At 34.0% G+C, this 129,347-nt stretch overlaps 6 protein-coding genes across 6 annotated transcripts; 5 read left to right on the forward strand and 1 right to left on the reverse strand.

Moving 5' to 3' along the window:
- The first annotated feature begins 2,798 nt into the window (after positions 1–2,798).
- On the forward strand, positions 2,799–26,679 carry LOC138331113 (PR domain zinc finger protein 14-like). The gene is made up of 10 exons (XM_069278573.1): positions 2,799–2,863; positions 12,603–12,862; positions 14,909–15,013; positions 15,225–15,385; positions 15,993–16,266; positions 22,210–22,339; positions 24,359–24,485; positions 24,996–25,106; positions 26,141–26,295; positions 26,676–26,679. Exons 1-10 carry the CDS (start codon positions 2,799–2,801, stop codon positions 26,677–26,679), a joined length of 1,392 nt encoding a protein of 463 aa, XP_069134674.1.
- Positions 26,680–48,901: 22,222 nt separating this feature from the next.
- On the forward strand, positions 48,902–58,345 carry LOC138331114 (uncharacterized). Its single transcript, XM_069278574.1, has 8 exons — positions 48,902–49,123; positions 49,720–49,800; positions 50,405–50,631; positions 52,162–52,270; positions 55,066–55,185; positions 56,525–56,592; positions 57,055–57,132; positions 57,744–58,345. The coding sequence occupies exons 1-6, from the start codon at positions 49,060–49,062 to the stop codon at positions 56,554–56,556; spliced, it is 633 nt and encodes a 210-aa protein (XP_069134675.1). The 5' UTR covers positions 48,902–49,059; the 3' UTR covers positions 56,557–56,592; positions 57,055–57,132; positions 57,744–58,345.
- LOC138331213 (uncharacterized) lies at positions 57,062–68,463 on the reverse strand. Its single transcript, XM_069278697.1, has 16 exons — positions 68,449–68,463; positions 68,176–68,249; positions 67,748–67,882; positions 66,874–67,053; positions 66,247–66,443; positions 65,451–65,813; positions 65,112–65,244; positions 64,332–64,534; positions 63,246–63,264; positions 62,744–62,906; positions 60,793–61,591; positions 60,285–60,375; positions 59,816–59,997; positions 59,236–59,433; positions 58,395–58,585; positions 57,062–58,016 (listed from the first exon to the last, which is right to left on the reverse strand). Exons 1-16 carry the CDS (start codon positions 68,461–68,463, stop codon positions 57,738–57,740), a joined length of 3,222 nt encoding a protein of 1,073 aa, XP_069134798.1. The 3' UTR covers positions 57,062–57,737.
- Positions 68,464–72,527: 4,064 nt separating this feature from the next.
- Positions 72,528–77,252, forward strand: LOC138331214 (uncharacterized). The gene is made up of 8 exons (XM_069278698.1): positions 72,528–72,533; positions 72,853–72,940; positions 73,178–73,214; positions 74,007–74,127; positions 75,137–75,289; positions 76,005–76,093; positions 76,418–76,464; positions 76,816–77,252. Exons 1-8 carry the CDS (start codon positions 72,528–72,530, stop codon positions 76,872–76,874), a joined length of 600 nt encoding a protein of 199 aa, XP_069134799.1. The 3' UTR covers positions 76,875–77,252.
- A 558-nt stretch (positions 77,253–77,810) lies between these two features.
- On the forward strand, positions 77,811–90,646 carry LOC138331216 (uncharacterized). Its single transcript, XM_069278701.1, has 21 exons — positions 77,811–77,924; positions 78,560–78,849; positions 79,306–79,360; positions 79,482–79,622; positions 79,816–80,042; positions 80,604–80,734; positions 80,945–81,126; positions 81,493–81,638; positions 82,107–82,439; positions 82,745–82,887; positions 83,224–83,294; positions 83,567–83,727; positions 84,038–84,204; positions 84,894–85,068; positions 85,667–86,250; positions 86,476–86,735; positions 87,244–87,447; positions 87,862–88,053; positions 89,406–89,557; positions 89,844–90,003; positions 90,462–90,646. The coding sequence occupies exons 1-21, from the start codon at positions 77,834–77,836 to the stop codon at positions 90,644–90,646; spliced, it is 4,050 nt and encodes a 1,349-aa protein (XP_069134802.1). The 5' UTR covers positions 77,811–77,833.
- A 1,362-nt stretch (positions 90,647–92,008) lies between these two features.
- LOC138331115 (uncharacterized) lies at positions 92,009–109,552 on the forward strand. Its single transcript, XM_069278575.1, has 15 exons — positions 92,009–93,243; positions 93,593–93,687; positions 93,891–94,424; positions 94,829–95,006; positions 95,848–96,035; positions 96,824–97,512; positions 98,095–99,548; positions 99,885–103,291; positions 104,531–104,809; positions 105,112–105,240; positions 105,798–105,942; positions 106,532–106,686; positions 107,105–107,190; positions 107,537–108,669; positions 108,925–109,552. Exons 1-15 carry the CDS (start codon positions 92,045–92,047, stop codon positions 109,295–109,297), a joined length of 10,044 nt encoding a protein of 3,347 aa, XP_069134676.1. The 5' UTR covers positions 92,009–92,044; the 3' UTR covers positions 109,298–109,552.
- The last annotated feature ends 19,795 nt before the right edge of the window (positions 109,553–129,347 follow it).

Below are 129,347 nucleotides of genomic sequence, written 5' to 3' on the forward strand. Positions count from 1 at the left end.
CGGTAGACAATACCAATGTAGTTTGTAACTACTGCTCACATATGGTCGCTTTGACCTTTCACAGGAGTAACCTGCTCGATTCATTGTAGCTAGCATATGCTCGATATTTTATTATTTTAAGTAATTTTATCTTTATAGGGAATGACAGATTCACGTCCGCAAGGCGATTTTATTCTTTAAGAAAATCTGATTAACATTTCTAATTTTCTTATACGTGTACCGTTAGACTATATTGATTTGATATTAATTTAAAGTAGGTTCTTATCATAAACCAAACAAAGAAATTTGAACTAAAAAAGACAATTCGCTTAATACCATAATTTTTGAATCACTCTGTTTGTCGCAGAAACATCTCTACAGTTATAATGCTATCTTTTTATAAGAAATACGACGTTGAGTAAATATTCTTGTATTTTGTTGGCATATGTCAATTATCATTTGTTTAAATTTCTTTCGAACTGCGTTCAACTAAACAAGTAAATAGTAAAATGAAATCGCTCATTTAGAATGGACCATGCCAAACAAAACATTCAAGGCAATCAGAATTATGAAGTTATCATTGTGTGTGAATATGCAGTATCAACACATCGGTCTAATTATATGTTAGACTCAATGAAAACAAGGTTTTTATTATCCTTGCTGTAATCGATCTCCCTTCCACGATAGTTATCTGCGACAGGTCATCGCGTTCGTCGAGGTTGACATTTCAATAAATTCTCCACATTATCACTGCGATGCTCATTTCATACGAAACATCTGTTTTCCACCACAATCTCATTTCACTCTTTCTCTGTCTTCTAATGAGCACAATGGATTTATCGTTACGGGACAAATAGTAATCAAACACTAATCATGTTCACCTTAACCAACATCGCCTATGAAGTGATGAAGGATACTATAAATATAGCCTCATTTACGATCCATTGCTGTCATTGAGGCAAGTTAGCAGTGACTGATGTCTTACGAAATGAGTATTTTGGAGCATTTAATATCATTAACTAATAAATTTTATAATTATTCGTTTTGTAAAAAAATATTGGACTAGTTTTTCTCTTTGACTTTGAATATATAATTATATTTAAAAGACACTATGCAAATAACATGATTTATTTACATTTTTCTGTCTAAATACTGTAAACTGTTTTTGCGGGTTAACATTTCGCGATCTTTTCTGTAATACTAATTCGCGAGGGAGTTATTTTCTATACAAATTTTCTTATCCCTGTTTTCATTGTATTCGCAGGTATTCAATTTAGCGGAAAGGAATATGGCCACCAATATACTGAAATTGAATCCATCGCGAACTGTACAGTAACTGTTTAGAAGACAAAAATAAGGCAAGAAATCCCATGATTCCAGATAAGAATCGCCCTATATTTTTAAACAGAATGAAAGGATCCAAACCTTAGCATAATCGTTGAAGCCAAATAGTCCTAATATGGAATAATATGAGTATTCAATGATATATAAGATACATGGTCATATATGTGAGTCGCACTGGTGTATAGGTCGCAATATACCATATGATTTAAAACGAACATGTAATGATATACCAGATATATTGTCATACCCAGTACAATTGGTACGCTGCCGATATTTACAAACTGGTATCACTATATATATTTTCACGGTATCATAACCGTTACAACTAATTTTGTACAATATATATCGTGCTATCTATAGCATATACTTCAAAAATTAAAATTTACGCGAAGAGGGGAGATGGGCAATGTGGTTTAACCATGATTGTGCGAAGATTAATCTATCGTGACTTTTAACTTTTGTCTTTTGATGTGCATCTAGAATCAACGACCACACTATACTGCCCTCATTGATATAACCCAACGCTACAAAGAAAATTAAATGAATTAATACTCATCATATGGCGAAAAATAATACTAATAACAGTAACTATGGCTTAAATGATTATATGTGATTATATGTACTGACAGTTTGATTTGCGTGTTTACAATGCTATATTTAAAAAAAAAATACTTACTACAACCAATCTATACTTTTATATGTACTATGTGAACAACTAGGTAGATTTGTCCCAATAGGTTTCAAGAAAACAAATAACAGTATGTTGTCACAAAAATATAACATCTTCATACTTATAAGTAGGATAAAAAGCATAAAGATATACTCGACTGAATATATTGATATTTTCTTAATTAGTAAATCTTTTATTGTTCATTTAATGACCACCATGGACTAACAAGATTGTACTATCACCTCTACTAAATGCGACACCATTCGAAAGAAGAAGGCATTCATGCTCTTGCCAAACTACGGTCCTCGTTAAAGTTAAATATCATATAATCAAGAAATAATTGAATTACGCTAACACGCTAACCATGGAAAGGATTTACTTTGTACACTTTGTTTTATTAACCATTGTCATTAAACTTTCATCCTTAACCGCACGCGCGTCGAGGCCCATCAGAGATCTAGCTGGCTGGCGCTCTGGTTCCACCTCGTGCGACATTAGTTTCCTCTCAGCCTCGGCATGGCATATTTAATCAGCTTTAAATCCCGCCTCTGACAAGAAATGATACCGATAACACCTTTTCATCACAAGGACCCGTAGTGAGCAACTGGAAAGATTTAATGAGCAGAAAATTGATTGATAATTTCCCACGCATGCGCGCCTACGTCTGTCTTCTCGCCGTGTTAGCATAACAGGTCTGTGATTGGTTAAAGTATGGATGTATCGAATGTGAATTTATAAAAATACAGTATGGCTATGCTAACAAATTTAAACAAGCTCGAATCGCTAGAGAAGAAGACATAAAGAAATGGATGTGTCGACTTTACAGCCCAACTATTATCCCTCTATTGAACAGATCACAGACTTTCAAAAGTAAGTGTCATACTTTGTAATAAATTCTTTTTTTAATAGATATAATAATATGTACCCGCTTGACATTGAATAACATTCAAGTTGGATACCCGACAAGTCATTTAAAATACTTCAAACGAAAGTGTCATGTCATAAGATATTCGTTTTTACGATCATTGCATTGTATGCCAACTTAGCATTAAATAACATTTAAGTTTGATACATCACTAGTCATTTGAAATATATTTGAAGTAAATGTCATATTTTTGTTTATTGACAATACCATATTTATTGCACAACATGTACTCTGTACCTTATATTCCAGTATTACACTTCTTAATTAAGATTTCGAAATCGTACCATCATGTATCCCCTAGATATATATTAACAATAAGATCTGTGTTATTAAAACCTATATCTATGCTTTGAACCTAGCGTAAACTGATCAGTTTCCCGTAGCTTTTGCTTTGAAGACATCCGTTAGAATTCGACGATAATATGTGGGAAATATTTTTAAATGAATATATCGGATGATGTGTTTTTCATACCAGGAATCAACATGATATTTAAGTGTTTTTGTGTTTTTTTTTTAAACAAAACCTCCATTTTGCACAAACTGATATCACTGTGTGTTACATTTCATTGAACAAATACTTTCATATCAAGGTATTTTATTTGATTCGAAGACATAATCTCGATGCCTTTGACGTATTGGTACTATTGGTAATACATGTATATCTCAATAATTTACAAGTGATGCTCAGATAATGCCCTAATCGTTTTACATATTCCTTTTGATAAGCCATACAATAATCTTAAAGGTATCTTTTTATTTCCCTGAAAACATATTTATCATCTGTTACTGATTTTACTGCTGTTAAAGCACCTTCAGAAAATCGCAGCGAACACCTTCTGTGCGTAATTACAAAGTGCATTATGTTAACCAATGCAGAAAGTTGAATTCACTGAAGCGAAACTTATATTAAGGAGCTTGATCAGACAATCATACATTCTTTGGTGCGTAAAGATTGATTATTAAAGTTAAAAAACTGATTTTAATCATCCTAGCATTGCAAAATTTAAGAAATTCTTATACATAGTGAGCGTAAGAGAAATTAAGGCTTGCCGTATGTTATTACAGGCTTGAGACATCCACCTTAAAAATGTTAGATACTGCAGTTATTGTTTGACAAAAACTATAAAATTATGGGTCGTTAATAAATGCACAGCTTTGCTTTTGTTCACCATTACGTAAGGAGGAACATGTGTAATGCAGCACCGGGTCAGATGTACGGAAATAAGTGTTGCACGAGTGCATGTGAATATAAATTATTAAATAGGGGATGAGATAGAGAGAGAGAGGGAAAGAGATAGAGAGAGATATTTTAGATTTTTTTAATGTGAATTCCTTCGGTGGATTAATGATTGTGAAGCATACACGAACGATTCTAATTCATATCAAGTGAACGGGATAGAGATTATTTTATAATAGTATGTTACTTTCTTATTTATTTACTTAATGTAATTATCTTATTAATTTGAAAACATACACAAAGATATATGCCAACAATGTATATTAATGATATGTATCACGCGGAATGCACATAAATCCAGCTAACAATGACATTGTTATAATGTTAACATACAAATTAAATAAAGTATTATAATCTCTATAATTTTCAACTCTCTTTGAGAGTAAATATTCTAAATAATAATGCATCTCCGAATACAATTACTACAGCATTAGTTCTAATGATTATCAATTTACAAATGAAAAGAAAAATAATTAAATATCAAATAGTGATTTTTTTAATCAAACACATGTTAAACTTATTGGATATAAATGGTAAAAGCACACACCTGATATTATATGTTTCCTTTGGAACAGGTATATACAAAAATACCATCTCATAATCTATAAATTGTGGACTATCTTATTTAAATCAAATATGGCTTAAGAGGCATTTCAATGCTTGCATCCATCATATTACATGTAAATTACATAGTACATGAATCATAACGGGGCATTTTTAGGATATATTCACTTCAAAACCCGAAAACGAATACCTTACAATTACATTAAAATATACTCTCAAAGTACTGTGAAAAGATAAGTTAATCTATGATAGATATGATGTAGAGATATATTGAGCGAAATATCACATGTTTATCACACATTTAATAATTCTCCACAGGCAGTTTCATAAGCGTTCACTACTGTTCGATACCTTTTGAACTCTATTGATAAAAACTATTGAAATTGAAAAATGCTCAGGGTTTCAGTTTTTTTTGTATTTTATTATGTTAAATTCAGCCATATTGCTTTAATAAAATTATGAATAATTTGAAAAGATAACAAAATGTAATTTAATAATATAAATAATGTTTTATGCAATTGAAATGCCATTTATTTAATGGCAATATGTATATATACTAGCAATATAGATTTAAAAAACCTTATTCATTAAAAAAAGTGTATTATACACTTTCACTTAGATTTATGTAAGTGCACAATACAATTTATAAATATTGTAAAAAGGAAGTCTAAATTAATATTTCGTTGACGCCAAAGTGTAATTATTATAGAAAATGATCCGATTATAACTTTACAGTATTACTTTACAAATGTATTGATATAAGATAGGATATATATTTGTTGACAACCATTATCAATAAGCGTATCCATAGAGCGTCTGTTGTCGATAATTTAGCATAAGATTGACAAGTTATATCAACATGAAATAATTTCCTTACGAATATACTAATAAATAGACTACAGTAAATACTATATATCAAAGAAAACAATTTCAATACCAATATCTTGGTAATCAAATTACTTGAATCATGCCAATTGACCAACATTTTGGATAGTTTATATATCATTTAATGTATATTGATTGTTTGGACCTTAGACGATTATTTTAATTTTTGGCCCGGAGCTATGCTACCGTTGAAACAGCTGGATAAAGTGGTTAAAATGCCGTATTTATCATCGTATTCATATCAAATTGTCTCATTTTACACGTGTATGTTTTAAAATGTCTTATTTATCCTACTTAAACGTAGCTCTATTAATATCATTATCTCCAATATACATAAATAACCATCCATATTCATAAATTTTTAAAAAGATAATTAAAATTATTAATGCTATCGATACCTATACGGACCGACACTAATCTATATAAAGTAGCGTGGAAATGATAAAAATCTTTGACAGGGATGACAATAACACATTCGGTTCGATGCCTACACAACAATAAGCATACGTACTTTATTCTTATTCTCATTAATAAAGACGTGGCAGGCTATGTGTGATATAAAGTTACTATATTATTGCCATTATACACAGTACGGCCATTAAAAAAAAACTCCGTTTTTTTCTATATTTCTTTTTCTGATCTCTAACATGAGGCGAAAACCAGTATGAAATAGCACCTTCATAATATACGTCTACGGACGAAGATGTTAATTCTGTAGTTCGATGTTAAAAAAAAAACCACCCAGATTTTATTACAATTATTAGGGACATCAATTTCAAGCTAGTGCAAAACACATCTAAAATTTGATTTGATATTTTTTAATACGATCTATGAGTAAGACTGTGACATGGTAAACATATAAAATTACATTCATATTAGGATGGCTACCGACGGCTGTAAAAAATGAACGAACAAAGTTTATCATACAAATGTATTATAAAGTAAGGATATATTTCTTCAATTTCAAATTTGAGTTTAAGCGATGTCTTTTGTAAACTCTAAAACGGCAAAAAGACAATATGTTTAAATCAAGAGATTTCTAAATAATTATGAATTGATAATTATGGTGTAAAATAATAATTGTTAGACAATTTATGTTTTATATAAAGGGAACGGTTAAGATTTTAAGATTTAAAACGTTTTCACCAAATCCCTTCGTAACATTGTTTTTATTTGTTTGATATGCTTGAATGTAATTTAGTTTCAGTAGTTCCGACGTCGTTAGTAACGCATAATAACGTAATTACTTTAAACAAATGCTTATATATAGTTAAACAAATATTTTCATTTGTCTAATGAAAAATGTCTTATACAATTTAGTTTTCAAAATGTTGATTTTAAATGTAAATTACATGATCGCACTGCTATTTGTATACATTTTTATCTAGCTATTGAACTTGTGATAAATGTAATTGACTCTGAAAATTAAAAAAAAATCAGCTCAATGAAGTATCTTGTAAGATATACTACAGACTAGATATTCTGTTGGCATCAGGGTTTTTTTTCAAATGTTTTTTAGTTTCATATACATATACATGTATAATGATGATATTTATTTTTGTTAAAGATGCTCCACCGCCGACAGAGCATAAATGATATTCACCATTTGAACACTAATTGGTGTTTAATCGTGTATAGATATGCCTAATTAACACAAAAATAACATAAAATATTTTATTTCACCTTTGGTGCATGCGTAATCATTACTTCATTCCATATAGGATATAGTACAACTGATTTTTTTCGGGATGCAATTAATTATTTTTTCATATTTTTAACTTGAAGTAAAATGAGTAGCTCAAACTTTTCAATGGTAGTAATGGTGTAAAGTAAGTAACTTTTGTAACTGAAGAAAAATACTTATTCGTCTGCTCCTGTTTTTGATGGTGAAAAAATACCATTTGTCAGCGGTGGAGCATCAACCAATTTATTGAATTAATTTAAAGATGGCCTTGTTATTTGGATAACAATAAACCAACGATAAATCCATGTGCTGTGAAGCGTTTTTGTCTGATGTCATTCAATTGTTTGAGCTAATGTTTGGTAGTATATTTACTAATTACAAAATGTTAATAACTATGGCTATTTACCAGATAAAACTAATTAGGATTAAAGTCTGTATTATCCGTAAAAGATTACAGGATGATATATAAATGTATTTACTATATCCGTTAGGAACTGAACTCGAGACCTCTGTCTAACTAGTCTAGCTATTAACTTGTTGTGTCTAAGAAAAGTTCTCATTTGCCAAGATTTACATAACGGCTTGTAGTCTATATTGTTCTACATTATAACAGAGGAATAGGACCATACCATGTCCCATGTATTTGAAATAATTTTGTTAAATATATGTTATTGATTTCAAATTCGTAAAACGAAATTCCAATTTTTTTAAATGTGTAATAATGTCACTTTCATCACTACATTAATTTGAGGGTTAATGGTATGCAGGTAGGAATGTGCAATTGAATTCGATTAACAAAGGTAAAAAAACCTTGTGAGTGAAAGCAATTTACGTAGGGCGCACTTTGCGTTCATAATGTTGATAAACGAGTAACAGTAACATCTCGAAACATAGAGGAAATACAACCAATGAATTAAACAACAGTTTGATTCTCCATAAAAGAAATGTTCGCGTTTGTTGACATCAATCGAGCGTTAACAAAAAGGAGAGGAAGGGTAGGATATATATTATTTACAAAATATAAAAAATGAAGTTAGAAGTTCTGGCGGAGAGCACATTGAGATAGTACCAGCTACATTATCAGTGAAGACCTCTCCTGGGGTTTTAACAGAGATGAATGATAATTAGCAAAACGTTGTTAATTATTCATGAGTACGCTGTGCAAGGCGATAGATAACCTGTCGCGTGCGTGGCGCGTGTACCCCAGGAGACCGGTAATAATAATCATAACAGATACAGAAAACGGTTACCTTTTATAGGAGGGACAGATATTTATCCTGAGCTAAGGATTTATCGGCTACGGTATCAAAGTACGCGTCATAAAATGAGCGATACCAACATCAAAAATCTGTACATCATGGAGAAAATAAAACCAGCATAAAGCTAATAGGGGTGTTTACGTATCTAGAGCTGCCGGAAATAACTTTCAAATCTCTCACAAAAATGACGCATATTTTGTTAAACATTACAAACATTATTTTGAATAAGGTATGAATTATTTGAATGTGTAAAAAGATTAAAAAAAATAACAACATAATAAATTGTATTTTACCATCTGATACCGTAAAGCCATGTATTTTCGCGGGGATGATATTTTAGCGATATCTCGGGTCATTGACGTAATCGTCAAATTTTGATCTATGAAATACTGAGAAATGGCTGATATAATGCTTAGTGCCAGATTGCAATAATTCAAAACCGCTTAAATAACCCGTAATACGGTATCAATGTATATTAGCGTGTTGGTTTAATAATTTTTTACTGAAAATTAAAGTGAACAGTCGGGCAAGGATTGCTAAAGTCGGTAAAAAATGTGGGAATGTATCCAGTATAATTTTTAGACTGGTTTTCTTTGCCCGAATACTCACTTTAAACATTTTTGTTGAGGCTAGATTTCACTTTTTTTCTTGCAATACCATATCTAAAGTAAATATAAACTCATATGGTTTTAATGTTTCAATATTTCGCGACGTCCAATACAGAATATATTCAAGGTTAACTTTTGCGCTTAGGAACGTCATTGAAATTATAAATATTTTACACATTCTACTTCGTTCATTTAATTTAACACGCAAATAAAGCGATTATACGCCATCCGCAAAATTTATACTGCATTACAGTATACCATAAAGAGTACCGAGGTTACATGACATATAGAAAACCAGACAGCTAAGTACATCATGAGCGATCACCTAAAATAAAAAACCTAAGCACTAAGGGAAAAGACAATATGACTAGCGTACGCTCTGAATGTCTCGATTACTTTTGATAGGATATCATAAAACAAGTCAATCTGACCGACACTAAAAAGGCAGAGAAAGACAGGCCTTTTCATAATTAAAGTGTCGCACTATATTATCTATCACGTATACAGCCTTTTTACCGCTATATCTCCGTCATCTTCCGCGACTCCATTAAGTAACTTATTGTCTGATTGGTTAATGAGGTGTGGCTGGGTACAGATATAGTCACATGGGTACTGTAGCTGATAAACATTATGAAAAGTTGAGTGATTTGTGCGATTACTGGTTTATTTTTACTAGTACCTTGTGTGATACTAAACGAATGCTGTTTTTGAATTATCACAGTATCACTTGTTACATGTATTAGATTTGTTGTGATTAATGTATTCAACTTTTAAAACATGTCTATTTACTGTGTTCCGTCTTGCATATCACAGAGTTAACTCCCTTACGGGTAGGTATCGATTGTTACGTCATTGTTTTCTGAACGCAATTCATGTTGTTTTCTCCGAAAAAAAATGACATTACACTCGCAAACAGATGACGTCACAATCAATACTTACCCGCAAGGGCAGATAACTATGCAATATGCAAATACAGAATAGCGGTTCATCGACTCCTAGAAATCTTAAATATGTTAATGAATTTCTTAACATTTCTCGAAAATTCGCTGATTTTATTGAAAACTCGAATATCGAAAAAAAACAAAGCACTCGCGACATTTAGATGTAATACAGATAATGGGCAAAATTTCTTTGAAAGGATAAAAATATATCGCAATCCTTACGTTTGGTAATAACTTGTGATATATATTATGTGTTATTAAATTCTCGTTTTAAACGTATCGCAATCTTCTTATTTTTTTCGTTTAAATATCAACACTTGAATTTTCGGATTTTGTTTATAAAAACGTCCATGATATTTCATAATTTTATTTTAAAATAAAATAATGCATGCGTTCTTCAGCACATGTAATTATAATATATTACGAAGAAAAAGGGAATCAACGCATTTATTACGTCAAAAATGTCAACTCCTGCCTACACTATATATATGCCGTACAGTGATATTACCCTAGTCAGGATAAATATTCGATTACTATGGATTTCTATGCAAGAGATCTAAATACGAAGACACCACGTTAATTATTAACAATGGAAGGGTGTTTCTGATTCGGCTACACAACCATGGCCTTTACAAGGCAATAAAATGATGTGTCGCATCTTTCATGTTACTGTCCCGGGCTAAATGTCCCGATATGGTCGGTGATAAACTGGGTCCGGATGTGTAAGCATTGGAATTATGATGATACACCTGAATGCTATATGACCCTACGTGTAGAAATATACAGCGCATTACAACTGAAACACTGACAATAAATTCAGCTACGATAACGATCACATACAGCACTAATTCTACAGTGAATTATTCATAAATATTCTAGTTTTATTGTTTAAAGATGTGAAGTACAAGTTCGAATCAATTATGTTATCGCGGGGCTCTTGTAACAATTCTTGAATGATTTAGATATTAAAATAAAGCATCTATCTCACTAGTGTTAGTATTGTGCGTGCTTGTCTGCCAATTCAACCGTAACCGCAGTCGTCACACACCATCTGCTTCGCTAAATATAACAAAGCTTAATAACTAAATAAATGCCCTAATTGAGTACGACATTGCTATTTTATATCAACAATTGTCAGGATTTCTCAATTAATCGGACATTATAGACACAGGGTTAATTATTCGTGAGTGTATCAGTTTGAAGCTATAAAATTACATCTGGCCAATGAGTTGTTTTATTTACCAATTGTTCAATTATGCCATATATGGAAATATTATAAGGTGAGGCAATGCCGGAAAAAGAACAGAAAACTCGTAGACCAAAAGTAACTGCTTACAATATATCTGAAACTCGTAACTTAGGAGGGGAGGGTTGTAGTTGAGCTGATGGCAGAATATTAGCTCTTTTCAAGAAAACTTTTTTTTATCAGTTAAATTTTGTTGAAATTAAACTGCAGACATCAGTCATCTTTACCGTTGACCTTCATGAAACCAGTAGCAATGGCATTTATTAACCGTTTACATGTAACGTATAAACACTTGTTTGTTTAAGATACATATTTTCGATGATGCATTTATACTTTATTTCGATATATGTATTGATATTTTGAGATGTCCTTGATGTTTTGGTCATATTTTGCATTTCGGGAGCATTTCAATGTTAAAACTCACATTGCGGAATTTCTTGTAAGCCTTGTTTGATGGAAAGAAATAGGCCCATGGTTAATTAAACATTGCTTATTTTCATCTATCAAATAAGTCAGAATATCTAAAAATGTTTTTCGTAAAAGAATTGTATTTATTTCTACCTCCGTTGCATAATTCATTTATAATGTCGTAGCTGTTATAAACATATACAACTGGACAACGTAGCACAAAGAAAAAACATTCTAAGAATAAATCATAAATCATAAATGCATAAAATCGTTACGATTGGTGACATTGTATGCACATACCCTATGCATTAAAATGCTTCGAAACGAAAAAACGAAAAAAAAAAAAAAAAAAAAAAAAAACCAAACGAACGTGTTTGTGTTCATGTACTGTAAATGTACATATGTTAGCATTTATCATATTTAAGCATAATGATCCGTTTGTCCAAAGGCTGGTTAGCTTGAGTGAATTTTAGTGAAATTTTCTTTTCTCATTTGCTGCAAAATCTGTAATCATATTTTCATTAAAATCAGTACATGGGTAAAGAATAGAGTTCATACGAATCTTGTCAAATTTTGTAAAGATTGAATCACAAGAAATGATTTTACCTTGATTTCAAAATTGCCGTTGAAGTGCGTTAAGCTAATCACCTGTTGAACAATGGGACTAATGCTCACCAATGCATCATTGCATGAACGCGCCCGAAAAGATATTTGCGGTAAAATTAAATTTCGCCAAAATAAGTAAGTTAACAATATCCTGTAAATGAATATAATAAATGAATATCTATTTAGGTATTGGAAAATCTCTACGTCCAGGTAACAGGTTTAACAAATGACATTGTTTTATTGCAGTGCATTTTTCCAGTCCCCCATGGGACACATCGGTATGGAGTGTATGCCCCAGTACCGTCCACCCGTAATGAACTGTAAGGCCCTGTCGGACATCTCCAACAGAATCTACCCATCAGCTTCATCACAACAACGTCCCGCAGGCTTTTACTTCACACAAGAAGATCTAGACTTCGTCTTGTTTGGTTATTATCCGATAAACACCTGTAATGGCACACCTGCACATGCGCTAAGCGGACTTAAAGTGGGAGAGATTAGTCATGGTAAGTAAAAAAAAGTTACCTGATTAGTGTCACGGTTATGAAATTTTCGTGTGGCGATCACATGACCACAAACATGATTACTTTCCATTAAATAACGACTAAAAAGTTGGAAAAGATGGTTTATTGTAATAGCTAAAACTTAGTTTCCTCGATTAGGTAGAAATTCGCCAAATATTTGACCAAAAAATAACAAGCGATACGGAAAACGTAAAATGAAATGAGTGCCGAAGGAATAAAGCTGGATAAGCAGTGTCCAATACTTTGGACAAAGTTGGTGTCATTACATGTATATTACATGTATATAATTATTATGTTACATTTCAAATAATATATCTGCTACTATATGTTAACGTTGAACATTCAGACATTTATTTGTACACGACATGATCGAGTGAAGTGACCAATATATAAAAAGAAACAAAAATTGAAGGCTAATGTTTTTATATTTAGTTTACACTTTTTCTATTAGATGAAATATGTTCAATGGCGATGCTAACATTATCAAAATGTAATTGTTGTGTTTAAAATAACGTCCTATATTTGACATTCGACATTTTGTTTGTAAAATGCTTTGAAGCAATGGAAATTTTTGCAAAAAAAAAAAAAAAAAAAAAACAGATATCTTTATCAAATATTAAATATGTTGCATAGAAATGGATTTAATGTTAATTTCCCTGATGCATCATTCAGTCATTTTTAATGAGAATTGGTATCTCACATCGATATCTTCAATGTTCAAGAAAACAAACCCTAATACATATGGTCTTATGTTTAATTCACGTCACTTGATAAAACAATGGAAACATCTCTACATCATTATTTATTTTATAACCTTCTTACAATACAAAATCTGTTTATCAACAATATTCCAATACCTTGTTTCTGGATAATTAATGTACTCTCATATCTAAAGCAAAACATTATAGATAACAGAACTGTTCTCGAAAGCCTTGAGGCTAGTCCGTTACGTCATAAAATATCCTCGCGTGCTTTTATGAATCTCCAAGCAGTGTATTCATAATGTATGACGTCCTTAAAGCTTTTGTTTAGTCTTATGAGGTATAAATTTGTATAATCTGATTATTTTTCGTGGATGATAAAGATGTACTATACCTGCCCTTATGTTAAACCCCGAGAACAATTAGACGCTGTCGATCAGATAGCACGTGGCGCTTGAAATAGTTACTCATATCTTTAAAGTTTGTAAAGGTACTTTTATGAAACAGACTGTAAATTAATAGTTAACAATGTAGATGCCACAAACACGGTGTTGTCAATGGCCTAGATCTGACCAATCACAAACGAGTCTATTGTGATTCTTTTACCTGATGGGGATGTTAAATCACATAATCATGTAAGGCTTATCACATAGAATATTATATTAGGTCAGTGTATGTTAAAAGGTGCATTTTGTCGTTGATGCGATGAACCTATTGCAACGCTCGTTTAAATACAATTACAAATCAATACACAAAATGAGCGATATAATTAAGATATTCGCCATGAAAGTAGTTCCGTGGTAAGTAAATGGTATAACAAATAATATTTATAAGACAATCATAAAAAGAAATTAATTACAATTGAAGTTTACGGGCAATTTTCAAAATGGTTATTATAAACGATAGTCATAAAACTGCTAATTGTACGGAATACGAAGGTAATATGTAGCAACAAAGATAGGATAATTATCTCTTATTCGATTTTATAAAGTTATAATATATTGATAATCCAATTGTATTTGAGATGTTATTCTCTATAAATGATATATCTTATTTATATCTTGTATCGATATACAGGTATTTAATTCACAATTTTCTTAAATCATATATAATATATGCTTATTTTTACATGGAGCCAACACAATGATGCCATATAGACCAAAATGTAATAATGACGTAACTATGACGTCACAATGACCAGAAAGCGGGAATAATCGATGGTTAATTGTATTATATCCACCTCATTTTGGTATCTCGAAATCGACGTTTTCATTTTCATTATTAAAATGAGAAAAATCTACTTGAAACATACACTTTCTATTTCTAGGCATCGAAAGAATCTTATCACAGAATAACGGCATGGCTTCGCCTTTTCCAGTCAGTACGTGGAAATTATCGCGCACGGATCCACCACCTCACGATCTTCCTGAAGGTAAAGTTATCTCTATCCCAGTTTATAAGCCTGATCTCGACTGGGGCTTACGCATGTCGATTTTTTGGAAAAAGATGAGGACCGAGATGTTTAAAATGTTCGATATGCAGGATGATAACGATGTAGTTCTATAGAATATACACGTTCAACTCTTGTGAGAATTCGGTCTGTAGGTTATTATTTAACCTAATTTTAATATATTTTATTTCAGAATTGTGCATTTGTCCAACAACCTTCGCTGGTATCATACACTACGGTGTATTTTCACGCCGTGAAATTCTCACAAAAGGCACGCGATTTGGGCCTTTCAAGGGCAAGGTCGTAAACACTAGTGAGATAAAATCCTTTGATGATAACAGCTATATGTGGGAGGTATGTCTGAATTTATAATTATTGATTCTGATATAGGCCAAATTGTCATAATCACTAATATTTTGAATACACCATATCCTAATAATCACAATAAAAAATGATAATAGATGTTATATCATTCATGTATGCCAGATTTTCTTGTCGTGTATTTCTATAATGGATTTTACCTTAAATTTTCGATTGATAGTAACCTAAAGTCATTCACCCTACATATACTAGCAAATTTTATTTTGTAATAGAAATGTCTACAGCTATACATTTCTATACTGTAAACCAACTTTGTGTGTGTGCTATTTACTTCCGCACGGATTTGGCGATCCAAGTGCAAATGCGAAAACTTATTTTCGCACATTAATATCTACATTATTTATATAATAGAAATCTCCATTCATTTTTTTCGAATTCGTGAATGTTATCTTTGCGAACTTGTTTTGAAATTGAAGAAAATGTTAGTTTATAGTAGTAATGAATTATCTGCAAATAATAAGTTATTGTCAATTGTTCTTCTAAAAAAGGATATAAATAACAAATAACATGTATATAATAATATAATATATACCATAAATATATACTGGTATATAATGCTTCTGTGTGCTTTTATTTATAGATTTTTAAAGGCGGGAAGCTAAGTCACTTTATCGACGGTCGCGGGGCAACAGGAAACTGGATGTCCTACGTCAACTGCGCTCGACATACGGGGGAACAGAATGTCATAGTTGTACAGGAAAACGACAGCATATATTACGAGGTGTACAAAGACATACCGATAGGATCGGAACTGTTGGTTTGGTACAGCGATGTGTACGTTCAGTTTATGGGCATACCAGTGACGATGAAAGAGTCCATCGAAGTCCAAAACGCAACAAAAGGGGAGAAAGAGGGTAAGTTGATGCCTTTTGGAAAATGTTTAGTTCGGTCAAATGGTTAAAGATGCTCCACTGCGGACAAATTGGTTTTTTTTTCCTATCAAAAAACAGGAGCAGACGACTTAGTATTTTTCTCCAGTTGCAAAGGTTACTTACTTTGCACAATCACCACCATTGACAAATTTGAGTTTCTAATTTTACTCCAAGATAAAAATGATAAAAATGATTAATTTCATCACGTGAAAATTTAATTGTCGTTTAGTATTGTTTGTGTTAATTAAACATATATATACACATATCAACACCGATTATTGTTCAAATGATGAGTGTATGCTCTGTCAGCGGTGGAGGATCTTAAAAAATAATTGTAAAATGTTAATATTTCATACATATACATATATCATACTTTTATGGGCTGATATTAGACGAATAGCATATATCTTCAAATTATTTTGATGTTATCATCGAACGAATGTGTTTCAGTGCGCATAATAGCACAAGCGAAAAACAATTATAATTATAGAATGGCAAAATGTTCTTAAAGTTCATGCATTTCTATCAAACACGGTCGATACTGGTTATTTGCTTCCTAAATCACGCTACTGATAATCATCTGAAGCCTTGTAGTCTTTTTAAATGAGATTAAAGAATCATTCATAAAAAACCTCTTTTCCGATATATAAACACATCGCCATAATAATATCTATATTCCAGAACAAGTTGATAAAATATTATCCTAAAACTTTAAAGGACTTCTTTCACGAATAATGGAAATTTGCCCACGAACCAATTTTATTAAAACTAAATGTTACATGTAGCAACATTAAAGCAAACCCTTGAAATACGCTTAAAAAATTCAAAAGGTCCCAGGGGCCTGTGCTGTGGCCAAATTAATGTTGTCCAGTATAGGTGTATGACAGGGTTCCCTTTTTGATCCAAAAAATTATCAAAATAATGTTTTATGTCATAAAACTGTATTATTTTCTGAAGAGTATAAATAATTACATATAATGATCACAAATATGTAGACAAAATGGGACAAATAAAATTTTGGCTAAATTTTAAAGATCGAAAATATCGAAATTTGGGAAATTATTTTCGGCCATGTCAATTATTAACAATGGTGATTCACCAACTTCCAGTTTGAGTGTACCAAAAATATTTTCTAAAAAGTTATCTCATTACCTGAAGTAAATATTGTGAAAATTTCAGAAAAATTGTGGACCGGTAAATTTGTCGTTTAAAGGTCTTAATGAGGCAAGGTCTATTTTTAGCAGTATTACACCGTGGTTGCACCACGGCCCTTTTCAATCATAAAATTGAGAAAACAAAGAAACTAATTTCTTAATCTTATTTAATACTCATTAGTTACATTAAATTTAAATCAATATATGATTTTATAACCTATATATTGTAGAATAATCAAAATATTGAATCACAATAACAAAGTATTTCGGAATATTTAGGGCATTATCATTCACTTTTCAAGCTAGATGATGATTGCAACTGCATTCTCAGAAATATTATTTTTATTTACAGCTGAAATGCATATAAAGTAAAATAATAATAAAATCTAGAAAAAAATGGGTGGGAGTAGATTATTATGTAAGAGAATTAAGTTTTTACCAATTTTCACACATCCCGTATATTAGTGCATATATGTATAATGTTGTTGTTTTTTCAAAATATTGTGCTTTCAAAGTGTTGGCAATGGCATCAAATCACACCATTACAAGTTTTTGTTTAAGAAAACAAAGACAAATTGATATATGATTTTTTTTTCGTTCAAAAATGTATTAATTTTACTATATAAGTATTTCTTAGCAGTTTAATATTTAGATTGTTCAGAACATTTGTGTTCAATCAACTGAAGTTTGAAGATTTCGAGGTTTTTTTTTTAAATTTTCTTTAGAATTTTCATGAATTCCATAAAAGTTAACTAAGAATTTTTTTTTCAGTTAAAAAAATAACAGCATCTTTTATGGTTACTGAAACAGTCAAAAGTTTTTGAGGTCCACAGTTTTATTTTTCATAATTAGCTTTGTGTATCGTAAACACATCATACTATCACTCAAAATGGCATAAGGTTTATCATTTCAGGTAAAAAAATGATTTTATAAGAAATTTGGTTATCACAACATGAATTATACATGTCAGGGGGATCCAAATAAATAAATTTATACGTGACACAAAGCTAAGTAACATAAAGTATATGCAATACACTGCATTTAAATGATTTCCAGTTTGATCAGACACTCTCAATTCCTGTTTGACTGTTTCTCCATTATCTCTGTATGATTAATACCATATCCGCCAATTAAGATGTTTAAAGATGTTTTTGTCCATACGGATTACTTTACAATTACTTATAAAACGCATATAATTCTAAACTCAAAGTCAGTTTATATAGTATTGAATAAAACGGTTTCATCGCCACACACTCTTTACCACGGGGATATACACCATGTTCATGTACTGTGATCGAAGCCTTTCTTTTGTGTCTATTACTCAGTAAAGCTGTTTAATTTTCTAATTATATAATAATACTAACATGGAATTCAAAATATGATTATTGACAATAAAGATAAATCAAGTTTTGATGATCTACTTACAGGTAATGTCTATTTTCATTATTAAAACTGCTACATTCAGTTAGTTATTTTGCAAGATTAAAGAAGTATTTGCCATTAATGTATCTAAATCTGAAATGATACATCAATGAGTTTCCCGAAAAAAAATAAACTTAAAATCTAAAACGATATGTTAAAGTGATGAGATTTACATTTTTTAGCATGAATCAACATAAATGTTAATCAGAAGTGTTAGACCTGCAAATAATTGAACTACTGTAGATTTGTAACATGACCCGTGTAACCTGGTAACTCTTCCCTCTCAAACCACACAGTTACAGAATCCCATTTTAATCACTCTCTTCACTGTAAATATGCTCTATAATTACAAAATAAATCATTAGAACAGGACATATTAATGAAGCTACTTTAAATGCAAAACAGCTTATTGTGGTCATAAAACACCCAAATGTTTTGTAATTTTGATTATGTAAAACTTAATTTTTCTACAAAGTATCACTAAATAAATCAATTTGAAATCATATCAAGCGTTACAGATGAGTATTGGATTATACATTAATGTTGACACCGTTAGATTCGTGATAAATGATCCAAAATAAGCATATTCTGAACATTATGTAACGTTACCAAAAATAGACCATGCTATATTATAACCTTTAAACGACAAATTTACCGGTCCACAATTTTTCTGAAATTTTCATAATATTTACTTCAGGTAATGAGCCAACTTTTTAGTAAATATTTTTTTGTGCACTCAAACTGGAAGTGGGTGAATCACCATTGTTAATAATTGACATGGCCGAAAATAAGACCCAAAATTTCGATATTTTCTGTTTTTAAAATGTAGCCAAAATTTTATTTGTCCCATTTTGCCTACATATTTGTGATCATTATATGTAATTATTTATACTCTTCAGAAAATAATACAGTTTTATGACATAAAACATTATTTTTATACCATTTTGGATCAAAAAGGGAACCCTGTCATACACCTCTACTGGGCAACATTAATTTGGTCATAGCACAGGCCCCTGGGACCTTTTGAATTTTTAAACGTATTTCAAGGGTTTGCATTTATATTGCTACATATTACATGTAATTTCAATAAAATCGGTTCGTGGGCAAAATTCCATTGTTCGTGAAAGAGGTCCTTTGCAGTATATCTTTATAACGTGGAAAACCATTCTGGCCAAAATATAATATTGCACACTCGTCCAAGCTAGAATTGCAAAGTTAAAAGACTTTGAAACATAACATTATCCCCATCTTTATCATGCAAAGGCGTATCTGAGGGGGCATCTTTTGTAATACACATGCCTCTAAATTTCAAGTACATCTGCATTTAAGCACAGTGTCTTTCCCCGCAGCATCTATAAATATTTTACGTTTACGACGCTTGCAGTAAGTTTAATACCACATAGAAAACAAAACCAGGTTAGGATAAAAATCGGATTTTCTGACAATAATCCCTACTCTAGCACTCCCAAACATGTCAACTAGCTACAGTCTTTACGGCATTCAAGTTTCCAAGAATTGCCATGCATCACGGTAACAGTACTAAGCCTGCTGACATGCTTGCTATGAGGATATTGACATATTAGGGTAAATTGTCTCAGATAGTATGGGGACTTGTCCCTGTTGAGACAACCATCGCAAGAATACTCAAGAAAAAACAACTTTTATCCGCAGTATTTTAAAATTTTTGGAGCACGGAAGCGTTAGTTTTAATGACATTTTATAGCTATTTGACAAGCACGTGGTACTAAATTTACTCTATAAAGACATTTAAATGGTATATAGCAACAAGGATGGCGACATGCAGTAATGATCATGTTAGAGGCATGTCACGTGCCTAGTGGAGGTTAATAAAGTCTTTTGGCTGGCTGTATTATATGCACAGTGCTGTAAATCAGAGGATCCTGTTGCCGTATTGTTACACCAATTACTCCACATAGCGCCATGTCGGCCTACTGCACGCCGGTACCGTCTTAATATCTCACCACTAATCCTCATTTTACCGCACCCATTATACGCACATTCCAAACGCTTGGGAGATTCAGATCTCCGTCATGATAGTGTTTGTTTTACGATCATCCCCTTCCCATAAATCCCTTTTCTGATTTAGTACCCCCAACACTCAATCTCCCTCCAATTAGAGACGTTGGAAGTTCCTTAATGAATAGATTTGTTTGCTGGTCGCGTTTATGATGAAGAACGTAAGCGTGCTTAGCAAAGGCTTATCTCCACATAAACAGGAATTACCGTCCGCGTTTCCGTGATGTTTGAAGGAAAAGAACACACACCGGTGATAAAACAAAAAATATCAGATTTAACTCTCCCTATTACAGGCGGGCCTTAAAACTAACTACAAACCCCAATTCCCAACGGAACGTCCAGTTTTTATCCCTGGTAAGAAGTTGACTTTTGTGCCTGTGTTTTCTTGGCTAGATCTAAAATGGCTTTGTCACGACTTCGGAATCCATTAAAGATTCGGGCAATAAAATGCTGCCGTCTTTGACAATGACAGTCATATATTCTCCTTTATGCATCGTTGCCATGTTGGCCTGAACGTTTTGTTTCCCCTCTTTTGTCACAAGTAGTTATTATATTGATGAAATGATGTTGAAAATCATTGGCATTGAGATTAGAACGCTAGAAACGGAATGTTATAAATACAAATGATGCTTGCGCTATTTATTCCGACAAAAACCCCAACTGATTACATTTTCATTTGTTAAACATGTATTTTTTTATTATTGATGAAATGATAATGAAAACCATTGACTGTAAATGTTATGCTTTTTGAAAAGAAGAAAAACTGATCTAATTTAATTTCTTATGAAAGAGGCTTAAAAGTATCTGTAAATATTTCAACAACAATAACACTATACATGTGTATATTTCTAATCACGTAATCTACTGAATATCTAGCTTTCCAACTCACTTCATCATCGTACGAACAATGAGTTTGAGAACTCCATAATTTAATGAAACAATACCAAGTTCAATAATTTTATACCCACATTTTATACTGTAAGCAATTGTTTTTTCGTGTGCGATGAATTTTCGCGTATTTCCAAGGGAAAATTAAACCGCGAAAATAGATCACCACCAAACTGATTGAAACACAATTAAATAATTAGTGTCAAAATAATGAAATAAGTTTGATTATAGTGTCCATTTAAAAATATAATATAAAAAATGACGTTATGGTAAAAGAAATGTTTTCAAAATATTATTGAAGGTAACATTTATTTATGTGATATCATTCTTATGAACATTATATTTCACATCAAAGTGTTCCGTCAGAAACTTGATCAGAATTGAAATCGAACTCAAGTTTTCACTTTTGGTTTGTCTATTTCAGCTGCAGAAGGGTATCAATGTGAACGCTGTGGAAAAGTATTTGCATATAAGTACTACAGAGACAAGCATTTGAAGTATACAAAATGTGTGGACCAGGGCAACCGGAAATATCCCTGTCATCTGTGTACAAGGTAGGTGACCGGAACTCATAATATCCTTGCCATCATTAACAAAAAAAAAAAAAAAAAAATAACAGGAAATGAGCATGGGTCCTCCACATAATAGTTTAATAGTGTTCTATGCTGTGTCAATTGTATGTAAGTTGCAATATTAATGTTATATATATCAATTATAGACCATTGTATCGGTTCATATGGTGTTATATCGCCCTTGGTCATTATTTTAAATTATACATAGGCGATAGAACACTTTATGAACCGAAACAAAAGTTCTTAGTCTTTATATTAGATATGTCGTTTCTTTAACAAATGTCAAAAACAATCTCTTATAAGGATATTAATTATTGAAAAAACATTGGTCGAAGCCACCTTGAAGATGACAGCGTTTGGGCAGTAAAGTTCGCAAAGGATTTTCTAAATATGGAAACATCGAGTCAATATGCTATATTGTATAAGGTAATGAACATAGTTATTTTACCGTGTATCCTGTATTTGCATATTACAGAGTTAGGTGCCCTTGCGGATAGGTATTCATTGTGACGTCATGTGTTTGCGAGCGCAAAAAATCGACGACGTGAATTGCACCTGCGAGCGCAACGTCATACTTTTTGGTGAAATCGACGTGAATTGCACCTGCGAGCGCAACGTCATATTTTTCGGTGAAATCGACGTGAATTGCACCTGCGAGCGCAACGTCATACTTTTCGGTGAAATCGACGTGAATATTGCGCCCACAAAATAATAATGTCACAATGGATACATACCCACAAGGGAAATAACTCTGTATGTTAAGACGGAATAAGTTAATAAGTTCTCATACATTTTGAGAGCAAGTTCAGATAAGAACAAATGTCCTATGTTTTGCACAAATGATACACAACTAGGTATGCAATAGTTTACATTATTTACCTGTCATGTAGATTTTGAAGTAAATACTAACAAAAATGATTAAAATAACATTAAGGATGTACACCTCTGAGAAGTCAAAATTTTCTTGTATTAAACTTTTTTTCTCATATAGATTTTTGGAGTTCATACCATGAAAGAAAATGGAAGAAAAACATATGTCCGTGTGCTCGTTTTTGAGCTATTGTCACTCAAAGATACCATAATGACAAAATAGTGGATTTTATTGGAATTTAGTCGTTTTGACCACATGCACTAGAATTTAAAGCCATAATTCTCTAATGAGGTGTTTGATATGTATGGATGTTTGTAAAATTTATTTTCAAGAAGTCTTCATTAAAAATATACCAGTTATGATTAATAACAGTATTTTTTTTCTCAAAATAAAAACATATGCTACCCCTACCCCTTAATTTTGAGCTCCAAAATGAACCATTTTCAGCCATTTTTGTCAAATTTAACCCTTTATAGAAAAAGTTCTGGTATTAAACTTTTGTCAATAGTTTGCATATCAATAGGGAAAGGGTTGTTCTTTCTAAATCAGGCAGAAAAATGGGGGTTCCGTGTGCTTACTTTTTTGCCCCATTTAAATATTTGTTATTTTTCAATATTTTTGACTAAAAAATAAAAGTGCTCAAATTACCATTAAATGTAGAAATAAAGTGACAAAAGTGTATCATTTCACACATTAATGTTCAATGTTTTAATTAACATGAACCCAGTGAAGATTTACAGCAAAAAATTAACTCGATACAGCTGAAAATGCTGACGAGGTGATGATTTAAGTAAAAACAATTTAAGTAAGGAATGGGAAAACGGTAGCCAAAAAAGACACAATTTCAAAATGGCCGACAAATGGGCCATTTCTTAAAATCGCTGTGTAATAAAATCTACTAAAAAGAGAACTGTAATTTTTTGACAAAATTTGCTACAGATCACATGTTACAGATATTGATAAATCGTATTTGAAAATCTCATAACGTTTTTTATCTATGTCGAAACGAGACTTCAACGGGACTGAAACCACAGAAGAATACATTCTTAAGATAATGTTCTTTCTTACAAATACTTACAACCAACATTCATCACGTAGGCTTACGTGAAGTATATATTTGTATTCTGCAGGTCGTTTGAGAAGAGAGACCGGCTCCGGATCCACATATTACACGTTCATGAAAAACATCGACCTCACAAATGTAGTGTTTGTGGCAAAAGTTTCAGTCAAAGTTCTAGTCTTAATAAACACATGAGGGTAAGTTCTGAAATATATAATTATTTGGTGATATTTTTAATATTAAAATGTAAAATACTGACAATATTTAGTTATAGAAAGAGTTTCAAATTACCCGCATTATTTGAATAAATTACTTACTGTCGTTTAAGCTTAACTTGAATTTTAAAGCACAGAGGATATGAACTGGTGCACTATAACATAACTTAAAGTTTTCTTATGTGTTTTAGTTTTAACGAATTTTTAAAAATTTCAATAACCAAAAGTTTTTCTTCAAAATGCAATATTGAAATTATTAGTAGACATAAACGGGAAAAAATACCCTAAATGTTTTTTTTTTTTTTTTTTTTTTTTTTTTTACATTTTCCCTGATTTTGTGAAACATTGTTTAAACATTTGAGTAAGTTGCTATCAATCCATATCCATTCTGATGTTTCGTAGAAAGAATAAACATTCGTGTAGCTAAATCTCATCTTTCTTTAATTCTCTCATTGATTTCATCATATTATATTCACTTATTTGGGTTGACAGGTCCATAGTGGAGAGCGTCCATACAAATGTGTGTATTGTAGCAAATCTTTTACCGCCAGTAGCATTCTGAGGACACACATACGGCAACACTCCGGAGAAAGACCGTTCAAGGTAAATCTGCAATATATGATATATGATATCTCAGAATCAACACAGGGGTCTGAGAATTAGTTACATATTATATAATCATGGACCCACCAGAGTGCCCTAAGACCATTTTTAGACGTTTTATAGGTCTAGATAAAAAACGATAAAAATCATATTCTACATTGAACTATATACAAGAAGGGTGGAAAGCCTTAGACTCCAAATTCTCAGATCCCTGTGAGAATCACAAGTGACGAAGAAAGATATTTTATAATACGTGCCCGTTTCGGGCCTTGCACTTAAGATCTATAGCAGCCAAATGCCTAGCCAAATATATCTCACAGCTTACACCATTGCACTACATTCATGTCCTCAAAACAGACGTTTATGAGAATTACTTCCCTTCGTTTTAACCCGTCAGTAATTCGTCAATAATAATAATAATAATAATACTGGACGCAGGCATGATGCCTATATATCCAGATCGCTAATCATACTATACATCCCAACTATTAATAAGTTCAGTATTATCTATCTAATGATTAAAGTAGCATTCGGGCTACCCCCAATGCTTATCCAAGCGAGATTCAAATGTTTTTATTGATGGTGACGTAACCACGGCTTCGGAAAGAGAGTTCCAGTGATTGATGATCCTCTCCTTGAATGAATACTTTCTCAAATTTAGACGACTTCGTCGTTTTAACAATGTCAAAAAGTGGCCCCTAGTTCTTTTGTTGTTATTTTGAATTAAAAATCCCTCTACGAAGTGAAACGAATAGATGCCTTAAGAATGAAGGAAGGGGAGTAACTCTGATTGCTCGGAATAGCAAAAGGGCCGTTTGGATGGAAAGTCTGCCTTTAAACGCCGTACTACATTTATAGTTTACCGAATCAGTGATAATCACCACAAAATTAACATTTAGTGAACAGTTTATATTATATTTCAATTTTTTTTTTAGTTTTCCATTTGATAAAATTTCCGTCATAACGCCTCCTTTTGACAAATTTACAGTTATTTTTATCACTTTTTATAGTATGTCTTTTGTCGTATTTTTCAGTGTAAGTTTTGCGGGAAAGCTTTTGCGTCACATGCAGCACATGACAGTCACGTGAGACGGACGCACGTGAAGGAGAAGGCAAACTCATGCAAGCTTTGTAACTTAGAATTCAACAGTCCATACGAACTTAAAAATACACACCAAATCGAAACACGGTAAGTAAATATATATCAAAACTTGATTTTTAAACAATTAAGAACTTCATTCAAATCAATAAATAAAATGCAAAAGCTATAGCAATATGAATTCCAATTAAAATATTTAATTAAGTTATATAAATCATGTTTTAAAAAAACCCAACTATTATTGATGGCATTCTTACTTTGATTACTACCTATCTACTAGAACGAATATACGTACCCGGCCTACTATACCTTTCGGCCGACACCATTTTCTGTCAAAAAAGTCTTTTGAGCTTACCAATCTACGAATATATGTGACAAGTAATGTTCATATTTTTAATTCTATACAGTAAACGGTTTTGATAACACTTAAATATAGATTACATTACGATATTATTTTTTCTCGTTTACAGATAATATATTACCTAGCCTTTGGGTTGCACAGGATGCACATCTTCCAGTCGCGGGGTCCACTCTTCATCAGCTACAAGCTTAAGATACAAACGCTATATACTATAGACTGTACCAATATGTTGAATCAAGTTCCTGGGTACCTAACGCACAGTCAAAGGTTACAGTTCAAATGTCAGATTACTTTGACTGTTTTGATTCTTATCGGCTACAAGCCTAAGATACAAAAACTGTATAATATCGAATGTTTCTATGAGTTGCAACTCTGTTCTATGGGTACCTAAAACACAGACAATTCAAATTCAATTTATTTTATTTCGTCAAGGGTCAGACGTCAGAATACTTCGACTGTCAGTTAAATGTTCCGTAAATGCATATTACAGATTTATCTTCCCTTGCGGGTAGGCATTGATTATGACGTCATGTGTTTACGAGCGTAACGTTATACGTTTCGGAGCAAACGACGTAAATTGCGCTCACAAAATAATGACGTAACAATCGATACCTACCCGCAAGGGAAATAACTCTGTAATATGCAAATACAGAATATAACAACTGAGGTGTCCAAGTCTGCCTAAAACATTTTCTTTGACTTCAGGAATCAGGTTTTCGTCAGCTGCAAGTAACAACACATTGTCTACTTACGCATTCTCTTAGTTTTATAATTGCACAACCTTTTCTTGGTGTTTCTCAAAACACCCCCTTCAATGAACGTATTCAATAATTATATACCTGCCATAGAGAACAATTTGAGAATCATTGTAATATCTTATTGAATGTTAGAATATAAAAGCATTATACTTGTATCTATAACATTCTAAAAAAGTAACAAGAATGAAATATAATGCACCAATAAATGAGTAGTTCATCGTAAACTGTGATACATATGTAGATATATTAATTAGTTCATGTAGATATATATCAATTAATAATATGAGCCTCATAATTGTGTACTTGTAGAAATGATTTCAATAAATTCCATTTCGTTTTGTTCTCTTACTTTTAAGTAAAAAATATCCGTATCTGTTGTATTAGTCGTTTTCCGCACCAGCAAAGAAAGACAACTCTTGATAGATATTGATAAAATTGATAAATACATGTATATATTTTTTTCAAAATAATAAGATTATTATTTTAGAAACCATATTAACGGAGATGATATTTGTAAGCAATAAAACCTGCCTTAGCGTTCACCTTAGTATAACGACCACCTGTTTCTAGGGCCCCACATGAACATTAACAACACAATTCAACCTGTGTATAACGACTGTCTGGCTAGACAGACAATTTTTCTGAACTTTGGGAGTTCACTATAAACAGGTTCGATTATAGTCATAATAAATGTTTTAAATGATGCATATCTGTTTCTATCAAGATAAGTTTTTATTCGGGCATGCTCATGCAGAATCTTTATTCTTAGGTGTGTTCTAGTATAGTGGATGCTGTACAGTCAATAAGTTTATTGTGTATTACATACATGTCTAATTTGCTGGCAGATTTTGTTTGCTACGTTATGTTTGTGTGAGTGTAACGTCATATTTTGCAGAGACAATGACGGGAATTTTACACGCAATGTAATGACGTATAAATCAATTATCTTCCAGTCCATATAATTTTGCAATATTACAATATGCTAAAGGAAATAAATAAATGAACATTGGCAAATATTGTGGAATCAAGAAATCAATTATCTGCTCTTAACCCAAGCAGTGATTGCTACGTACTTACTTTGTGTGATAAAATTACATCATTTTCCACAAATTCGTATCCCAACAGACTAATGACGTCACGGTCAATGTCTGTTCTTATGAGCAAATTACATAAAGATTGACCACTGAAATGGATCAGATTTGAAAAAAAGAAAAAAAAATCATTTTTGTGCAAGTATTCAATTTATCGTCTGAATATTTGTTTATGGTATTTCATTGAAAAAACTGGCATAGGGCTTTGTTCATAAGATGCCTGTATGGTTTCAAGAATAATTTAATTTATATTCGGGACGGTAAATAACGAAGTTAACATTGACTGTCTGCATAGATGAGGTCACTATTAAATGAAAATAGATGTTCTTGATTATATATGATTATGAAATTAATTATATCTTTGCTGTAATATATTAACTATCTTAATTCAAGGCTGTGTTATTTGTTAATTGTGTTGATGTATATAATAATTGTGTATATTGAATAAAATGTTTTTTGTTCTGTCACAATGATAAACTGTTTGTTTGTTTGTTGATTCTTCGTCATGTCCAATGAACAGCTACGGTCATTTCACGGCAGCCTTCCATGTATGTGATGTGTTGTGTGTGAAAACCTTGTGTTATTTGAAGCACGGTATATTCATATGGTGTCTTATTTTTATAGTAGAAACCCTTGCCAACATTACATAGCTATTAGGCAATGGGCTAGAAGGGTCCCACATGCACCCCCCCCCCAAACCTCCGAACCAATATTTTTCTGAACCCTTATGACCCACTGATCACAAATCCAAATGATAACATTGCATAAGTTGGGATGAACTTCCGGTTATGACGTCATCAAGATGGCCGCCATCTCGAATTTCACTAAAAATTGAAAAATAGTCATAACATTAACATTTTTCAACCGAAGTAGACAAATGAGGTATCAAAATGACCACAATAGAACAACAAATACATATCAGGACCAAACAATCCTATATATGTAGTGATTTCTACACAGGAAATGAAAAAATCGGATTTAAAGCTCAAAAATGGTGATTTTTCAGCAAATTTTTCATATTTTGTTTGACGCAGCAAAAATGTTTCCCAACAACAATCTATTATTTCTAATAAGTTTTTTGACCACTTGTCAATCAGTTTAAGCAACAAAAACAACCAAAACCAATGTTAACATCGTATAAGTTCCGGTTATGACGTCATCAAGATGGCCACCATCTCGAATTTCACTGAAAAATGAAAAATAGTCATAACATAGACATTTTTCAACTGAAGTAGACAAATGTGGTATCAAAAATATTGGTTCGGAGGTTTGGGGGGGGGGGGGGGGTCCATTTGGGACCCTCCTAGCCCATGGCCTATATAGATCTATATGAATTATACCTGTGTAACAACCTGTGACAATAACGCTAATATATAATTTCTACGACAAAGTATTGCAACATGACCATGCCTGAGAGAGGAATGATAAAGGAAATATTAACAAACCACACGTTTTAAATCTTAAGTACACCTTACATCAGCGGCGTTATGGAGCAAAGAGCGCATGACTTAACATGCATACATAACCAATTATGGTTGAACAAGTTCATGATATAAAAAAGTTGATTTGTGTTTGTCAAATCAGAAATCATAATCATTTTGATATAAATGTAACATTTTTGTATAAATAAACCACTTTGCAATACTAAACGATATTTACAATAAGTGTAATGAAATAATTTCAAACAATTTATCACAATGCCAAAAACGGTTTTGTGTAATTAATATTTATATTTTGTATCGAACTGTAGCTTAGAAAGGAGTGCACTTCCGGATATTACATCCCAGATTGTTTCGTATATTAATCAAAGCAACTAAGCTTCCATTGTTTAGGTAGACCTCAGACGTAGATGGGTGGAATATACCAGTGCAATTTCTTGTTTTCTATAGCAGCTATGCTATATCACACGAACAAATATCATACATAGTGGTATCACCACATTCCAGTTAACTTAATTCTTATATTCATATTATGAAAGCTGTATGTATAACTTCAGTTTCTGTTTTCTCTCGTATTATAAAAAGACTGTACATGTATGAGGAAAAGTTGTGTTATTGTTTATGTGATAAATGATTATAGTGTGTGAGGATGAGATAAGCCTTGTGTAAGTAGTATGGTGAGTGTGTATACATTCGCAACATCTCGGAGTAATTTCCGTCAATCTTCGGAAAATACCGGAAATTTCTCCGAAGGGATCCGATTGATTGTTTATATTTTTGAAGGCTGATACCAAGGGTCCAACGTTGGTAGCCTTCTAACATGCTTCTAGGGCATTAAAGAAAATAAAAAGATTAAAAAAGAATCTTATTATCTGACATGCAATTCTTAACGATTCGATCGTTTCTAATTGGTGAAAGGGAATAACTCCTAACTTTTTATGAATAATGATTTTTTTACTATCAGTGGCCTCCGTTTAATGGTAATATATAATAATTTTGCCGGAATATGAAAAAGTTGGAATGAGCCAGCTTTTTTTATTAGCTTTTCCAGCAAATGGGAAATTGTCATATAATACTTCCAATGCACTAATGAAACCTAGTACATCGGTACTTTGCATTGCAGTTCCTAATATTTAATACATGTAAAACGCTATTGATAAACATGATTGATGAACAATAACTTTCACTATCAATATTAATAGTTAATATAAGACATACTGATCTCCTCTAAATTGGTATTTACCTTCATTACAATATGTAATGATATGGTAAGATATACATCATAAATACCAAATTTATCATTTAAATATCTCGAGGCAGGGAATAGTAAAACAATGGTAGATGGTTTATATAAAATGCTAAGTATTAAATGCCATATTTACCATATAAATGTATAAATATCTTGATAAATAAAATATTAATAACTGATATTACGACAACAAAAAACAAACAATATAAGAAACACGAATAAAAGATAACGTCACCATATAATTTAGCAGCGCTTGATAATCCTAAAAAACATACACATGTAGTTTAAGAGAATATTTGCATATTTACATTAACTAGCTAACAAAATAAAAGAAAAATAAATAAATAAATAAAAAAAAAAAGAAAAGAAAAAGAAAGAAAGAAAGAAAGAAAGAAAGAAAAGAAAGAAAGAAAGAAAGAAAGAAAGCAAGAAAAGAAAATAAGATGAAGGATTTTATTCATGTTTGTTTCCGACAATCTGAAAGTAATGTAATTATCTTGATATGTTTACAATGAGGTAAAAACGGTATAAAGCTAGTATATCAATAATCCGAAATTAAAGGCCAAAATAATTTAAAAGTAAAATCAAAATAATTGCTATGGAATATATATTCAGCCATTATAGGGCCTTCTTCAGTCTAATGATATGTTCCTTAACTGGTTGTTATGTATTGGTAAACACAAAAGTCGTATTCTCCATTCTGAAATGTACTGACTCTCTAAAAATTGATCATGGTTCAATATACAGCGAATACTGAACAATCAAATTGTGAACATTATATGTTAGTGTTATTTCGGACTGAAGAAGGCCCTATAGTGGTTGAATATATATTCCATAGAAATGATTTTGATTTTACTTTGAATTTATTTATTTTGGCCTTTTATTTCGGATTATTAATATACTAGCTTTATACAGTTTTTCCTCATTATGAACATTATAATGAATTTTATATTAGGGTGATGTTTATATATACCTGATTCATTGACGGCACTGTATAAATCAATAAATAAAACATCTATATAAACATCATGTATTGAGTTAAATTATATATAAAAACAACTTGAATGCAATTGCAACGTTGCGAAGCCTTTACGCGATGTTAATTATGAAAAAAGACATCTTCGTTAACATCAATGTTAGCGTTCCGGCTGATCTCACTGACTCTCCCACATTAGACTGTAGTCTCACACCTACAAACAGATAAAACAGCATCCATATAAACTCAAAACAACACTATCTTTAATGCTAATATTCGGAACCCGCCCTTTTCAAATATTAAGTTCCTTTCTGTGTATTTATTTATAACGACTATATTATTAAGAAGCTTTTGAGATTCGTTTACGAAACTAGAAATTGTCAAACTTCCCATTCATGTGGACAAATACTGACCAAAATGGAACAGAATACTCTTAATTAATGTCATTTAAGGACATTCCATTTAACCCAGACTCAACAAAATCGAATTACCAGGAGAAAAAAACCACTGAAATTGACAGCTGCTTCACGTGTCTTCGAAATCGTGTCCACAGGATGGAGTTATTAATTATTTATATTTTGTTTCGTAATGAGTGTATAAAATGATCCAGATGATATATATTTCCGGAATGTATTACAAGTAGTAAATACATTATAAGAGTTATGTTATTGAACTGCCGCATGAAATAACGCACCAAGGCAGGAATTGAAGTTGGCAATGATAATTTGATGGCTAATTGGTGTGAAGTGTATGTCACTGTGCCGTGGACATCTCCGCTTATTCCATGCTTACAAAGTACAGAGTTTTCTGCCTTGTGGGTAGCTAATGATTGTGACGTCAGGTGTTTGCGAACAAAACGTCGAGAGTTTCGCTCATAAAATAATGACGTCAGAATGGATACCTAAGTGCAAGGGAGGTGATTATGTAATAAGCAAATACGGAATAGTTCGACAACGATGTGTTCATTGTTCAAGTAACTTTACAAATGTAAATAAAATACGTTCAGTTAATTAAATGAGGTTGTAATGTACAGTTATTTATAAATTGGAGGGAGAAAACCGTACGTTACGGAATTCATATACAGAAATAAGTGCCTTTTAACAAAGTTATCGCTAAGCTGCGATGAATATTTTAGTCGGCAAAAGATTTTCTCCCTTACTTCACAGAGTTATCCCGCGGTTGCTAGGAAAAGAAAACTCGTCTGTTACCGGGGTAGAGGAAATATAGCTCACATGCGCTATGGACGAAGACGTGACGTCGTCATTATGGGAGAAAAAGAATCAAACATGGGTCTGTCAGGTGAACAGGGATATTTCAACCATCGTGAAAGATTGTGGCCACCAACTCTCCTCGGCAAGCCTCGGGTTGACTAGCCAAAATCTTTCACTCGGGTTGAGTTATCCCTGTCAACCTGACGGACCCATGTTTGATTCTATTAATCTTAACCTGGGCAAGCTGGCAAGTTACAAACGATATCGTCTTACAACTCCAGTTATTGGCATTCTTGACATTTCATGGATAACTATCACTCGTAATACCCACCACCATGGCAACAGAAAACTGAATTCAGACGACAAAAAAAAAAAAAAAAAACCAGAAAACACTGACCAATCACAGACCTGGAGAGATATCCTTTAAGCCAGCGCTAACCAATCACAGACCTGGAGAGAATACATATACATCGCACCGTTTTTAATTAACCGATTTCTTTTGATGCACACCAAATACCAAGCTTAATCTACCTATCTCATCATATAAGTTGTCGCACATAGAAACCTCATTTTATTGTATGTTATTGTATGATAAAATATAGTCGCAAAATGTCTTTTACAACTACAAAATACTCAGTATCTTGAACGCATTTCCCTATTCAACAACCCCTCCTTGTGCAACTTGTGCAACTCTAACATTAGTTTGCTATAAAGCAGCATGTTATATTTGTCGTCACATTTATACAATACAAAATTCATGATCGGTACAACTATCAAAATGTAGATAACAATACCGGTTCCACTTTTTATGATAGGCAAATTAAGCATGTGAGCATTAAGCATGTGAGATTTATGGAGCGATAATGCATATGCATCAACTCATTTGGACAATGTATTTCTACTAGAGATCGATATTGATATACAACTGTTTAATGTTTATTCCAACTGTTCCGATATAACCTTCAATGACGGAGAAGAAAATTCATTTATTATTGAAAGGATTTGTCGTGTTCAGTCTTATGCAATAAAACCGTTTTTTACTTCAATTTGCTACACGCCGACAAATGATATGCTTTATCTATTGAAAACAGGAGCAGACGGATTAGTCTTTTGTGACAAAAATATAATTTGAATATATTTTGATATAATTAGATGTATTCCGTCTTTGCATGCTACAGTTAGGTTAGCTCCCTTGCGGATAGGTATCGATTGTTACGTCATTATTTTGTGATCGCAATTCACGTCGTGTTCTCCGAAAAGAATGACGTTACGCTCGAAAACACATGAGGTCAAAATCTATACCTACTCGCAAGGGAAGATACAGAATATGTGTAATATGCACGATTATTGTCCAAAAGATAAATATTGTTTATGTCCTCTCGGCGACAGAGCCTACAACTTTAAAAAAAACCCGGAGATATATAAGTAGTTATATATTATGTTATTTCGTATTACTGAAATCAAATTATTTAAACATTAATAAAATCATGGAGCAGGAAGGAACCCTTTGTTTCATCACCCGTAACTTAACTATTCATGGAGAGTAATACATTTACTGCCATAAAAATCTCTCTAAGGATACAACATATTATATGTCATCAATACATCAATACATATATAAATCAAGTCATCTTGAAAAGAAACTGCGCATGCGTACTGCGTTTGGAGTGAACCAGTTCATATAACAATCGATTTTTCCCTGTCGATAAAGCAGTTTAGTTATTCAGTCTAGTGCTTCTAGAGATGTTCTTGGACGTTTCTGTTTTTCTTCTCTGCTTGTCCTATGGCCAAGGTAAGTTGATCGTATATTGTTTAAAATTATGAAATTATATATTATAGTATGTAATACTGTCGTAGATGGGCAAAAATTTGACCTGTTATGTTTTCTTCATTACTCTATTGAAAACCATAAGGTTTCATGAATTAAATGATTAAATCATTTAAATGACTTTAAAAGACTCTAAAAAATGTTGCCTTTTGTATATTAAAGGGGGAAATTTACCTCGTTTGACCGGATAGACTCATTATTCTTCACTATTGATGCAAATATGATGATTTTTGACCGTACTGCCAAAATTGATTTTCAGCTCTTATTTGTATATGTAAAATTAAAACATATGCATTAAATGTACTGTAATTCTCAAACTGTTGGTAACATTTGGTAAAGAATATCATATTAAAAGCTCATATTGATTCGTGAGTATGAAAAATACGGCACATATAACTTTATTAATAATTGTGTTGTCAGTTGGTTTGATTTGGTTGATATGATGAAAGTCCTATCTACAAACGGGGTCGATAAGGTCTGTCTCCCGTGTGTGCTATAGGTTTGGGTGTATTCAACAACTACCACTTTTATAGACTATGGTGTGTCCCGATCAGGGGACAGAACCCAGACCCTTCCCTACAGGGACGAGCGTTCAACTCATGTTTTCAGAATTGTTTAACAAGAAGTATCCAATAACATATCGTCCAAGATATCGAAAACAATTTGTCCAGAAACTGCACCAAAGCAACTATCTTAAATTTGTTTCCCAAAATATGAAAGGCCATTGATCATCATTATTTTTTACAATACTGATACAGACTGCAATTCACTGTCAGACAATCAAAATTTAAAAAAGCGAAAACCAGTTGAAACTGTTTTTACCAGTTCATATAGTGAAGCCATTTTCATCATTCTATTATTGCCGTAGTATCCACGTCTGGAATATGTCTTAGAAAAACGTAAGGTTCTGTCGACATATCATGAGACAGGTTGTGTGGTCCTTTGAGCAAATATAATATATACATCAGACATACAATTGTATATTATCCAATCGAATTGATTAATTACAGTGAGTACTCGATAATGTGCGGGTCATGCAATCAATTCTTTAAATTGTATTTTCGTACATTTTGTGTATCATTCTACTGCAAAGGAAGGATATAATAATTTTACACAATTATATATATCTTGGGCTATAAACTTCAATTCTTCAGGCAAAATGAGTGGGCTTAGAAATTTATTTTATCAACCCGTAAATGAAAAAATGGCGTCTCCATTTGTCACAACGCGTCTAATTGACTGAGACTACGGCGTATTGATTTCATAAAAAATAAATTTGGAATTCTGAAGAGGTTATTCTTAGTGAATTGAATTATAAGGATTAATTTTATTATAATTCTATGTTATGGTGACATAATATAAAACTGTCGAACACACAGATAGTTTATTATCATATCTCCATAACTTATTAGATATATTCCAGTTAATCCCTAACACTATGAAGAACATTGAAAGCAGAAAGCATTTTGATAATACTGTAATCTTTCAAAAATACTTGGATCTAACAAGATTAATATTTCTTGGTGTTGCAAATTTGTCATCCCTTTAGTGCTATAGGATTCTTAAATGCAGCGCATTATATACGTCTGATAAACACGTAATTATATAATAATATAAATGATTTCTTTATTTTTTATCAATATAGAAATTATTTCTTTCAGTGATAGTGAAAACCAAACAAGTGACATGTAAACTATAACATAACAAATACTAGAGTACACAACGCAAACAAATGGGCGATATGATTTAACCCTAGGATATTTCCTTCTGCTGATTTGATAATGTAACGGTACTTACTGTAGTACCATAGGCCTTACTTACGTATTCTGTATGATTAACGACAGAGGTTTAAGATGGCGATATGGGTTCAACGTTCTCTATATTCAGTCTGAAATCAATAGGATAATAATCTGTCATGTGTCTTGCGTAATAAATCTGCTAGCATCAAAGAAAACAAACATCTTACTTATTTAAAGTAGTATCTCATAGAAGAAAAAAACGACTATCTTAGACCGTCTATCATATCATTATTTTCGGAATTGAAATGAATTATAGTTTTAAGAAACATAGCGTAACCGTGAATTACGCATTGGTTCATTAAACTGGACCTATAATAACACAACAAACGATTTAAAATTCATAGCCAATTAGTTTCCCTATTGATAATCATCACTATCACCTTAAACCTTCACCAGAGTATTATCCCTCGATTATCCGGACGTCAATAGTCTGGAATACTCACAATCCGTACGGAAATGGAAGGAAACGGTTTTTATTATTGACTAAGGAAACCAAATTCGGTTGTCCGGATAATTAACAATATTTATAATAAAGATTTAGATTTTAATCAGGTTGATTAAATAAGTATGTTCAACAAAAGACACAATTAGCTGTTTTCTCCGAGATGTTGCGATTTGTTATGACATATTATCTCTAATAGTTTTTTGCCGCTTCCTGAGTGTGAAATGGCTTATTACCAAATACAACAACTGTTTATGTTTTGACAGGACACACCACGATATGCTCAACTGAACCAAAAGCGGAACTAATTATGAACGCTGCCTTCTTTAAAAAACCTGCCAGGGACAAAGTAGTACCTTTAACTCCGCGGGTGCTTCTCTGGCAGTGGACGGCAATGCTAACCCAAGGTACGGGGCTGGATCATGTTGTCACACCAACCGGCAGAAAGGAAAGCCCCCGTATCATTGGTGGATGGTGGATCTGGAACAGGAATACAGCATAGTCAGTGTCACCCTCACCAACAGGGATTCTTTTGGTATGTATTAGTTTTATAATTGATTATTGCTCTATTTTTTTTTCTTTTAACAACTTTATCGTAGAGTTGCTTTTTTATGAGTTTTCTAATTTTTGTCTATTTTGCTTGCTTAAAAAAAGATAGCTGTTTAAACAATGCCCTTGTAGGATTTCTTTTGCTATATATTAGTTTTTGAATTTTTTTTTTCTGCTTGTTTTCTTTAAAAATGATAGCTATCTTTACAACGTCATTGTAGAGTTTCTTTTGGTATATATGAGTTTGCTATTTTTGTATGTTTTCTTTTTTAAAAACGATAACTACCTGAATAACGTAACCGTAGAGTATTTTTTCGGATATATATGGGTTTTCTATTTTTTTAAAACAAAAAAACGATAGCTATTTAAACAACGTCATCGTAGAGTGTCTTTTCTGATATATGGGTTTTCTATTTTTTTTAAACAAAAACGATAGCTATTTAAACAACGTCATCGTAGAGTGTCTTTTGTATAAATGAGTTCTCCAAATGTTTGTTTTTCAGTGTTGTTTTCTTCAGAAGCGATAGATATCTTAACAACGCCACCATAAAAAATGTATCCATTAAAACATATATGTCTCAAAATGTAGAAAAAAAATAACAATACACCACAGATATATTGTATGTATACACACGGAAGGGAATGATGATGCATTTATACCAAACAAACTGCTATGTTATTGCAATGCTCTTAGCATGTATAATGATTTATTTTACAAGTTTTCCTCATGGTTCTTCAGATAATTCCACAACATTTATGGAATTTTCCTGAATAAAAAAAATACGTACATAAATTGTCTATGTAAGATGATGATATCGTGGGGTATATTCAATGTATTACTTCTTGTACAGTGGAACTGTTGCCCTTTTTATAGTGCAATATCACTGAAGCATCCTGTCTGAACACACAAAGCAACACACTCCACCCGGTTGCATTATACTGACAACAGGCGAACCACTCGTCCTACTCCCTTTATGCTGAGCGTTAAGCAGGAGCAGAAACTACAATTTTTTATAGACTATGGTGTGTCTTGGCCAGGGGACAGAACCTAGAGCCTACCTCACATGGGCGAGCACTCAATAGAAGGGCAAACGTGAGGTTGTGTCAAGGTAGACGTTATTAAAAAAGACCGTCAGTCAACAAGAAAGAACAGTATTCTAAATTCAGTTGCCTATTACGATCATACAATTACGGCAGCAGGCACAACTCTTACGCTCTACCTGCAGGGCAAAAAAAGATTTAACTTTGTATTTAAGCTTTGTAGTATATTATCAAAACAGATGAATACCATTTAGTTATTGTGTGATATACTGAAAGTCTAGGTTCCTCCTACAATGTATATAACAATAGATAGAAGCCAGATTAGTTGTAATGTGTATTTTGCAACTGAGGAATTCTGAAATTATACTATTTTCACCTATCCATTACCAAAATTTGATGCTGGACGTCTGCATTCATATATAATTGTTACATAGAAATGATTACCTGTCAGACAGTGTTTTTTTGTCTTTTGAAATTTATAACTAACCAGCAAACCAGTGGCCGAGTCGGAATTCTATCCTTGGCTCATATAAACAGGGTGTATTTCGAAATTTATATTTTTCATTTAGTTGGTTTGTCTACCTAAAGTTGGTGTACCTGAAGTGATTTAGTTGGCATCCCATCGGGTATTGGATGTGTTCTCCTTTCAGGCACTTCTTCGATATAAAATAAGGTAGTTGTGATAGCAGTTTAGCTATGCATCCATTTGCGGATTCGTACCAGTTTTATGAAAGTGAAACGGCACCACGTAATGGAACACGTTTGATTTTTTCGCTTGAATTTAATATTTTATACGATTCAGTTTAATTGCCTAGTGCAACGTAGGTAAGCGACATACACAAGTACGATAAAATGCTTACAAACGTTTTTTTACAATGTTTTGCATTATCATTACTTTGCTCCATTAGCAGTAATAGACACCAATATGTAGCTTTGAAGACGCTTTAAATATATATGAAACACATTTGAATGTAAAGGTAATTGTATGTGAATAATGAAAAGTGCAGTACATTTCCCCAAAAAAGCAAATCCTCGCTTAAAGCCTTCAAAACACTCAATACGAAAATTTTTTTAAGCACATTTCTATAGTTATAGGATATACTGAACAAGACAATCATATCCAAAAAAAAAAAAAAAAAAAAAAAAAAACGATTATAAGGTGTTCTGAGTATGTTACAGACAAAGTGTTAATGTAGTCACCTGCGTCAGTTACGTGACCATGTGAGGACAGGAGCACGGGAGAAAGCATCCTGATTGGAATCGTAAGGCATCGCATACTGGTATCAGTTTTTCAAATCGGGCAAAATTGTCTGTGAGATCATAGAATAGTGTATTCATCTAGTAGCATTATGATTTTTGTTGATTTCAACTTAAAAAGTAACATTAAGTCACATGTTTAAAATTGCCCCCAATAAATCGGCGAAAGAAGAACAAACCCAGCTATTCAAGCACGACCACAAGTAAATTGCATTGATAATATATGTGTTAAGTATGCCTTATGGTTGCGCGCTCTGAACTACATGCATGTACGTTTTTATTGGTGTGCAAACTTTAAAATATTTATAAGACATCCGTAGCGAATGTTCTCAGTGGCAAAGTGCAATGGCGCGATTTGCACATGGGACTCAGGATAAGTATGTACTGACGGTACATACATTATACATATATAAGATTTTTTTTTCCCCAAAACTGTTTACATTTCAATGTAACCAAAGAAAAATATAAGGTGTTGATATATTATAATTCATTTCAAATAGCAATGTATTCCTTGATGAATGATATATGAAAATATATAATAGGGGTGTCAAACACGGTTCTATCTCTATGATTTTTTTTTTGCAATTGCAGCTGAGAGACTTCGTAACTTCGGCATATTTGTGTCATTGAACAATACCTTTGACGTCACTGATCACATGACCGATGACGCACTGTGTGACTACTTGAGTGGTCAGATGGCCGCAGGAGAAACTCGGACCTTCAACTGTCAGCCGACACCACTTTTTGGACGATTCGTTCAGATCTACAGAACTATCCAATTGTCTGACCCGGGTAATTTGCATCTTTGTGAGGTTACCGTTCAAGGTAAAGCAAACGGAAAGAAGCATTGTATTATATCCCTCAAACAAAGTGGGGCCTCCGTTTTCCTATTATTATTATCATTTATATTCTTACTTTCATTCTTGACTTATGTCTTCCACTTCCATCTGCCGCAAAATATATACACGGTGGATGATAACTTTACCGACGTACCCCATAAGGATAGTTGATGTACAGAAAGAGTTTTTCTGGTTTAAAATTCCAGATGGTCGCTAGGTCCTACTTTCTGTTTTAAGATTTCGGTCTAAGATTTTGGTGAACATTGGTTTCTAGGTCTTGAAAGGGAAGCCAAACAACAGGTCAATTACCAATATTTTTAGCTTCAGTTCCACCAGATAGTTTTGTTATCAGAGAGGGCGATAAATACTTTAATATTTTACTACTAATACACACGAAATTTTATAAAATAAGACAGATGCATCGTTAAATCATGGCGATGTCACCATCGGATATCCATAGTTCAGCTAAAGCTTTTTTGCACGTCCTTGTGTGTAGTTTAGTCCAACATAAGTTGTTCATATAGTAAACATTTGCATTTAATATAATGTGGACACGTTGGTTTACATTTTATATGATATGGACACGTTGGTTTACATTTAATATAATATGGACACATTGGTTTACATTTTATATAATGTGGACACGTTGGTTTACATTTAATATAATGTGGACACGTTGGTTTACATTTTATATAATATGGACACGTTGGTTTACATTTAATATAATATGGACACGTTGGTTTACATTTTATATAATATGGACACGTTGGTTTACATTTAATATAATATGGACACGTTGGTTTACATTTTATATAATATGGACACGTTGGTTTACATTTAATATAATATGGACACGTTGGTTTACATTTTAATATGACACGTTGGTTTATATATAATGGACACGTTGGTTTACATTTACATTATATAATATGGACACGTTGGTTTACATTTAATATAATATGGACACGTTGGTTTATTTTTAATATGGACACGTTGGTTTAATTTAATATAATTGGACACGTTGGTTTACATTTTATATAATATGGACACGTTGGTTTTACATTTTATATGATATGGACACGTTGGTTTACATTTAATATAATGTGGACACGTTGGTTTACATTTAATATAATATGGACACGTTGGTTTACATTTAATATAATATGGACACGTTGGTTTACATTTAATATAATATGGACACGTTGGTTTACATTTTATATAATGTGGACACGTTGGTTTACATTTAATATAAATATGGACACGTTGGTTTACATTTAATATAATATGGACACATTGGTTTACATTTAAGGATACCCAGCTATATGCACTCAGCTGACAACACAGCCCGTGCCGCCAGCTACAGCGGCAACACCTATGACAACATCAAACGCCATGTCAACGTCAATTACAGTAATAAAATCGACTGCCGTCACAACACCACTAGCACCGACAACATCACCAACTTCGGCATCAACAACATCCACTGAGGTCGCTCCACCATCAACTAAGGTCTCCGTACCATCAACTGAAGTCTCCGTACCATCAAATGAGGTCTCCGTACCATCAACTGAGGTCTCCGTACCATCAACTGAGGTCTCCGTGCCATCAACTGAGGTCCCCGTACCTCCAACTGTGGTCTCCGTACCTTCAACTGAGGTCGGAGTTACAGAGCTACAGTCACAAGAAACATCAACTGCATTAACAAGCACATCACCTTCGACCACACAAACAACAGACACGACATCTTCAACACATTCAGACTCAAATGACCTAGATACATCAACTTCGATCGCAACCAAAATGCCATTGGCAACTGTAGTATCATCACAGAGAAATACAACGACCACAAAGACTTCTACATGCCCGTGTACCTGCGGTAGAGTAGCTAAAAACATAACCAACATCACAAAGAATCAACTCGAGGAAATTATCAAAGGGTTAGAAATGGAACTGACGGTGTCCAAGAAGGATACAAGTGTTCACAAGAGGAAACTGATCAGTGTCGGCGACAAAAGAAAATCTGCACAAGCGATCGGAGTAATAGGCGCATTGGCCTTGTGTTTCCCCTTTATTTTCATTGTCAGTTTTGATCTTATCAATTTGTGGTCAAGTGCCAAACCGAAAAAGAAGAAGGTCATTCCAGTTGACAAAGCATAAACCAATACTATTTTCATTATTATATCAAAATGCACGAATTCCGCAGTAGAAAATTGACCAGTTCACTGACTTTGACAATTCTTTGACAAAGAGATAATGAATTTATGAGAACGAGAAGGTTGGATTAGAGGAGCCTGTGAACTAGAAGTTTTACAATAAGTGGATTTTCTAAGAGTTTGCAAAATACTTAAATAAATATAGCACTACACCATTCAATTCATCAATACGATCATTTATCGAAACATTGGCATTACTCTTATCAATTAAGGGATTTAGAATCCATGTTTCCAGTATTATACAGGTGTGGTAATAAACCTAATACCCTTTTAAGTTTAAAACTAAAATGTTTACTGGCTTTTAAACAGTTCGTGTTCGCAAAGTTATCAAATAATTCAGTATTCATATTACTTTTCCTCGTGTACACGTTGAAAATATATCGGAAGGCTCCGGGTTGTTCCTATCTGTACGCATATCGGCGATGTTAATCATGTGATACGACTCGAGAGGCTCCGAGCTGTATTGATATCGTCGATGTCGGTCACGTGATGCGCCTCGGGTTCCGATATTACCCGAACGTTTTAACATGATGTTGATTCGTGACGGTTTTTAAAATGCATGATATTTCATCAACCATAACCCCCTCTTTATGAATGGTATGTTGGTGATATATTGATCCTAACTATTACTTTATGCATCCATATTCACACATGTTATGTTTAACATCAACGTGTTAAAGTGCAAATTACATGAAATATAGCTTTAATTTGTAATTTCATTGTTTGTGTCTTGATTAAGGGGCATGTCGCCTGGAAAATAAAATCGACAATATTTTGCCCACTCCGAGTCAACTGATATTACGTCTGTTGCCCCAATTAGACATACTATGTATACCTGGCTGTCATACACTAACACATAGGTCTTCTTGTCATATTTATTGTGTCTGAGTTAATACAAATCTTGAATTAATAAAACTTACGCATGTCTGCTCCATGATACGGAACAATATAACACTACTTTCACATGATTGCAATCTCACCTCCTCTTTCCGAGAGACAAACAAATGGCCTCAGACCACACTTATACTGCCGTGTCGTAGTTAGTGCAGAATAATTATCTAGGGATGTTACAAAACATTTTTTCTCGCTTTACAATTGCAGCTGAACGTGTTTATACTTTAGTCTAATATGTGTACTTCAGTTTTATTTTAATTTAGTTTTAAACAATTTTCGAGGTTTACACATTATACCTTTACAAAATGTCCGTGTCATTTTACTCCAAGTGATACAAGTAGTTGTGTATGTTATAACTTGACAAAGAGTAAATGTCAGTTATACGGTGAGCAGGACAATGCATCGGCATCGGGTTTATCGGGACAGTCATGAAATTTGATTCATCTTTGATGGCCAATGCACGTGGTAAACAAGAATCAGTCCACGTTTCCTTTCTGTATAGAGACAATCATTGGATGAAATCTAAGTTGTATACATGTATTTCGAAATAAAAATGGAAAACATTTTGTTATAATTGGAAATATAGCGATATATCTCTCACCCACTGAGACCCCATGCACTCTCACCATCACTCCCACCTCAACTATCAACCTCGCCAACTCTTTCACCCACTCACCCTGACCAACTCCATCACTCACCCTGACCAACTCCATCACTCACCAAGACCAACTCCGTCATTCATCCTGACCAACTCCATCACTCACCCTCACCAACTTCATCACTCACCCTGACCAACTCCATCACTCACTCTCACCAAATCCATCACTCACTCTGACCAACGCAATCACTCGCCCTGACCAACTCAATCACGCAACCTCACCAACTCAATCACTTACTCTCACCAAATCCTCTTCACCCATTCGCTCACCCTTTAATTAGGGGCTTTCCCACCAGATATTTCCACCAACTAAGCGGTTGTGAGAATGAGCTGTGAATGTTAACTCTAGTGAGGGTCATCTCAAAATGAAACGGTTTTCACTGCCTTTAAAATTACTGTTCCTCATTTGTTGTCTACCCAAAACGTGCATTTCACCTATTAAAATTATTATTCTTTGCGTGCGCGCACGTATTGCCTATTAGATTAGGCATAAGTCCCGTAATTATAAGATCCTTGACTAGAGATTTCTTTTATCAAATTATTTAAATTGAGAACATAAAAAACGATTTTATTTATAAGTAAAGACATATTGCACGATTTGTACATTGTAATGCTATTCTGTATCTTTCAAGACACTAATCATGACTACGATGGTTAATACTAATGCCATATATAAAAGCGATAAACATGTTATTTCTTACTACCATCGGATATAATCTACAATAAATAATTGAACAAATCATATCTACGAAGTATTCTTATAATATCAGATATGAACCCATGCTGACAAGAATCATGTAAACAATGACTGTTTCTTTTCGCATAACTTTCACAAAAGAGATTTTATTCATAGATATGGTATACCCTGTGTTATATCAAAGTATCCCACATCGAAAAAGTATTCGGATACTTTTTTGCCCATCAAAAATGTATCCGGGAATACTTTTTTGCCCATCAAAAAAGTATCCCCCATGACATCAATAGTGATTGTTATAATTTTAGTTGGCAGTAAATCAAATGGTCATATACATATACCGGGGTCCCTTTACAGGTGCCAGGTAACTAATTACATGTATGTAATCGCACCTGGTCAGGTATTACCTAACTACCTAATTAGTGGTGGGAGGAACAGGTACAGGTGTGTCTTTATATAGGCACTGTCAGAGAAAGCCACATGTACAGTGGTATTACCAAAGGTTTACCTGTACAGGTACATCCCATGATTTTATTGTGCTTGCAAATTGATACAATTTATTTATGTTTTCTAACATATGTGTATAACTATAGATCATTATATATTGTCAATGCTTATAAATTATGATTATTCAGTTATCAAGACCTTTGCTATAGATAGAAACAAACACATTTATAAGCTTATATATACATGTACCACCTTATTGATTACATTAATTTTGGATCTAGAAATAAATAAGTAATAATAAAACTTGTCATATATATTTAAGATAACATATTTACAAATTTAATGAATACAATGTAAATATTTGAGTGAATAAGTGTAAAATGGTATGTCAGTTGTAATTCAACTTAAAAGGATATACAGTATATATACATACATGCATGTATATTTATAAAATTGCATGGATCTGAAAATAAAATGTACAGTTTTATTGCAAACACTCAGGGGAATACTTATATTATCATCAAAAAGCTGCAGTACAATTGTACAATATTTCAGGATGGGGAGATACATTACATAGTTATAATTATAATTTCCATCAGAGGGAAAATTTATAAAATATCTATAGGTTGAAATAAATATTCATATTAGTATAGATATAGCCGGAGATGTCTTTGGGGTTGGGGGGGGGGGGGGTATACATATTATATAACGATAAGAAAGTATTTTGGGAAGATACTTGTAATATCGAAATGTGATATTATTATTTGTGTAATATCAGCAAGGGGGATACGTATCTAATGGTCATAAAATGTATCTAGGGGGAAATTTAAGTGTCATATCTAGGGGGATACGTATCTAATGGTCATAAAATGTATCTAGGGGGAAATTTAAGTGTCATATCTAGGGGGATACGTATCTAATGGTCATAAAATGTATCTAGGGGGAAATTTGAGTGTCATATCTAGGGGGATAGTATTTGATTGTCATAAAAAAGTATCTAGAGGGAATTTAAGTGTCATATCTAGGGGGGATACGTATTTGATGGTCATAAAAAAGTATCTAGGGGGGAATTTAAGTGTCATATCTAGTGGGGATACGTATTTAATGGTCATAAAAAAAGTATCTAGGAAGAATTTAAGTGTCATATCAAGGGGGGATACATATTTGATTGTCATCGAAAAGTATCTAGAGGGAGATCGATTAGTCTTATATCTAGGTGGAGGGATAAATATTTGATGGCAATCGAAAAAATATCTAGGGGAAATAAGTATGATATCTAGGGGAAATACATATTTGATGGCCGTAGAAAAAGTATCTTGGGGGAGATTAGTGTAATATCTAGGGGGGATACATATTTGATGGCCATCGAAAAAGTATCTAGAGGGAGATTAGTCTAATATCTAGGGGAGATACATATTTCATGGCAATAGAAAACGTTTCTAGGGGGAGATTAGTCTTATATCTAGGGGGATACATATTTGATGGCCATATAAAAATATCTAAGGGAAGATTAGTGTAATATCTAGGGGGATACATATTTGATGGCCATCGAAAAAGTATCTTGGGGGAAATAAGTATGATATCTAGGGGGGATACATATTTGATGGCCGTAGAAAAAATATCTTGGGGGAGATTAGTGTAATATCTAGGGGGGATACATATTTGATGGCCATCGAAAAAGTATCTAGAGGGAGATTAGTCTAATATCTAGGGGAGATACATATTTCATGGCAATAGAAAACGTTTCTAGGGGGAGATTAGTCTTATATCTAGGGGGATACATATTTGATAGCCATATAAAGATATCTAAGGGAAGATTAGTGTAATATCTAGGGGGATACATATTTGATGGCCATCGAAAAAGTATCTTGGGGGGAAATAAGAATGATATCTAGGGGGGATACATATTTGATGGCCATCGAAAAAGTATGATGCGTTATGTTGATTTCATTGCAGCAGTTCTATTTAAATGTATAATAAGAAGAAAGATTTACAAAAACTTAAAAACGTGTAAGTGACAACATCAACAAAACTCAAAGTATGTGCAATGTCTAGACGTATTGGTAGTTAAATCGACGGAAATTTAGTCGATCATTGTCAACGATTTATAGTTGAAGTCTAGATGAGACGAACGTTATAAAATGGTCCCTTTCAGAAACTTCGGTTCATCGAGGTTTTACTGTAAATAAATCTTTTAAACATCAGGTTAATTGTGTTGAATTTATATTAAAAACGGGAAGGTGGACTAATCATGATATATAAAAGATCCCGGATCTGTTTTGCCGAGCTTTGTTCATAAACTTCAAAATTTTATTTGAAATTTAAATCCTTATTCTCACCGTGTTTCTTAGAGGATCGGGTAACAACTCATATGATATCATGCTCTGATGTCTTTCAAAATTGACCAATCAAATTACAACTTCAATTTTCTTAACGACTATTAACCGGTTTGCAGGACCTGTCAGATTATTTTTTACCGTCGACGGAAAAAAAGCGGGGGTTTGGGTTTTAGTTTGTTATCCTTGTCAGGTACATTTAGGTGGCGGATGAGGATCGTATTTCGGTATTTCCCTCCGATATCACGAGTTTCCTTTTAAATTACATTTCTGTATAAAAACACTTCCTTTTTCGTATAGGCATAATGTGACAATGGAATTAATTATACGTCTGCGTAACCATCCAGGATTAACTTATAAACTCATTGCAAAGGTAAACACGTGCGGTAAGGTCATGGGTCATGGTCTGTAATTTCAGCTAACGTGCCTTTTACGTATATCCTGCTAAACTAATTTAATCTGTCACAATGCATGCTATAAATACAATGTAATCCAATTAAAAAAAATGTGGTCCTTTCTTTTCCAGAACGTTCTTCCTAAATTCACTGGAACGGAACGAACGTGACAGACAGGTATGCAAGGTATCCCGGATATATACTATATATAAAAGTCGGAGATGCATTTCATGTGTGTTTAATAGAGAAGCTTCTGAATGTTTGTACAAATACAGCTTCATTAAGAATGTCTTCTGAATGTGTGTATGAATACAGCTGCATTAAGAATGTCTTCTGAATGTGTGCATGAATACAGATGCATTAAGAATATCTTTTGAATGTGTGCACAAATAAACTTGTATAAAGAAGATAATACGTATTTTGACAAAGACTCACTGCAAGGTAAGTAATTTTATTAAAACTTTATTTTACTGATCATAATTATGTACATTATATTGGTTAATTTAAAGCAGCCCTAAGATTCTAGAAATATCAACAATATCACCTGTCGGCTCAGACGTAATATAACCTGTAACATGTTTCGTAATTGTGTCTTTGACCAGATACTTGTAAGTATGTGAATGAAACTGTAGAATACTATCTATTCACTTAAATCCACTACACTACCATCAATAGGCTTTTATATTGTTGCCTTCAGTGCCTTGCCTGAAAGCGTAATAAATAGATGCACTATTAAGTTACGTTTTCGCAATGAAATCCTTGCGTCTAGCCAAGATAGAGATATAAAATGTGATAAATAGAATATAACTTGTTTCTTGATGTATAATAATTCTATTTCATCAAGTGGGGAGGAAAGTTAAATACGTCACCCCACACGAAGATATATCATACTGTTATTCATCAAGAAACAGACATTTTTTTTCTCTATGTTAAATATTTATATTAAATTGTAATACATTTTTTTTCGATAATCGATTAGATTGTTATTCCTAATGCTTAATTATAGTGTTTAAGTTTTTTTATATTATCTTATTCAGATCGCGACATAATAGGGGAAAAAATGGCGGCTATGGACATTTTCCTTATTGTTGTTATTTATGGATTCCATTGTGTAAATGGTAAGTAAAATGTCAAAATTTCATTGTCAAGGTCATTTGCTTATAGAGCAATGGATAGACATTCATTATTATGAATTATTAAAGAAAAACTGTTGTATTTTGCTTGATTTACCATTCGTTTATTAATGATATTTAGGCTTCAGAACCATACGGTATTTTGTTATGTTGTTTTATATCAATTTTTTTTATAAATATTTATGAATGAATGAGTTCTAAAAAATGTACAAAGTGACTCTGTTAAAATAAAAAGGGTTTATGCAAGTTTGAATGTAAAATTATGATAAATAAATACAGACATTAGTTTGAGAGCCCTTTTGTGAAGGAATTCTGTATTGTTTATTACATGAAATATTAAATAAAATGTTTATTTTTTTTGAAATTATAATAAAAAAATGCAGCATTAAACTGGTATTAACCTTCAGGTGTTACATGGAACCTTACACTGTTCATTGGGTACGATACAGATGTTAACTCTGCATATGACTTTAATATTTAAAGTGGCATCAATCTTGGAAAGGATTTTCGGATTGACGAAACACGTATCATTACACTGACAATCCTAAACGGGTCATTATGTAATTGGCCTTATTTTTTAATGTTACAGCTGCTTATTGGATCGTCACAATATACGTAGGAGAAATTTGTCTAAGTAACTCACTGAATACATTTTACCTCGATATCAACGGAACGCGGAATGACATGACTGGATTCAATTTAGGAGCGGATTACCACATCGCCGAAAGAAGACAATTCGACATATATTCGGATTTCGGAGAAATAATTAGTATTCGGATATTTCAGCACAATAATGATGGGCTGTTTCTTGACAAGGTAAAGATATGTTTTTTAAAATGTGAATTCAATTATATGTTGCTATAGGGAATATCCATCATAATTTGATAACAGCGCCTTCAATGATGTATTTATCAATGTCGTTACTTTGTCACTCTGTTTTTTTGTCAATGTACGTGACATTCCATTAACACACAATATAAATATATATATAAAATATATCACAAAATGTCAGGGATAACTCAAAGGTATTTATCAAAGACATGCCACTCTGAGTTTGTTCTGTGCAGGTGTAAAATGGAACGCACGCTTGAAGTAACACGTACCTTACATAAAGGATCATACATTAGTGGCTATGTGATAAAATGAATCTTACTCTCGTGGCTATGTGATATGGAATTTATCAACGAGTTCAATAATTTGATATGCCTTAAGGCGATAGCTTCTCAAAGCTACAAATGAAATTTTATTAAATGGATTCAGAGAGATTTTTGTTACGTTCTTTTGTAAGTCTTTATTCATGCATCTACAGTGCATTTGTTATAATTAGTTCGACAAACAACTCTTAAAACAAGTGAAATATACAAAATTATTTCTTAAATGTGAATTTATGCACAAACCTAAGGATAAAGCTATCTTTAGTTTCTCATAACGTAGTCCACAGTTAACGAAACAACCGGTTCGACCGTTTGTTAAAGTCATTATTTCAAGTTTAAATCTTGATGGACCTGCAGCTTTTGATAGAGGCCTGTGTGGTCTTTGTCAACGCTCGTCTGAAAACAATATAAAATCACCAGGTCCGTCTTTAATTAATAAACGAACAACTAGGTCCAACCAGTCAAACCGCATAACCGAAAACGGCCCTGTACTACGAAATTCAATGTTATTCATCAAATATTATTTTAGTTTGATAACAAGCATCCACTTCATACAACATTTCAAACTACAGTTCTGATTGTGTTTGAGATTTAATATTTGCACTTTAGTTAAATTAAAAGCATGCACGTTTTTCCACCATAAAATAAGATGTTTTAAGATAGAATACCAAATATATATCAAATATGTCTCTGTCTCATCCCACAATATGGGCCTATATTATACGTGTTAGAAATCTGTATTATGACTCATATTAAACTTTTGTGATTATAGTGTTGTTAACAGCTTCTTCATGTATAACAGAAACACGATACGTTGAAATCACTGCGGTTTGTACCTTTGATGACCCGGATGTAAACGTTTGTGACGTCACGACATCTTTTTTCTGAAACCCCTTTTAATTGTTTCAAAACAATTAACAAGGTTAAGATGTCTTCAAACTGATATATTTTAACCCCATTTATCAGTTAAACACATTTGTTTTGCTTCCTCTTATTTGATGCAAATTACTTGAATTAAACGTGTTGGCCGTTCTGGAATAGATGTATTAGATATTTGAGTTCTGGCGCGCAGAATGGCACAGCATGACGTAACATCCGTGAAAGGATTGAAAAACCCCAATTCATTGAAATACTAGTGATACAACATGCTATAGTCTTGATTCAATACTGCATTAGCATGTTTTCTAATCAGGTCGTAATGTCGGATGGGAAACGGCAGTACAGTTTTGCCTGTGGCTGTTGGATCCAAAACGACTTCTTGTCAGCCTCAAGCCAACCTAGCTGGACCTTGACCACAACAGGTAGGCAAGTTTTATAACTTTTACATAAAACATTTTTTTCATTTGAAGTCACAGTAAACAACAGTATTATTTAAATAGATACCCTAAAACCTCGATAATAATCCCGCGACCTATATTCTTTTTGGTAGGAAATCCCAGGCTCATTTTCAGGACCGGCCTATTTTAAAGTTCGTCTTCTTTTCAAAATCATTTTTCCTGTTAACCATGATAAGTTTGCTTACTCCAGCAGATTACTGTAAACCAACTTTCTTTCGCGCTATAAAATTTCGCGATTCCAGTTTCAAAACAAGTTTGCGGGGAATAATTTTCGCGGAATGAAAATTTTAGTTATTATTTATTCGCGGAGATAAAACTTCCCAAATTCATTTGGATCGCGAAATCCGCGAAAGTAAATCGCACACGAAAGAAAATTGGTTAACGGTATTTTAGAAATCGTACGTCAGTTTTAAAATTAAAACAAACAATAATAAAGTACATCAGTATATTTAATTTGATAAACAGGAACGTTCAGCCATCACGATTTTATCTATACATTAACAGACATTTGACAATTTCATATTTTCACAGTTCAGACGATACAGATGTCTTGATTTTAGATAACTTCCCTTCAAGAAATCCAAGGCTTACTTCAAGTGCGGCCTATGTTCGATTCAGGCTTATTATCGATATTTTAGGGCATTTGTGAATAGAGAAGAACATCACAATGCAATTTAAGAGTCCAGACGTTACTTGTGTAGTTATACTGTTAGTTGTTTAATTTTTTAAGAAGATTTTCTTTATTTTCGAATCTCTTCACTTTCCCCCATTGTTATTCGCGGAATTTTGATTGACCAAAACTATTCTGTATTTGCATATTACAGAGGTGTCAATTGTTGCGGATAAGTATTGATTGTTTAATTGTAAAATTTTGTGATTGAGACCACATTATCATACTTTTTTAGAGAAAACTTCGGACGTATGTTTTGCTCACAAAACAAAGACGTCACAATCGATACCTATTCTAAAAGGAGATAACTCTGTACTATGCAAAGACGGAATAGCGAAATCAACTTTCTTCCGGCTCCGACAAACATACTACACAACAGGCATAACAAGCAAATTCGTGGAATTTCAATCCCCCGCTTTCAGGACATATTATAGCTACACATTATTGAGGTTATGTTTAACCTTGGTTGAAACATGAAAAAATAAACTGAAGTCTTATTCGGAAGTAAGATGTTTGATCGAACTTGGCTAAGCCCTTAAAGCTGACAATGCAAGTTAAAATTATTAAAATGATGTATTTTTTAAAAATAAGTATACTCGTTGTTCAAGAATCGTTTATGAGACATTCCCCGGTTGAGAACAGCCATTTTTGTTTTACATTCCGACGACTCACCGACCCCTATATAAAGCGCGTGAATCGACACACGTGCGCTCATTCATGTACCCATACACCTAGCTAGCAGTCCACAGTATATATCACCTACAAATAGGTAAACAAAACCCTCACCTGTAAAACTATATGGGACTTTTTTTAGCAAGAAAACATGTCAACTCCTCTAAGATGTCATTTAGATGTTTCTCAAAATAAATTCCAACGCAAGTGAATAGAAACCCAAACAATAATCCGTCCAAATATCTCCACGTATATCATCGTACTCGATGCACTCAACTGACCATGTACACGTGACTACGTACCTGACCCGAACGAGCGACAACTATCAAGGACACACACGTGTCGATGTACATGTACGTTTAAAACTTGGTGTATATTGAAGTGTTTTATTAGTTCGTATTGGACATATGTTGGGATATAGCTGACAACACATTCATCTATTACATCAATGAAATATTGTCAGGTGAGTGCAATTTGACAATGTTATTTGCAATATCGGGGCATGTGTATCTGAGACAAAACATGTTTAGAATGACACACGTGTGTCAAGTGTCCCGTGCTTTATATAGGGGGTTGGCCAGTGAAGGTTACTAAGCAGAACAAAAGAAAAATGGCTGCCACTTCCTTAGATACCACACTGTCATAACTAGGGAATGTCTCAGAAACAATTTTAAAAAAATATTTCGTTAATATATATTTTTTTTAATTTCAAATGCATGTTTTTAACTTGCATTGTCAGCTTTAAGTCATTAAACTTTGTTACCAAGTTTTAACAGTATTAGTTTTAACATTGGTTAGTTATTACACAGAAACTGCAGAAAAAAATGACATTTGTAGTAAATTAAAGGGTCATAACTCTGACAAATAACATCCGCTGAAAGAGTTGATCGAACCTGGCCAGGCACTTCAGGCATTCAGCTTTGTTACCAAGTTTGAAGAAAATCGGTTAATATTTATTATAGTTATTGTACGGAAGTGGTAGAAACTGACTTTTTTATTTAAGCAAATGGGCATAACTCTGCTAAATAAGGCCCGTTGAAATTCGTGATCGAACTTGGCTGAGTCTTTCAGGCATTTAACCTTGTTACTAAGTTTGTGGAAATTGGTTTACATTTCTTACACTTATTGCACGGAAATGACAGAAAAGGACGTTTTTAGTGATTCAAAGGACCATACCTCCGCTAAATACGGTCCACCGACAGTCGGGATCGAACTTGGCCGAGCCCTTAAGGCATAAAACCTTGTCACAAAGTTTATAGAAAATTGGTTTACATTTGTTACAGTTATTGCACGGAAACAAAGTGTTACAGACAGACGGACAGACAGACAGACAGACGGACAAACCAAAATTAATATCCCCCGTTTCGGAGAAAGCGGGGGATAAAAAACGAAAAACAACTTTTCCATCCTCTTTCAGACTGCCAATGGAATGATACGTCTGTTAACTGTTCTGACGTTAGAGGGCGTTACTGCAAGAAGAGGGAGTGTGACAGGTGTGACAGACATTTGCGTCTCGATGGCACGTCCTGCTTCACAGGTAAAATAATATAAATAGTGACAAACATGTTAGAGGCATTTTAAAGATTTCTGTAATTAATGCATTGACATATACAATCGTAATGGAGACTATATTTTATTTCAATATTATCTAAGTATAAATGGCAACAAAATTTTCAAGAAAATGCTTTAATGAGTGCAATGAAATTTGCAATGGTAATTATTTTATATATTATACTTCTTATATATTATGATATTGTTTTATTATAAATGTTGATGAACGACACTTAAGAGATAAATGCATTGAAATGTTCCATCGTAAAAAATACATATTTCAAATTGTCTTAGTTTAAACAGTGACCAGAATGTTCAAGAACATTTTCTGTAATAAATGCATTGAAATGTTTTATCTTATTTGTTTATTACACTTTTAAACTTTTATTTGAACTTTTTTTATATTATCTATCATTTCTCTACTTGTTTTTCTAAATATATGTAATTGTCTTTTTCAACTTATACACAAATATTTCAAAAAATACAATACACTAAATAATCATAGACAGCCATAAAGCATATATTGTTAAGTCTGAATTTATCTACATACATAATATAATTGTATAGGTTACGTTTTAAGGCGTTTATGTGAAACGTTTGGATATCCGTGATGTGATGTGATTCATTTGTTGACTGTGTGTCGTTCGTCTATTTATATTCACTATGTTTCCTTTCGTTGTGTGTTCTCTATCGTTTGCTGTTGATCTGTGCAAATGTATGAATGCGAAATTGACTATCCTATTTGTAAATAAGGTAAGCATTAGATATTTAATTGCTTCATAATTGCAGAATGGCTCACGTAATAACTTGATGGATTGAAATTAGAACATAGCTGTGTGCGTTCGTTTTGTTACGTGTTCTATATTGTGCGCTGTTTATCAGTGTGAATGTGTGAATGCGATTGAATACCTCCAACATTTCACATCGACCTACAGAAGTTAAAGATCAATACTCTATTGCTTCTGCTGTTTATATTTGTAACAGGGAAGTATCAGGTTTGTATATTGTGTAATTGGTTTAATAAGCGTTTGACGTTATTTATCTTTTTTAATTTATAATTATTTAAGGGTTATACTGGAACGCTTATAGTTATTTTTCATTGAAAATATTTCTCTGAAGTCTGCATGAACATGATAGATATAATTGTTTTTTATTTTCATTAAACCAAAGATTTGTGAAGACAATTACTGTAACTTTCAATAGTTTAGTAAATACAGTGCTTATTTCTGTCAATATGGACTGCCACAATATGGATGTTTTTCTTTTAATAAACCTGTAACCCAAAATTACAACTTCAATTTACATCGACATTCATATTTGTCAAGAAACCAGATATCGGAGGAAGAGGACAGCTTAAGAACAGAATATACCAATTTAGGTTTCTAAATAGCAAGTAAGTGTAATTCTTAAGTGATAAAATGCCGTTATGTCTATATATAAATGTTAACATATTTTATCCAATAATTATAAGTCTCTCAACGGGAACATCGTGTGCTAAACTTAATAGTTTAGGTTATTTCTCGCATTGGTCAACTCCTAAATCTGTTAACATTTTGACATTTTCTTTTAAATATTATTGCATTTGCTGTGTAATTTGTTGGTGCTAATTCAAAATGTTAAATAACAGAATATTGGTGCGCTATTTAGGCACTATATTTTATGGCGGAAAGATATTATGACACAGTGCATGTTGCTAAAGTTCTCTAAATGAAAGCGAGAAATAGAATTTACCGTAAATGAATATGAAAAAGTCAAGTTTGTCACCTGTTTTATGTCAATAATAACATTTAAGAACAAAAAACACTTTTCAGCGCAATTGTTATATATTTTTATTAATTTATTTAATTGTTCACAGAGCTGTTTTGAGGTGTTTGTGAACAAAGCATTTAAGAATTTTTGCAACAACAGCTAAATAATAGTACACCGTTGTAATGTAAGTATAAACATATTTTAGTGTCATCGTTTACATCATTAAAACCATCCTCGTTTAAAGTCTCAAATGAGTGAAATACACCATGTTAAATTTTGTTACACATTTAATACATGATTCTGTGTATTCCAATTGTTATTTGATGATATTTGTATTTAAGATCACGGAAGTGATTCACATCAAGGAACTAAAATGATTCATCAAAATTAAATATTAAACCTAGTAAAGGCTATTTCTTTGTTGGGTAGCTATTTCTAAGAAGGACGGGAAAAAGCGAAAACAAAATTAAATGTAATCTTGCTGACTTCATTTTAAATTGATGAATTATAAAAAGTTATTTCAGTGTAATTATTTCTTTTTTATTGATTTATTAAGCGTAAAACTTGGCTGCCTGATAATTCCATTCATATCAAATATATACTCTGGCATTGCATATCGATATTTAGATAATTGAAATGTCAAATTTTGTTTCGCAAAATGTAATACAATAAATTATAAAAGACACTGTAGTTGCTATTGCAATGCAGTTGTTAAGTTACTTATATTGTTTCCAAGTTCAATCTATGTTCAAAATCAAATAAAAATGTCATGACAATTGCATTCCTCTTTTACAGACTGATTTTGGATGCCCAGTCCAATTCCCAGTTCCGCATCTGTGCCTTCCGCTTGTTCCGGTGCTTACTGAGTTCAATACTTCGGCGCGTTCGATCTTCTGGGACTAGAGATATGGTGTAAGGGGAGATAACCTGTCGACTGCGAGTTGGACACTCTGAGCTACTCCATTTGTCAAGTTTCTTTTGAAGCCTACTGCTGGTGAAGTCTCGTAGTGTCTCATCAGTGATCTCGATCAGGATGTCAGTGACATTTTTGTTATAGACCATGAGAATCTGAAAAAAAACAGTATGTAAAATAAGAACAATGAGTTATAGAGATGTTCTTTGGGGTACTTGTGTATACATTTTTTCATGGGAACATGAGCCATTAGCATAAATCAAGATACAAATAAATATCCAAAACGATAGATAAGTTACAATTTACTTCTGAATTAAAAAAATACATCGTTCTGTATTAAAGGTCGTTTAACTAATACACTATTTTTTCAGATATTGTCTTAATGACGTATACTCACCTGACACTGTATTACTATTTTATCTTATTAGTCTATGTGTTGGGAAAGCAGAATTGCAGAATAAATAATCAAGATATTGTAATTCAACTTGATTTTTTCATTGTGATTAGATATGAATAACAACGAAAAGTCGTACCTTTAACACTTGTTCCAGCGCCGACAAGTCATCCTTTGTTTCAATATAAACCCGGATATGACCTTTGACCCTATACGCCATTTCCTGTTCAAGCATATCGAGTACTGGGGAAGGGTTATCAACCGGACCATAAATCATCTCTTCAATATTTTTGTCAGCAAATGGACGGTATTTCTCATTAACCGTCGAAACTGAAAAAAAACCCACAAAATTGTAAAACATTTTTTTTAATCTGTGTTATCTTGGAACTTGAAATCAATAAATCCGTTCGATGCAATAGTTTGAAGAAAAGTACAAATAATGTTTTTTTTTTATTAAAAAATAAAAACATGTTTGCAGCAATCGAAAAAGTAAGTAATTTAATAAGCGAATTGTTAAGTAAAATAAAAGCAGAATTCAACAAGTACATAAGAACATTGACCACGTAAATGGCCCGTCCAACCATGTCAAACTCGTTAAATAAATTGACATGCCACTCGCCTAAAGACTCGTGTCATATGAAATTATTGAACTCGATAGATACATTTAATATCACATATAGCCACTCATGTAAGGTCCTCTATATAATAATTGCATTAGGTCTTTACAAGATTATAGAAAGATTAAAAGTGCCAAAGCCAAGGACGATGATTGATCAGTCTACAAATTTAGTTACATCAGTCGACCATTCATAAAACCTTTTTATTTAAATAATCTCTTCAATCAAGTCCTCTAATAAGACAATTATGCGCAATGTATATATACAATGTCTTATATACACTGCCTACAACGCAAATAATGAGACGCTAATGTTACATCATATCAAATATTCATTTTAATCTAATGGAAATAAATTACATACTAAAGTTTGAGAAAAGAGGAAGATTTTCGACACAAACGCTGTCGTCATGGCAAGCCAAGGAGTGAATCTTCGAATCCTGATTTTCTGTATTGAAGAATGCCGCATTATCCGTCATGTTTGGGAAAGGGGAGGCGGTGGCATCTACGATCATCTTTAGAAGACCATAACACGCCCGTAACTTCTTCTTCCATATATCACCTATGAGAAAGAAAAATGAGATACTTTTAAATCCTATTATTAAAGGGTAGTCATAGTCCTGCTGCGTCGCAAGTGCAAAAAGTTTCAAACAAACATCAAGACTCGACAAGATAATACTAAACAATTCTTTTTGATATAAAGTAAAACACATATAAGTCCTACGTTAATAGTGACACCGAGGGGAGTTAAGATATATACCTATACAGGAGTATTCATTTGACAGTCGGGGCCCTGTTTTTGTCAATGTTGCAAAATACAAGAAGGTTCAATAGACAATGACGTTTTTTGACTTAACATGACCATTCGATGTTCATTTACATGGAAGATAAAATCAACGCATTACTTAACATTACACTAGTTTGATTTCTGATTATTATGATACCTTTGCCGATACATCCTCCACAATTGTTGACAAAACAGTCCTCCGTCTGTCTATCCAATTTCGGTTTGGAAAGTACCTGAGCACCGGCCCAAAGATGAGAGGAGAGACTCGAAGAGAGAGTTTTCCTGTGTGATTTCGTATCCTCACAGAAGTTTTTGTAGTACCCCGCCGGCTTGCAATCACTGGGAAAAAGGATATAAAAAACTTTAATTGCAAATATTGTAATATATTAAACGTCTTATACTGATAAGATCAAAAATGCTTGCGTTTCTTTATGAGAAATATTTAATAATAGTAGCACTGACTGCATATTCATATAGTTAAGGAAACAATTATTTGTTTTTAATTCTTTCAATGGTGCTTGCATATTTTACAACGTACATCTTGTAATTTTGTGATTTTTTAATTACAGTGCTACATGTTTATCAATATTGTATATAACAAAAACTCAATAATCATAAAAGCCTACCTGTCGCCATATTTGATGTAGAATGCGTCATTTCCTAACGGATGATCTGCGCATTTTGTTCCAGTTTTCTTGCTTTGCACAAGGACCCCTCCTAAAATATGGGGTTTGTATCAAAACGTCTATCACTAATGTCAATGTTACAATCATATTATGTTATAAGCAGAATCGTATTGAAGCAAATCATGTCATTGCCAAAAACTTTCTATATATTTGTTATTCATAAAAAAAACCAAACTGTTAGCAATGCATGACCGACAGGACATGTCTTCATATGGATTACAATAGCAACAAGATACATTACTTTATACCAACTGAAATAGTCATCATTTAACATTATTTAACGTTACAGTATATATTTGTATCTTTGTTGCGAAAATCTACCAATTCCTTGACGGTTTTGTATAATTGATCCTTGTCCACGTTCCAGAAATTAACAAAATACATTATTTTATACCGACTCAAATAGTCATCATTTGATATTGTTAAATGTTACGGTAGATATGTGTACCTTTCTTGTGAACATCTACCAATTCCTTTACGGTTTTGTATAATTTATCATTGTCCACGTTCCAGAAATTAACAGAAACATCCGCCTTCTTTTCCCTCACGTCGACGTAAATAAACCTCGCGTGACAACCAATACTCAGCGACATCTGTTTTAGACTGAGAGCGGGGACACACCTCCTGATAAGTGATGACGCAATTTCTGTGAGGTCAAAGGTTGTGACGCCATCTACTGGTTTTATACCGGCGATCTGCACGGCCTGTCCCCTAGTATAATAAATTCTTTCTTCTTCATGTCTCTCCTCAATGTTTTCATCATTCATAGAAGACGTTTTGTAGCTTGCTAAAATTAGGAGTTTTCCCTCTAAATCACTTGTGACCTCTTCAATGCATTCTAGTAGACGAACGTCAATTCGGAAATAACGTTTTCCGAATGGTTTGAAATCTGATATCATGTAATTGTCTGACAATGGAAGTTTTTCATTGATTCCATCTATAACGCCTGGTATAGTCTCGGCAGATTCCGGTTTCACATAGATAGGTTTGTAGTCGTCCATTTCAGATGTTGACGGATTGACATGTAGCACACTGATACGGGGGTAGACCTCTAAAGTGGCCCAATAACCGGACTGATCCCGTACAAATACGTCAATACCGGAAGATCCGGCAAGAGAAATGTAGTCAAATCCGGCAGAGATCGCCATATTGGCTAGGGACTTCTGGGATATACCCGGACTTCCTAATTCCAATCGCAAAGCTCTGTGATGTAACAGATATATGTTTAATACTAAACTGGTCATTAACTACGTGCATTAACAACTTGTACATCGTGAAATTATTTAGATGATATCACGAAAACGTTGGATTGTAAAACAAATTGACAGTGACATATCTTTATAATGTAGTTCTATTAAAATTGCAATAAAATCTCCTATATTCGACAGATATACAGTCATGATTTTTACATAGAGACATCAAAACAAGATAAGAAAAAGTTGCATACATGTACTCTTATCAAAGCAATTTTTCAGTTACGTAAATCAGATTAAATAGAAATATATTATTTTAACAAATAGATACAGAGTGTAGTATTGTGTTTGTAGTGTAAACTAAAACATCTATCTTTGCCAATTGATGATATTATAATATAAAGAAAATAACTAAAAACGATAAGTTTTAGGTAAATTGTGTACCTGCCGACATTCCTATATATGACAATAGCGCCGTCATCTTGTTCTTTCGGTACCTTTACAGTCGCTACATTTTGTCATGAAACAAAATTGAAAACATAAATAGACAAAATATAAACATTGTCACAATCCGACTCTATTTCATTATTGGAAAGGTAGGTAGAATAGTTTAGTATGTGTACGGTACGACGGTACGACGGGTAAGTATGTGCGTTTACGCTATACGCGACTATACGGCTGGGTCGTTTGGGCTGCCGTAGTGAGTAATCCACCAGGCGTTATAATGGAGAACGTATCAAGCAAGGGCATGTAAATGCTGATGCCTGTATGTTCGCAGGAAGCGTGAATTACAGTCACGGTAAGTTTAATCTATCTTTCTTATCTTTCTGAGTGTGTATATAGTTGATGATTTTGAAAGTAATTGTTGAAAGAGGTCATTTTAAACGGGTATGAAATAGTTGTTATTGTGTTAACCGGGTACGCTTTAGCACGTGCGCGAGTACTGTTTACGTTAACAGTATAGGCATACTGGGGTATTTATATGGTTAGTTAATGCCTATATACGTGTTTATTTATGATATCAATTGTACTAATTGTGTAAATAGTAAGTTTAGGGATTATTATCGTATGTTGTAGCTTCACGTGCAAGGACTCGCTGTCCAGTACAGAAAAATACGGAAGCCGGGAGAGACCGGATTGGTCGGATATACACATATATCATAGATGCTGTACTTATTCGCTATGTAAGCGGCGTACCACGATTACCTGATTGTGGGAGGTAAAGAGGAGGACACGATGGAGTGTGTGCTCTGTTGTAGCCTTTACGGCTAGTACAACCTGAGAGTGGTTGTTATACTTAAATTGGGCCTCGTAACTGAAGCCGGCGACGTCGAGGACAACAGCTTCGACGGAGTTTATCAGACAGTTCCTGGTCTCAAGGAGACCGATATTACATCATCAGTATCAGGATTGAAGACATTGAACCCGGATGTGATATTTGTGATGCTACAAAGACTGTAGGGCTGTTAGGTTAATTTTAGTTGTATTTAAGTATATTCTAATGTAATAATAAAAGTGTGTAAGTTCGCTTGCTGAGTGTATCACAAGAGGATGAGTGTTTGGATGTGAGTGGGGTTTTATAAAATAGAGAAATAGTAAAAAGAATCTTGTAAAGTAACTGTATATCTTATTGTATATTGCTTGTATTAATAGTGTATAATAATAATTGTAAATATGTATTTCCTGAATTTGTTATTATTTGGGTTACCTGTGTGGCAATTGCTCGGCTAAGTTACAAACATAAACAAAAATAAGAAACGAAATAAATACAATAAATGTTAATAATTTTGGAATGCATTTAAACACTAAATGATTAGCAGCGAAAAAATAAACCAAAATTGATTAAACTCAAATCAAAAGAGAGATTATTTAACGTAAAATTCCTAGCAAAACTAGATTTTTAACCCAAGAAAAGAATAATTTTGAATCTGCAATGGCAAGATAACTACATGTTATCGACATTAATACCATTGAAGTTAAATATTGGAACATTTCAAACGGGAGTTGACAATTATTGTAAGAAATATAGTATATGAGTGGATATCCAGTTGTTTATATTCACAGGGAGGAATGCTTTTTCGCTGTATATATAAGTTTTCGTTAATTTCTGTTGCAATATCAGGTGCAAATAAACTGAAAGGAATAGCATAGCAGATGACGTGTAAGTCATATTGCTGTTAAAAATAACAATGGTTGAACACTTTTCAGTGGAAATTCTTATCAAAATAAAAATCATGAAATTGTCTCATCGGGGAAATAACATCTATACATCATTTTAAAAGTTAAAGCAGTAATATTAGATGAACTATTACATAAGTACTAAAGCCACGTTCCCATAAAACACATACTAATACAGTTTTTTTACAGTCATCAAAAGACCATAAGTGAAATGGCAGACTTTACATATACCATAAAGCAGTGTAGCTGTAGTGCGGAAACTAAGGAATCATCTTGGCCCAGTTGTTCAAAAAATTATTATGTAAATCACAGCTTAACGACAATTTTAGAATCAAGATAAAATAATTTCTGGTAAAGCAAATTTTATAAAAAAGAAAAGATTCTTAAGAACTTCATTCTTTACCTGCTTGCGGATTTTGGTAAAGATACAATCACAATGTTACAGTAAATGAGAAATGAAAATTTAATTAATCATGTATAAAAGCTGATCATGCTTTGAACAACCGGAACTCTATATTGCGGGGACCATATTAATAAATAGACGATCTTTTTCGCTATTCAATTTTTTAGCGTAAACATTTTTCTCTAAACTTGTGGTTTAAAGCAATAAACGTACGATTGATTTTACTGAGAATAACCAGCCGCCGAAGTCTAAGTGCCATCCTCGGGGTCATGGCCCGCGTGAGGCACCAGTCCCAGGGATCTTCCACATCCTCGTATGTCTGGCAATCTTTACATCGTCTCGTGTCTGTACCACAGGACGCGTCGGTAGGACCCTCGGGGTCAAAGTCCACGTCATTCAGGGGATATTGCATCATTCTGGTTACATACGAAAAAGACAAAAAATATAATGACTTGATAATGAAAATATATATTTGCATCTGATAGTCTCTTCTATTTACCTTCGACACCTTTGATGCAATGCAGCATAGTGCAGATACTCTTACAGGAAAGTTACGTTGTATACAAATGAATTATTGGTGTTGAGTAAAAGTAATACAGCTCTAACGTAAATTATAGAATCTCAATTATTTTATCTTTGTTTTCATTCTAAATCTTTCTGATTTTGTTTTGCATATCACTAAGAGATAAATTCGATAGGTAATGGGGCAAAAATCCAACGTTATCGCCACGTCACAATAGAAACATTGACGTTGCGTATTGATTTAGAAAAATATCCCCTGAAAAAGCCAATGGAATCATACATTAAAACGTGTTTTATTATAACTTATAAAGGTAACCCCCCAAAAAATTTAAGCATTGATGTCACTATTTTTTAATTTCATCGGGTTATGCAAAAAATTCACTCAGTTTGCAAACATTTATTTTCATACCCAAAGAAATTAAAAATAAACCCATAATGACATCAAGGCTAAGTAAATAATAGATTCCATACCTTTTCATTTGTGCGTTGTTGTCCACGGAAAAGGATTCGTCCACTGGACCTAAGATATCCATGGGGGCCACATCCTTTGGGTAGGTAGAATGGGTGTCAAAATGGGTTTGAGGTGTAGGCGTAGATTTTATTGCTTTGGGACGAAAAGGAAGAAGAAACTTCATGTACACAATGTGAATAAACATTTCAAATAAAAAAAAATCCCAAAAAAACCCAGTAAAAACTCAGAGAAGATATGGTAAACTCCAAAAGAAGTAGTTAAAGTGATTATGATTTAAACTTGAAAATTCTTTACTACTCCAAATTATGGCATTTATCGAAACGAAAAATTGATCATACCTAAATTCGTTAATTTGATAATAAATTGCTGCTTTTCAGCATCATAAAGTTCCTCTCGGGACGCCTCTCTTTTTTTTCTCCTTCTCCTTGCCGCGGGTTTCTTCAAACACGTGTTGATGATGTTTTGTTGGGTGTCAGACATCCTTTCATAGAATGTGAATCCGGCACACGAAGTTAGCTCTAGCAGACGGTGGGCAATGCCAGGACTTGTCTCCATCATTTTGCTGATACTTTGAGAAGTAGTTGGTGTGCTAACTCCTACTTTTGCAGCACGGCCTTCATAAAATAACGACCTGGGTCCATATTTACCATCAGGGTACTGAGATGTTGGTTCGCTCCAGCCTTCTTTCAGGATCAAATTACCTTAAAAGGTAATGTTATCACACATGCAATAAAACTGAATCACCGTACTGTCCATCTAATTATAGTTATCGGCGGCAAACTTCTACCACAACGACGATATGTTAAAGGTTATTGCAACGATGAACTAGCGCAATTGAATTCAAAGGCTATAGGAATTATAGATAGAAAATACAACTGGCATAATCTCATTTCAGCGCAGCATTGCTTGTGCGACAACCGCTTTAATAATCATGTCTTTAGCTCAATAAAAACATATTATTTCTAGCAGTATTTATAAGTTTCAATTCAGTGATAAAAATCTAGGCAGTTATGATGATAAGTAGATGCAGATAGCTTCACTCAAAACGCCGTTTTTCTTTGACCTAATATTTGCAATTACTGAATTTCTAATAACCTTTATAGATATATTATTCGTGTGCTTTAAACAACTTACGATTAGGCCATTCAGACTTAACAAATTTAGCCAATCGTGTAGTAGTGGCCGCCATTTGTGCCGTAAGAAGTCGGTTAGCACAAATCGAGCTGTCCGTTTCCTCACAACCTATACACGCCATTCCAGGCTGTCCACACCAGTCTGACTGTGAGTCCGTATCAGGGAAATCAATCAGCTTTCCAAACAGCTCTTTAAGACTGTGGTGGAAAAAAATTTGAACATATCAATATTCACATCGATGGGGAATTACTTTTTACGTTTGTCACCTCATCCGTAAATTCTTACGAACTTAAAAAAAATATACTTAAACTACATTATATACTAAATAATTTGTTTCAATAATTCTGCAGAAGACGTTCGAAGTCTTTGAACCTCATCATTTGAAACTATAGTTAAGAATAACATACGCTATTCAGCTATTTAATCAAATATGGCTGGAAAAGACCACCCAATGAATAGTGGGGAAACTGGGCATTGTAGCCAGTTGGTCTTTATACACAGGTTGAGTTGTGATGAAATTGGACATTTGAGACCACAAAAAATTTCATGTTAAGATATTTGTTTTTATACAGAGGTGGTATCTAAGACGGGTTATACTGTATTTATATATCAATTTTGTAATTTAACCTGTTAAAGTTACTGCTGTCCCTGTAGATCGGGTTCTCGGGATCCCCACATACTCCCTTCATTGTCAATTCACTAAACTCTTTTAAAACAGGATCTTTACAGTTTGCTCTGCATTTTTTGGCAATCTCCATTTTACATATCGAAGTGTTTGCTTTCTGTTCGTTTTCCAACAGTACGTCCCTAAAGAAAAACACATACACATACAAATCAAATACGGAACATATAAAAATTCTTCCAAGATAAACCCCCCCCCACAAAAAAAAAAAACCCCAACAACCAATATCAATTTTACATATCGATATATTGATATATATATACATATTTAATAAGTTCGACTATTTGTGTTGTAGTACGAACTATTATGATTAATATTGCTTAATGACAAATGAATTAGTTTTTTCCATATTTGAATGTAAAAAATAACAATTCTTTAATCATTAACAGACCATTTCTATACGGATTTGATAACAATTTCTATTACATCATATGCAAACAAATAGTTAAAAATTAGTTAAAACAAATAGTTAAAACATTAGTTCAATTGTGGTAACTTTGTGTTAAATAAAAAAAACAATTGTTTCTCGTAGTATTTATTAGTTTCAATCAGTTTACAATTCTATTTTCACTTTCAATTCAGTGACAAAGTCTAGGCAGTTATGATGATAAATAGATGCAGTAATCTTCATTCAAAAAACTGCTTTTCTTTAACCTACGATTTGCAATTACTGAATTTCATATAACCTTTCTTAATACATCATATGCAAACAAATAGAAAACAATCAATTTCAGTGGTTCAATTGTGTTAACATTTGTATTGTGAAGCCAGAATCAGTCATTGTATACCGGTACATGTAAACATTCCTAACAAGTATACCAGATTTCGATGTCGAAAGCCTCTACATCCAGTTTGTTTGTGTCGTGTTTCCATGAGCCGGTAACCTCGGACACACTATTGGTACAGTATGTTGTGTCAGCTATATCTGACTTGGTCTCCAAGTGTTGGTTCAATCTGAAATGAAATTAAAAGTAATATTAGATTACGATATCTGTACACCCACGTCAGGGTCTATTAGGTCTCATTGGCTGGTTGAGGCAAGGGGGTTCTTAAAAACAAAACCGAAAGCCAAACGTAAATACTTGTATGATGGTTATATTGTTAATATAACGGAGAAATGAGGATGTTTCAGTCCTATATATGATGGACAAAATGTAGCATAGTTTTTTAGAAACAAAGCATGCTTGATGATAAAGTGTCTTTTTTGTGTTTTTTAAAAGATACACAGAGACAATCATAGCCCTTACTGTATTTCATACGCAGCACCAAACTCCATTTTTATATCTCGGAGCGACCATCCGATAAAAGGCTTAAGGTGAATCTACAAGATATATCGTTTAATTATAGATTGGATGTACTTTCCGGCAGTATAACACAATTATGTGACCGCTAGGCCAAGAAAAAACAACAAAAATAAATAAGAAAAGCAATTCAAGACAAGAAGCCAATATTTGACGAATTAAGAAAATATGTAAGCCAAATATTGCAATGGAGCAAATGAAATATATCGAAATCCAAACACTGTAGTTCGTCATCATTCCATAAACATCAAGAGTAAGAGAATACACGTATAATATAGATTAGGGATCTTGAGAAAACTCATTTAGTAATAACTGGAACTTAATATGTAATATGTAAGCACAATGCTTTTATGAATATGGAAATAAACAAAGAAGAAGGAAATCACTATTGTTTCTACTGTAGCCATTAACCAAATACCTTATGTGTTACTATCGCCCAGAAGCTGAACATCTCATCAGTTTCTAACTCTGATGTTGTACCAACTGTTGTCCAATCAGGAAATGTCATAGTGCCTGTGGATTCCCCAGCCTGCATTTCATCAGCTAAGTTATAAATACACCCACTTAGACAAATGATAAAGCAGCAGAAATATTAACAATCATATGTGCATGAACAATCATTGTTAGTGTTGTACGGGTCAACTAAACTTGATAGTGCAAACCAACTTATTCTCGCGTTAATTTATTTTCGAGTATATATTAACACAAACCGAGAAAACAACATTAGAAATGAAAGATGAACACATAATTTTGTTTATATCAAGTATAGAAGATAATCAATCAATATGAAGAGTCCGCCAAATAAATTTGACAGTAAAGTATTTCGAAACCATCAAATATTATTTTTGCAATAAAATATTTTTAAATGTTAAATGAATTTATGGTAATAAATTTCCTTAACAAAAACACAACCATATTTTTATATACGTACAATATACAAATGTTCCATCTGTGGTAACGTTATGGGAAATTTGGAATGTTTTTAATGTTGTCATGTTAACGGCTAGGAAAGCCTCGGTATGGGCCTGAACTATGACCTCCACGGGAGGAAGGCGGGAGAAGGTTGCTATGGGAACTTTGAGATACATTTTAGGCTCTGTCTTCCATAGAGGTCCATCATAGCTCAAGGTCATATTGGTCTTGGCAGAGGCCTGGAATTCGTAATGAGCGCTAAACTCCCCTTCGACCTACAATTATGTTGATAAATCTTTCTTAACAAAACAACAATTATTAATAAGAGTATGAACAGATTACTTTAAATGAAATAAACAATGGTCTATCAAAATTAATGATAAATAACATCTTTATGTAATGGATGGTCAATGAAACAGTGAATGAAAGATGAATTAATCACATTATTCTTCATTTGATTTAAGAGCTTGAGTTGCCTCCCTTCCCATCACACGAAAGATTTAATACAAAAAAAATGTTACATCTATTGCATACATGACGCAGTGTTTTGATTTTTTTCTTTTCATATATAAATTGAAAATATCAATAAATATATTAAATAGTGCTGGAGCGTGGTGGGATTGAACACGCTATGGATATTCGTGTTTTCAATAACATAAGCATTACCTCTGTTCTGTAGACCTTGATCACTGGCTTATTGTTCACTTTGATGATCTTGACGCGTCTGTACCATACAAATAAGAAACACATGGGATATATGTACATTTGAAAATAACATAATAACGAGCACAAACACATTAAAGAAAACAAATAATAAAATTTAAAAATTTCGAAATGAAAGTGATAAAAATATTTAATGGATGGCGGGGCTATACGATATTTTGTTTATATTCATTATATTCAATATATTTGGTAATTGGTAATATTTTGGTAAACAACGTGCTTTCTTGCTTTATTTTATTAGATTTGTTTTTATATTTGGATCAGTAAATGAACTAGCTATATTTTACATCTTATGTTACATCATAAGAATCTTCTCATCTGAGATGTCAAACATTTTGTTGGCTATTTTTTTTTCTAAAATGAGTAAATTTTTAAAACATATCGTTTAGAAATACCTAAACGTACAGTTTATACTTCAGTTTAGTTGAGCCGCCACAATTGGAACAGGTAAACCTAAATTCAGTATCTTTGTTCGAAGCCAGAATATCGTAACTATCTGCGTTAACGTCAAGGACGGGCTGCTTGACCCCAGATAATTTACTTAAACTGATCCCTTTGTTGTCTTCGTTGAAGGGTATCATTGTGTCCATGGTATTGTTCCATTCAATGTCTGTAAGCAGGGTCTTCAGGACGTTTGACATGTGTCGTTTCTCTCGTGTTTTTAGCGCTGGACGGACGTCAGTATTTACCATTATGTGAATATCTGCCTCGTCAATCAGCTCCATAGTGCTTAAATTATGATGTTTAGATTATAGTATTGCAAAACTATTACTATCCACTCCTCAAAAAAATAAAAAAAAAAAATAAAAAAATAAATAAATAAAGAAAGAAATAAAAGAAAAAACGATATGGAATGTTTTTTAAAGAGTTTTGTCCCTTTACTTAAAATTCGCATATCCAATGTTGTCCTTTGACTGTAAAAATTCTGATCACAAAAAATATTTTAGAATTAAAAGCAAATAATTTGATACTAAAAACAAGTAATTTGAATTAAAAAATAAATACTGCTTGTGTAATTTAAGATTTTCAAGTGAATTTTAGTATGTGAAATCTATGTGAATTCACAACGAGTGATGAAAAAAAGCCTACGTACTGTGCTCGTGTGACATGAAGCTCCACCTGTCGTTGAAATCGCTGTATGGTCTCTACTTTCGCGAATATTCCACTCATGCTATAGTCAGACAGGAGGCTCGCAGTCGTACACGAGTCTGTAGCACTCCCTACCACAAGATCACCAGCCGACCTCGAAACACTGACGTTCTCATTATCAACCAGTGCCACCGAAATTCTATGATCTGAACATTTTATCCTCTTCAGGTTGAAAACAACCCAGAAAATAACAGATATTAGAATTTTCCATTTATTGAAAAGTATATTGAAAACTGGTTATATATCAATTTGTAATAGTAATTTATGGTAGAATTGTATACGTTTGTATATACGTTTTCAATATCACGTGATGTTAAATTGCTATACTTTGAAACGAAATCAATATGCAATGCTGCTTATGTGATTTAAATTACATGTAGGCAAAATACAGAAGAATGTATACTTAAGTTTATGTGGCTCGAATATATCTACATCGGGTTTTGACAAATGCTACCATTGTGAGGTTAAGAGCTTAAGATAAAATGTGAGACAGCACAATTCATTTGCAATAGTATTTGATCATACCCTTTTCAAACACTTTTATTTTGAACAAACTGTGAATTGCCAGCTTAGATGCAAATGGATACTCATGATTTATTTGAAAACTATGGAAATGTTTCAACATTTGAAAAAAAAATATATCGAATAAATATATGATTAAAGGATAGAAATGATGATGGGGTAATAGTAAATACCTTGACAGTGTCCCTGTCGTCCAGGTCAATAACAGACCTAAGTTTGCCTGCTGAATCAATAGACACGATGTCCTCTGAATTAGTTAGGTATGTAAACTGTTCACGAAAGTGTTCGCAGAGAATTGTCGGAACCAGAATACTGCCTAATATTACTAGAATACCACAGAATGGCTTCATGACTCCAGTAGGTCCTCTAGATGTCTGAGAGCAACATACATGCGTACCGTTGTGTTAGCATATCCTGAATGATATCATCACAACTACAGGTATCTGAGCTTTTGTTTATTGCCCATCGCAGTTTGATTGGCGACCAGCTATTTAATTATTATATGTTATGTGTACAAAACCGACTTAGAGTTCTAGTTCTAGATTTATAACTATATGGAAAATAGATCTGGTTTATCAGGAAATAGAAATTGAAAACGATTGGTCGATGTAGCCACTCCAAGCTTGTGGTTTAACCATTGATTTATCGATTTGTTAACAACAGCACAAATAATTTTGCTAGTATGGAGGTTTTAACTAAACAAAAGGCGTGGGTAATAAACAGACCCGCCCACTAAGAACAGCCGTCTCATCAAAATTATAACCGTAGATGTCCAGGTCTGTCAGTTCAGGCTACCTGTTTAACAGACAGGTAGACAATTTACCTGTACGATGTTACCGACCATGGGCCCGTTACAGCTTGGGTGTGTAGTCCTGCTGGTGTGCTGTCTTGTACAGCCGGGGTTTGCATATTACTTCGAGAAAGGTTTCGATCATTTCTATACATATTCGTCAAGGTCGGACCTTTTTGGTATGCATCATTTTACTACGATTATGAAGGTAAGTTATAAATCAAAATGTATCTTAATTTTTGTAAACTTTCTAAAAATAAATTTCCCATTCTCCAATATATATTATGTTAATTTTAATTTGGTTATTATATTTATCGCTATATAATGTTAAGAATGGAAACAAATGAGAACCTTTTTACCTTTCCACAATTTACTTTATGGTTTTGTCATTCCTAATATTGTGATAAGAGAAAGTAAATTATAATTAATCTTCAGTTATTTGTAATATGGTTTATAAATAAAATATTAATGAAAATAAAAATTTTCATTTTTAGATCAAATATCATAACTTAACATTTTCTTTTTAGTTTCGGATCCGTCCCGTTAACCACTCGTCCGAGAATGTCCACTCACTAATGCTGGATAGCTTTGTACAGCACTCCGAGGATGGTTACAGTAAGTCACATTTTTTTGTTTTAATTTTCATGTGCTATGGAATGCGTTTTTGTGTTTTTGATTAATATCAATTTACCACTACTATATTTGAAACAAATCTTAATTGTAATTTGTTTAATTACCTACATATTCTTATTCATGTTGTCTTAATTTGTTTTCATGCTATATCGTTATAAGTACCAATAGGCAGTATATTACAAGTGTATACGACACGAATATTTTATATTTATTTTTCAGTCGCAGAGAACCCTCTACAATGGGATTTGTCTAAAGGGTAATGTGTTGTAATGCTCACTGAATCGTTGTAGTGACGAACGATACTCACGATTTGAAAAAAATGGCGTTAACTCATGTAAATGTATGCCCAATTAGCACAAAAAATGATATAACTTGTTTTGCTTTTGATGGATGCTCAGTCAGTTTCATTCCATATAGGGCATGCTTTTTATAGGGACACAATTAATTATTTTTAATATTCTTATTTTGAATTGAAATAAACGCTCACACTTTTAAATGTGGTAATATTCTATAGTAAATAACGTTTGCAACCGAAGAAAAATCTAAATTGTCTGCTCCTGGTTTTGATAGAGGAAGATGTGAAGCATCTTTATGCATTATACACATAAGATGTCTGTGTTGTAAAAGGTTAACGCATTAATAAAGGTCCCTATAATTATTGTAATTTAGATTGATTAGATACTGAAAGCATATTGCATCATAGCTAACTCATTAATTTTTATTCACGTAAACTTTTTTTATCTTATTTAGAAATTAGTTTTGGTGCTATGGTTTGATTAATCAATTTGAATATATAGACTATTTTTATTTGAAATAGGAACAAAATTAATAAAGGAATGGAGCTTGATTTCATAATGCAATATGATTTTTTCTAATATACATAAGTCAAAACACCAATCAAGATAAATCCAGGAAAAAAATATGTAAACTAATCCATTTGTCATTATTATTTCCCTCATCTCTATGAATATCATTAACTCAGGTATGGTATTGAATTCCATAAAAACGAGCATCATATATCTGCTTCTAACACATTTACTCATTCCAGGTTTTATTTCCGGCTGAACGATGACGGGACTGTTGCCATGGTTCACTATGACCACGCGGATGACGAGGAAGTGGTAGCGCTGAAGAAAGTACTGACCAGTACCCTGTCAGCAAAGGCTAACGTAAGTAATGGTCAAGACTGACTAGTACCTGTAAACCAAGGCTAATTTAGTTACAAATACGCAAACATATGGTGATTGAGTGGTTAAGAAAGATGGAAATGTGGGCTATGTTAACGCTTTCCAGATATTAGTTTTACAGTATGGTGAGATTGTAAGACGTAATCAAATAATTTAATATCTTAAACACACTTCTGAGAGTTAATACACAACTACTCTGCTTATGCTTCATTTATCTTCGACGGTGAAGTTGATTGGATGTATTCGAAGCGACCTCATTAGAAAATATTTACATTTTGCCACTGCGACTCCCATTACTCTAATGATAATCGTGATCTGCATTATGAGCCAATAAATGCAGCCTAGACTTGGTGTAGTCATATCTGCATAAATGAATGTGAGTCTTGTTTACTGACACCATGTTAGTCCGCGCGGCAAAATTGACATTTTAGTTGAATGAACCTTTTTGGTTATGAATCTTATGAAAAAATTCTTTTAAATGTCTGGATAATTGAAAGTAGACTGAAAAGCCATTGAAAAACATTGAAATTTTGTTATCTTTTCAATTTTTTATAGGGACTATTTTTATCACATTGGACTTGGCTGTTGAGGTTAAATGGCTGAAGTGGGAAATTCAAATGTTCAATCGCATCTAAATTATGTTTTACTTTGAACTAGAAAGTAAAACGTAAATATAACAATTAAAGGATTGTTAGATTGCATTTATTGGAGATATAAATGCAATCTGTGTGGCAGATAAATATTGATAGCGCCCTGGGCGCTATTCTATTTATCTGCCACCTAGATTGCATTTATATCTCCAATAAATGCAATCTAACAATCCTTTAATTGTTAAATAATATCTTCAAACCAAATATTACGGAAAGGTACACCATACAGACATAATACGAAATCCTTTGACAAGTAATCGTATTAATGTTTGTGAATTACAACATCAAATATATATCAATTGTCTTCTGATTTTTTTTACATTCACCTTCTGTATTCACAGATTCAGCGTACCCACCAACGTGAGTTCAGTAACCGTGAAGTGGACCATGCCGGTGACCTTGAACACCAGTATAGCGTGACACGTGGTCCACAGGGGATGGTACTGAGGCGATCCCACAACAGTAGTGATGACGTCCACAGGAACCACAACAAAGTAAGGGAAACACCGTGATCTGACAAAGTAACACAGGATGTAGATCAAGGTGGTCTAGAAACATTATTTGCTCACAATAGACCGAAGATCAAGTCAGGTATTTCAGATCATAATCGTCATGAAAATTAAAATTTGCAAATATATCGGAAATAAACATTTCTCATGGAAATTAGATTAGTTGGTTTTACTGTGATATGCCAGATAAGCCCGCTGTAGTGAAATGTATGTGAAATGTTCATACTCGGTTGTTGTCCATCATGTATGCCGAACCCTGGCTCTTGCCAGTGTAGTAAATATTTTTTTGTCTAAAACTAATCAAATCCCTCTTACATTAGTGTGTTTACGTCATTAGGTGTATGTTCTTGTCTAAATATACTATCACCAACTCCTCAGTGCCTATGTATTGCATCTCGTATCGATCAACGATTTGGAATTTCAACAGTATCAATCAAAATACTAAAATATGTCGTGGAATTTATTTCTTCTGCTTTTTATAGGTTCCATAATAATTATAGCACAATACATTGACGCCGTAGTTTCCTTCATGGATATGTAACAGAATTAGCCTCATTGAATTGTCCATTTCAGATTATATGGATATAACTTTATACAATTACGAGATCGCTATTTTCGTTGACGCTAGTTTTTCACAATATAATATGAATCATGTAATATTATCATAAACCAAAAACAAAATGACATTTGTCCATTGCAGACCATACATTACAATAGCCTGGGAACAGTTAAGTATGTTTTGGCAGATGACACCATCAGACTGCGACAGTCAAAGTCTAGAAATATAAGGTAGGGAAATCATCGTTACTGAGGCTTATAGATTACTGTAGGCTATTGTTTCTTTATATATTTGTACTTGTCATACGAATCACCGGGATTTTCGATTAAATGCAAATAAAATTTACAATATACTTCGTAGAGATGAACCAGTTGAATATTGTTATTGATTTATTGTGTACACTCTAGTTGATGCGATCCCCTACAAATCTATATCATTCTTATAATTGTTTTAGTTTACATTTTAAAGAAACCTTAGCATACAATGTAAAATTTTCAAAATTGTGATGTTTCTAGTTAATTGGCGACAATTAATCGTGTAGACACCAATTTCAGTACCAATGCTCTGAATGCCGTCCCGATACAAGACTGGTCGTCCGGAGGTGAGTATGCAAGTATATCTTATTATACGCGTATAGCCGATATCAATAACGAATAATTCCTTAGCTTCATTGGAAAATGACAATGATATCGGATTATTCCATCACAATACAAGGGGTGTGAGTATTTATGAATTTAGAATACCAGTCGCCGCTTTGTGTTCAGGAACTGATGATTTCCTAAACTTGGTACATTGTAGTCCTTTTATCCGATTTTTAGTTACAGGGGAATAGCAATCATAACCAGCTTAAGATCTTACATAAGAAAAGTAACAATAGATAGATAAACAGAGTATACAAACTGTTATGTAGAATCACAAATAATAATATTCTATTCACATTTTTTTGTAACAGATTTTCCGCAAATTTCCTCAAATGCAGTTTCCAAGCTTCAGCTGACAAAGAAAAGGTAAACAGTCATGCATTATTGTTTTGTAACTACAATTCTTTACTAGAGTTTGTTATGTCATTACATGTATTATATTAGCCTTTTCTGCAACTCTCAGACAATCTACATGGTGGTTATAAATGGTCCCCGACGGGTTTAAAAAAAACGAAAAAAAAACAAACAAAAAACACAACTATATTGCAAAACGTATCATTAATTCATTTTTATATGATATATAGCTAACAACTCCAATACTTTGTCTTACCATCAGGATATTTCCGATTGAATTTGACAATACCCCAAACCTTGCTTTATTAGCCAGTGACAGCGTTTTGATCAAATGGGTACGTATTATATACAGTGTATAACTTTCATCTAATCCATTTTATTACTTCCAGTCTGACTAGAGGGATTAATGAAGATAATTATAATTAATTAGTCATTTTTATGTATACTTGTATACTTTCCTTTTCTAATAATAAACAATGAACATGAACAATGGAAATTCTTTATGTTAAAATTAACTACATACTAATGTTATAATTAAATCATATACTTACATACCAACATAAGATTAAATAATATATAGCATAATAAAGTGATTGTTTACATTTTGGTTTTTTGGACTTTGCGCTCCTTCCGCTGGATTAAAAAATCTCATACAAACAGATTGGGGTAAGTTTGTTTGACATTTAAGAAACTGACATAGCTAGCTCTTAATTCTTATACTAAATACAACGCGCACGAATTCCGTACAATGAAATTAGGTTTCTTTATATGAATCAAAAGGTTAAGATGATAATTATGTAAATGATAACGACTTTTTATCTGATTTCATTGTTAAAAGCAAGCTTCATAAGATCTTGTTTATTACGATTTACTAATTCAGAAAGATAGTATTTTGTACATGTATTATCGTAATAATTGACTCCTATGTGAATCTTTATCATACTTAAGCTTTGCCATTGTTTTTTACATGGATTCATGCTACAGAAGGTCAATAAAACAACGCTGCAGCAGATTGGGGAAGAAATGGAATCTGCTCTCAAATGTATTCGGGCTTTCCCAGACAAACGTGAGTACAATACGATCTACGTTATCCATCCTTATAAACACATTGATTACCATAGATTAGTATATAAGTATTCATGATGAAACGGCAAGGGGATAATATATACAGATATTATATATAATCATTATATTATTTTGAGGGTTGAGATGATTTGTTTACTAGTGCTCACATTCGTTATGTGCATATATTCACTAGACTTGTCAGAAAAAAAGGTCCTACAGATCAATTGTAAAGACTGAAAATAATACTAGGGCTAAAGGTAATTCATATGGAATTACATGCAACGATGAGAACGAAATCATAATCATATCACTTTGCATATTTTCCAAATATTGGAACCACATTCGAGATAAATTCGAATCACATTCGAGATTAACTCATGCTTTAATAATAACGAAGATTGCTAGATTAGTTCTTACTCTGCACAAATGTCACAGTCATTTTGTCTTGTATAGTTTGCAAAAATCGCCTAAGATGCTACATTAGACTGAAATTATGTCGCTAAATCAGTTTGCCAGATTGTGACGGCAAACATATGACAAATGCCAAGATTTGTCGGAGTCTAATTGGCGTTCTGTTTAGATTATAATACTCATTCTACAAAGTAACTTAAATACGTTATTATATATATATAATAGATTCTGCGAATAGGACGGCATGCGTACGACAACTCCGGACTATTGTGTATGGCTTACATGATGATGACTACGAGACACTGGTCACTCAGGCCTTGGCTGTGGTCTGTGACGTCAACGATACCGTCTGTGCTGACCAGCGGTCACTGTTTATTGATTTCGTGGGAGGAAAGGGAGATGAGTTTTCTCAGAGGCTGCTGCTACGGTACTTGACGCTGAGCGAAGAAGAATCCAACGAAAAAGAGGCATTCAGAATCCTGTTTCATATAATCAACTTAGAATCGCCATTAGCTGTAAGTAAAGCAAAAAAATATCATGTATTTTTTTTCCTTCCAATTATTAGCATGTTTAGATGTATATATAATACAGTAATGTAATATATAATTATTGTATACCTTCTTTTTTTCTTCTTCGCGTTGTCTTTAAAGTCAATAGAAATGATATAGTTTCACATTATAATTTGTTTCATTTACGTGTCTTTACAGCTTGAGGACTCGTTCAGATCTTCATAATTACTTTCCATCTCCTCTAAATTGTCAACTGATGATGTATCATATTATGATACAAACGATCATAACTATAGGACTGGAATATTCTACTACATTAATAATAAACTAGGTATTTTATAAAAATGGGTGTTTAACATTGAATAAATTAATCAGGTAAAAAAGAAGTTTTATGTTGGTAGAAAAATGTATTGTCAATTAAATTACTTATTACTTGATTGACGTTGATTGTTGTTATTTCAGGAACTGATGTTGAAGATCGAACACATTTGTTTTGGAAAGGACAACGAGCTTCATGGTAAGAGCGTATCCCTTTTCCCTAAGTGTTTTGATAATAATAAGATCATTTCCAAATCAATTTTTAATGATACATATTTAATGCTTATATTATCATATACTCGTGAATTGTGAATGTTTAGGAAGTGAGATTTTGACGAAGACCCAAAGGAGAGCTTGTTTAACGCTGGGATCCCTAGCTAAAGTCATCAGGAAGACAGATTCAGAGAGAGCTAATGTCATCCTTTCAAAAATGGAAGCTTGGATTGGCCTTCATAACGAAAGTACGTATTTCGACCGTATATGTCAGAATTTCTCGTTGGATGCATATTATCCTTAGAAGTCTTACCGAATGACTATGTTTTTTTATAATGTGGAACATACGACAATGTACTGGCAAGGAATGTAAATTGGGTAAATATGGAATCATCGCATGTCGCTTTGTCTCCACTTAACAGATAAGATATCTCGTTTCAGCTAAATCAGCACCAATTCTTAAACAAAGAAGGAAGCGATCCGTGACAGAGGTGGATCACCCCAGAATGAACCACATCGTCACTAAACTGGTGTTCATCAACTCCCTGGGGAACTCAGGAATGGAGCGATCTTTGGATCACATCCTATCTTATCTACAACCCAACCAGGGGACATCTGCCTGGAGACGAGCTGCTGTTCTCGGTCTTAGGCAATTTAAGTGTAACAAGGTACGAAGCAGAAACTAATGCATCATGCAGAACACCAAAGTATAAAAATGCCTCCCTCGCCCTTTACCAAATGCGTCAAATGTCGAAGTAGCATATACTAGAAGCTTTTTACTTACGGTAGATCGATACGAAAACTAGAGATTTGGTAAATGCCAACAATAAATTGTAAACATAAGATTTTATTTCGAAATAACGTTTCAAAAATAAGTAGATTAATATATGCTTAATTCTATGATTCATATCAAAAGGTTCAAGATGAATTTCGCCTAGCTTTTCTTGTGTTTCTATGTACCTATAGATGGCAAAGAGGTCTAAAATTTGTGAAAGAGATATTTATACTGTTTAAAGTTTATATACATTCTTCCTCTGGAGAACTAGTATTAGGAAGTCTAGGATTTGTGTTGTTATTTGTTTCGATGAAAATGACGTCATGTTTATGTGTTTTAACAAGTAAGTGTAATTTTAAAACAATATGACGTAAAAAATTAAGTTCTTAACATGAGGACATTATACATGTAGTTATTAATTTCCAAATGAGATGAAATTATAAATTTATTTCAGAGTGCCAACGCCTTACTACACACGGCTTTGTACGATGACCATGATTTAGTGAAGGAACTCTCACTGAAGGCATTTACCCATCACCCGAGAGGGAAGACTCTTCTCCCGGAACACTATGATATGGTACTAACGTAAGTAATCTTTTATTTATTTATTTTTATATTTTTCATTTTGTATATTTTTATTTGTGGCGTTTTGACATTATTTTATCAATATCTGTTTTTTTTATATAAGTAGTGATTTGTATAGTATTTGGATGGAAAATATTGTCTAAAGAATGCTATGTAAATATTCTTTCATGAGAGATTGATGAATTACAACGTATTACTGGATTATCACAGGAAAAACTACTCATATCCAGCTCTCATGAGGCTTAAACGAGGGGTCATCGACATTGACCTGACGGGCGGGTTCCGGATGGCTATTACCATACCGGGGATCAACTGGGATAAAGAGATCGGAACTAGCGATGTTGGAGCTGCGTTTGGACTCACAATAAGGAATAGGATGGAGCTAGAACTAAGTAAGCTTCTGGTTGTTTAATTTTGCTTCAACAATTTTTGGGTATTGTATAAATATGTCCAAATTAATTACAAGCAACATTTAAAAGAAGAAAATTCAAAGAAAGACTGATCGTGATAACCCAACGCTTTAACAGAAAACTGCTCTCAGCATGATATGCATACAAGAAAGCCATATGATTTATTTTGACATATTTAGTTATAACAAAACAGTAACCGATCATTGCTTCTGAACTGGTTACAAATGATTCTTTTATGTGTGTTTTTCAGTTTGGGAGTAATTATCAATACAAATCTAAGTTGCCTTTGCTAATATTTCGAGTTTGCCCTATGTATTCTTGACATTGTCCCTATCTATATTTCCACAGAGCCTCTCCAGGGTCACTTTCTGATCGATTCATACAATACAGCCTTTATAAAAGCTTACTGTGGTATGTTGAACATCAACGTCGACGTGTTTAATGCTTTAACATGTTATCAAGGACACATTGGATACGACTTAAACGTTCTCAAGGTAATCTAAATGAAGACAGTGGCTTAATAGAGACATAAGTCATTAACTGGATGTTAGAACCGAGCCAAACCACGTTCTGGGATAGTTTAATCTTGTAACGAGCATTCCCATTGGCTTAAATATGTGCATAACGTAAACAATGACGTTGTCGTTTATAACGTCATATTTGATTGGTCGATATGGCAGCGTAATAATTTTAGAGAAAAGAGTCCATTAGTAAAAGTGCAGTTACAAGTTTATACTCAGATGTTTGTATTTCCATAACATATATATTATATCCACGATTACCGTTATACGAATGTTTATATTATATTGTCACACAATAACACTTTGACTAGCATTTGGTCAATATCATATGATCCAGTAGGCAACCATATGCTGTCGACAGCTACGATATAATATAACTGAAAAAAGATGATTGTTATTTACAATTATTTAAATTATTTGCTATGCTGTTTGCCTTTCTAGGATTTTGGTATCAATGGTGTAAAAGAATTGGTGAATATATTTGATACCATCATGAAAAACACAATAGATCCAATCAAAAAAGCTGTAAACGATTTCAAAACCATGGTACAGACGTTTAGAGACGGAGGTATTCAGAAACTGTTCAACAGCCTCGTCAGTGCTGTGAAGAATCTTCCTCAGGTGATTAAGGCAGCCGCAGACAAGTTTGTGGCACTGATGAAGAAGGTTGCGGACTTCGGTGGCTTACCCTGGCTTGATGACATCAAACGAATCGTGGTCCGCGTTAAAACATTTATTGAAGATGTCAGAGACGACATTATGGGATTTTATAATGTGAGTTGAAAATTAGATAATCATTTATTTATCTATTTTGTGATATTTATCCTTGTTTATACTGTTTGTCAAACAGATATAAACAACAGTGTAAATATTAAATAAATACAACAAAAAATAGGAAAAAATCAAATAAAAATGTTTAATTGATTTTTTTCATCAAGTTTTTTTTTCTTATCCGACTCTCGTTTATTAAGTTCAAATTAGAAGAATGTTCATTTTATTAAAAAAAAATATTTGAATTCTGTTATATTAATGTGTTAATTCAGTTATTTCTATTGATATAATATATTTTTCTTTGCCAGACCATAGTTGATGCTGTAACGATCACACTACCATATATAGGCAAGCAGCTGATGGACTCCATCGCTACCATTGTTTCCTCTGTCAAGTCTGTACTGTCCAACCCATCACAAGCCATGTCCGGAATGACGAAGGCACTAATGAAGTAAAACCAATCTTGATTCATATAATCACTAAGACTTTGAGACTGACACATGGTGCTCATTTAAAGAAAGTATTTGTCTACTTTATCAAGGACATCATATTTTGATTATACAAGATACCATATTTCTAGTTTCTTACGTCTATCAAATGCTTGTGTTGTTCAACCGTTTACATAATTATATTTAAGGAGAAAAATTAGATAGGCCTATCCTGCTGTCTAATGCTTTTAACTGTAAATAATATGTCAATAAAATTTGTTGAAATTGAAATTGAAATTGAACATAATTATATATTCTAGAAAGAAACCAATATATTCTATATATCTATATATTTTCAGCATCAAAATGGCTATATCTATGTTCTTAGACGTGAAAACTCAAGTGCTCGACGCATGTTTTTTCATGAAAGGTATAACTTTTCTATATAAGGCAAAAATGGTATAAAATCCAATGGAATGTTAATGAATGTGAGTGCAGGTACATTGAAGTGTTTTTGTCAGGTTTTCAAGAGATTTAATGTGTAACTTTGTTTCACTTTAGTTTTAGTTTGAGCTTGATGGTAACAATCGAATTTTTTCGAACAATCTTACAATGAACCGTATATTTCTTTTTTTTTTAATTTTTAAAGAATGACATGAATATGTGAATTTTATAAAGCTTTCTGTATGTTGTTATAAAAAGGTAAAACTCCATACTGGATGACCATTGGTGACGAGGTTGCCGGAATCATATCTGACGTCCAAGACTTCATAGACCGATTGACAAAACCCGGATCTGATGGCATAGTTGGTTCTACTATTGAACACGTGTCCATGAAGGTGTCCGATGGTATACAGCACATGGTATGTACAAAATATATTTACTTACTGGAGTTGTTTAGTTTTTTTTCAAACGTAAATATTTTAATCGAAGGCAAATGGAATATATAAATATAAGATCATAAATAAAGCTTAAATTACTGTAACTTCACAGAAGCATATCTTAGCACTGTATACATGTCTTCATAAACAGGTCTTCAAACAAAAATCCCAACATAATTGTACAGAAATTTTCACCGAAGATGATGTAGTCAAACAATAATAAATGATATTGCAGTACTGTATAACATTCATGTTTTTGATATACTAAAAAACGTTGTTAACACGATTGCAGGAAGAACAGGTTGACATTATCAAGGCGGAGCTGATTGAAGACTTCAAAGATGCGATGGGGCCTCTCAATTCTTTATATGAAGTCGCCAAACCTGTCATAGACACGTTTAATTCAGTAATGGATGTGGTTCAGGGAATCAAGTCTACATATGAATTTCTGCGTGACACGTATGTGTTAAATTCTATTCAATGAATATTTAGAATAAAAGCTCTTACCATCTAATGATATCGATGCGAGGGATTCGAATCGATACAAGGGAAGGGATTCGCGATCCCTCAACGACGTTGGTAAAATAGAATTTACCGTTGATTAGTTATTGTGACTTCATAATTTGACGTGATTTTGTGACGTACCATACATTATCACGTCTCGTCATACGCAAATTAATTTGTCTTATGTTCCAGTCAATATTCGCGTTTTATAGTAAACGCTTTTTAACATCTAAATATCCTCAATACCTTTGAGGTTTAATTATTTTGAATAAGTCATTGAGGTTTTAATTAGGAATTGATTTTTTTGCTTTAAGGTATTTTTACAATAAAACAAAGGCATCTCAGGCGCATTTATATCTTAGACAGTTGTTACGTTTGACTAATCACTGCCGCTTTTAAAATTGCCTGCGAAATCATTTTTCGTGTATGACGTCATGATACTCGACGCATAATTCTTTTAGATTACGATAGAAATGGAAACCTCAAACATCTAATCGGTAGCGATTAGTATAAAAATTAATTTAACTTTTATTACTGTATTTGTTTTTATTGGATAAAATTTATCGTATAAACAACTGAACTATATTAATAATAAGAAATCTGGTGACAAGCACTTTAACATGTTTTCATATTTGTTTGCTCAGGATCATCAAAGCCAAGTCAATGATTCAGAAGATTTTTGGTCCTAAATTCAATATAAAATTCCCTACACGTCGCCGTGAAGAAGACGCTACGTGTGGACAGGGTGTGTGGCCTACAGACTCCGCGGGAATGTACAATACCACGGGGGTCGACGTCATTCTCAATAAGAGATCGACGGTAAGTATATTTTGTTTTTTCATTATTTATCAATTATGGACCTTTGTTAAGGTCGATATGGCACTAGTAAAATTACATAGTCACTTAGGACGTAAATTAAGATTAATTGAGATTCTACTAGGTTGGTATTTGTATTTATTGAATCAATAAGTGACCGCTGTTAATGTCAATATGTCATTTTACCCACGAATGAGTGTAATGAGTTATGCCCAATCGTTGCGACCTTTCAAATGTAATAATGACACACGTATTAGAAATGTTCGGGTAATAATCCTAGTTATAAAAATGCATTAAAACCAGTTTTATCCTCATAAAAAAAAACAACAAAGCTTTTGGCGAAGTGATTACTTGTTCTTATTTTTTGACCAATGCATCTTACAAATGTCATCACATGTGTTTCCATAACCTGAAAAAATATCAACAACTGATTTTCGATCAGAAATTTACATTTCACTAAACTTAAAAACAATTTAGTTTTTTTTCTTAATGATATTTTTGTAACTATTAAATGTTAATTAGTAATATGATCATACGTTTGGTTGTTAACATTAGTTTAAAAAGAACAACATAATAACATATTTGTTTAATTAAATTACAGGTTCCATGTCCGGTAAATGGAATGGTATACAAGAAGTCCGCAACACAGCTTCTTATAAGACCCGCGGACGCTGACTTTCAGAGGTTCGAGATAGTTATAGATAATGTCGAACCGGACAGACTTGTCTCCACATATGGAACATTTTTCGAAGCAGGCAGCAAAATAGGCAGAGCAGGAAGTTCAGCATGCATGCCCAATTTTATCCACTTGGCAATGCGAGTCAGAACTCCAGGTCCTCCAAAACCAGACGAAGAATACAGCTATGTAGACCCATCTCCATATTTGGATCGACTCATGCCAATGCCCCAGTGGATAGAAGAATGCAACGAAATGTCTTTGATAATAATGAACAAAGTTATTGAAGTAGGAGCAATAGATGAGGAGGGAGCTGAAAAAGAGACAGAGGAGATTGATAGCAGTATTAAAGACAATGAAATCAATAACATGGATCCAGCCAAGGAACCGGCATATACACCGGAAATCAACTCAGACTCATCGCAAAACGTCGGGAGTGGTTTTCTGAGTGGAATGAAAGATTCACTTTCTTCATTTTCTGATCTGAAAAACATGTTTTCTGGAGATGAGTAAGAGTTAAAATTACAGTTTGTTAATACTTTTCGATTTCGAATTTTTATTTCGGTAGTTATAGCACGGAGCTTAAGTTGTATAATTAACGTAGTTTTCTTTGTTTAAATCTGGGTATTTTATCCCTTAGAAGATTGTATAATATCTTTATTTGTTTATGTAACTTGTTGTTTAAACTCTTAGAAATCTGTTTTATTATTTTCGTTTAATTTGTTTATTCTCAGCATGAAAGTACCAAACATCCTGGAAATCATAGACCTCAAACAGTTTACGGTATCGAAAGTGACTGACATTCTAAGTCCTGAACTAGCGACGGATTTCAAAAACATCATTCAGAAACTGTCTGGGACAATGACCACGATGCCTTCCCTTCCTATTGGATCATTATCAATTCCACAACTACGGAACGTTCTCGGTGGTGCAGCAGAGGGACTAGGAGACAAGTACTCGATGATCAACAAGCTGTTCTCAATGACGGAAAGTAGTAAGTGTCGTGTATGATCACTGCTTTTATCTTTGACAGATATTTGTGAGTTTCCAGTTTGAAAATTGCAAACTATCTTATATTTTACAAATAGTCACACACTTTTATAAGTAACTTCATTACGTTATTTAAGTAGTTATCACTGATTCATCACAACGTTTATTTCATCACTATGTAATCAGATAATTATACATATGTGTAGTTGTAAGATTTTCTCTTGATCGATATTTGGAACAAAATTATATAAAACATATTAAAGTTTGTTATTACGTATCCGTCTTTATAAACCTACAGTACTATGGCATATATTTCATATTTTAGTTTAACGTTGTCTGGACACAAATAAATTTGAATTTCATTTTCCATCTCGTGATTTAATGCTATTTCACCAATAACAAACATTTGCAATGATATTACGATTTTGTTTTGCTGTCAAATTATCCAACATTTCGCGAGATCATAAATCTGCGATAAAATCACGATTTATTTTCTTTTTCTTTTCTATCAGATTGTCCAACATTTCGCGATGGTCTGAACAAAGGGTTGGGACACCTATGCCAGGCTCACGCCGACTGTTTGGGATTATCTTGTGAACTGATGCTGCCGTATGGTTCATTCATAAAAATGATATCTGTCGATATCAGTGTTAGACCGTGTGATGGGAGGCTTCAAATAAACGTCCATTCGGCAGACCATGACATCGGTCTAGACGGTAAGATGTTATGTTATTTAAAATCCTTGGAATGTCCTTCATCCTATGATGATATTACAATGAGCAGTCAGTTAGCGATTATTTATTAAGCAGATATGTAATTATTGAAACAGCAAACACTGTAAAAGAACAACTTTAAAATCAAACACAAAGTTCTACAGAAACTTAAGTAGACCATAAAATGTCAGCTCTTGAAATGTTTGCGTGAATTTCTCGACTATGTTCAAGTAAAATTCGCTTCGCACGTTCGTCACGTAAAATTCATTGTGTCGTCTCAGTTCAAATACAATTTACATGATTTGTTTTCTCAACTGGCAATTCATACAGTAAGCCCCACAGCCTTAATGTGGTTTTGGGTTATATCTTATATATCTTGCTTCATCACTTGCGGTTTAACTACAATGTACATCACAGGACAAGATCATCACATCCATTTACTAACAATTGCTGGCCTCACTGCTGAACTCATCTTCAACGGTGACGTCATTGACAACCAAGTGATACTAAGCGCTGAGGCAACCCTCTGTCATGAAGAATACCTCTCATGTCTAGTACGGATAAAGATCACAACTGACATAACATTCCCGAAATTAGACAACTGTGAAGGTGAGCTTTCTTATGATAATCCGACAAACGGATCTGTTCGATATGTAATTAATTTAAACACAATGATGTGAGATTATTGAAAATAATTTGTGATGTCATACAGATAACGTTAATACATAAAGCCGATTTCTCGGGACACTGCTATGAACGACAAAATTGGATTTGCGATATACTGATAAATAATTGATTCATATATACCCTAAAAGCCAGATCGCGAAAATGTAAAATATCTTAATAATTTCACGTTTTTAATGAAAAAATGACACACATAAATTTCTGCAAACTTAATGTACAAATACAATACTTATATATAATGCTATAGTATATCTTTGTGTTACAATAGTTTGTGGTTTTATGAACATTTGTGACCGTCCTTAAAACTGACAATGCAGGTTAAGAGGCATGCATTTTATTTTATTTTTTTTTAGATTATTTTTTATTTGAAAATTGTTTCTGAGGCATCCCCTAGTTATGACAGTGTCGTTTCCAAGGAAGTGCTTATACAACCCCTATGTAAAGCACGGGACCTGACACACGTGCGTCATTCTAAACATCTCTTGTCTCAGACATACATGTCCTGATATTGCCAATAGCAATGTCAAATTGAAAATAAACACGTCATTAACCTAACAAGGTTTTCATTGAAGTAATACATGAATGTGCTAATAAAACTCTTCAATATACACTTGGTTTTACATGTATTTTGACACATGTTTGTCCTTGATAGTTGTCGCTCGTTCGGGACAGGTACGTAGTCACGTGTACATGGTCAAGTGAGCGCTTCGAGTACGATGATACACGTGGAGATATGTGGACGTAATATTATTTGGATTTCTATTCACTTGTGTTGAAATTTTATTTTGACAAACATCTAAAGGCAGCTTAGAGGAGTTGACATGTTTTCTTGCTAAGATAAGCCCCATATAGTTTTACAGGGAAGGGCGTTCTTTACCTATTTGTAGTTAATACACAGTGGACAGCTAGGTGTATATGTACATAACTGAACGCACGTTTGTCAATTCATTCAAGTTATATAGGGGTCGGTGAGTCGTTGGAATGTAAAACAAAAATGGCTGTCCTTAACAGGGGAATGTCTCATAAACGATTCTTGAAATACAAGTATACTTTGTTTTGTTTGTTCTTTTTGAGGCTTGAAGAAGGGGCAAATCGCCTACAGTATTTTGTCCAAAGTTATACCTTTATTTCGTGTCAACCGGAACATAACCGCTGATTTAAGATTTTGCCCCATATCTACCATTTTGTATCCACACACAACATTTGTGTTGTCTAGGATACAACGATTAATATTACTTTATACACATTCGTAAATATATTCCCTGTGTCATGTCTAGGCTCCGATGCTGGAGGAGAGATCGATGTTCCATCAGTTGATGTTGACAAGATGACACTTGGTGAAATGATTCTAGCGATTTCTCAAAATGACATCATGGATTTGGTGGACATGGAACTTATCGGGAAAATCAGAGATGCAGTTGTGTCCGAGGTTCGTTCCTAGTCCTGTTTATTTTGTAAAGATACGATTCTACATTTTGCTATTAAAAAAAAAATTAATAAACGAAACAATAACAGCAATAACAACAAAAACAAGAGAAAAAAAACCATACCCCCCCCCCCCCCGAAAAAAAAAATAAGTAAAAAATAAACCAAAACCATGTCATTGAGACAGCAACTATCTATAACCATGTTGAGCTTGTTTTAGCTGTACTAATAACATGTTTGATTATTTTCCTTTTCAGTATTAATATATACCAACATGTATTCTGTTTTAGCTGTTCAAAAATCCTAAAGGCCTTTTGAAAATATTGGGCGAAGAATTTCAGGATAAAATGGATTTTTGTGTCGACGTGGATATTCCCATAGACCCGTTTGATATCACATTTTTTGACCTGAAGCACACTTTCCCGGTTGGACCTGTTCCATTATTTCTAGGTAGGTTTTGAAATCAATTCTAACGTCTGTTAATTATTTGAATGAAATGATTGAGACAGCTGTTTTACTTCCCATTTCTTGGAGAATTTAGAATTTTAAGTACCTCATATATGGCCATAGATAAAATAAGCATGTACAATCAGTTCATGTGCTTCCACTGTTTAATTTGAAAAAAATGTTTTCAAGACTTGTATTATAAAGAGTTATTAGGTGACGGATGTGGTCAAGCCAATCGCCTTTCACCTAGCCGTCCGGGGTTCGGTCCATGACATAGATGTAAAAAAAGTCAGGGATCACGTGAATTTCTCATTGCACTCCGGTTTCCTCCCTTTCTAGGATACCGTGCACGCGTACATCAAGGCCATTAGAAACACTTTGTATAAGTCATATAGTTTGTTGTGCAATCGATGTAAAATAAATTAAGTTTATAATTTGATTTTGAATTATTTCTCCTCAAGGTTTTGGAGCTGGAGGGACACTAAGTTTAGATGTTAGTGACTTTAAAAAAAAGCCAGGGATCACGTGGATTTCTCATTGCACTCCGGTTTCCTTCCTTTCTAGGATACCGTGCACGCGTACATCAAGGCCATTAGAAACACTTTGTATAAGTCATATAGTTTGTTGCGCAATCGATGTAAAATAAATTAAGTTTATAATTTGGAGGGACACTAAGTTTAGATGTTAGTCTAGGGGTCTGTTTCCTCAGTATGTCAGCAAGGGTAAGTTTTCCTGATATTAACGCTGATGCCTCAGAATGATTGTCTTCGTTTATAAAAATGAGTGAAATGCCGCAGTCTCCCAAAACACGCACCTCGCACAACATACACGCAACACAACGCATATATGTAAGGCCGTCCTTACATGACCATATCTGTTAATAGGACGTTATACATGGGAGGCCGTCCTTACATGGCCATATCTGTTAATAGGACGTTAATTAATCAAACAAATAAACAAACAAACCAAACAAACAAACAAACAAACAAACAAACAAACGAAATACTGACATAACTGATATGTATAGTTTGGTTTCTTTAGGATATAAACATATTTTGTTCGATGTTTAATACGTTGGTGTCTTATCTTATCACATGTGATGTTTATGCTCTACTACGAATCAAAATGACTTACATTAATTGATAATTTTCTTGTTATTTATTTTAGTAGTAAAAAACAATATTGTAATGATGATTTGACGACTTGAACATTTTGTTATCTTCATGCTTAGGTGACTGTTACACCCGGAGTTGGTGCCACTGTCTGGGGTACAGCAGGTCTTAATTTGGGGTTTGCTAGAGGAGGTATAAAGCTTGTCGGCTATCTGTTGGAAACGAAATTTCCTATCACTGGCAGTATAGGATTCAGCAAGTTTCCGCTTGATGTAACATGAGTAACGAAAATTAATAGATAATCGAACAAAATAAATTTGTTTGTAGGGAAATTGATATCTGTTATTCAATTCTTACAAAAGGATCTCTTTAGAATTTCATTGGAAATTGCAAACGAGTCAATATCAATGCAACCAAATGTTATATGTTAAGCATTAGTTGAGTGAATTCTTGAGATACTATTGCAAGAAAGAAAAATCGAAAGCTCGCAGGAACATGTATGATTGTCAAATCAAATATAATCACTAAATGTTATATCAGGGGTTTTTCCATCATGAATGGTTCAATTAATGATCAATTTCAAACGAGAAAAGATGTTCTTATTGATTATAGACTTTCGCGAAATTTACAGCTAGATTTCCTCACGTTTTTATCTCACAAAATAGTATCCATTAAGACAAATCATTATCGCACTCTAATGAATGTCTGTTTTACGTCGTACCCCGCATTCTTTGAATTTCAATTCTCAATTCTGCACAGAATTGAATAGTAAAAATTGAATAATGGATTTCAGTTTGTAATCGAATATCATAACCGATAATGGCATATTGTACATACTCGTAAATATATTTCACGAACTTTCTGTTTTCAATATAGGCTAACTGTTGATCACTTTAATATGTAATTTCATTTTCATTTTTAAAAGAGCAAAGATGGACCTTGTTCTTGTGCCCCTGAAGCTGGATCTACGAGGTTTCGCTGAATTATTTCTTTTATTCAAGACAGTTACGGTATTTGATAAGAGTATATGGTCATACACAACTCCTACGATTAACTATAATATCTTTACGACACCAATGATAGGCGAGGATTCATCCCCACCAGAATTTCCCCCGAACACTGTAGGCTCCAGAAAACGGCGTGAAGGTCCTCGGGGATGTTTGCTAGAGCAAGTTAAAAACAGAAGTCCACTTGACGCTGCCTTTAAACTAGAAGTTTCAGCATTGGATGAAACAAGTAAAGTAACATTATTATATGCTATCGGAACACAACATGGTGGAACAAATGTGGTAGACTGGACAGAAATGGGTGGCGCATCTCTTCTAGTACCTACCAACGACTTACCGAGTGGTATACCTCTATACTTCACAGTGAAGGCTAGGAACACACAAGGACTGGAAGCCTTCTCCTACTGTATGTTACCAACATATGATACAACTATTCCCGATGGTAGAGTGGACCCATCGTATAAATTCTCGAGTCATCCCAACAAAATCAGCGGAACAGTGGTGACATTCGATGATAGCACATTGGTGCCTTCACATGAAAAGGCTCTTGGCTTTAGTTCCGGTCAATATGGCAGCGAGTTCTTGTCCTGGAATTCTCTTGATATTGACAAGACAACCGTCCGAGATGGCGTTAATGACGAACTTAAACATTTCGGAGTCCCTCGGGATGGTAAACTCACGGCTCCAAATTTCAAAACAGCTAAAGCCAGGTCAGCAGTAGATTGTGCTAAACTCTGTTTGGAATATTCAATTAAGTGCGTTTCGTTTGATTATGAGTACCATTCCGAAGTATGCGACATGCATGAAGTTGTAGAGGGACCACGGGCTTCACTGCGTCTCAGTGGGACATATAAGAATTACGAAAGACTTGGCGTAGGTCATAGTTCATATGTTCTGTATGATAATTTAGATCTGGCTCACGCTACAGCTTATTATATCAACGCTAAGATCACCAATACAATGGGATACACGGGTTACCTGTCATCGTTAGGTACCACCGTAGACTTTACGCCTCCGTTCACAGGTCCTTTGGGACCAGACGCCAAAGTGACAATGCGTGCCAGTGGGTGTTCAGCAGCTCCTACTCAGAGATGTGTGGAGGTCACATGGAATGAAAACCACAGGTAAGGCGAAATTTCTGTTTTTTTCTTTATATGGTGATAAGATTGACAAGAATTTCTCGTTTCTCGTTTGATCTGTGTTTGGATAACATTTCGCAACAGTGTGTTAGTTATTACGTTTCAATACAAACCTTATCAATGTTATGCTTCTGTAAAACATACTCTGATAATGTAAACAGCCATTGCGACGATTAAGATATATCTAATCAATTATCTTATGGCAAATATTAATCACCGATACAATCTTACGAAAAGCACCTTAAAAGCATTAATCATTTGCATAGCATCGTATCTCTCAAATTGATATATATATCTATAAAGTTGATGCTAAATCATTTTTGCATTCTTCAAGGATGGTATTTGATGACGAGGAATCTCGAACTGTATTCAACGGCCATAAACCTCTAGAGGACGAGAAATATACAATCAACAACCACTTGGCTTCAGGTACAGTAAACTTTTGATATTTTAATCACGAATTGTAATTTTTGAACTTCTATAAATAGTAAACATATCAGCCTCAGTTTGAGCATCCTTCCAAACCATGAATAAACATCAGGATTACGATTGTCAATTAAATTGCATTATTGTCAAGGGGAAATTTGTCAAATGTTTTCTAGTTTGAATGTTTGTAATTTGTATATTAACAGCGAACTTTGACGGTTTCCATGACGACGAGAGTGGGATTTGGGGCTATACCTGGATGGTAGGGAAGTCAATGTGTACACAGAATGTCGTTGGGGAAGCGGATCCACACAAACATCACTCTAGTGAGAAGTACTGGACACACAGCGGTTATCAAAAGGACCTTCACCTCCAAGATGGCCAATACTACACCGCTGTTAGAGCTCTGAACACCATCGTCTTTGGCGGAGCTCTCGTGACCACAGTCTGCCATAGTACACCTTTCACGGTAGACACAACCCCGCCAATATTCACAAAAGTCCTTGATATTTTCTATGACGAAGATTTCGACCTCCTTGCAGTTTATTTTAATGCTTCCGATCCACTTTCTCAGCTAGCGAGAGTTGACTTTGGACTTGGCAAAACAAAGCATGACGTCACTATTCGAGGGTATGAATTACAGACTTACATTACGAGAGATGAGCCGTACGTGGCCATTGAGCACCTCGGACTTGGTCATGGGGTCCCAGCATGGTTACGTCTCAGAGCAGTCAACAATGGTCAGTTTCATACCAATTTCTTATGTCATTTTCTGTCTCATAATCAAATACATATAAATAGGGAGAAATGGATGGTTATTAGATGAAATATATACCGGGATTTATTAAATGTTTAAACTTCCTCTCTAAATTTTGATGATACGTTTGATCAAGGCCACATATGTATCGGAGTTTTTTGTTTTACCCATTATTTTTATAATACATTTTAGAACCGCGAGCGATTTATAGAAATGCAAAAGTTGTAGTGTCGTTTTTTTGCTTGTAACTTCCTTACTGAAAATTGAATAGTTTCGACATAAATTTTTTGCAAAGTATATTACACTACTAAAATGAAAAAAAACCCACGAATACAAGAATGAATATATAATTTTATGTTTTGTTAGATTATTTTATATATTCTCTAGTTGATCTGAATACCGCTCGACATGGGGACGAACAGATACTAATTGACTTGACCCCGCCCAATGTGGGAGTCGTCCTTGATGGTGACAAACTCGACACAGATATCGACTATCAGTGGGATACGTCCATCATGTGTGCAGAGTGGGTGAAGTTCTATGACGAAGAGTCCGGTATAAGGGAGTGAGTACTTAACTCAAATGCATTTAGTTATATAATTTCAATATTGCTTATCATCTAAGACAAGTTCGAAATTGTATTTAATCACAAGAAATTCACATTGGCCGATGCAATTTTAGACCCAATATTTTGTTCGTGTCAACTTAGTTAATATAGTAAAACTGATAGTATCAGACTTCTGAAAATTAAAAAGGAAATTAAATCTTGATCATTTGAAAAGATAAGCATTGCTACCACACGGTGCAATTTCCAGATATGTAATATATATGGAACATATGAGGATATATGCCGTAAAAAAGTCACAGCTTCATCAACCTGTACATCGCAGATAACTTAATATATCATCTAATTGGAGTTAACATATAGGGAAATCCGTCTTGGCGTGCCCCTCTGTATAACGATCACCTGCTTAATTAGACCAATTTATCGAGGTTCAAAATGACCAATTCAACATTGGTTGACCTACGTATAAAAACCTCGTGATTACAAGAACCTTTTTGTCTTTACAGGTGTTTCTTTGATGTTTAAATGTATATTAAGAATATATCTTAAAACAACTTTATTTTGTTTTATTATTGTCGTCGTTAAATAACTTGTCATAGAGAACACATGGATATATTCGCAAATACATCAAGTCAGGAGCTTACGGACAATTTTACATTCATATATCAGCTTCGTACAAATATTCGCAATTCAGTTGAATACCGTTTCAACTATTTCGTGAAATACCGCGAAAATTAGTATTTTGAGAAAATAAATTGGTATACATAATGCTGTAGTAATTAAAATCCATACTTAAAATGTTACAAAATTATAAAAGGTAAATATTTTCTTTAACATGTAGCTTTATATGGGGCGTCGGTACATCACCAGGCGAAGACAACATAGTCACTTTCCACAATCTTACCCACCATTTCAAGCGATCGTGTGTACAGGACCTTACTATGATACACAACACAACATACTATTCCACTGTAAAAGCGTACAACGCGGCTCTCAACTCGAAAGGTGTCAGCGCCACGTCGGATGGAGGTGAGTGAGCTAGCCCCGCTAACTCTTATATTACTTATAAGTACCATCCATGTCATATTTTTATAACGTGTAGAAGTTATGATAATATACCAGTGCAAGGTAAACAGCGATTCAGATATCGAGCTTTATGACTTGACTACAGCTTAGTATATCTATCTAACTTTTAAATTATTGTTGTAGTTAATATGAATATAGTAGATATATTATCTGTCTAACGACCATTGTTTCTAGACATGGCAACATTTATAGAATAGCTTGATATATAATAAAAACTACAGCAACACCTATTACTATTTCACTGGTGTTGTGTAAGACTAAATGTCGTATATAAATTTTTAAAAATCTCAAATCAAAATTGTTTTATTAGCATTGAAATCATTTAATGCAACGATGGTATGTCATAATAAGGCCCAAATCTCTATTTGACTGCTTGCTCGTTTTGTTTTCTCCTTGAAATCCGCCATAAGCAGCACACGCTGATTAAGGCCACTTACACATATATTATTTAAGGAATATACGTTCTTACCTATGATGTATAATGAATACGTAATGACGTCCAGTCCGAGCTGGGTGTCGAAAACGTAACCTAAAGTCTCGTCCACATAAAATATCTAGCAAAATATTATTTTATCAGAATATGAAATCTATCATTAGCAGTTACTCGTATAAGACATTACATTATACTAGTCATTCATGGAAGAATATAGTATTTGATATATTTCGTGATACTTGCAGAAACCCAAGTATTAATTTACTTATGCATGGATTTGTGTGATATTGAATTTCAGTACTTATTGATACTACACATCCACTAACTGGCGTTGTGTTCGACGGATCAAACACAGGGAGCAACATCGCTTTCTCGTCTGAAAGAGCTACAAAATCTTGCAATTGGGATAATTTCACCGACCCCGAAAGCCACATCTCCAAATATGATGTTTCCCTATTCATCAATAGTAAGCATATCCAGACGTTTGGGGTGGGAGACCTGACTCAATTTACAGAAAGGTCAATCTCCCTGAGTCACCGCGATGAGGTAGAGTTCGTGATAGCTGCTGAGAATGGGGCGGGGCTTACGGCGGAAGTGACATCTGACGGATTCATTGTTGATCATACAACACCAATCATGCACTACCTCCATGACACAGAGACAGGAAACCGCTACCAAAGTTTTAACGACCACCTAGATGTATCCTGGTTATTTGAAGACGATGATTCCGGGATCAAAGAATACAGATATTTCGTCAACAGACAACATCAAGGCAGCAAACATAAAGCGTGGCCTAAAAGTACACCGTACATGACAACAGACCCGGATCTGAACGACGGTCCGGTGAAATTGAACATTGATGGGATAATTCTAATAGATGGTGCAAAATACTCACTTGTTGTGAAAGCTATAAACCACGCTCTTTTGTCCACCTCCCACGAGTCATTTGGGGTCATTGTTGATGGAACAGCTCCAATACTCACAAAGGTATAATTATATATTGTATGTTTCATTTTTAAATAATTATTATAATAAATCTTAAAATTACACAAGATCCTACGATTTGTAACCATTTGGAAATTCTGTATAATTATTTACTTTGGTAATATTAATTTGTTTTCTTCAAAATTGCTCATTTACATTATTTTAATATATTTTTTTTATATCTCAAAAAAACCCATGAAATGTACCTACATAAAGATGTGTTGAAACACTTAAGGATTAACCTCTTACCTGGTTTAGTGTGTGAGGTGATAAACCCAATAGAGCAGCCGGTAAATTTCGTAAACGAAAACATTATATTTACAATATTGTCTTTGAACAATAAAATCAACAAAAACGTCAGATACAATACCATGTGTTATATACAACAGCCATTCAGAAAAAACCCAAAAAGATCACGTCGTTGACTGACAGCTCTATCCCGCCCTTTTTCTCCATGGCATCACAAAAATGTCGATACAGAAACAGTGGCAATTGTAAATATATTAATATAAAATGAAATAAATAAATACATGCATCAAAGAGAAATAATTTTCATGCAACAGTTATGTTTTTCCTTTTCAATAGGTACATATAGGACTTCCAATGGAGGACGAGGAACTTGACGACTTAAACAGAGTGTTACATGTTGATCCTAACTTTTTAACATTAAATTGGGTGGGACAGGATCCAGAAAGCGGAATCAGCAACGTGTATGTAGGAATCGGCACATCCCCTGGAGATTTATCAGCCACTGGAGACTTTATAGAGTACGAAGGAGACGAAATGATTATAACAGTTTCCAACCTTGAACTTGAAACGTTTTCTGAATCAACTGTAGAATACTATGTTTCTGTGAAAGTAACCAACGGCGCTGGATTGGAATCCGACGTAGTTTCCTCTAAACCAATTGTGGTACTCAAGGCAAACGTGCCGGGACAAATATGTGATGGCAGAAAACAATCTGTCGACGACGACTATACTATCGACCGGGCTTCCTTAGCCGTGACATTTGCTGGATTTGAAAGTGAAGCGTGTGACATCAGGAAGTATGAATGGGCAATTGGTTCTGATGCCTACAAATCTGATGTATTACCTTACACTGGGTACGGACTGATGGTTCACAACTCGTCACACGGACAAGCTCAGATTCATATGGATTTTACAGAAGGGGATACCTACTTTGTCACCGTAAGAGCTCTGCCAGGTTACAGCTGCCACGAGGAATACATAGTATCTACATCAGACGGCATCAAACTCGACACTTCGGCTCCGGAAATCAACTACATCGGGCCTGAAGTAGACGATACACATTATATACATTATCGAGATGTGTTTTACCAAACTAATAAGGATTATCTTAATCTCGTGTGGAATGTTTCTGATGACTCTGCTGTTAATACTATGTCTATTTCTGCCGGTAGCCTCCCGTACCTGACAGATGTGAAAGAAACCGAGGAAGTTGAGACTTTACAAACCCCAGCCGATTTCCTTTCTCCTGAATCTGGTGTAGCAGCATTTTTGGCCTTAGGATTAAAAGATCCCGCTGGTAATGTCAAAGTAATGAGCACTGATCCAGTAATAGCCGATCTATCACCGCCTATGATTCGTTCTCTGGAATGTTCTGAAGCAATCTCTGTGGAAAGGTCCGTGGTTGCATGTTCATGGGAATTCGTCGTCGAAGAAGAGAGTGTCGTGAAATCGCTGACAGTTCATTTCTTTTCCTCACTCAACAAGGTACCCATCCGGCGGGATATACCGCATGGTAGACGCAACATAGCTGTCGATGTGGCTGTATTCCTTGGTGAAACAACCGTTAAGGAAGTATCGGTGCAGCTGACAGTTTCCAATGTCTTACATCAAAACACGACCTATGTTCGAGCTGTTACCGTAGATGATACCCCTCCGTCCGCTGCGAGCGTCAAAGTCGTAACGAAAATGTCCCGGGAAGAAATCACTGTTCACCAAAGATGTCAAATACCTCAGACATATGTAGAAGTTTGGGTGGAGAACGTCGCGGACGAAGAAACTGAAATCGAAATGTAAGTATACATATTCGATATTACGTTGTATGAATGTATGCAAACTTCTCATTGTTAAAATCTTGGTCTTTTGCTTTTAGTGGTCTATTGTGTTTCATTGTCCACATTTAACACTTAGCTAATGAGTAAATTAAACAAATAAATGGTTTCAGTAGGAGGTATTATAGATATACTGTTACATAATCCTAATTCAAATAGTAGTTAAAAAACGTGTCAAATTCCATTGCGTAATATCAATCATGTAGTTGACAGGATTGAAATAGATTTTGGTTTTCATTCCCTTTAAGGATTTTCATAGCTATTTTACACACAAAACATCCGATTTTTTATAAATAGGGTGGAAGTAGCACTTGGTTCCAAGCCTGGGCAAACTGATATCAGCCGTTATAAAGAAATCCCTCAAACGGGTAAAATATTCTTTGGGAACCTAGACATTGGTCATGGGGACATGTTTTATGCGACAGCAAGAGTAACAAATAGAGGCGGTCTGTCCAAAATGTTCTACTCGGACAGTGTAACGGTCAGTTCTCGACCAAAGCTGACCGTTGGCGATGGAGGCCCGGAAGAGGACGAAGATTACCAAAGTAGTCTTAACACAATCCGTGGATTCTGGCGCTTCTCTGATACCTGTCCTATAGAAATGGTACAGTGGAAAATCGAGGATCTCTTAGGAAACGTAATCAAAGACTACGAAGATGTTGTTGAGAACGCACAGACATTTTATAGTGACGAATTCAGTCTAAAAAAGGAGTTCACTTACTTTAATATTATAAAAGTAAGGGACGCTTTAAATCGAACATTCACGTCGGTGTCCGACGGTGTCACTGTCCGTATCCAGCCACCCGACCCAGGCGACGTCCGCGATGGCCTAGAAGGGGACATCAGCTACCAGCAGAGCGTCCTGGAATTATCTGCTAACTGGGACACTTTTGGGGACGACACGGGCGATCCTACACAAACAGTCACATACTATGAGGTATCATTAGGTGATGATCATCGCTACGACAAAACCAGGTCAAATGTCCACTTTTATGTTAACGTAGGGTTAAACACATCTTATACGTTCCGTAATCTGAACCTGACAGCCAAGAGCGTGACATATTATGTAACAGTTAGAGCTACGAGTATTGCTGGAAGTCAAGAAGAAGCAACTTCAAATGGCGTTAAGGCCGGCTTTAACGACCAAATAGTTCCTGGTTCGATCGAAACACCAGATGTGCAGCCGGACGTATCAAAAATTATAGTATCGTGGACGGAATTTCAATCCGATATTGGAATTCGGCGATACTTCATCGGAGTATCCAGCAACAGTTCCTTATTTAACTTTAGTAGTGAAAATAAAACGTCGGCATGTGATACAATGTATAAATCATTTGAACAGTTTAACGAGAAGCCATTGACTTCGTATGGACTAGATACTCTTGTGGAGATACAAAAACTCCACCTGGTGCATGGTCATTCCTATTACGTCACAGTTGTAGCTGAGAACGAGGCCGATATGTGTCAGTCTGTGACGTCATCAGCTATTTTGGTGGACACCACTCCTCCTGATTTCACGGCTATAGAACTACAAATCGGAAATGTGATAGACGATAGAAATGATGACTTATTTGTCGCTGATTTTGATAAACTTGATGTCTCATGGAGAAACTTTACAGAATCTGAAAGCAGTATCGCATCCTTTGAAGTAACGCTATATCAAATGGCAAATTGTGATTCGAAAACCGTCTCTGCTGAATTCAAGATTGATTCAGTTTCAGTGACAGGGGATACTAAAGCCACAATGTATCGGTTATCGTTATTGCCTAACACATTTTATTTCGTGCATTTGACCGCACTCAACACGGCAGGTCTTAGTTCTTCGATCAGCAGTTCTAGGTTCCGAGTGGATACATCCGGCCCTCTAAATGGTGATGTGAAGATAGCTCCAGATTGGTCTTCAACATCTATGTTTCAATCTTCGAAAGAAACAATAACATCATGGATCGCTATTGCAAGAACGCAAGAGGAATTCCTTTGTCCGAATCAAAGAATAACCTTTCCCTTCCGTATGTCAAGTGATATTACATGGGAAAAGATGACGGAACCATACAGTCAAGAATTCGTCGACTTTACTGAAGCTAAAGCCATCCTTACAATAGGTTATAATACGGCCCAGACCAAATTCATCAAAAGTGGAATGGAGAGTACTGAGTTTCCTCTAATACCCGGCAACTACACAGTATCATTAAAAGCAGCAAGAGGAGATAATATCATATCAATAATTTCCTTTGGATCGGAATCTCAGCTCTTCCCAACCAATTATACTCCACCATACAGAACAAACATCGACGAAGTGAGCTTCAATATGACGATAGCAGATGATTCCGAAGATGAATCTAACTATTCTACAACTCAGCAACCCACGACGACATCCACACAAAAGCCCTCGACGTTTAGGACTACTACTTTTGCAGACAGGAATTTCACTGATACCGTCTACGGCGAACTTCCTAATCCTGAACGGTTCGGGTTCGGCTTAAGTATTATGGGGACACAACAACAAAATGGAAGTGATATATGGGATGCTATGTTTTGGGTCGTTGGCCGATACAAAAGTTTTGAAGAATGGATCACATTAGATGCAGATCCATATGAATCGGAGGAAACTGTTACATTTGTGTTGGAATCAGAATCTTCGCGTGGAGAGGAAAAACACAATATAAAGCTATATATCAATGGAGTCATAAAGGCGATTGCAAATGGAATCGATTTTGGTGAAAGATTGAAGACTTTTGTTAACACGATAAATGCCAATGACTATGAACCAGGAATAGAAGATATATTCGACCCCTTTCGATCTGAGGTAGTACTTGTTAAGATTCTTATTCCAACCGATGCCAGGAAACCCTGTTTGCACGGAACCGGGTTTTACGACGGAGAGAGTAGCATAAAGGAAATATGGGTAGGAGTAACTGACAATGAAAATTCAACAGATAGTGTATCCACTATGCGGCTGTATCAGACAATGTGCTTGCCTTGTGAACATGATTGTCTCGAACAGTGTTCAAAAACATGTCTACCTGGTGACTTTGATCTCATGAAAATTGAAATCGAGAACCTGGATTTACTGCCTACAATAGCTTCTCCAGGAAATGGGTCTGAATACGAATATGAAATTACGGAGACACATACATATTACGTTAATATCAAGACTGTGAATTTCGCCGGAAAGGAATCTGTATCAAGATCCAACGGTATTATGGTAGATACTACACCGGCAATATGTGAATATGTGAGATGTTTGGATCCCCTGAACAGCATGGACGAGCCTACGGAGTATATAGGATCCAATAACACTGTAGCCGCCTACTGGTCCTGTATAGATCCTGAGAGTGAGGTGTACTCCTACTCTATCGGCATTGGAACTTCTGAAAATAACACCGATGTATACGATATGACTGACGTTGGCTTGGCAACCAATGGTCAAATCTACCTAGATAATGAAAAGAGCTTCAACCATGGCGATATATACTACTTCAATGTCTGGGCTTATAATGCTGCAGGAACGACGGGACAATTCTCTTGTAAGTTCAATGTCGAGTTGTATCCTCCAAATGTTGAAAATGTGGCTTCGGAATCTTTATTCGAATATCATGCTACTGATGTAGATGGCCTTCCCATTAAAAATGTGTCATTCACAGAATTAGAGGACAGTTTCGGCGTGGCTTGGAGTGGTGAAAACAATATCGCCGATGTGTACGGTAAGAATAAAAATGTCAGTTTCATATTCATTGCGTTGTGAAATAATCTAAATCAATGCACTACTACTTGCTACAGCATACATCGTAAAAAATGAAATGATTTTTTGTCGATAGTATTCTGCCTTTGGAATTTTCTTATTACTCATTGGCATTGAAATATGATAATATATTTACATGTGCTCCGATATAGTCAATAGGACGGGAGTTGCGTTCAAATTAGCGTAATCGCAATGACATATGAATACAAACCCAAAGCGGGATCGGACTACTTCTAGTTCACGCTTCGGTAAGATTTGCGTCATATGATAATGTAGATAGAGAGTTGTTATAAACATTGAAACGGTAATAAACAACAAATGAATCGCTGGTTGGGGTTACAGGAATGTTCGGGGAATTCCATCGTCACGTCAGTATGTGTGTACGGTCACTCTTCTCAGATAAATATAACAGACCCTATCCAAAACAGTATCATCAGCTTTATCCTCTGTCTTTGCAAAACAGACCTACAAAACCTTGCAAACACTTATTTATTCTCCTTTCAATAAGATTAAATTCATAACAATGACGAATTTATTCTATATCGCGTTCTCACACCGAAACATACATGGCAAACATTCAGCAGCTCAACGGTCATACCATCAATTGGCTATATCACAGTGACTCTCCAGGGCTGAAAATCAAATATGGCAACTCCATTTCATACCGCTTCACTACCCTGACAACGATACATACCGGTAGTCGTTCAGCCTCGGTTATCTCAAGTTTTATTCGAAATGGACATTATTGATACAATTGAAAAAAAAATTTGAAAATAATTGAAAAGTGTCATTATTATATTTCAAATCAAAATGCAGCTAAACGTTCAACATTCGGAAGTATATCTTCGGCCATCCTGACTACCGTAGTTACCCAGCTTAGCAACCAACATAGTTTTAAACTTGATCACGGCCACGTAACAATATCCTTATTTATGTAAATATATAGATTGAACAGTGGTTTGATTGCGTTAAAGGTGATATGAACGCAACTGGTTACATACATACTCAACATGTAGCCAGCGCTACATTGAATATGTCTGTATCCCATTGCGTTTTTTACCACCTTTAACACAATCAAAACACTGTTCAGTCTCTATATGCTTTATTCAGAAAAAAATTGTCTAAATACTTATTTCGATATTGTGACTCGGATTTACATACATAAAATATCTTCTCATTCATATATTTATTTATTGTACAGAGTGGAGTATTGGAACAACTGAAAACACGTCTGACATTCTACCTATGATCAAGGCTGGAGTATCGAGGACAGGACAAGCAGAAATAATCCATGGTCATTTCTGGTTCAACGGAACAAATATGAACTCAACCGTGTCTAAATTTCGGGACCAGCCGAACAACACAAATGACGGGTCTACTTTCCTACTCGAGCCTGGTCGCTGTCTTCATCACTCACTCGCGGCTGTTGGAAGATCTCATCTGAGAAGTTCAATTCCTATGAAGCCTACATGTATCACTCGTACGTTATAAAATATATCATAATATTTCTGTTGATGGTTATTACCATACGCGATAGAAATATATGTGTTTTTCTTAGTCTGTGCATGATCTTCTGCTTGGACTTTCTTTCCTTACTTATTCTCGTTTCAGTTATTAAATGCGATGAGGCGATTTGTTATTCAGAGTTGAATATTATATATATATTATTTAATATTTTTATGTTAAACACGAATTCCCAGCTTAGTAAGAAACAACCATTTCAATTTAGTATACTATATGTAAAAAAAAAACCTTTCAACCTATACAAACTCTCATTTTCAGGTCCGAACGATTTCCGGATAATGTTAAATGAAAGCGAGGAAATTACTCTAACGATGGCTTCAGATGGAACAATAGCGAAACAGGACCAAAAGTCGACCTTTGATAATACTGTAGTATTCGGGATAAAAGGTTATTAGTATTGATCTTTTTTCATTTTGACACATTATTCTACATAATTAGAAAATTTTTAAAAAAATCATTAAAGTATATGGTTAAATTACAAACATTTTTTGCATTTTAAAAGTATATTTGCTAAGATCTCCTCATCTTCAATGTAGCATTGAAATATATGTTTCTTTTTGGGGGGTATTGACCACCTCATTTATGAACGAAGTTGGTTCCTATAAAAGCGCAGTGCCTTTCCGAAATGGCTAATGATATTTTAAAACTTGAAACATAGATTTCGTAGGAAAACTTGCATTTGTTTGTTGTTGTAACTTTATTTTAGGCCAAAGAATGATATTTTCTAATACTTTTATTGTTTTTAAGAAAGTTTTATCATTTTTTGTTTCGGAAACGGAGTGGTCTTTATTCAAATAAAAATGTATCTGTATTATAGTTCAAGATAGCAAATAAGTGCATAAAATTATTATTTTGAAGTACGTTTAAAGAATGACGTGAAATTAATTCATTTTCATGCATTCATACATTTTATTTTTTTAAAAATCCTTCCTCCGTTTTCCTAGCACATCACAGTGGTATAATGATAGGTTCTCTTTCGACCGATGACGTCACTAAGAATTACGGCACTGATGCGTCAGACGAGTTTTCTCCTGCAATAGTCGACCCTAAAACTACGATGATGTATACATCTAGACTTCTCACAAACAGGTAATTCATTACTCTTATCTATACTGTGTTGTCATGTCACTAGCCTCGATATGTCATCGTTTGGAGAAATCTAAAAGTGTTTTAAAACATGAATTCACATTATGGTACGTTTAACAAGAAATTATCTTAGATGCAATAGTTATCCTATCCTTAATTGTACTATTACATACCACGAAAATGTACGTATGTTATCTCTGAGTGTCATTTAAAGAGACAATTAACAAAACCCTTTTAACCACATAAATCGGTTAAGAAACATGTAATCACAGATCATCTTGCAGTAATATGATTTTTTTATTGGATACTTGGCAAGGTTTTTCGTAATGTCTGTGTCTTTTTTTGATTAAATTAATGTCTTATCAACATCAAGGGTCATGTAAGGACAGCCTCCTCTGTATGCAGTGTATTGCGTGTACGTGTATGTATGTGCGTGGTGCGTGATCAGGGAGACTGCAGTATATTCGTGGTGTCTCCTTGTATAGTGTAAATATCCAACTTGTACATTTGACAATGCAGAAAACGTGAACTTAAGGTGGTGTATTATTGTTTGATATTTGTGTTGGTTTTAAAGGTCAGAACTATTTTTTAGATTACAGGACTACCAAGGACTGTCATTTTTCATTTCTCCAATGCCAGTTATCGAGTCATCCGAACTAGAAATGAAGATTAGTGTTATGATCAACGTGGCTGATTATAATGAAAATACAGTCCCCGCCTTGGCTGTTTGGGACAACCCTACTACTGGTAAATAAACACGGTGTTTCATAGGGCATATCGTGATTCATACACATTATCAATCAGAAATAATTTCATCTATTTCAAATTTAATCTCGCCAATATCAAATACCTATGTTCTATGTAAAATAAATTATTCGTGTTTCATGCAAATTAACAATTTAAAATATTCCCGTCTATTCTAAATCTTACATATATCTTACCAATCGCAACTACTTTTAATTTTGACTTATTTGGAATTCTTGGCATTTCAGAATAATTCTTGAATGATGGTAATATCAACGCTAGTCTATGTTAAGTAGACGTTGTCCGTATGCTAATCAGAAATGTTCTAGCGTTCTCTTTCGTCTTTGTACTGTATATAGACGACTTAGTTGATAAGTAAACGTATGGCCAAACCGATGTTCAACTAAACTCGTTTTCACAGGTGACGGAAAATGGCTCCATGTTCAAGAGGAATGCGACCGTGATAGTATTAATAAACTAAACAACGGCACATATCTGATAACACAGGTACGGTTACACTATTACACACAATCACTATTTCTTGTCTTAGATTTAAAACACTCGATTGCTAGCTAGCTAAAGGTTTTATCAACATCAATGGAATGGAATTGATCCTGTTTGAGCAACAAAATACGCAAAGTAAACAATGTATATTAGCTAATAACAACATCGGAAAAAAACATTGTTGTAGTTTATCTATATGAAAAAATCCATCAGATAAACAAAATATTTCATATCGACATGGAAACACAGTTCGTTACATAGATCAACTTCTGTAATGATTTCGTGATAACCATGGATTAAGCTCTTTAGTTATGTTAACGCTTTAGTAACACGAAATACTTTATTACAGGTATGTTATAAAACACTAGTTGGTAAAGGTAAAGATGATGTTACTAGACAGAAACGTGCTGCTGCCGCGGATACTGCACTAACGTCACCATTCCAGTTTGGTCTATTTAAGATGTACAGCAGGTGCATCAATACCGCGCCCACCATCACGACTGACGACATACATACCGCGGAGGATACTACAATAATTCACCAAATAACTTGGTCTGATCCAGAAAATGACCCAGTGACATTCTCCAGCAAGCAACCATTAGCAGGTCAATTAACAGTCACTGCTGACGGGTTATTGACTTTCATACCACCTCAAGAGTTTTCCGGACAAGTTGATATTGAAATCGAAGCACATGAGACATCACCCTGTAGTAACAGCCATTCAGTGTCAAAGGTCATAAAGGTACACGTGACTGAAGTAGATGACGCACCAGTCTTAGGGTTCCTCTCCCAAGATGATAACTTTACACTGGCGGATCATTTAGAAGCTGGAATTGTTATTTTCCTAGAAGGTAACAATACCGATCACCACATTGGATCTCTGCTGATGGTAGACGCTGATGTAGGGGAGAGCCTGACGTTCGTTAGCCGTGAAATAGTTTCAACTGGAGGACAACTTGTTCAAGAAAATACAGCTGATCCCGTGGTACCAAATAACACATTTACGCCTGTTCAAAGTGCTTCGTATAAACGCACTGAGTTGAGGCTGACCACAGCAACTGATTTTCACGGACATTTACACTATAAAATGATTGGCAGCGACAGAGGTGGTCAAATGACAGCTAGAATAGACTTACATGTGTTCGTTCTTATTTCACCTTGTAACTACGGCAGATGTACACAGGCAGATTACGAGAATGTCCCATGTAATGACAGCGCAAGAGCTGACAGTTATGGCATGTATACATGCACCTGTAATGCTGGGTACCACAAACAATGGTGTGACGAAGAAATCAATGAATGTGCCGGCGACCCCTGTCCTCCTCTTTATGACTGCACTGATCACATCGCCTTCTACACATGTAAGATCAACGCCGGACAACTGACGGCTATAATTCTCTGTTCCAGTATTGTTGTAGCTGGCTTATGCATCTTCGTCTACAGATATCAAAAGCTGAAGAAGTACGCCGTACGCATCAACAGGTAAGATAAAAACACCTTTGTGTTGGTGAGATGGTAAAAAAGAGAAATATTTAAATGTGACTTGCTCGAGTTGCAATTTCATGCACCAAATGCATTTAAATGGCTCTTTCTAACATGTGTCTGAAAAGTACATAGGGCTATCTAAAACGTCAGAACATGATATAGAGTTATACAATAATCGTGCAAGAAGTTTTTTATGTGTTTTTGCCTGAAAAATCAATCATGGTCTAAATGAATACCACGTTCCATTTTCAGTACGTGGAGCTTAGATGAAGAATTGTGGAATAAAGGATCGACCAGTGAGCTCCATCCAAGCATGACGTCCACAAAAGCTATCTTACTTGGCTCAAACCTGTTATCGGAAACAGGGACTGACAATCCTATCGACGTTCAAGACGAGGATCCTCCGCCAGCCAAGGTTCAGATGGATTCGGAACCACGATCAAGGATGCCTCCGGAACATAATGTGGGACCACTGAATCTGGAGTTAGATAAGCATAATCTAGCACCAGGGAGGATGCGGAATCCGTTGGAAATGAAAGACTATCAATCTATGTTTAAACGTCCGGAGGACGGTAACAATGTTGTTAAAATGTCCAACGAGCCTCCGGCTGATGTATATGTATAGGATTTCAAACAAGAATGATGTTGTCCCTATTCCGTTCTTATGTATGTAATCGAATCAAACCATCAAGAATAATTGAAAATATCTAAAAGAAATGATTGAAAAATAAATCAGTATCCAACAAATTATTAAAGTTAACAAGTTCCATTTGATATATAGTATGAGCAACATAATCAAGTTTTCACAGAAAAATAACAATAATAAAATAACACAAATAATTTGATTGTTGAAATCAATCGTTGAATAATAAAAAAAATCTTGCACTTTGACCAAATATTGAGTTTTTATTTGTCACATAATATGCCTGAAAGCCGGTAACAGTGTCCGTGTAATAGTTTGGCATATGTCACTAGTATAAGATGCGACGATAATGAAATAGATAAAATAGGACCTTGGAGCCTTCTGCAATTATACCCACCTTTCACTATGGAAATACGTTGGAAAAATCAAAATACAAAATAGAACACCAGCGACATGACTCGATACTAACTTAATATGGCATTATTTGTACAGACAGAAAATTATATTAAAAAAACAAACACAAAAAACACTGGTTTTATGAACGAATGATATATTTTAGTTTTCGCGTAGAACACTAAACATTGCATATATTTTTTTGTAATTCCAAACGTTATTGGTAATACAATCAAACCTGGATTATAATGAGACCAAAGAAATTACTGCCTCATAAGCAAAGTTCGCTGTATATACACATATTTAATTGCAAACATATTAAAGGGACATTGACGGGAATAAAAATTACTACATTGTAACGATCAATGTCTTGTAGGCGTGTTCGTCATGTTTTACTGTAACTTACACCAAACGTTACTGAAGATAGCGTCGACTGCTGTATCAACGATATCTTTATCATTGTTAGAGGCGTTTTAGTTCTATGTTTTAGGATTTAGTTCTTTTTTAGTAATAAACTAGTCATAAAATTGAAATTAAAAACGGGGACACATTTTTGAGATTCTGATGCTGGTATATCCCAACCATCATTTATATCGCCTAGAGCCACATTAAGTTGATGGAGAGACTCCTATTTTCGGGCAGTAACTGATATCAGTTTAACGTGATATTATATAACAAATAACTAAGGTCATGTAAAACACTTGTCAGGCTTGATAGTAGAATGAAACGGGAGTTTCCGAAGAAAAACCACGGACCAGTGATCAGTATCTGGCAAGTGCCAAATATGGTATTCTAACTCGCAACCCAGTCACAGTTGAAGGATGGAACACGAAGTACTCATCGGCAAATGCTTATCGACATATAACGACTAGCCTTCCAACTATGGGTTTCTTGTTCGAAGTTGCGATGTACTGACAGTAGTTAGGTTAATTTGATTGCATACTCCAGTTTCACCTGTACTTCCTGACTGTTAATAATGCGTGAAACAAAACATGCAAAACACATTTTGTGCACTTTACTTTAATACTGTAAACCAACTTATTTTCGCGGCTATTCAATTTCAAGATTTCATTTCTAACAAACTTTCACAACGATCTAAATTCTCGATCGAAACCATTTTCATACCATTTGATTTCCTCTTCACCAGTATTTGAAACATTTCATCGCGATATTTTTTTCGAAATATACATGAACATTGGTCGCACATGCAAATAAGCCGGTTTACAGTAATTTGTTATAGTGTGAGATAAGTGTAAAGTCTCGGAGATAAAAATGTCAAAACAAGGCGAACCAAACATTGCACGACATTTGATGGGTGCCTTGCTATAAGTTTGTTAATTTCTTGAACAAAACAATACAATCTAGGTGTATTTTATGACTGACATTTTGCCATTTTGCCATGGCCTTAAAAATATTATATAAACTACGAATATAATAAATGTAATAATTTAAGACAATCCCTCCTTATCCAAGTATCACGATGAATGGCATCTTTCTAATAGAGTCCGGAGATTGCCGAGTCTGGCATGGCTTTAGTTCTATGTATATGTCCAAAGGATTCAGGACCAAGCCATGAACCCTCCTCAAAACAAAGCCAGGGTTGACAACTATAAAAGATGCTCTACCGCTGACAATTGGTAAGTTTTCACTATCAAAAACATGAGCAGACGATTTAGTATTTTTCTTCAGTTACAAGAGTTACTTACTTTACACCATTACCACCGTTGAAAAGTTTGAGCTTCTAATTTTACTTCAAGTTAAATTATGAAAAAAGAGTTAATTGCATCCCGAAAAAAAAATTCCGTGGCACTATATCCTATATGTAATAACGTACTGATTGCGTATGCATGCATCAAAGGCAAAATACATTGTTTTTATCTGTAGTCACACCAATTACGACATTGATGATTTACGGCAGTTTACGACTGCCGTAAATTGGTCATCGTCTTTGCCATTTTAACAGTGCAAAATCACGGGCATGGCCAGTCAACCCAGTCTCCAAGATGACGTTTTTAAGGACATTATTGATGACGAAGAGTCAAAAAGAACAAATCAAACAGACGGAAGACTTCTGCAGGCTATAGCTAGTCTTGAAAGCCGACTACAAAGGCTAGAGTTAGCAAATTCGACACAACAAGTCCCGCCACGTGGCCGGCATGATCATGGGGCTCCCCACGTGGGATTCGATCCTAATCTAGATCCCTCCCCCCCAGTTACTACTGACATTCAACGTGAGTATGACAGTATAAGAGACTCTCTCAGTCGTTTTAGATTACCTAACGATTTACGCTTGCTCGACACCAAATCCGGAATAAAAAGAGCTGATCAACCTCACCTGCAAACTCTCACAAAATGTGCCCGCTACACAGAAACTTGTCTAAAACTGTTTTCATCATTCGAAAGTGAGGTTTCACAAAGTGACCTATCCAACTTGTTCACAGTGTTGAGTGCACAAATGAACTTTATGCAGTCCGAATATGCATCCCTAATAGTCAAAGGACAATTTGATCAAAACACCGCTACGCTGTTCAAGTGTTTAGAGAAGAATGCTTCATCCCTCTCTGGAGATAGTCTACAGAACTTAAAAACTGCTGCAGAAATTAGTGCTGCACGCAATCGAGTTTCGAGTGAGCAGTCTTTCCCACGACAGTCGGGCTATTCGCGCGGTCGACACTCGAGAGGCTACCACCGGGGTGGTCGCGGATATTACAATAATTACAACAATCGCGGGTTCAACAACTACAGACAGGACCAGGATCGCGGATTCCCACCAGCATCACAAACCTTCGATAAAGATGACTAACTTTTTCTATCATGGGTTTCCCGGAAACACACCTACCCTCATGGTCAAACATCCAAACATCGGAAACCGTGTTAAATTGGATAAGAGATGGTGTTGTCATTCCATTTGAAAAAGTACCTGAACCCTTTTGTTATACAAATCGCCCATTCTCTGCCAAAGAACAGCATTTTATTCAAAGTGAAATAAAACGGTTAAGATCTGCCGGTGTTATTAAAGAAGACAATTCCGTCCAATATATTTCTCCAATATCATGTGTGCCAAAACGTAATAAGAAACTCCGACTTATATTTGACTTGAGACATATAAACAATCATGTTAGTGCAAAACATTTCCAGTATGAGGATATAAACTATGTTCTTGATCTTGTTCAACCTAATGACAAAATTATCACTGTTGATATCAAAGATGGTTTTTTCCATGTGCCAGTTTCTAATAATTCTCAAAGGTTTCTGGGCTTTTCATTTGAGGGTAAAACTTACAGGTGGTGTCGTTTACCTTTTGGATTGTCTGTAAGCCCATATTTCTTTTGTAAAACCTTGAAACCCATTGTCAATTATTTGAGAGGCACAGGTATAAGGGTCAGTGTGTATGTTGACGATTTCATTCTCTTTGCTGATGAAAGCCTTGTTTGTGAACATAGAGACACTTTATTATCATTACTCGAAAACTTGGGGATATTAATAAACTCAGAAAAATCTGACCTTGATCCTACTTGTTCTAAAGAATATATTGGATATGTTATATCTACTGACAGTGATGATGGTGTTCAACTTAAAATACCAAATAAGCGGATAAATAAACTCCGCCACGACATAGGTGTAGTACTCAAAAAGAAAAATGTGACAGCTCGTGCTTTAGCTCGAATAACCGGACAGTGTATTTCTATGGCCAAGGCCATAATTCCCGCTAAACTTCTTCTACGGAACTTATATACCCTACTTAAACAACGCGTATCTTGGCAGGATGTTTTAACACTAGATAACGGTTGTATATCCGACCTAGAGTGGTGGATGTCAGGATTAAAAACATGGAACGGAAAATCTGTGAAGAAGTCGGCTATAGACCTTCAGTTAACTACCGATGCTTCAACAATCGGGTGGGGCGGTCACATACAGAATATGGAAGCCCAAGGATTGTGGACGCCGGACTTTCTTTGCAAAAATTCAAACTGTCGAGAAATGATGGCCGTTTATCTATCGATGCTGTCATTCCGTTGTCAAATCAAAGACAAGCATGTACAAGTGTTATCGGACAACATTTCCACTGTAGCCAACATAAAGTTTCAGGGCGGTCCCAGTCAGGACCTTACGTGTATAGCAGCCCTAATTTGGAAGGAAGCATTAAGAAACAATGTGACTTTGACAGTAAATTACTTAGCTGGAAAACAGAACTGTCACGCAGACTGGCTATCCAGAAGGATACTTCCATCCGATTGGACTCTAAACAGAGCCATTTTCAAATATTTAGATCGTCTGTGGGGCCCACACACGATCGATCGGTGTGCGTCGATGACAAACGCTCAGGTAACAACTTACAACAGTTGGTTTTACGATCCAACTACGTCGGGGGTAGACTGTCTTGCTCAACAAGACTGGGAGGTACACAACAACTTTATCAATCCTCCATTCTGCCTCATTCCTCAAATAATCAACGTGTTGCGTACTCAACAAGCGGTCGGAACTTTAATAGCGCCGGCGTGGCAATCAAAAATGTGGATACACGACCTGCGAAAAATGTCAATTTGTCCGCCAATCCTACTCAAAAACTCAAATCTTACGTTCTACAACCAAGGAGTGAAACCCGAACCTTTGAAAAACAAAAAATGGAAAATCTACGCCTGGAGAATATCTGGAGCGAAAAGTTAACTTCCTCTGGTTGGTCTGACCGTGCGGCATTTCAGGTGCGTTTTAGTTGGGCTAATAGTACTCTTTCTCAATACAACAGATGTATCAGAAATTTTGAAACCTTTTGTCAGGATAGGAAATGTGTTTTCCCACCTAGTGAGACTTCAGATATTGCTGATTACCTGTGTTATATTTCCGACAAAAGCGATCGACCAGAATCGTCACTCAAAATGCAAATCGCAGCTATCTCGTGTTTATATGACGGTATGCGCCTGCAAAATCCTATGCGATGTGAATCTATACGTAGACTTCAATCGGCTCTAGTAAAATCCGGTACACGACGCCCGGCTACTCGTTCTAGAGTCATGCCTATAACCCCATTCATGGACTATTTTCGTAAAGGCCAAGACAATAGCAAGCTCAACTTGAAAGACTTGAGACTTAAAGTGATTACTCTACTGGCCTTGTATTTCATGACCCGGCCATCAGACATTGCTCCAAGGTCAGAGACTTTTGACCCGGTTACTAATACAATTACCACCAGTGCTTTATTCCGAAACAACTTGAAGTTTCACTCTGATGGTTCTTTAACCGTTACGTTTTTCGGTATCAAGAACGACACTTCTCGCACCGGTTTTGATGTTCGACTTCCACCATCATGTGACGATAAATTGGACCTTGCTAAGGCCTTATCAGTGTATTTAGAACGAACAAAAGAAATGGTACCCCCCGATGGACCAGTACTTGTGTCATTAAGTAAACCTTACACTTGTTTATCACCTCAGACAATTTCCTCGATCTTGATGGACGCTATTACGTTAGTTGGTCTCCGTGGACAAGGATATACCGCCAAATGTTTCCGCCCCACCGGAGCTAACGCGGCAATTCAATCAAACGTCGATCCCGAAACCGCTATGCACATAGGGCGTTGGAAAACTAAGGACGTATTTTATAATCACTATGTTCACTCCATGGCACCATCAGGGTTTGTTGATAACATTGCTCAGTTCAAGGGGTTAAGATATGGTGAATCATAGACTTGTACCAATCTGCAGTGTTCCATAATCAGACATTCATAACACAGACATTCCAGGTTTAACATGCATGTACAGTTTATTCAAATCAGTTGGTTACATTTCTAACCTGTATGTGTCCTACCATGCATTTCTAGTCAGTATGTGTTCTACCATATAAATATTTTTCTAGTCAGTATGTGCCCTACCATATAAATATATTTCTAGTCAGTATGTGTCCTACCGTATACAGCATATTTTCTTTACTCAATCATTTATACTATATTTGAAATAGCTTATCTCGTTTCATTTTCTCTTCATTTAGGCATATCTTTAATAAAATGTTCCAATGTAGTGTGACGTAAGTTTTTATTTCTTTGAAATGGTAAACTGTAGTCACACCAATTACGACATTGATGATTTACGGCAGTTTACGACTGCCGTAAATTGGTCATCGTCTTTGCCATTTTAAGTCTTTATTATTACTGTATATATGTTAGGTTATTATTGTCATGCCCTGGGTTTTGTATGTGGTGAAGATAAGGCATATCTTTAATAAAATGTTCCAATGTAGTGTGACGTAAGTTTTTATTTCTTTGAAATGGTAAATATTATTTTTGGTGTTAATTAGACATACTTATACACGATTACACATCAATTATTGTCCAAATGATGAATATCATTTATGCTCTGTCGGCGATGGAGCATCTTTAAGTAAATGACTGAAAATCACAATTGTGTAGTGCCGTTCACCCACAGAGGCATATTATCATACCATTTCAATTTTTTCCCAAATTCACTCGAATAAATGTACCATTAAGCTTTGCATGGTTATTTTAACTAAAGGCAGCTGGTCAAATAAATAAACAATTCATTAATAAAAAAACAAAGCCAATGATGTCTTCTTTTCAATGCAAATGCTTCATCAGTTTTTAAAAATTCTTGAAAGTAGTTAAGATTAAATGTCAGTTCGATCGAAAGTGAAAACAATGTCTTTCATCTTGTAAAGCATTATAGCCATGGCCAGGGCATTTTAAAGTTATATGTGCCGAAATTCATGATTCAGGAGCTTTTAATGTCATTCGCTTCCAAAAATTACCAATATTTTGAGAAGCACAATACTTAAAATGCATAGGTTTTAATTTTTGAAAAATTAATAAGAGCTCAAAATGGATTTTGGCTGTACTGCCATAAATCATGATATTTACTCTACAGTCAAACGGTGAAACCAAGAAGTTTGGTTACCATTTCATAACACATATTGACATTAATAATTATAATGTGACTTAGATGCATTTGCATCTAAACACACATACATCATAAAAACATATTTCAAAGCATAATTTCCGTGTTGTTGCAAATGTTTATAAGCATACGACATGTTTGTAAATACCGTTAGATGATTTTCACAGCTGAATTCATCACAATATAAGGTTTTTAATAAATCATATCTGTTTTTTTTGTGTACATATGATTTTAAGTCCTAGATAAAGAGTTTGGAATAATGATTTCGACCATGACATAATTGTAAGCATATTGGGATCAACATCATTAAAAACACATATAGTAAAACACGAAATCTTTGGGACCAGCGAAACCACAAATATATAGCAATCATCTGATAGGAACCTTTATTTATTGTAGTATTTATTCATATGTTTATTTAGCTATTTATATAATTCTAACTTTTCAGGCACTATTACATTGAATGTCTTCAAATAACTTTTCTGTAAAATACGGCGGCGTATTAGGGCCACTTCAAAGTTTTATTTATCTTGTACGTACAAGTTAGTATCTTGTACGTACAAGTTAGTATCTTGTACGTACAACTTAGTATCTTGTACGTACAAGATAGTATCTTGTACGTACAAGTTAGTATCTTGTACGTACAAGTTAGTATCTTGTACGTACAAGTTAGTATCTTGTACGTACAAGTTAGTATCTTGTACGTACAAGTTAGTATCTTGTACGTACAACTTAGTATCTTGTACGTACAAGATAGTATAATGTTGAAACTCTCGGTATTAAAGGCTGTGGCTGGTTAACTGTCACAATGGCATCGCATGAAGCTATACGTATATTACGTAAACTTTGTTTAAGCCAAAGGGAGAAAAGAATATATGTTGTGGAGTTGTAATGCTGTGATAAGTTTCCGAACACATATACAGAGTATTTACTATGATCATCATTTGGACAATAATTGATGTGTGTATATATGTCTAATAAACACAAAAACACATATGAAATAATTTGTTTTGCTTTTGTTGTCTGTGAAATCAGTGACTCATTCGAATTAGGGCATAATGCCTAGGATTTTTTTTTTCGGAGGCAGTAATTATTTTTAATACTACTATTCTGAAGTAAAATAAATGCTCAAACATTTCCAATAATGGCACCATTGTGAAGTATTTAACTTTTATTACTGAAGAAAATTACGAATTTGTTTAATGGATAAAACTTATCATTCATCGGAGATGTATCATATCCATTTTATCACTAAATGTATCTTATCTATAAAACAAGCAACTATACAGTTTTCTCGAAAGGAACTATACAGTGTCAGTTTCAAAATAATGCAAGTGACTATACAGTTTCAACTCATAATCCGGCAATTTCAAATTACGATTGTGAAAAAGATATTGTTCTCATTAATATATATTTATATTTTTAATATTGTCAAATAAGTTATGTGATCGTGCTTGAAGCAATGCAAAGTAGACCGACTATCTTTAATTACGAAAAATATCAGGCGGGTGACTCAATTCTGCGGTGATGAACAGCAGTTCAACTCAACTTGTATGTTCAAGATACTAAGTTGTACGTACAAGATACTATCTTGTACGTACAAGATACTATAAGTTGTACGTACAAGATAGTAACTTGTACGTACAAGATACTAAGTTGTACGTACAAGATACTAACTTGTACGTACAAGATAATAACTTGTACGTACAAGATACTAACTTGTACGTACAAGATACTAAGTTGTACGAACAAGATACTAACTTGTACATACAAGATAATAACTTGTACGTACAAGATAATTACTTGTACTCACAAGATACTAACTTGTACGTACAAGATACTAACTTGTACGTACAAGATACTAACTTGTACGTACAAGATACTAACTTGTACGTACAAGATACTAAGTTGTACGTACAAGATACTAACTTGTACGTACAAGATACTATCTTGTACGTACAAGATACTATCTTGTACGTACAAGATACTAAGTTGTACGTACAAGATACTAAGTTGTACGTACAAGATAGTATCTTGTTCGTACAACTTAGTATCTTGTACGTACAACTTAGTATCTTGTACGTACAAGATACTATCTTGTACGTACAAGATACTATCTTGTACGTACAAGATACTATACGTTGTACGTACAAGATAGTATCTTGTACGTACAAGATAGTATCTTGTACGTACAAGATAGTATCTTGTTCGGACAAGTTGTATCTTGTACGTACAAGTTATTATCTTGTACGTACAAGTTATTATCTTGTACGTACAACTTAGTATCTTGTACGTACAAGTTACCATCTTGTACGTACAAGTTACTATCTTGTACGTACAACTTATAGTATCTTGTACGTACAAGATAGTATCTTGTACGTACAAGATAGTATCTTGTACGTACAACTTAGTATCTTGAACATACAAGTTGAGTTGAACTGCTGTTCATCACCGCAGAATTGAGTCACCCGCCTGATATTTTTCGTAATTAAAGATAGTCGGTCTACTTTACATTGCTTCAAGCACGATCACAGGTTTATTAACTTATTTGACAATATTAAAAATATGAATATATGTTAATGAGAACAATATCTTTTTCACAATCGTAATTTGAAATTGCCGGATTATGAGTTGAAACTGTATAGTCACTTGCATTATTTTGAAACTGACACTGTATAGTTCCTTTCGAGAAAACTGTATAGTCGCTTGTTTTATAGATAAGATATATTTAGTGATAAAACGGATATGATTCATCTCCGATGAATGATAAGTTTGATCTATTAAACAAATTCGTAATTTTCTTCAGTAATAAAAGTTAAATACTTCACAATGGTGCCATTATTGGAAATGTTTGAGCATTTATTTTACTTCAGAATAGTAGTATTGAAAATAATTAACTGCCTCCGAAAAAAAATCCTAGGCATTATGCCCTAATTCGAATGAGTTACTGATTGCAAAGACAACAAAAGCAAAACAAAATATTTCATATGTGTTTTTGTGTTTATTAGACATATATACACACATCAATTATTGTCCAAATGATGATCATAGTAAATACTCTGTTATAAACATTTACATATAAGTGTTCGGAAACTTATCACAGCATTACAACTCCACAACATATATTCTTTTCTCCCTTTGGCTTAAACAAAGTTTACGTAATATACGTATAGCATGCGATGCCATTGTGAGAGTAAACCAGCCAAAGCCTTTAATACCGAGAGTTTCAACATTATACTATCTTGTACGTACAAGATACTAAGTTGTACGTACAAGATACTAACTTGTACGTACAAGATACTAACTTGTACGTACAAGATACTATCTTGTACGTACAAGATACTATCTTGTACGTACAAGATACTAACTTGTACGTACAAGATAAATAAAAGTTTGTAGTGGCCCTAATACGCCGCCGTAGAAGGCCGTAGGTGTACAATGTGATCTAATTCTTGGCCAAGTACCTGGGACATTCTATTCGAAGTGTATTTTATACATAATTGTACTTACCGTCATTTCTTTACAACATACATATATATCTTTGTTATTATAAATCAGTAATACATGCCAGAAAGTTGCAAGGCACAATGATTCAGCATAAATTTTATATCGAACAATAAACACCATAAATACTTATTCGAAATATATATTTATATAAGCCTGCATGATATATCTTTTAAGATATAAATCTATTGTCATGAGAACTTCTTGATATCATCGATGTGTACATTGCACTTGAAACACTTCATTTGCCGAAAATATTAAATATTCAAAAATATATCAATCGTTCGATGCTTGTCGTGAATAAACAACTCTTCTTTAATATGAACTTCATCTTATTCCATTTTTATACATCTGTATACTAGTTTACAAAAGTAGCATAAAGTATGAACAATAAAGATGTAGTATTAGTAGTATTACGTTTGAGTTAAGATATTGGGGTAAAGAACATCACTCAAATCTTTTAGATTCTAAAATATTTTTTTTCTTTGATCCTTGAATTGCGTTTATCTTTGTTCGTGACATGCCAGGTCTCAACAATATCCTATGTCATAAAACTTAGCTATCGAGCATTATTGTTGCGTTGAAATTTGCTTTCAACATTACAAGTACATGTCAATTTGTGTTAACTGCATGATGAATCGAGAAAGCAGTGTCGTGTTACGTGGAGCATAATACTGGTACATACTACTGGTGTTACTTCCGTGACTTATATCAATAACATACATTAGTATATATATTACAAGATAATGGATAAGCCATTAGGGATATAATCTAATAATGTAATATCTTGTTAACTTTGTTTTAAATATTACTCCTTAATAAGTCAGTGTAATGACCATTTACAATTAAAATAAAATATTTGTAGATAATGACCTAGTTAAAAAAAAACCCAATGAAACATGCATAAATTCCCGCGAAGCAGTTGACTGTCACTGCGCGCGTCACGCGAAACAACATCGAATTGAACCTTAATTTGTTTACATAGATTAACAGTGAGCATGTTGTTTGTTGTAACTTCATTTTATACCATCGATATATACTCGTAGATAGTCTTTGGATATTAATGTTATCGATAAAATTTTGATTTTTGTTCAGGAAAAAACTTGAGCATTTAGCTAGCTACACTGTAATTACTATAACATACGTATGGATGACAATAAATAGCGATAAATGTAAGTGCCTTTAAAGAAATATTTCAACAAAGTCTGGACTATTACAAGGCTCTATCCTTGATCATTTATCATTCCATTTAATCTGTACAATACATAAGTACCACGTTTAAATCATAAGATTTGAGAGCTACCATAAATCTTATTGTTTACAATTCACTCAGTACATTATAGGGTAGAATGCAATAAATTAGATAAGTGGCGGCAATCAAGTTTGCACTAAAATTATATCAACCTATACATAATTTTAACATCTTAATGATATAAGTCAAGATTTAGTTATTTGCAAATATAAATTACTTTTGAAGAAGTGACATGGGATTTAAGTCACTTGGTTGTAAATAACGTTTGTTTCATTTTTTTCTATTATTTTTCTTCTTTACTTACTTTTTTTCCCTTTATTTTTTTTTTACTTTTTAAATTCCATATCCTTATATTTCCATCTACTTCCAGTTCCCGTTTAATCTATTTTAAACCAGATGGGAATAATCAGGCTATAAACTCTCATTTGGTCAAACGAATGAATATTTAATTACGTTTCCGTCGCGTCACGATGTATACTGACGCCTATACATAACGGTCAAATAATTTAAAAAGAGGTTTTGAAGTTGTGCGGTCTATAAACTCCAATAGTATTATAGTGTTGACAATATAGCTTTTATTGAAAAATATTATCGCATTATTTTAATTGTTCGGTTGTTTAAACAGTATTTGGGTGGATCTATATTCAGAAGCTGATGCTATAACTGTTCATTTTATTGAACTTGGTGACGTCACCATTAGCGCAAGCGGGAAATTCACATATTTTTTAATTTTAATGATCGTAATGGAAATATAAAAATCAAACTGTTATCAGATTGAACATCAAGCTGAAAACGGACGCCATTCAATTTATCTTTCTTCCAGTTGTCGGGATGTGCAATCTGGTAACCGTTTATTGTTTAATTATGTGCGACCTCCGCAATATAGTGATTTTATTCTTTATTTTAGTAAATAACATATATGTTATATATACGGGAGTACGTCATTAAATGCCTTGAGCAAACCAGTTTTTAATGAAAATTAATTTAGTTAAAAAGCCAACCAACTTATTACAACATATAAATATTACTTACTCTATTTATGCAGTTAAACCGCTCAGTCGCTTATAATTGAGTTAATTACGATTATTTTACAATTATTTTATTACTAATGGCTTTATTTGGACTTTTTTGTTAAGTTTGAATATCTATAGCGATATTACTGTTCTATGCATTCCCAGGGATTGATAACTCAGGTAAATATCAGCGAAGTATCATAGCCGTAGTCTGACGCTGTCTGGTATTATATACCAAATAGCCCAACAATTTATCATAGATAGTTATAAATATCAAATCGCCAACACCTACTCACAACCAGCCGCATATCATACACAACGTATCTACAGAAGCATGAATAGGGAAGAGGTAAGTGAATACGCATACAAAATATCTATGTTGCAAAATGTTCTCTGATATTTGGTTGTTAAATATATACAAACATTATAAGAATAATTACATCAACAGGGTATAATTTTGGCAGAAATAAATAAGGATTAAGAATTGAACCTTGTACAGGGTATAATTTCGGCAGAAATAAATAAGGATTAAGAATTGAACATTGTAGTATCACTGCGCTGATATGTATGTTTTAACACCACTATTATATCATTGTCCCAGACGTACTTCTCTTTCATAACTACGTCTGTAATACTGGCTGGTCTAGGGCAATACACTCATGTCGCCGGAGTCTGTTTTGCATGGCTACCCATGCAATAAAGCCTCGTGACGTCACGGCGTCAACAAAATTACTATTTCATAGGTAAATTTTAATCTACATGTATGAAAAATTGACTTTGAGTCGAGGTTTTCTTCGAATTTATTTCAAAATGGCGAGATATTATAGCTGTAAAATTGCAATAAAACGTCGTGGTATGAAAGGAAAAATACTCTTTCATAATTGGATATGAAGGATAGGGATATTCTACGCTCACAAAATGTTGCAAACCTCCCCCCACAAACCTCGGGTTTCACCAAATTTTGTGATCCTCGGGTCGAATATCTCATTCACATATCCACAAATGAAAGAGTCTTATATTCTCCCATACTTGACAGGGTTATCTCGTGGTTGGTAGGGAAAAGATAACTATGTCGTTTACAAGGGAATGGAAAAAAGAGCTCACACACGCTAGACAATGACGTGACGTCATCATCACATCCGGTATCTATTGGCGACGACGTCATTGATTTTGACGCATTGCGACATTCCTATGATGGTTGCGCTTTGGATATGTTTCTATTTAACTGTATTTTCAGCAGGTTTCGTTTAAGTATGGGAGAAAGAGAATCAAACAAGGGTCTGTCAGGTGGACAGGGATATCTCAACCCTCGTGAAAGATTTTGGCCGTCAACCGTCAACAAGCATCGGGTTGACCAGCCAAAATTTTTTTCTCGGGTTGAGAGACCCCTGTCCACCTAACAGACCCATGTACCATGTATTATTGTTATGAATAGGCTCCGACCGAAATAGGTTTTATCTTCTGAAAATAAAGTGAAGAAATGGCCAGAGTAGGGAGGGAGTGTGCAATGTGCACGTGTACACGACACGCACGATGTAAGAGTCATTGTTTTTTATGAGTTGCTTTTCTTTTGCCAATTGAAATATAAAGATGCGCTAAAAACCGAGCATAAACTACAGAACATATTTTCTTATCGTCCATGTTCAAGGAACACTATCGTCTCCGACAATGTTGAAAGATTTTGAAATATGTTGTGGTACATGTACGTGTTCTTAGTATGTCTGAATACTCTCTGTGTTCTTGTTGTAGACGTAACAACTATATAAGTAAGCTACATAAACGATGGCAGCTACAAGAGTAGCTGTTCTTGTTGCCATGTTTTGTGTGTTTCTCCAACCATCGGGTGAGTATAATGTAAACCGAAAAACTGTGAAAAAGTTTGTTTGTTTCGATTTTATCATGTTGTTTATATTCTATAATTCCACAAATTAAGATTTAAAGTTTAAATAACATAAAAAATGTTGTTCTAAATGCTTGATCATAGACCAAACTCAGGTGTTTTAAGTTTTGATTGTAATAAAAATAACTGCTAAATCAAATCAACTTGTAACATTTTAAAACATGTTGAAGTCTAGTTTCTCACAGAACACTAAATAGCAGTACACGCAGATATTCTTAGCTCCCATTCCCACCAAAGTAGCAATTTTCAAAGAAAACAGAGATGGGAGCTGATTCTCCATGCAAGTAAATTGCGTGGTGTTTTTCGCAAATCTTATTGCTTGCGTTTTTGGTAGTACAACCAGTCAATTTCTGAGAATAATTTAAAATGTTACCTAGAAAATAGTATTGTTTATGCATTGACGTCTAAATGTTGTACTGTATGGGTAGCCATGTTATACAGACTCAGACTTATCTTTTTCTACAATTATTATATTGATTGATGATATTTTTTTTTATACAGGCGCAGTCTTGTTAAGTGTGAAAATTAAAACCGGAACACGGAATTATGCCGGAACTTCTGCTAGAGTTTACATGGATTTGTTCGGAACCAAAGGAAGCTCGGGCAGCAATTATCTTGGCAACAACTTCGAAAATGACGGGACAAATTATAAATACGTTTACAGTAGTGTTGGGATGGTAGAGAGCATCAGGGTGTATCATGACGACTCTGGGGCGCTCTCGGGATGGGACTTAGACTATGTATGTACACTTTCAACATTTAGATACAAAAGTAGATAAGTTGGCATTTAATATGATCACAACGTGCACAATGAAATTGAAACCATATTTCACTACAATACATATATTGCAAATGTAATCAAAATATTCCATAAAAACAAAATATTGCCAAACTCAATCAGAACATAAATATAGTGTAACTTTAGGTTTTAATTAGATAGACAATTAAATATTTATTTTTATTGATTAATATTGTAATGCATCTCTTTTAAAACTTTCGATACTTCTATCTTCCATCTAACGATTGTTATCATTGGGTAAACTTTTTCAGCAAATAAAGTAACGAGATGACTTTTTGATAATATGACAGGAATCCTTGATCTTCAGCGAAATGAACTTGATATAGGTCGTCGCACAAACAATTGAAGTGAACATTTTGAAGTAAAAAAGCGAAAGTTCACCTCTTTACATCACGTAAGACAATACAATGATAGTGTGTTTCTCTTTTGTTTTAGATTGAAATAACTGATACGTCGACAAACCGGAAGTTTACTTTTAGTTGTGGCTGTTGGGTGGAGAATGACGACAAGAAAACATTGACTTCATTCCGTGAGTTTGCTTTATTGTAATTTAAATACAGTATATCCCCTTTAAATCGACTTCGCATTCCTCGAATATTTCCATTTGTCGAACTGATCGTGTTCTCTCACAACAGTATCCTTATAGAATCTATGTAACAGAACTGCGGATAAGTCGAACTGTTATTTGTCGAATATCCCTCAAATTCCAGGAACAGAAGTGTATACACTTTCTTTCAAATACATAGTTAAGAGCCCATTCATTCGTCGAACAGGTGTTCGGCACTTGGTGTTGTTTTTGCCTGCATAGATTACACAAGACTGTGCCATTGTCTCGAATGCGATTATCAATAAATGGAGGGGTTTGTGCATATAAAGCAATCCTCAATCCACAATCAATTATTAGCATAATTTCTAAGTGATTATCTCAGCGAGAAAACAAAGATGATCATGGAAACTGAGCTTAGAATGTTGGATGGATGTTTTTTTCACTTTTGTTTGTGATGCTTTCAATATACAGTCAGTCTGGTGTCGTAATGGAAGGCCTACTGTGTACTAGACTAGGAATGTCGAAATTATTGTTTAGTTATGAATTATTTATTACGTGTATTCTACAGGTTCCTTATGCAGTATATTTGCAGATTCCGGAAAGAAACACATAAATTTAATATGTAGGTCTAGCCCACTTCTGAATAATCTTAAACGCGATGATTGTTTGTATCCTTAGCCAGCATGATTCAAGTTTGATTTCAGATTCTTGGCAAAACAAAAAGACAACAAAGACCTAATGAAATAAACCAATAGTCGATGTGATAAATTCGTATAAAGGCATAGAGTGTCAGTACGAACTATAGGGGGCTCGATCGACAGTTGTTGTTAATAAATTGTTAATGTTATAGGTATATTTCTGAAAATGTCTTAAAAACATATTCGTTATATAATCGGTGTTCAATTTCAATCCTACGCTTTCTTAGACTAGTATATTTGATGTTTTAGTTTAATAAGTTTAGGTTGCATGTGCAATTCACGTGCATCATTCAATGTTATTTTTAATCAATGCGTTTCGTATATTTTTTCCGAATTAAGTCATTTAAATTTCCCGGTTTATGTTGGCCACTTAAAGAGCTATTTCGTCTTCTTTTGGTGTATTTCAATAACATTTTGGCTAGTTATATTTATTGCTTCTGTTTGACTAACATGTTTATAGTTAGATAACAATCGCTAACTTTACATTTGGCAAAAGCCTGTATACACTTACATAGGAGAAACTAAAACGGCGAGGGAATACAACATTATGGCACTCAGTGACGACCGAAATTCGACGAATTAACTTTTTTTTTCCACATTCAGCATGTTATTACTATTTGCCTATTAACAACTGTGCCTCCACCCCGGAGCGTGTGTCCTGTCATGTCGGGAAATGTAACCAGTGTGAAAGGGGTTACTTCATAGATGGATACGGCTGTACATGTAAGTGGTATCAAAATCATTTATGTTAATTCTTCAATTTAAAAGTTTATTTTTTCATAAAAATGACTATCTGTGGTACTCATTCTACGGAAATTGATGCATTTTAGATAATGACAGAGCATGTTCTATGAATACAAATGATCCTGCATTAATTTAGAATTGTAGAACAGAGCACGTATATAAGATTTTTGACACTTCTTTCTTTTACTTTTGTTATAAAATGTCTGTATTGCTTTTATGTTGGTATTATAGTAATACCTTTATATGATTTGACACTTTTTACTTTTATCAATTATTTATCGTTTAATGTTGTATCGTATTAATATCCTTAGTAATATATATTTACTTCCAGCATGTGGTACCATACCTGACTGTAGCCAGGTGTTGTGCACTAGTTTGTCAAACCGCTGGTGTGACAAGTGTCGGGACGCAGACCTATTTAAGCTTGATAACGGTGGAAGAACTTGTACAAGTATGTAGCGTTTACTTTTGTTACTGTTTATATACCTATACAACTTAAGTAGGTCAAAGTTAATTAACCCATAGTGCAATTTACCACTAATTGCTTTACAGTAGGTGTAACGTTTTGTCTAGTTGACGAATTTGCATCTGTGATCAACCCGGTTTCCAAACATCATCACGCAAACGCCCTAAAAATTGTGTTTGTGAAGTTCAAAGTTGTTTCAAAGCGAATTTTCACCTTTTGGCATCAAAAAGTTGGGGAAACAACCCATTTATATCCAGGAACTTCAGATAACATTCACACAAGAAATACTTGTCAACTCCAGTTAAAGTAAGTATAATCCATTCATGTAAATGAAATTCTAGTTATCATAAATAATGATATAACAATGATTTATTCTGCTTTTGTGGATGCGCAATCAGTACTTCATTTCATATAGGGCATAATGCCATGGACTTTTTTTGGGTCACAGTTAATTAGTAATATTTAATCTTGAAAAAAATTAAGAGGCTTAAACTTTCCAATGTTGGTAATGGTGTAAAAAAGTAACGATAATTTGCAACTGAAGAAAAATACCAATTCGTCTGCTCCTGTTGTTGACAGGAAAAATATCATCCGTGGTGTAGCGGTGTAGCATCTTTAAGTACATTAGTCAATGAATCCTTACTCACAATAACTGCATGTGCGAATGTTTAGGAACATGTTCGTGGGAGAACCGTTGGTGTTGGCCCGGGACGTGTGGAAGTCCGGATACTCACAATTACGCCAGGAACTGTGCATGTGACAGCACCGACTTCAAGACGGTGTACGATTCAACGCAAGCCAAGTGTGAATGTAAGATTCCATTCATAGTTTCAACTTGTTCCTAACCGATTGCAAAAACAAATTTATTTCCGATATACTGTATAATTCATCGAATATGGCTTGCATATAATAGTCAACCTGGAAGAATATGTAATTGTTAAATTTCGCGGGTTTTAAAATTTCACGATATACTGTTATGTACTTATTGGAGGGGACTTATTTTCGCAAACTTTTTTTGCTGCTTTGATATGAAAAAAACATGCGTTTTGCAAAAACGAGCGAGATAACAAATTAAACTTATTTGAGTGAAATCCACGAGTTTTGCAAAATCAAAAATCTCATAAATATTATCAACTATACATTATTTCATGAGTTAATCTTTTACACAGATATTCCATTTACAAAAACTTTTTGTTGAATATAGTTCCTTGAAAGAGAATGAACATTAAAAAAATTCTCAAAAGGAAATCCTTTTCTGTAACATTAAATAAAAAAATGGAGATGAAATTTCTTTTATCAATTGTCTTTTTTGTTTGAAGTGACGAAATCTCCAGAGGTTCTGACGTGCCGAATGAAAATCATCGACCAAAATAACGACGAACGAATGTCGTACGTACCGGAAGGACAACCAAATAAATGCTCCAATCAGCAGGATTTTTATGGGAACCTACAAGTCGACAAGATCGTCACGGAGACCAAGTTTGATCTCTTGATAGACGTTTCTCACCTGAATCCCCTAAAGCCACGTTTCGTTACTGAATATGCTTTTGGTGTCACCGACGTACACTTTCACATCGTGAGAAAGACCGTATCAGGTTTGAAGGACGTTATAAAGAAATCATGTGTTTTGCATTGAGATTACAAAAAGTTTCAATATCTGTAACAAATCATGCAGAGACATGTAACATCTTTTCAAACTCATCCATGTACGGGTCATGACCTTTCCTACTACCGTACGGATATAATCGTAACTTCTATGGCGATCATATCAAAATTGAAGCATGTTTACAAGTTATCAAGGAAGCATATTA

This window comes from Argopecten irradians, chromosome 9 (genome assembly GCF_041381155.1).
Source record: "Argopecten irradians isolate NY chromosome 9, Ai_NY, whole genome shotgun sequence".
Taxonomy (NCBI): domain Eukaryota; kingdom Metazoa; phylum Mollusca; class Bivalvia; order Pectinida; family Pectinidae; genus Argopecten; species Argopecten irradians.

Bases quoted from the DNA above. Each gene is read 5' to 3' on its own strand.
- LOC138331114 (XM_069278574.1), top strand. From the start codon at position 49,060: ATGTGTGCACAAATAAACTTGTATAAAGAAGATAATACGTATTTTGAC. The intron at 49,124-49,719 runs GTAAGTAATTTT...TATCTTATTCAG, and splicing joins TGACAAAGACTCACTGCAAG to ATCGCGACATAATAGGGGAA. The intron at 55,186-56,524 runs GTAAAATAATAT...ATATTTGTCAAG, and splicing joins TGGCACGTCCTGCTTCACAG to AAACCAGATATCGGAGGAAG.
- LOC138331214 (XM_069278698.1), top strand. The intron at 72,941-73,177 runs GTAAGTCACATT...TTTATTTTTCAG, and splicing joins GCACTCCGAGGATGGTTACA to TCGCAGAGAACCCTCTACAA. The intron at 73,215-74,006 runs GTAATGTGTTGT...TACTCATTCCAG, and splicing joins CAATGGGATTTGTCTAAAGG to GTTTTATTTCCGGCTGAACG.
- LOC138331113 (XM_069278573.1), top strand. From the start codon at position 2,799: ATGGATGTGTCGACTTTACAGCCCAACTATTATCCCTCTATTGAACAG. The intron at 2,864-12,602 runs GTAAGTGTCATA...GTTTTATTGCAG, and splicing joins CAGATCACAGACTTTCAAAA to TGCATTTTTCCAGTCCCCCA. The intron at 24,486-24,995 runs GTAAGTTCTGAA...TTGGGTTGACAG, and splicing joins GTCTTAATAAACACATGAGG to GTCCATAGTGGAGAGCGTCC.
- LOC138331216 (XM_069278701.1), top strand. From the start codon at position 77,834: ATGCTACAGAAGGTCAATAAAACAACGCTGCAGCAGATTGGGGAAGAA. The intron at 87,448-87,861 runs GTAAGATGTTAT...TGTACATCACAG, and splicing joins CCATGACATCGGTCTAGACG to GACAAGATCATCACATCCAT. The intron at 88,054-89,405 runs GTGAGCTTTCTT...TGTCATGTCTAG, and splicing joins GAAATTAGACAACTGTGAAG to GCTCCGATGCTGGAGGAGAG.
- LOC138331213 (XM_069278697.1), bottom strand. The intron at 67,883-68,175 runs GTAAGGGCTATG...ATTTCATTTCAG, and splicing joins GGTGCTGCGTATGAAATACA to ATTGAACCAACACTTGGAGA. The intron at 65,245-65,450 runs GTATGATCAATT...TTCGTCCCAAAG, and splicing joins TATCAAATTAACGAATTTAG to CAATAAAATCTACGCCTACA.
- LOC138331115 (XM_069278575.1), top strand. From the start codon at position 92,045: ATGGACCTTGTTCTTGTGCCCCTGAAGCTGGATCTACGAGGTTTCGCT. The intron at 93,244-93,592 runs GTAAGGCGAAAT...GCATTCTTCAAG, and splicing joins ACATGGAATGAAAACCACAG to GATGGTATTTGATGACGAGG. The intron at 103,292-104,530 runs GTAAGAATAAAA...TTTATTGTACAG, and splicing joins CAATATCGCCGATGTGTACG to AGTGGAGTATTGGAACAACT.